The following is a 144179-nucleotide window of genomic DNA, read 5'->3' on the forward strand; positions in this document are numbered from 1 at the left end:
TCTGTTCAAACGGTGAATATCTGACCATTTCATCTTACGTAACCCCCCTAACCTCGTAACCCCGCCTCGTCTGAAGAAGTAGGCCAGAGCCGGCGTCTGAATTAGACATGAAGGAGGGACCCAGCAGCTCCTTTCGCAAAGTTTGCTGCACTCTGAGCTCTTTGCACTTCTTCTTTCCAGAGCAGACGTTCAGGGATTTTAAAATCTTTTGGATTGACTTTTCATACCTGCAGATGCATCTCCAAAAAAAGATGATGAGTTTCTCTCCACGTTTAGGGTGACCAGGCGTCTACCGCTAAGCCACAGACAACAGGATGCAGATTTTGGTGGAGAAACATGAAATTTCTCCGAGCAAAAAGAGCTGGCAACATGTTAACAAAGTGAAGTCGCCACAAAAACTGCTCCCCCTGGTGGCTGGCTGCAGTATAGGTCAAAAACTCAGCTCCCCAGTCATTCCAGATGAGCTGTGGTCAAACTTTAAGAAATTAAAACACCTCATGTCTGATTTTTGTGGTGATTTCAAGATATTATTTGGCTGCAAAAGTTTTGTTTTCATTAATTATGCGAGGTTAAAAATGAGGTTTTACGTCATGTTTGACGATGATGGACAGCTGCTGTTGTAAAATATGTCGGGAGGTAGAGCCGAGAAGTGATTAGACTCTCAAAAGAAAAAAAAAAAATATTAATTTGATTAACTTGATCCAGTATTTCTCCAAAAAACACTCCAAGAAACAGCTTGTGCATAAAACTAAAATGTTGTTGTGCCTTTTTGTTTTATTTTGCACGAATTAAATAACCTTTAAGAGTTGTGAACATACACTGAACGTAAAAAAATGTCTGATACTCTAAATGTATACAATCACAATATTTCTTCTTTTTTTTTTTTTTAACATCTCTTTATTGTTTTTTTTTCCTTTGTTGCATACAAATAAAAAAGAAATTAAAAGATATAAATATATGCATCTGCTCAAATATTAGAAAAATAAAAATAAAAAATTAAATAAATAAATTAAATAAATAATAAAAAAATAAAAAATAAATTTAGATAAATAAAAATAATAAATAAAAAAATAAATATAATGCAATAAAAAATAAAACAAGAATAAGAAAAAAATACAATTTAAATAATAATATGACAAGGAGGATGCGACTTGTTTTTTTAATTTGGTTAGACCTAATCTTTGTTGTAATATTCTATAAATGGTTTCCATATTGAGTGAAACATGCAAATCTTTCTTACAATTAAATTTTTAATATTTTTTTAAGTATCATTTACCTGTGACAAAGCATTTTCTTGTCTTTTGAATTGAAAAAAATACTTTAAAGGAAGAAATTGTTGCAGGGTTAGCCTTAGCTTGTTAGCACCTGGTCCCTTTCCACGTCTGACGAACTGTTTCAGGCCCGTGACTCACTGCACAAAAAGGAGACTCACCCCAGAGCCTTTACCTCTGTTTGTCTCTTGCATTTTCCTCCCTGGATGCTCTGCAGCGCGTGGTTATCGTAGTGTGAGAGGATGCATGCTTTGCTTACCTTCTCTCTGTAACCTTAATGCAGCGAGCGGTGGTGCAGTGGTGCAAACTTTGAGCTTTAGATGTTTGAACGCAGAGGCACAGACCAGATTATTCCTCCAGTATCACCTCCTCTTTTCTTCCTCACGCTGAAAATCTGATAATATTCTGATGCTTTAGTTTTAGCGGGAGAGAGAAGTTGCTCTGAGGACTCTTCCTCCCTCTGTCTCCGAGCGCCACGCTCTGCTTAGCGGGAATCTCAAATTGAACCTAATCGCTTCTCCAGTCACCGTGTTTAAACGCTCTTTTCGCCAGGTTAATGGGATTTCCGCTGAAAGGTCTGCACTCCACGTCTAAAGTGTTTCAGACAATCGCAATGAGCTCCGAGTCAAGTGTGATTAACCCGCTGACCCGCCTGTAGCCATCGCGCCTCGGCCGCCTCTCAGCTCGCTGCTCGCCGTGTGCGAGTCAGCTCAGATTTACTTCTCAGGATGTAAACAAGGAGGAAGAAAGGAAACGGTGAGCAGAGTTAAAAACTAAGCTGAGAAAGTTCCACTTTTGCTGGATCTGAAAGTTTAAAGAAAGAAGAATAAAGTTTATTTTTAAAGCCCTCTAAAACAAAAGTTTTAGGCTCTCTACTTTGTCCAAATTTCATCTCCACTAAAGTCTTTCTCATCTTCCTCTTCCTCCGCTGGGATTTGAAACAGACTGGCAGAGAGGAGCAGTTTGTAAAGGCCTAAAGTCCTCCAAAACTACACCACCAGTCTCAAACAAAACTAGTTTTTGTGCTAAAGTCCTGCAGGTGGTGCAGATTTCCTGAGCGCTGCCCAACTTTTGCCAAACATGTGCTTCCTCCTGGTTATTCGGAGACTTCAGTCTGAGTTAACTTCTCCTACCTTGTGAAAAAACGCTCTGGACTCCTGCAGCTCTTCTTCTTCTTCTTGAACACAAACGTCTGCATCTTCTTTCCAAACTCGAACTACTCGACCCTGATAATGGGGCGAATTGTTCCGCATCGATCCACGCGGCGCCGTCCGCCGTAATCATCCGTTTGTGTGGGTCAGTGTCTGTGATGATTTCTGGCTCCTCCTGCCCTCTGACCTTCCTGCGCCGCAGACGTGCGAGTGTAGTGGTGTATTATTGTCGAGCATTAGCCGATGAACCGTCGTTTTCATGTCACAGAGGCAGATGAGCGGCGTGATCACCTCTGGCTGCTTTAACCACCTTCATTTATCCGCTGAAAGCTTCCTGAAATCAGCCGTACATGAGGAAGTCAGAGTGAAAAGTTCGACTCGCTCCCATCACTGCAGAGGCAGGAGGTCAAAGGTCACGCTCCAGCCAGACTTGGCTTGTGGAGCTGCTTTATTTAAGTTCTTCTTGAAGACTTTTCAACAACACGCTTCTTTGTACAGCCTCCAACAGGAAGTCAGATATCAGGTGATATCTCTGAAGCCCCGAGCTGTGAAACGGTGAGTCAGCCAAGGCGCTCAGACACACCTACTTCCTGTGGAAAAGTGCCATCGTTTGTTTTAATTTGCCACTTTTGATGTTGCTTCACTTGTCAGCTGATATCTGCTTTGGGAGGAAATCTTCACATGTTCACTTCAAACGCTCCGGGCGAAGGATTTCTCCTCCCCGTTCGTCAAAAGTAGCTTTCTGGAGGAAATGAGGCTTGATTCTGTGACAGCTACAGTACACGTGTGAGAAGTGGGTCACGTAGTATTTAGGATACTTACTTACCGCGCTTAAAGAGGTTACTCATGCCCACCTAGTGAGCGAGGAGAGGCTTTTTAATAGCATCTCTGATTCTCCATCAGCTCCTGGAGCTGACGGGCTTTAAGCCAACTACACGCCGCTGGAGGAGGATTTCTCCTCGGGGTGTCAGTCATCCTCAGATCTTTACCTGAGGAGAAACCAAAGATCAATCACTGAATTAAAATCATGTGATCGTAAACGTCCTGGGAAACTCCTCAGGAAGTTTCCACGCCGTCCACAGCTGAGCAGCAGCTCCGCCGCCGCCGTATTAAGTTCCTAATGTTTGACTCCGAGCAGGTGACAGTGTTTGACATGAGATGCCAAGTGTGTGTGTGTGTGTTAAGAGTGTGTTTTGTTCTCCTCAGGGTGTGAAGGTATTAAAGCGTCTGGCAGGAGCAGTTTGGAGCCGTCGACTGATGAGCAGGGACAGATGCACAGGTACACACACACACGGACACACACTTGAGCAGATGTAGTGATTTTATTTCACATATTTGGAGCAAAAAGTTCAGCGTTTTGTGCCGGCTCTAAATCAAGAGTTTGTTTTGGTTTGTTTTGGTGTTTTATTTTGAAATTCTGGAGCTTTTTGTTGAGTTTGGTGTAATTTAAGCTCATTTTCTGCTCCTTTACTCCAGATGGGAGCGATTTGCTTGTGCACTAATGGACTAATGGAAATCTTATCAAGTGTTTTTGTCTTATTTTCAGTAAAAAAATGACTTTTTAGAATGAAAATAAGACAAATTCACTCGACCAGTCCAGAAAAATGTCTCGTTTTAAGTTGTTAAAAGACTAGTCCAGTGAATTTGTCTTATTTTCATTCTGAAAAGTCATTTTGTTACTAATAATAAGACAAAAACACTTGATAAGATTTCCATTTTTGCACGAGCAAATTGCTCCCGTCAGAGTAAAGAGCAGAAAATGAGATAAAATGACACAAAACTCAACCAAAAGGGTCAGATTTTCAAAATAAAACACCTAAACAAACCAAAAGATTTCAGTCTAAACAGTCATTTTCTACTAAAAACAAGACAAAAACACTTGATAAGATTTCCATTTTTTCCAGTGTATACATTTCATGTCCATGGGATAAACCATAAATGACCAGTTTTACATTGGTTCATTTGGCTGAAATTTCACTTTAATTTAATACAGAAAGTTACAGGTTCATCATTTGTTGAGCTAAAAATGTAAATCATGTATTGGAATTTGAAGTTTTTGTGCTGATTTCTCAAATGACCTGTTGTCCTCAAAATACCTGTTTGTGAATATTATTTTCAGTGTTATTTATTTAAAATAATCATTAGAATACGAGAAAGGTGTTTTTCGACTATTTTAATAATTTATATAGATAAAATAATTCATTTTGTGTGTCTGAGAAATCAGCGCCAACTAGGGTTGGGTACTGAATTAGGTTCTTTCATAGGTACCGACCAAATTCTGTCAAAAGTACCAGGTACCGATTCATGTAAAATCAAAAGTTACCATGTTTAGGTACCTGAACGCATCATTGTGACTGTGAGGGATTGGAAGAGTAGATGATTTTCCAAGCTGGACATGAACACAGCATTGCAAGGTTATATATTGAAGAATAAATATGTTCAATTGAATTTTTTTATATTTCATTATTAAACAAATTAATATTTTTTTACCACATAAACAGAAAAAAGTACTGAAAATTGATACCATTGAGTACCAGTACCGATTGCCAGGTACAAATGTGAAAGGTACCCATTCCTAGCGTCAGCCCTGTTACCCGTTGAAAAAAACCCTTTAAATCAGCAATGGTTTGCTCCAAAGTCACATGACCCCAATCAGCTGAGGGCCCATCCTTTTTGGTGTGAACCTTGGAGAAAGTGTGTCATGTTTCAGCTCCTCCTCATCAATATTTCATCAGAGTGATTGTCTATACATGGGGCGCATTAACTGTTCATCAACTGTAGATGTTATAAAGAGCAAAGAATAAGACCGAAGAATCAAACTACCAACCCTAATCCCTGAGTGTTCGGCTTTAAAGACTCCCTACGTCTCCTCTCCTGGAGTGAAAATGAGTCAAAGTGTCGTCACGTTCAATGACTGTCCTTAAAATTCCTGTGAGGAAACTCTGAGTACACACACACACACACACACACACGCAATCCTCTGCACACACAGTTTTTCCCAACAGGTGCAGAAGGAGATCAAGTTGCGACACTTTTCTCCCCCCTCCTCTTCTCCTTTTCTCCTCTCCCTTTCTCAAATTAATGCCAGCCACAGAGAGCGGCTTTAGAGACGTTTTCAGACGTGCATGCATGTGTGTGTGTGCGTGTGTGTGTGTGTGTGTGAGTGTGTGTGCGTGCAGGGAAAGGGGGGGTCGCTAATAACCAGGCAAGGTACACTAATCTCCGATGGCAACATTTGGTTTACCTTAAGCTGGAGGGACAGCTGTATTAAAAGCAGGAATTATCCTAATCAGTTCAAACTCCATCCTCCTCCTCCTCCTCCTCCTCCTGCTTCACCTCTTTGCATATAAAACTTCCACATTAGGCTTAAGAGTACACCGGCTTAGCTGCTGTTCGCCCTACATCTGTCTTCCCCTGTGACGACCAATCAGAACGCTGGATGGAGGGATGAAACAGGAAGACAGGAAGTGCAGGGAAACAAAGACAAAAAACATGAAGGATGAAGCAGCTTCTGCCTCCGAGTGTTTCCAGGCTTAAAATGAACAGAAATATGGTGTTTACCAAAGATCCTCTTTAGTTTTCAGATACTCCTGTAATGTTAGGGATCAAAATGTCCTTTCTCTTCTTCTTCTTCAAGTATCCACAGGTTTTGAGGCCCTCTTTAATATATTTCTGTTGCTTTCCTCTTCCTTCAGGCTTCTGTCTCCTCATTGTGCTGCCCTCTTCCTCTGAATACACTGTAAATGGACCGTACAGCTCTAAGAGAGGAGCTTTGTTATTGTTTTGATAACCGCTGCCTGAACCCTCACATCAAACAGGTGACACCACAGATTGTTTGTAAACATCTCTGATGAACTTTGACCTCTTGCTCCTTTGCCTCACTTTACACTGAGGGGTTATTTGGGGGTCAGTAGAACACCCATTATCCAATCAAAACACCTGAAATTTAGTGTATTTATAAAGAGCAAAGCACTGAACAAACTCTGTTATTTTCAGGGTTAGAAAAAGAGGAAAAAGACGACTTTACTTTTAATCCAAATCTTTAAAAACTTGCTCTAAATTGATGTTGCACTCCTTTAGGGCTACAGCTATCAAATATTTTAGTATTCGAGTGATCGGATAAAATACATTTTTGTTTAGTTAGGGCAGTTATTTTTCTCTTTAAGAAATAGATTTTTCTGATACAGCATGTCAATAAGAGCACTTGCTTTGGTAGCTCCTAAATTTGTCTTAACAAACACACTTTGACACATTTTTTGTGCCTCGTACATCTCATCAAATGTTGCAAACCCAAATGGCACCCGTCTCTTAACTCCAGAAAAGAAGCTAGCTTTGTTGCTAGTTGCTATTTTGTATAAGAGTTAGCTTGAGGGGTCTGAAAACTCTCTTAATATGGCCTCAGCTCTATTTGAAATACCACTCTGTGATCTTTTTTAAAATTAAACGATTCCTCGAGGCGGACAAAATTACTCGAGTAATTTTTGTAATCGAGTACCTGGAATCATTCGAGGAATCGTTTCAGCTCTACACTCCTTTCAATTCAATTTAAATCAAGATTTCATGAAACCAAAGTCTCATTTTTATCCTAAAAGGCCAAAGTCAGGTGTTCAAATATTTATTTTTTAACCTGCTCTGGACCAGGTTTGGCGTTCAGCATCAGTTACCGTGGCAACAAGTCTGGATAAAAAGAGATCCACATTCGTAGTGCAGAAAACCTGAAACTTTTCCAGGAAGTTATCTCTCTAAGAGCTAATCCAGCTTCGTAGGACAGACCCCAGGTGTGTTTCCTGAAGTTTGCACGTCGTCTTAAAGCGTGATCCGTGTGTGTGTGTGTGTGTGTGTGTGTGTGTGTGTGTGTGTGTGAGGTGTGGGCGCTCAGACCTGCTCCTGCTCTGCAAACAGCCTCCATCCCTCTTTTTTTCCCTCTTTTTTTCCGAGGCCCTCGGCACCATAAATCCGACTGATTACTCCGCACCCCTTTTGCTTGACTGAACCTTCACAATCAGCCGTGGCCGCCAACAATGAGGCCCTGATGAATCAAACATCCATGGCATTAGTTTCACCTTGCTGCCCCTTTCCCATGCGCCGCCGCCTCTTTGTCAGGCCCCGGTTTGATGAGAAGGACTACTGACACTGGCTGCACCTATTGATAGACAATTCTGTAAAGACGGACCCCAACAACCCCACCAGACCCCGGGCGCTCCTCCCTCCTCCTCCCCCCGCTGCACCCAGAAATAGGCAACAAAATGTGATTGGCGCTCTGGGCTCAAACCCCCGCTGTCTGGTTTGTGGGAGGCTTTGTGCTCGGGTTTTGGCTCCTGGGGCGTCCGGTATCTGCCAGAGACTGTACTATTATGAGGTAACTTCAACTCAGCGGGACCAAAACCCAGACTCTGAGACCCTGAAGCATCAAAACCAGGTCTGAGAAAAACCTGGATGGAAGGGGGCGGGGTTTTAAAGGGGAACGTGCAGGTCATGTGACAGGAAATGGGACGAAGAAGTCATCCCTGAAGTTTCCTCTCCTCCCGTCGTCTCCCTGCAGGAGATCAAACCTGAAACGTGTGTGGAAGTGTTGCTAACAGCTAGCATGTGTGTGTGTGTGTGTGTGTGTGTGTGTGTGTGTGTGTGTGTGTGTGTGTGTGTGTGTGTGTGTGTGTGTGTGTGTTTGTGTGTGTGTGTGTGCAGCAGCAAGAGCTCGTCCAACGTGCGACCCACAATGTTTTATTCATTGAGATATATTTGATTATATTTGAATTTAATTGACATTTGGAGATAAACGAAGAGTTTCCTTCCAAAATGAGACATCCACTATTTCACAGATTTAACACCTCGTCTCAGGAAGTGATGACTGGCGTGGAAAGAAATCACATTCAGCTTTTTCGTTGAAGTTAGAGACGGCGTCGTGAATATTTTCTGACAACAGAAACGAGACGACAGGAGGAGGTGTTTGGGTTTTTACTCTGCACCGTGTTTACGTTTTTAAGTTTTTCTCTTTGAATAAAGTTTGTTTGAGCAACTTAAAGGAGCAGTTTGGAGATTTTCAGAGCTCCTGTTAAATCTACAATAACCAAAAGCAATCCTGGGTTTTCTGAAATATTTTTTTAGTGAACAAAAGAGCTGGTATGATTTGGCCGAATTAATTCAAGGCGATGCAGTCAAAACAAAGTCCGAGTGATGATCCGTGGTGCAAACTCACGCTAAAAGTCTGTACGTTTGGCTAACGAATGCTAATGCCACACACTGAATTAGCATACGAGCTAAACTCGTGTACGACTACCGCTCACAAACTGGGCGCAGACAAAGATTTAGGCCTGTCACGATAACAAATTTTGCTAGACGATAATTTTCCAAAATATTATTGCTGATAAACGATATTATTGTCAATATTATTTTGGGTTTTTTTCCATTTTTTCATTGATGTAATTATGACAAATGGGATAATAAAGTGAGTACACCATATCAAAAGCAATAAACTTTAATTTCTTAAGAGTATTTAACTGTAATTAAAAGGTCAGGATCTTTTAAATAAAATAAATTAAACAAAAATATAATCAATTTAACAAACAAGAAAGAGAAAAAAATACAATGAAAATGAAAATAATTAATACAAATCAAAAACAATAAAACATAGGACCTGTCTCTAAAGAAAAAACGAAACTAAAAAAAAAAAAACGACAATAAAACCTCTATTTTATACAGTTCCTGAACTGTTTGTAACACATACTTTTTCCCAGTCAATCCGTACTTTTATTTCTATTTACTTTGCAGACCAAAAGCCTCAGTAAGAGCGGATTGTCAAAGAACAAGGCTCCGCTGCACCTCCCCTTCTTCTTCTTCGTCGCCACTGTTTTCAAACAAAAAGCTGGTTGGTGTTCATGAGCTCACACTTTGTTCATTCTGATAAAAAACTAAATATTCCCACACTGGGACTTTCCTCCTTACCCCTCAGGACGCTCGCTTCAGCTCTCTCCGTGTGTACGCGCGAGCAGCCCCGTCTTCACCCCAAAGATTGCATTTTTGACAGATGCTCACTCCGCTATAAATCCGCTAAAACCGCTAGAAAAGATAGACGTAGTGAGCCATCTTCTCATTCAGCCTCTTTGGTGGAAAGAGAGGAGGAAAACAAACATGAACGTCATATTTATAGATATTCTCTTACTTATTTTAACATGTAAACATTTTAACAGTTACATCTTTTACGACTTGATTGTGCACGGAATCGTCCAATCACAGAGCTCTAAATTCTGCAAACAGGAAGTGAATCTTTACGTTGAAGCTCGTTAAAGTGAATTTCTGCATCTGAGGGTTTTCCAGCCGAGCTGTTTGTCCGTTAAACCGTCTCCTCTCCTTTTTGTTTTCCTGCTGATTGTTGAAGCCGGAGCTGTTGTTGTTGTTGTCGCTGCTGCACACAAACAGACATTTGGAAAATTTCCACTGAATAAAAAATCCCTCTTTGTTCGGGATGACGGCTTCCCTTCAGTCTCAACATGTGTCCGGTGTCCCAGCGAGGTTTAAATCTGCCCACCTGTCCACACGCTAATCCTCCCAGCCTTATTACAAAACTGTGCAATTAATTAAGGGCTCAATCGGCCGGATTAGTAACCCACATTCAGTTTGATACTCATATCAGTAACTCTGGGTTTTTTAAAAAACACTTTAGTCCAGGATTCATGAAACCAACCTGCAGGAAACTCCTCAGACGCTCTGTAACGTCGCGTAACGTCGCTTTAAATCTGAATCTCTGACAGAAAACAAACAAACACACACACACAGCAGCCGTGTCGTCTCCTTTACAGTGGGATTACAGAGATTAGGATAATCTGTGCTGTATGTTTACAGCAGAATGAAACAGGCTCCATATAATGACCATCAAATCTGGATTAGGTCATTCACAGCAGAGGAGGGAATTCAGGCTGCGTCACACACACACACACACACACACAATCCTCATCCTGGCTTGTGTGGGCCTGGACACACACACCTTTTCCCACACATCCATACATGTGTGTGTGTGTGTTTACATGTGTGTGTGCAGTGCAGAAATGACACGGTGCAACAGATGATGGGCATTATCCCATCAACCTGCTGTTTCTGCACACACTCTGTCCTCTCTGTTCGTCTGAAAGGACAGCAGGAGGAGGAGGAGGGTCCACACACACACACACACACACACACACACACACGCTGTCATGCACACACACACACCCTGCACCTGTCACAAACAGGCTGTCAGAGGGAGAGAAAGAAAGTTCAGGAGAGGAGAGGAGAGAGGAGCGGGTCGGACTCCGAATGATCTCTGGAGACTGGATCTACAACCCCGATCAAATCTGAGCTCGCTGCATCCAGATAATCTGTCAGATTAAATGTTTCGGTGCAGAAATCTTTAAAAATGGTGCAGGACACATGCAACTCTGAAAAAAATGGAAATCTTTTCAGTAAAAAATGTCTTTTTAGACTTAAAATGAGCCAAATTCACCTGACTAGTCTCCTCGCAAAACTTTTCTCTTCTTCTCTTCAGAGCTCATTTTGTCTTTAAACAACTTGAAACCAGACATTTTTCTGGACTACTCAGGTGAATTTGGCTTATTTTAACTCTAAAAAGACATTTTCTACTAAAAATAAAACAAAAACACTTGATAAAGCTACCAGTTTCACCCTAATCTTGGATTTTTTTCAGCTGCTTTCAGGGTTTTTTTTAGGAAAGTCACTGAAAGGATTGAGAGAATTGCAACGGCTCTTTGCTCTAAAACTTTTGACTGGAGGAATTTCAGAGGCGTAAAAAAATCAAATCAGATTCAAAAACTAAACATTGTTTGATCTATTTAGCTTATTTACTGACTTGTTGTTTTTCCCTGATCACAAATCTGAAAGTTTGACTAGAAAAAGTTGAGATTTTTAGAAGAAGAGGCAGAAAAATAAAAACAGGACGGATTCAGATAAAAGTGAAAATGAATTGGATGATTTTGCAGCTTTTAAGCATCAAAAACTTAAAGTTAAATAGTTTAATATGAAACAAAATGTACGGGGAAAAATAACTGCTGCACATAAATGTGGTTTAAACCGTGCAAACTCCAGATTCAGGTGTTTTTATCCACTTTTTGATCCTAAATCCTCTAAAAACATCTCGATTATTAAACCTTTCTGATGTAAAGGCTCCTGTTTCTTTCCACTTCCTGAAAGTTGATCCAACTCTTGAAGGTTTCCCTCGCAGCGAGGACTCCTCTCCCCGTTCTTTACGTTCAGATTTTACTTTATTTTAGATTCTCACTTTTTGAAGTTGATTTTGGTTTTCTGTGGAAGGACAGGGTCTTATCTTTTTCATGCATCAGTTGAAAGTTTTTGTTTTGCTGCAGAAAAACATCAGACTAAATGTGTGAGCCGTGCATCTCACTCGCTGCAAAAAATTGAAATCTTATCAAGTGTTTTTGTCTTATTTTGAGTAGAAAATATCTTTTTAGACTCAAAATGAGCCACATTCACCTGAACAGTCCAGAAAAATGTCCTGATGCTAATCACAAGGCTGAAAACAGGAGGAGTACTTAAATTTTTGATACAATCTCTAATTCCTAGCTCTTTAAAATCTCATTTTCTGCAGAGATTCTTACTTTTTAAAGCTGATTTTGATTTTCCGTGGAAGGACAGGGTCATATCTTTTTCATGCATCAGTTGAAAGTTTTTGTTTTGTGAGCCCTGCATCTCACACACTGCAAAAAACTGAAATCTTATCAAGTGTTTTTGTCTCAGTTTGACTAGAAAATGTTTTTTTAGACTCAATATAAGCCACATTCACCTGACTAGTCCAGAAAAATGTCTTGAATGTCTGAATCTGAAATTTGCTGGAAGCTTTTCTCTTGCTCCATTTGCAGATTTTTTAAACTTGTTTCAAGCAATTTAGACCTCATTTTGTCTTTAGATAACTTAAAACAAGACATTTTACTGGACTAGTCAGGTGAATGTGGCTCAGATTTAGTCTAAAACAACATTTTCTCCTGAAAATTAGATGAAAACACTTGATAAGATTTCTGTTTCTTGCAGCGTGTGAGATGCACGGCTCACAGATCCAGTCTGACATTTTTCTGCAACAAAACAAAAACTTTAAATTGATGCCGTTTACACAACATTTCAGCAATGCAAAAAATCTGTTTGCACGGAAACGCTGCAGTGAGCATGCCAGGCCTGTAGGTGGTGCTATAACTGTGTAAAGATTCAGAAAAATCCCACGCTAGAGGCTGTTTTTTTTTTTTTTAAATTGGCGTTTTAGGTCGGCTAAACCTTTCGCTCCTGCTCTCTGATGATTTGTCAGTTTCTGCAGGATTCATGAGATTAAAACTTGGTATTTAGTGTCAGGCGTCAGGTGAGGACAGACGGTGATGATTCAAAGCCGCTGCATCCTCAGACGTGAGCCCAGGTGTAAACCTCCGTGTAATGCACCTCGCCAGAAGGTTAACTTCTCTGCCTGTAAATTACCTCCACCCCCCGAGCCTCCAACACCTCCAGCGCCTCGGACAATAGGCTCAGCAGTGGCCTGGTGATTGCTTCTTTTCAAATGGAAATGCCGGTCGCCTCTCTTCTGCCAGGTTCCCCTAAGCAGTGTACAAATTACAGTTTACAAGGCATGGAGGAATAAAAAACACGGAGCAGACCGACGCGCCGAGACGACGGGCGGGAGGGAGGGGAGGAAGCAGAATATCTTTCCTCTCTGTGTTTTTTTTTTAATTCAGCAAAGTGACATGTAAATTAGCCTTTAAGTGCTCCACTCGGGGGCTGTGATCGTGCCCTAATTGTCACAGTCAATTGTGGCCAACAGTCTCTTCAAACCGGGCAGCTTTTGACAACAAGCACGCCGGGATCAAAAGACGAATCATCGACTCCCCTCACACACACACACACTTTCAGCATCGCTGTGTTTTTGGGCTGCTGCAAAGAAAAATGGATGAAACTGAGAGGTGAGGGATGGCAATTTGCTTCCTGCTCCAAAATCCTCTGAGTGGAGATAACAAACGCCGAGGATGAGATGACAACGCGTGGAGGGATGAGCGGGCAGCCGTCAGAGCGTGCAGCAACTTTTCTCCAAGTCCTACAGGGCCATCAACTCCAGGATGAAGCAGATACGAGCTGAGGAATAACGCAGATATCCGAGGAGGCCGAAGGCTTGGAAGTTTGCAAAGTTTGGAAAGAAGTGGTTTCGTGTTTGGAGGCAGAGCGTGCAGCGTCGTAGGCGAAGTCCTGGAAGTTTGTTCAGCGAGATCTTTGGTGCAAAGCATGCGCCAGTTTCTGATTTGACGATTCAGACGATTGTTTCTGCAAACCAAAGCTAACAAACACGGGGTCAAAGGTCACATGTGTGTTTTTCTGTCGTTTCCTTCCCAGATCAGCTGATCCACGCTTCGCACAGCGAGACCTGATGGCGTGAAAGCTGCTCCACATCCCTGCACCGGTGAGTCAGATCTTTAAAGTCTCCCTCAGCGTCCTGAGAGGATGTAAACTCATATACAGTGGCAGATATTAAGAGCACGCCGATATGCAAATGTCTGTCGAGATTAGAGCTACAACAATTATTCAAATGTTTGATTAATTATTCATCGGAGACGGCGTCAATTATTCATCCCAGCGAGCGATAAGTCGTCCCTTTCATTCCTTTTTTTCTTATCGGAGTAAAAAGTTTTCTTGTGGGATCAATCAGAATCCCAATCAGAGCGTTTTATTTCACGATACGACGTCTGTTATCCACCTGCAACCTGCAGAAAAACAACGTGACGCCTCGTTGATGTTGCTGTCTTTTTACTTTCTGCTTTTTCCGTCAAGTCTTTGAGCGTGGAGTCGATTCATGCAGCTGTTTTAGGGAGAAATCTCCAGATGAAACAAATAATAACTCGGACAGCAAACGACAAACTCATCTAATTGTGTTCCCGGCGGCTGTAAGGTCACATTCGTCGCCTCTGACACTGAAATCAGAAAAGTTTGTCCCTTATTTTCCAACTTGTTGTGTTTGAAAAGCCGTGGCGTCTCTGACCTCTTTCTGCAGGAGCAGACGCAGAAAAAAAGAGCAGCCAACACATGATATGTTTGTTTTTCCCCCTCTCCAATAAGTGGTCATTTGTAGGAGCCTCTGCGCGGTTTGCAGCTAACAAGAACAACATAAAAAAATCAATAGTTTTTGGTGTGAGCATTTGTTTCTGCAGCAATCGGCCGAGCAGCCGTCTTCTTCTGTCTCAGTCGGACGTGGAGGCTCGCGGAGAGATCAGAAAAAGCATCTCTCCCCCCACCTCCTCTCTCTGTCTCCGTCTGCGCTCACGGCGAATGTAAACTGAATTCGTTTTTGCATGTTTGCGGAGTTCTCGCAGATCACACGGCCCAGCCTTCGCCTCTCACTCTTTAATTGTCCGTCAATCCGTGGAGCCGGTGCGGAGCCGGAGCGGAGCGCGGGCTCTCGCCGTGGCTATCACAGAGCCAAACCCCGTGGAGAGATGTTGGGTTTGATGTCGTGGATGCTGGAAGAGCCACAAACAAGCGCCGAGAGGAGCCGGAGAGGAGATGTGATCTAGGATGCTACGGCTCTTCTGTCACGCCACCAAACAAGCGTTATTTTAATTAAAGAGAGGCGAGAGCCGCAGTAAAAGCACAAAGTGAGGCTTTAACACTCCAGAGGCCGAGCGCGCTCACTTGACAGCTGTTTTGAATTGTAGAAGTGAATTTTCAAAATGTCCCTCCTCTTTTTTCCAGACCCACTTTCTGGTCAAACCAGCTTTGTTTGATTTTCAACATCACATGAAGCGGCTCTAATTGTATTTACACCAACTTCTGCAGCTGGAGGCCGACTGTACAAACTTTCACAGCGTTTGTTTGTCTCCCTGCGTTCTCAAGTCACAAATACACCAGAGAAATGTCGTTTTCAGCACCTGCAGACGTCTTCAGGCTCCTGATAGATGGATTTCCACTCCGAGGGCAAATCTGAATCATCAGGGTGACGCACTTCACCCCAAATCTGAAAAACTCCCCTCTGACTTCACGTCTGAGAGATGTCATATGTCAAACTCACACATGATGCAACCGCTGAGCAAAGCGGCGCCGCCCACCGTCGGGCTGCTGCGTGTTCCTGTCAGGGCGGTTTGCATGGTTTCCTCAAACTGTTTTCTTAACACAGAAACACAGAGGCTGAAAACCAGGGTTACATTCACACTGAGGGAGGCTGGGTTTGTACGGAAGCCCAGAGAGGCCAATCAGAGAAAAAAAGAAAAGTGGTGAAGCTGATTTTATTTCTCATAAACACTGAGAGAAAAAAAGATGATTTCTGTTTTAATTCAAGGATTTCTCAAACTTTATTGGCTTTAATTTTTAAAATTTTTTTAATTATTTCTTTTTATATATATTTATTTACAAAAACGGAAATAAAAGTCTCATTTAGAGCCAGTAATTAATCTTCAAAATTTGCACTAATTAAACAAAAAATGACAAAAAACTGAAATTAAAATTATTTTGTAACACAAGACAATTATAAAATAAAAGAAACTCAGATGAAATAATACTTAAGATCAAACCAAAAACATTTTTTAAAATTCTGCAAAACTAAAAAAAAAAAAAAAAAAAAAAAAAAGATTCAGACATGGAAAAAATTCTGCTGCAATAAAAAAAACCCTCAAACATTTTTTCTTCATTTATTTATTTATTTGAAATTATTTACACAAAAGATTAGTCATTTATTTTATGATTTGTCCCTCAGGGCTTCCGTACTTCTCTTGATTTTTTTTTAAAAAACAAAAAACATATTATTTATTTATTTATTTATTATTTTAAACAAAATCAGAAAAAAAGCTTTTATTGAAAAATATTTAGTGACACAAGAAAATAAGGAAATAAAAGAAACTCAGAAGAAATAATAATTAAGATTAAACCAAAAATATTTTTTAAATTCTGCAAACCTGAAAAAAAAAAACTGAGACATGGGAAAAATTCTGCTGCATTAAAAAAAACCTCAAACATTTTTTTCATTTATTTATTTATTTATTTGAAATTTTTTACACAAAAGATTAGTCATATATTTAATGATTTGTCCCTCAGGGCTTCCGTACTTCTCTTGATTTTTTTAAAAACAAAAAACTTATTATTTAGTTATTTATTATTTATTATTTTAAACAAAATAAGACAAAAAACTTGAATTAAAAATATTTTGTAACGCAAGAAAATTATGAAATAAAAGAAACTCGGAGGAAATGATTATTAAGATCAAACCAAAAATATTTTTTAAATTCTGCAGAACAAAAAAAAAAAAATTCTGCTGCTTAGAAAAAAATCCTCAAACATTTTTTTCTTCATTTATTTATTTATTTGAAATTATTTATACAAAAGATTAGTTATATATTCAATGATTTGTCTTTCAGGGCTTCCGTACATCTCGTGCACATTACACATTTTTTAAATTGGTTTCCTCCTGGTCGTGTTTCCTGCAGCTGTAGCTTCCTCTCTCCTCCTCTGAGTCCATCTTCGTCGCGCTGGACGACCCTAACTCAGCTGACTTCCTCCCTGAGACGGATCTGAGGAGGAAAAGCTGAATCATTGTTGTTCTTGGAAAAGTCTCAGAAGCGTTTGTGCCAGCGATTAAAGCGCTAACTGTTGGCGCGGCTCGGAGCCAGAGACGTCAACGTGTGAGCGTCTGAAAAACTGGGGAGATACATCAGTGTGTGTGTGTGAGCTGTGACCTTTGACCTCTGTGGTGCTTAAGCTTTGTTTATAAAAACAGCAGGTTTCCTCCTGGAAATAAACTCACCTGTGTTTGAGGAATCAAATCAAACGACTCGGACTCTGCTCAGTCCTGACTCATCCAGGACTCATCCTGCTCCTGGTTTGTCAGACTGCAGCAGGTTTTTCAGAGCTGCCGGGTGTTTCTGTTTTTTTTTCGGGAGCAGGACTGGGCATAGATTCATCACTGGATGCTCGTCGGCGTCATGTGACTCTCTGGGATCTAAATTAGGCCAATAATCAGGGACGCCTGGCGGCTGAGCTGCTCGATGCACAAACGTATACATGCGAGTGTTTGAGAGACACACAGCTCCCTCCTCTGAGTGTGTGTGTGTGTGTGTGTGTGTGTGTGTGAGGATGGTTTTTAATCTGATCTGATGACGACGTCCTTTTTATAAAACATCAAATATGTTTCACGATGACTGACCTGATTAGGACGAGGATTTTAATTCAGTCTGTGTGTGAAGATTTGTGATTCAGAGTCAGTTTCATCTTTTTAAAGAATGAAAATAAAATAAAAGAGGAGGAGAAATGTGAGGAGGAAATATTCATGCTGCCGTGACCTTTGACCTCCTCATGTTGCTTTCCTGTGAGAGTGAAAAATAAAACCTTCAAATGAATGTGTAAAGAAATATTTAAGAAAAGAGAAAAAGTGTGTTTGGAAGGATGTGGATTTATTGTTAAAATTTGGAGGAATCAGAACGACACGGTGACCTCTGACCTCCTCGCGTTCAGAACAGAAACACGATCATCCCAAAGCCTCTGCTGTAAACAGATTTTATTTTCGCAGCTCTACGGGGGGCGAAGACGTCGATTGTTGCTGCACAAACTGTGAATCTTTGTGACAGCGGAGAGTTTTCCCCGCCGCGCTGCAACCTGAGCGCTCCAAACGCACAAACACAAGTCGTAATTAGCCCGACGGATCCTCTCCAACATTCCTCCAACACCGCTGCACCGCTGTGTTTGTGTTGATGCTGTCAGAGCTAAAAAGAGGGCCTCTTTCTCTCCTCACACACACACACTCACACACACACACACACACTGAGGCAGGGAGAAAATTAGGATTATAATCTTGGTAATCAGCAGTCATGCCTGAGGCGGACAGCTGCAGAAGCTCCAATTTAGGTGTTGGACATTAAAAAGCATTAAACCCAAGTGAGTTTCCACTTATTGATTTTTCTGGGGCAACATTTCAACTTCAGGAAAATAAACCACGGCGCGTAATCTGCTGCAGAGAGGCTGGGTTTTTTATTTTTCAGCAGCAGAAAAAGACAAACAGAGAGAGGAGAGGTGCACTCAGAAATCAGCAGTTTATTCAGAGTCAATTAAAAAATCTCTCACCTCATAAAAACACATTTCTGAAAAACACCACAATCAATCACGTCCTATTCAGACTGATTCAACCACCGACTGCATTTTTCATCCACGATTATCCAAATATTTTAAATCTCTGCCGCTCCACTTTTCATGAGGAGACACTAAATATTTTGAATCATGCAGAAATCCTCCTCCTCCTCCTCCTCTTCCTCCTTGTTTAAATCAATATATTCATTAAGCAGCAGGTCCCCCTATAGGTCACACACCGACTGTAATCCCTTTTCACGGTGAGCATCGCCGCCCCAGCCGGCATGTGTGCGTAAAAACACAGGCGCGAGGTGCCACTCCAGGCGCGCACGGATGAATGGGGACTCAGAGCTGGAGCTATACGGTTCAAGTGTGTGTGAGAGTGTGAGAGAGTGTGTGTGTGTGTGTGAGAGAGAGAGAGAGGAAGACAGGGAGGGGGAGATAGAGAGAAGGAGACTGCTTCGTTTACATGCAAGCACCGTGGCACTAAATTACGCATGACAATAATTCACCCAGGACTGGATCCACTTTTCGACCCGAGGAGGGAAAAAACGGGAGGTGAAGCAGCTTCAGCCGCGGCCCCCTCTCCTCCTCCTCCTCCTCCTGAGGCCGGAGGAGAGGAGGAGCACTGAGCGAGAAATCTGTGAGTCCTGGAGGATTATTTTTAAAAACAAAAACTTTGAATTTCACTTTTATTTGTTTTTACACAACTATGAGGAACGAGTGTGTGTGCATCAAGGAGCAGAAAGGATGGAGATGGTTTGATTTTTTGTTTTTTTTAAGGATGGGGGGGTTGTAAAAAAGAAAAAGGAGGGAGGGGGGGCAGCATAAACCAGTTCAGCCTCTTGATTGATGATTTAATTAGCCATACAGTGGCGAGCTGCAGGAGGACAGGACACAAAATAATACTTTATTTACATAACCAATCAGGACGCTGCAAAGGTGGAGCTTCCTCTCTCTCTCTCTCCCCTTCTCTCCCTCCTCCTCCTCCTCCTCCTCCTCCTCCTCCTCCTCCTCCTCCCTCAGACATGGCTGAGATGGTTGACTTCTTTAATGAACGCGAGCTTCATCCCGTTAAGTTGTGTCCAGCTCCTCAAAACCACTCCAATAATCCCACAACATCCCTCTCTGTGTCCTCCTCCTCTTTCTCTTTTTATTCCACCTTTTAAAATAATCTGAATATTCCTGCTGACACCTCCACGCTCCAGATTATTCAGGACTACACAATCTTTCTGCACACTTTGGGGTTAATTTCCATCCTGAGGAGGACAGAGGAAAATACGCAGGAGCTGAAACGCTTATTTTTAATCTCCCACACCGAGCAGCTGTGTTAAATCCTTCCTGTTATGTCACCACAGGTGAGGGTGTACCTGATGCTGCTGCAGGTGCACGGCAGGTAACAAAAGTACAATTACGCGCAGGAGAAAACGCGCGTTTTTACGCATTTACGCATTTAATTCTTCACCAAACACACCACACAACTCATCTCCAACATTAAAACTCATTAGAAATAATTTAAATTAAATTAAAAAACGCAGAATTTAACCTTAAACGTGTGTTAATTTACGCGCATTTTTTTTTTACAGAAGCAGATTTTTCAGATTCTTGATTTAAAATCATGAAACATCCATTAAGATATTTTTTACAGCGTAGATAAAAGCCCAACATCCCCAAACCTTTTGCAGTCGCAGCCAATTACAATAATGAAGAATATGTGGAATTGCCTCCCCAGCCCAGCTCCTGCATCCCGCCGTATCAAGCTGCCATTTCTGCAAATTAACCGGAGTGGAAATAGAAATAAAGAAAAAAATCCTTACATGATTGCGGCTGGTGTGGACGCGCTCCAAGTTTCTCCCCCCTTTACGCACACACACACACACACACGCACACATTCACACGGAGAAAAGAGGAGGAAGAAAAAAAAAAAAGCCACACTGTCGCCTGTTCTTTGCTCCGCGTCGAAGCCCGACATAGTTGGTTTCACTCAAAAAGAGAAGAGATGGAGAAAGAGAGAGGAGAGTGAGGGAAAGAAAAGAGGAGGAAGAGGAGGAAGAGGAGGGGGGAGAGGGAGAAAAAAAAACTTCACGTTCAACCCAGAAGATGCTCACGTTTGGCTCTCCTCAATTATCCCCTCCCGTGAAGATAGGTGGCGTGCGTTTCAGGGGGCTTCTCCTCTGTGTTACACGGCAAAGAAAAGGAGGTGGAAAGAAAAAAAATGTCATTAGAAGAGGCGTAACACGTCAGTCCCTACCCAGGTTTGTTTCCTGGAGTGGGTGTAAGACATCAGTTGTAAACCTGCCCTAGCAGGAATAGCGGTCCCTCCCTCCTCCCAACTATTTCTAAGGCTTTTATTTCTAAGGCTTTATTATCACCGGTGGAACAGGATCCGCTCACCGACGCGCTCCGGTATCATCCGCGACTCCTCTCTCCACAAGAGCCCTCTTTGAGACCAAAACCAGGTACGTTCCTCCTCACTTTTCACATTTACACCTTTTATTCCCGGAATGCTCGGGTGAGAAACTTCCCGCGCCCGCCCTCAGAGTTGGAGCTCAACTTCGCCTTACCTGCACAGGTGGAAAAAGGAAATAGGTGCGTTTGTTTTTTTTTTTCCTCTTCCTCCTCTTCTTCTTTTTTTTTTTTTTTGTTCCACCGAGGAGCGCTGCAGGATCCTGACAGCCGGGGAAAGTGCGCTTTTCACGGGGCGTTTGGCGCTGAACACCACCGCTGTCCTTTGGAGGAAAAACACGCCATGCATCCCGATTTTCTCCCTGACGCTTCTTTTTTAATTTCCAGCCTGTTTGTGTGGTTAAAACAAACAAACCTGTCACTAACCGCTCTCCTTCTCGCGGGTTTGTGCGCTGATAAATTAACAGGCGATTTGAATCTTATCGCTTTTGTTTATGCGCAATTTGTGCCCTAAAGATTTTCCTTCTTTCCGGAGCCATTTGGCACATTTTAACAATTATTCCCCATCTGTTATTTATTAACTCTTGACAGCAGGCTTTGGGTTTAGTTTATTAAACCTTGAAGTGCAATTTTCTCAGGCGATTCCAAGTGTTTATTGGACTTCTATGACTTTTAATCAGACCACACAGAGAGGGCTCAGTGCTGGCTCTGCCTCGCTCTCGCTTTCGCCGTCTCCACCGAGAAAACTCTGGATTTGACCCTGCAATTTGAGAGAAATTTGATTTATTAAGCCGTTTCAGGTTGGGTGCCAAAGCGCAGAGCACGGTGCCACTTTGACTCGAAATAAGTCACAGATTTATTTCTCCTCATGAGGAGAAAAATTCAACCCGGAGTGTGAAAGTTTCCTGAATGAAAAACAGTCACTTTATTGTTTCCTCTCTGATCCTGATCAGCCAAATGAAAAGTGCTTTTCCTCAGAGCAGAAATGAGAGTTGCCCTCTCCGTCGTGCTGCTCTGCTGTTAATGCCACAGAGCTGAAGCCGATCAGCTGCGAATCAAAATGAAATGGACGCGGTCGCAATCTGTCCCTCCATCCAAGTTGCAGTTTCTTGTCGCGCGTCCGGCGCAAGTGGATCTCCTCGCTAATACCCACATTGTCTGTCCCCCTCTGTGTGTGTGTGTGTGTGTGTGTGTGTGTGTGTGTGTGTGTGGCTGTCTCTGGATGTGTGTGTGTGTTTCCCGTCAGATATCAGGCTGAAATCAAGGAATCGAGTCCATGCGAGCTGCCATCTGATCCCACACACACTTATCAATGAAGCAAGAGATCATGGCGGATGGCCCGAGGTGTAAGAGGCGAAAACAAGCCAACCCGAGACGGAAAAACGGTAAGAACCCGACCTGCTGCTCGGTAAAGGAGGGGATCTGTGCTTGCAACCCGGGGTTGAGGCTTCCTCTCCGGGTTGGGGGTGTGTGAGGCTCCGCGGCTGGTGCGCTTTTCTGTCTTTACGCAGAGACAACGGGACCGTTCCCCGGCTGCAAACTCTGCGCGACAGCGGCAGAGAAATCTCTGCACCTTTGGTAAAAATAGTATTAGCTTGTATTTTTTTGCAGTGAGAGGCTGTTTTTTTGTGGAAAGAGGCCGAGGAGAAGTTGGGAAGTTGTGGATGTGAAAAGTTGCAGCGTAGCGGACGAACCCCGCCATGAGGGGACCGTGCAGCGGCCACTCTGAGCGGCTCAGGCTGGCTGAGAAAAGTCCAACAATGAGTCTTGAGTTGTGGTTGTGTTAAAGCCAGCGGCTGGCAGGGATGTCTGAGCCTCTGCTCAGGCCTTTACCTCTCAGATCCATCACGCTGGAGTCTAGTTTGTTTTTTATTTGTATTTATTTCTGTAAAAGTGTGTGAGTTTATTCCAGTGGAGGGAGCATAAAGAAAAAGGATGACATGTCGGATAAATGGTGCACATTAATTGGCTCAGCTCAGGGAGCGCTGGAGGTGCAGATTTGTTGCTTTTCTTCCTCCATTTGACTGCACACTTTCCCACAAGAGGCAAATCTGCACTGACATTTCCTGGCCCCGTTATTCCTGATTATTCCATATAGGCTCCAAACACACTCTGCTTTCCTTTCTCTCTCTATGTGTGTGTGTGTGTGTGTGTGTGTGAAATATAGAGATGAGGCTTTTATTTGCTCTGCTCCACAACAGTTTTTAAATCTCTGCCCCCACAGGTTATTTATCTAGATCAGATTTCATTTATTGATCCTCTCTCAATCGATCGCAGACGAGCATTTTGCTCACATTAAACAGCACGGGGAGATTTCTGCTGTATTTATATAATTATTAATGTACATGTGCAGGATTTAAAAGAAAAGCAGACACACATTTGGAGATCTGACAGCCTGTTTAGCTGTGGCCACCTGTTTTGCAAAGGGAGGGGGGGGTGTCAGAGGGAGAAACGCAGTCCAAATGCAGCGTTTGATAAAATAATATTAGCAAAGCAAATATAATTTTCACACCCTGAAACCTGAGGAGACACGGCGAGCTTTGGCACGGTGCAGAGAATATTTTTATCCTGGAAAAACGGCGCAGGAGAGTGTGCATTAAAAAATAGATTAAAACACAAAATCTTTTATTTTTCTTCCTCAGAACGACGAGCTCTGTCTGATGATCCCCTCCTCCTCCTCCTTTCCTCCTCTCCTCCCTCCTCCTCCTCACCCTCTATCCTCCCCCCTGGGAATGCAGAGGCTTATTGAGGCTTGGCCACTCTCCTCCTCTCTCCTCTCTCCTCTCCCTGTCTCCCCGCCTGTCTCTCCGTCCCTCTTCCTGCCTGGCTCTGATGGCAGGGCAGGGCGAAGCGGCCGGGGACACACTCAATCCTCCGGCGAGGGGAAAACGCCTCGCAGAAAACACACACACGCCATTTTCTCTCTAGATTTATCTTAAATTGTTGTCACATTTATCTGCTTTTTTTGCTGCTGATTTAAATTTAATTCCTCCTGAATTTTCTGTATTTGTGCTTTTATTTAATCCCCCTTCACATGTGGGTTATTTTTCCAAATAAAGGAGGGAGGGGGGCATGGCAGCGCTCTGTCCAATTAGTATTAATGAGGCATTTGCTCACTAAGTTGTCCACCCAATGACATTCTCATCCAGATGACTGTTGGCCTTCAGGGTTGGAGGTGCTACAGTAGCTTTACTCACTCTCTGGCCGGCCTGTCATGTGGTATTTAACCACACTTCATGACTTACATCCTGCTCCTCGCTGAGCCGCCGTGTCCGTCTTCCTCCTCCCAGCTCACATCCAATATTTAAAAAAGCAGCCAAAGCGTGAGAGCGTTTTTTTTTCATTGTTACACAGCGATAAAACCTCCCCTTCCTCCTCTCCTGGTGTGAAACTTGATCCCGGCAGCGTGAAGCGTTTCAGAGTTTGGCCCTCGCCAGGTGTTGCTTGTCACATCCAGCTGTGCGGCGCTCACACACCTGTCCGGCAGCGCTCTCTTCAAACACACGCCTTTTTTAGTAAATAATCTCATCACAGCCGATGCTTTTGCATCAGGAAACACAGATGCTGCTGTGTGATTTCTCGCAGAGCGTTTGCTGCGATTGATCCAGTTTTTTGATGACATTTCCACGTCGAGAAACGCTCGATTACATAATCTGGAGAAGACGAAGGAGAGGAAGGAGACGGCCTCCCTCTGCCTGCGTCTGTGTGTCTGCTGGAGTTTGATATAATAGTCTGAATGTGCTTATTATCACAGATTTAAGGTGCAGGAAAAATAGGGGGAAGCTGTGTGAGCGCAGGGGGAGGAAGGGGGGAGTTAGCCTTGCTTTCAGGCGCAGACAATGCCACATTTCTGCCAGTCTAAACAATTTGTCCATCTCTATTCTTCCTCTAAAGTTGCAGGAGAGAATAAGAAAGGAAGGGGGGGAAAGGTGCTGCTTTCTTCTCCTCCTTTTCCTCCAAGAGTCTCGAGGTAGGGAGGTTTTTTTTTTCAGCCATGGCACCCACTTTAAAAAAAAAACAAAAAAAGGAGAAAAGAGGGAGAAAGATGGAGGAGGAGGGCAGGTTTCGCAGGGCGCTCGCGGACAATTGATTGTCAGCGGTAATGTGTTTCATTTACATGTTTATACCGTCAATAGTGGCGGGGGGTTGTCCAGTTTAGCGTGCCATTCACTCGCTGCCATTCCCAGACACCTCACACTGCTCAGGGCTTTTATTTTGTAGGAATGAGCAGGATATACGGGATTATTCAGCCCAAAGAGAGGGAATAATGACGGTGTACAGAGCTTTATTTTACACACACTCTCCCTGCGAAACAGCTAGCAGGTTCCCCTCAACGCTCGGCTAATAAGGAGCCATATTCCTCCTGTCACAACCACACATTGCACTTTGGCGTGCTGCGTGAGGCCTTATTATTCTCCGGTAGCCTTTTTTGCATCATTTTTTTCCCTCCCTCGCTCGCTGCAGAGCTAAATATATCCATCTGCTCAAAGTGTGTGAGTCAAGTGTGTACAGCACAGCGCAGTAAAAATGAATGGACTTCCCCCTGACGAGATCATGGTGATTCGGTGTTTAGGAGCAGAAGGATGTGTGTCACAGCCGCACTTTATTTTATTCTGTGAGTCTGTGTCGTCGTCGTCGTTGAGCTGATATGTCAAATCCTCCAAAACGAGCTGAATTAAATCAGGAATGTAGCTCAGCAACAGCAGCTCACAAACATGCAGTTTTTTTTTTTTCCTGCTGCCGCTTTGATAAGGCAGATAAAAGCAAATAGCATGGCTTGTGGCTGCACACACACACACTTTAAAAAAAAAAAAAAAAGAGGAGCTAATGATCCTATCAACCATCCTGGACTCTGGACGGAAACTTTCCCTGGTTTCTCCCTGAAATAAAAAAATTTGACACATTTCCTTTTTTTATTTTCCCCTCCGCCGACCGCCCTGCTTGTGTGAAGATATTTTTTGCGCCTGGCGGCCAGAGAACACACACTCGCAGAGGCACCGCGAGCCCGGACCCCCTGACACCGCGGGTCTTTGGAATGCCTTAGGTACGATTTCACTTTCGCTCACATCAATGCTGACCTGAATGCCTTTCATATCTGATCCGCCGTGTCTCTCCTGGTAAACATCCCCCCGGGGGGAGAACAAAGAAAAGGAGCTCCTCTTCTTCTTCTTCTCCTTCTCCCTCTTAATCACAATTCAGCCCCCTTTCGCCCGCCAGCAGCAGCAGGGCTACACATTTGCATTCAGCATCAGAAAAAAGGGCCTGAGATGAAAAGGGGGGCGAGAGGAGAGGAGAGGAGAGGAGAGGAGAAAAAAAGGAGAAGAAGAAGAAGAGGAGGAGGAAGGGAGAGGGGAAGGGTGGGTGGTGGAGAGAAATAACTAGGGTGTTTGTGGTTGTTTGTTGGTCGTCCCCTGGTTACAAGCCTTTTATAGCCTCCACTACTCGAGCAGGGACCCCCCCTCGGCCCCCTCCCTGACAGACAGATAGTGTTACGAGATGGCATGCCCACACTATTCGTGGCGAGTCGCACTTAAAGCAGGAGGAGAAGAAGAAAAATCCTTGACTGGAGGAGATAAGAGTCGGGAGCAGGTGTCTCCTCCTCCTCCCTGAGTCCACCTGTGCTTAACTTTAACACGACGAGGCTGCACACTCAGGTCCTAAAATCACTCATTTTAAATTCCTCTAAAAAAAACAGGAATGCAAAATAATTCAAATGTGTTGTTTTCATAAATCCACATGCAAATCAAGCGGAGTGCATTTTTATTTCTGCACAAATTCCTCCTTGTTTTCCTGCAGCATCCTCCACCACGAAAATCCGTGCAACTAAAGTTTAATTCCAGCAAATCTGAAGTTTTAGTTTTTAAGAATTGATCATCGAGGACGGCGATTTCCTGCAGCCCACACTTCACCGTTTTCATGGTGACGTCATGATTAACATGCGTTAGATAATGTGGAGTTTTATCGTAAGCCACATGAGGGAGAAATGACGTAACAGCCCTTTATTTTAACGTGCAAACCGGGCTTTATCTGTTGCTTTGCTCGAATGATTAGCAGGATATCTGTATCACCTGATTCCCATGCTGGATGTATGCAAATCTGCAGCAGAGATGGAGGCATGAAAGGAGGAGTAAGGGGGGACGCCGGCCCTTTAAATGGCATCATGTGATATGGATTGCACTTCTCTTTCTTTCTTTCTTTCTTTCTTTCTTCTCCTTCTCTTTCAAAACTTTTTTTCCTTTTTGGTTAAGAAGAAGGATTATCGGTACACCTTCCCTCCCTCCTCCTCGTCCCCCCTCCCTGGCCAAGCTGCCCAGGATTTAGGCAGATTTACTTCAGCAAACACCTTTGGACACTGGGGGGGAAAGTAGGAGTCTGTTTGCAAAAGGGGCCTTTTGTTCCGGGAGGTTCTGGATAAAGCCTTACCAGGCAGCCGTGATATTAACCCGTGCTTTGGAGAATTATTGGAGAAAGCTTTTTTTTTTTGAGTTTTTTAAAGTGGGGGGGTTAACTCTGTGCACGGCGCCTCCAGCATCCCCCTCCAGAAATATTTCAAACTGCTTTCTCTGCAGCTACGTTTGGAGTTTTGTTGTGATTTTTGTGGTTTTGGAAAAGCTGCACAAGTTAGTGTATTTCAGTGGACACACACACACACACACTAAAACACACACATGCATAGAGTAACTGCCAAGAACGATGAAAGCGAGAGCGGTGGCTGCCTGACTAACACCGAGGCATGAATCAGCCAATAGCGAGCCAACTCTGCGCCCTGTGACTTCCCTTTATGTTTTAAACGACAATAATGATGTATCGCACAAAACAATGTGGTGACACGGGCAGCGACGTGGCATTCCCTGCGCGCTTTCGGCCTGAATCAGACGCCTTTTTGTGCAAAAAAATGGAGGCAGATTGGAGAGCACGGCACGGCACGGCTGCTGAACTGCTCCTGAACTTGAGCTGCAGAGAAATCCGGTTTCCTCCATGCAGAATCTGCAGCAGGAGGGTTTGTGTTTGTGTGCACCGTGCAGGGACACCAGGCCCGGAGATGGAGAGTGATGGAGCAAAGGTGACAGACCTAAAGGTGTTTTCGTGGCGGCGGCGTTCTGCCTGTCAAACCCTGACCCACCTCCTTCCTCCTTCTCCTCCTCTCTCAGGGTTTGACAGGTCGTATCATCCCCCCCTTCGCTGCGACACGCTACTCTAAGTAAAGTTGCACTGCAGTCAGATGTCTTTTCCCTGCTTCCCTGACTTTATTTCATGCCTTCTTGCTTGTTTTCTCCTCTCCTCCTCTCACTCATCCTCTGTTTTTCCCCTTTCTTGTGATTTTGACACACAAAAAAAAAAAAAAAGCAAACAGCGAAATTGAAAACTTCACTGGTCCGGTAAATAATTGCATGCATTTGCTGTTTTTCATTTACGTGTGTACACTCTTTACCCTAAGCCGGCATGTTTTATGCATTGCGTGGGACGGGGGAAGCATTCTGAAATATCATGCCTCATTTGAGTCTTTCTCAAGTGAAAATGCAAAGTCTTTATTTGGCCCATCCGTTCCGTCTCGTCCTGCTGTTTGCACTTATTCAGTTGTTGCGCCTGCGTCTCGCCGTGTGATTTTTCGACATTTTCCACGCGTCGACTTTCTCTCCCATTTGCGAGGGAGTCTGGGCGCGACAGACGACAGGTTGCCGAGCAGGTGTAAACTAACTATTCGGATTTCATAATCGGATGGCGGGGGGCGAGAAACAAGTTTGAAAACACCTTTTTTTTTCCCAACAATGGTATATGTGTGCATGTGCGTCCTCCGTTTGGACGCACGTGAGGAGTCGGCGCTTCCAAACGAGATGTAATCCAACACTACCTTCCAGGTTTACAGTTTTTGGAAAGGTATCATCAGGCTTTTTGGAAGAGTCGATGTATTTTTCTGCGTGGAGTCCATCAGGGAGCAACCTGTCAGCTCAGATCTGAGAGTTGCTTTAATAGACTCACAAAGAAGCAGATATGAAAGATAAAACACATCACAGCAGCTTTACGAGTGTGTGTGTGTGTGTGTGTGTGTGTGTGTGTGTGTGTGACTTCTCACTCCTGTCACAGCCGCAGCTTCCTGCAGAATGAGAAAGAGAAAGAAAGCAATCACCTCCGTCGCCCATTAAAACGATTTTTTCATATTTTTCTGCAGCAGCTGCTTCGGAGACGACACCTTTGTGCAAACAAGTGTTGAAAGCAGCCTCCAGTTTTCTGCTGCTCTGATGTCGGCGCCGCTGATCTGCAAGCGCCGCGGCCACATGTGCACACACACAGTTAAAGGAAACACACACACACACACACAGAGACGCAGGCACACACTCTTTGATGTGTGTTTGATTGTCGGGTGGAAGAGCTCTTCTGGCAAGGTCACGGCCGCGTGGAACAATCAATAACAGATCAGCAGATTAAGGCGCGGTGACATCTGGAAATCTGGGCCTTTTTTCAGACGGCTCCACGCGGCGGCTCTTACCTTTCATTCAGGATAATACAACATGCTTTTTGATCAGCGCTCGCTTTCTGACTCCTCTTCATTATTCACAAGGTGGCCCGCTTCCTCGCCACCTAAGTGCACCCTCTCCTTGCCTCCTCTTTCCTTTTTTTTGATTCTAAATTAACGAGGACTTGTCTGCTTCCGTTTGTGCTCCGGTTTCCCCTGCTCTGGAAGTAAATTCAGATGTGTTATCTCGCTTTAATTGCAGCCGATTGCCAAGCCAGATTAGGACAAAATTAGGTCATTTTGCGGTTGCACAAATTCCACTCACTTCCACGCTTTCATCTTCGTCGTTGATCAAGCACCTTCTTAAGCGGAGGCTGCAGCGGAAAAAGAGGAAATGGTCAGAAATTGCTGCGGCTTCGTTGTTATTCAAACATACATTTAACCTTTGGCAAGAGTGAGTCAAGGAGAGGAGCGACACGCAGAGGGGAGGGGCTTCAGCATCCTCCCCCGTTTAAATGTCATCTGCGGTGCAGTCGGTGGACATGTGTAGCCGAGTCGTCCCCGCTCACAACTCAGAGAGGTGGATTCACGTGTTAATGAGTTGTGACGGGAGAGGGAGCCCCCGCTCCTGAACGCCTCGTGTCCCGCCGCTGTCAAACGCGGATGTCAAACAAACACCTCCTCAGGTAGCGGGGGGATAATCACACCGACAGGCCTGTCCTCAGCCTTTCTGACGTGCAGGACAAACATGATCTGAGGCAGGAGGCGACAGGAGGAGAGTTTGGGCAAGGTGGTCCTGCAAAGTTACCCCATGCATGTGTGCAGGGAAAGCACGGCTTTGAGTTAGCATGAGTTAGCAGGAATGCTAGCAGGCCCCGGCTCTCAGGTCTGTGCAGAAGTTTGTGCTGCGTCTGGTTTGGGTGACAAAGTGAGACTCCAGGATTTGGTTTCTGGGGTTTGGACTCCCTCCCTCTCTCCCTCCCTCCCTCTCAGCGATCAGATACTGTGTGATTATTATCGTTACGTCGTGTTTTGAAGCTGCGGTCCGTGTGGTTGTGGTCGGAGTTTTTGGACGGGTGTTTTTACTTCCTGTTCGCTCCAACCTGAGACGGATCCAGCGCCTCAGGATAATCAAGGTCTGCCTCCAAACTTTGTCTTTCATGTCCCCCCTCCTCTCGCCTCCTCTCTCCTCCCCTCCATCCAGTCAGTCAGTCATCTAAGCAGTCAGCCGCTCTAATTACTTCTCCCCCACCCAGGGGAAGCTACTTCCTTATCGCTGGGCCGTCTTGCTCCGGCATTCCTGAGATAAATTCTCCTCCACTTTGTTATTCTTACTACTTAGGGGTACTGGAATTAGCATGTCCATCAAAGCGGACCTTGTACTCTTGTGCTCCTTTTCCCACCCTCCTCCTCCTCCTCCTCCTCCTCCTCCTCACGACCTTATCAGTGGTCGTACATTACAGGCGTGCCCACAGGCCGCAGAGGTGAGTAACAGACTAAAGGTATCAGAGCGTAGGGATGATGAAGCGATGCTAATGTGCAGCTCGTGGCCTCTCCGTCCAGGTAGCACACGTTCATCCATCGAGCCGCTCAGCTGCTCGCTTCCTTCCTTCCTTCCTCCTGCTCCTCGCCGTATGTTTCCCAACACGGTTTTATACCTCAACAAGCAAAGCAGACGCCGCCTTCTAAACTGGCAATCACAGTATCCCTAATGTTATTACTTTTCATAATTAGTTACAGCAACACTCATTCCACGACTGGCGGAAAGGAGTATTCCTTAGTAATTAAGGTAATGAAATATTCATTTATGCTACCTTTTCAGCAGTCGCACAAATGAGCCAGCCGTGCTTAATGTCCGCCCTGCCTCAGATTTTATTATGATGGCAGACTGGCACATCTGCAATTAGCGCCTGCGTTGACAGTTAGCGTTTTTAGCGCGGGGCGGTAAGCAGAGGGAGGTGAGGTGAAGCGGCGGCGGGGTGTGTGCACCCTGCTGTGACTACACACCCCTCTAAACCCCACCTCCTTCCCCTCTTCCTTTCTTTCTGTGCCACCTTTATCCCTCCTCCTCCTTCTTCTCCTCCTCCTGCTCCCCTCGCCGCCGTCTCCTCCCCGACGGAGAGGTTACCTTTTCCCAACGGTGCAAAATCGACTTGACATAACTGTTCATCAGTTTCAGCCCCCTCCTTCCCTCCCTTCTCCTCACCCCGAGGTAGTTTGCATCAAATCAGGCCCAGTCAAGCTTCAAGTGGAAATTGGCAGGCCAGAACCTGACAGAGGAGGAGAGACAGAGAGGAGGAGAGGAGGAGGGAGGGGGAGCGAAGCTGAACTACATCCAAGATGGCTGCTGTGAGGTCAAGCTTCGGGGTTAAACGTTTAAAAACCTGCCATGGTTTTTTCCTGCAGATTCACTTCCTGTCGTCTCTCAGTTTCTTCGTTAAATCATCATCGTCGGTTCGTTTCCCCCCGAGGAAGGTGTGAAGAAACTCCACGCAGCTCCTCAGAGTTCACCGCTTTTCTCTGAGACGAGAAACTTTTACAGGAACGTCACGTGACGGGTGATAGATTTTAAAATACTCTTCTTCTTCTTCTTCTTCTTCTTCTTCTTCTTCTTCACTTTTCTGGCAAAACGACAAAAACAAACTCAGAGTTTTCCTCCAAACGCTGATGTGAAAATGGCTGACACTCGCAGAGCGCCACACATGTTCACCAGGCACATCTGCACACACACACACACACCAACCAGATCTGCATATTTGGCCACACATGCTCACGTTATACACACATTGGCACACTCCGAGCCCTATATATATCACACACACTCTTCACACGCGCTCACATGCATGCTAATTGGCGCGGCGTCAGGTCGCGGCAGACGCAGATGTGTCGTTTCGTCTCCGTTCTGACTCTTTCGGAGTCTTTCTTCCCGCTCGCCCTCGGAGGGACGCGGGGAAGGACTTTGTGATGAAACTTTTAGTGAATCTCGCTGCTCCAGTTCTGTCGCCGCCACGTCACGCAGCTCCAAACGACGGTGCTCCTCACTGGAGGAAGAGGTGCACCGTCTGTGTTTTATCACTTTGCAGCAGTTTGCGCCAACGTCTGACACGCTTTCTCCTCCTTTCACCTCTTCCTGCTCCTTCTGTCTTAATCTGCACATCCCTCCTGTGTTCTCCCTCCCCCTCCCGCCCGTCCTGAACGGCGCTGATGGCCGTTTCGACAGGGGCAGCATTGAGGTAAAGCGGTGTGACGGCAGAGTTTTGTTAAGCCGAGAACAAAGGCTCAGAGATGCCGGGCCGGGGCCATTGTCCCGCCGCCGCCGCCTGCGTCGGCCTTGCCACAGTTTTGCAGGATTTAATGCTCTGTTTACCTCCAGCCAATCACAGCTGATTTCCAGAGAGGAGCTTCTTCCTGTGCGACGCTCCTCAGGATGATTCAGATGATCCTAAAACCTGCACTTCCCTTTAGATACCGCTCTAACCTGATTTAAAAGTAACTTTAAAGATGACCACGCCACCTCACACCTCGCCCCCCCTCGGGAAAGTCTGTCACCATGACTGAGGGAGAGATATGAGTGTGTGTGTGTGTGTTTGGGTGTGTGTGTCTGGGCCGTTGGAGTTCCCCTGCATGGTCTTTGGGCAAACTGAAAGCAGCGCTCAGTGGGATTAGGGAGTGAGTGCTGCTGGGGGTTGGCTGAGGCTGGAGGACACAGCACAGGAGGATTCTGGGAGTTTTTCTGCCCTATAGCTAGAAGCCATGGCGGAGAGTCTAACCTCTAAACTTTGAGCGCTACTTTCACCTTTGCTAGCGTGAAAACAAACCGTTAAGCGCTAAAAGTGTGGCGTCAACGACGACACCTTTCTGCGTTTTACTGACATCGACATAAAAGCAAACTTTCAGGGAACAAGGGGCAATAAACGCAGACGAAAGCGCCGTCATCGAACCCAATGATAATTTCACGAGGGCATAAAGATTATGAGTCCATTCCAGTCGCACCCATCTGTGCTTTCATTCGCCACGATAGTTAAAGAGGAGGAAGAGGAAGAGGAAGAGGAGGGGTGACTTTCATTTGCTCAAAGAGTTTGTTAAGGTCGAAGGAGGAAGACGGCAGACAAGTCTTGATTGACACAGCGATCCTCCACGAGCGTCGGCGATTAACGGGTTAACTGAATGAAACAATTTGTCAACACACAAACTCGTCTTTCTGCAAAAACCTCTTCTTCTTCTTCTTCTCCTTTTTTTTCCTGCGAAACAATTACAAAATTACAGTAGATAAAAACTGAACGGCGGCAGTATTTATGCAATCAACATAACGAAGAAACAAAACAATTTAATGTGGAAAAATCATCATTCATCTGCATTATAATTGCTTCTCTTTCACATCTACGGGGATGGTTAATTAAAATTGTGATTAAATGCGCCTGCTCTGCCTAAGATGTCTTCCCCCTAAACAGGTGCTACAGAATTTAAAAGTAAAGAGAAAAAGCTAATTAGCATTGGAAATTGAGAAATTGCCTGCAAGAATCAGTGTTAATTTCACTCACTGATGAGGTAATTTATAAAGGGGAGCGCCGAGGAGGCTGTGCAACACCAGAGATTGCTCCCCCGTCCTCCCCCCTTCCTCACATCCCAGCATTCCCGGCGTGCAGGTGAAGCTGTTTGGAAAATATTGAAGCTGTTTGGTATTCGTTAGAAGTCGTCTGAGCCGCCACAACACACACACGCAGACGGAGAAACTCAAGCGGCGTCTTCTTTGCTTTTTCCCCTCGTTGGCCGCCGTCCTGCGTCCCGCTCAGAGTTTCCAGAAACATCTCAGATGCTCCTGATCTCCAGCTCGCTCCTCGCCCCTCCGCCTCCTCGTAATTACCTGTCATTGTCCATCATTACAGCCGACTGTGGAGAAATGTCAGGCCTGGACCGAGCCAGATCTGGTCCAAGTTGTTTGTGGTTTTTGGAAGATGTGAAAGTTGACATGCCGCTTTTGCATCAAACTTTTTAAGGTTTGGTTGCAGATTTTTGGTGCCCGATTTGTCGCCAGCATGTTGGAAAAGCTGGAGCAGACACGTCCCCAGCAGCTCACAGAAATTGGCGTCGGACAGGTGGAGAAAGGGCTGAGCTCGCAGGCCGGAGGTCATTAGGCTTCCACGGCGGTGGAGCCGAAGCATCAAACCAGCGCGAGGTGAAAAAAAAAAGGAAAAGCCAATTTGCTGAGACATACTCTGTCGACCTTTCATCATAACTGGGCCCTTTTTCTTTTAGATTAAGTCCAGTGAGCAGGACTCAGCCGCCTGTCAGCCCCTTAAGCCCGGCGCCCCCCACCTCCCTCTTCACTTTTTAACAATCGTCTTCCTCACTCAGCCTCAAAGCTCCCCCAACTTTCTCCGGCTGCTATGTGACAAATCATGTACTTTACACCCCGCCTGCCCCTCCTGACATCCAAGCTGCTCTGTTGCAAGACTGCATTCCTCCCAGCTCCCTCATCACTGACGCCGAGGTGTTTGGAGGATTATTTATGAAAGCAGGGAGAAGTTAAGAGCTTTTAAAGCACGGTGTGTTTAAAACTCCACTCCTGCAACCACCTGCAGAACGGAGACGCGTTTCTCTGCAGCGTCTACACAGCTTTTGGTCTTTAACTCAATAATTTTCCATGATATGCATCATAATGCAGAAACCTTTCACCCTTTTTGACCTTCTCTTCACATTTTCATGACTTAAGACTTCAGTTTTTTTTGCTTCTTTGAGTCAAAAACATAAAATTACTGCAAAAGAAACTTAAAGATGCAGCTAAAATTTGCTGGATGTTGCACAGCTTTGGTCATTTACTTAGATTTTTACCCATTTTGACCTTTTCTGTTGGTTTTTGTGACTTGAGACTTCATTTTTCTGCTTCTCCAAATCAAAAAAAAAATGAAATTGTTGCAGAAAAACTCAAAGATGCAGCTTTAATTTGCAGGATAAAACACAGCTTTTGGAGATATTCTCAGTATTATTTGATAAAATGCATTAAAATGCAACAGATTTTCATCCTTTTTTGACCTTTTCTTTCAGTTTTCATAAAGTAGGAATTCATTTTTCTGTGGCTCTGAGTCAAAAACTAGAAATTATTGCAAAAAACATCGAAGATGCAGCTGAAATAGGAAGGATATTGTGCAGCTTTTGGTCATTTTCTTGAAATTATCTTGTGATTTGCATCATAATGCAAAAGGTTTTCATCCTTTTTGACCTTTTCTCTAAATTTTCATGTCTTAAGACTTCATTTTTTGAGTCAAAAACATAAAATTACTGCAAAAGAAACTTAAAGATGCAGCTAAAATTTGCTGGATGTTGCACAGCTTTTGCTCATTTACTTAATTTGTGTTTTATGATGTGCATCATAATACAGAAGTTTTGCATCCTTTTTGACCTTTTCTTTAGGTTTAAATGAAGAAGGAATTCATTTTTCCGCTTACCTGACCCAAAAACCTTAAATTTTTTGCAAAAATAATTAAAAATGCAGCCTAAATCTGCGAACATGGTGCAGATTTTGGTCATTTTCTTGATATTATTTCATTATATGCATCAAAATGCAAAAGGTTTATATCCTTTTTGACCTTTTTTTTCTGTTTTCGTGACTTAAGACTTAATTTTTCTGCATTTTTGGGTCAAAAAACTCAAAGATGCAGCTTAATTTTGCAGGATGTTGCACAGCTTTCTGTCACTGTCTCAAAATTATTTTAAGTTATGAGTCAAAATGCAAAAGATTTTAATTCTTTTTTGAATTTCTTTGTGTTTCAGTTTGTTTTGCACACTTTGGATGAGATATTATTATGTTTCAGCTCCTTCAAACCCACAAAACTTTATTTCCAGAGCTGCTCAGAGATATTACATGTGTCAGGAGGGGTTGTGGAAACGTTGGGTTTGATGGACTCGAACATGCTTTCACAGTGAGGTTGAGTTTTTCCTCCTACCCAGCTCCTCTCAGCCCGATTAGCCTCAAACAAACGAGTCTCCAAAGCGTCTGTGATGGATTTGAAGGAGGAAAAACTTGAGCAACAAACAGGAACAAGAGGAGAAAGGAAAGGGTCCAAACTCTTCCAACCACAGCCCAGCTCCTTCATGATTATTTTATTTCATCATTTCTCCCCCTCCTCCTCCTCCGAGTCACTCCGCTGAACAGGTCAGGCAGTAAGTGACAAGGTATTTCGTCGTTTTGTGAACCTTTGCCAGACTGATTGTTCGGTGCAAGTGTAGTGTAACTGAGCCGCTTGTAGCTCGCCGGAGTGTGGAAAATAAGATCGAGGACTGATTTTCTCCCCCCGTCTCCCTCTTTTACACAATGTGAGATAGTAAAACAGATATCCAGAGCTCCTGTGCGCCGGCGCTGCTGTCGCTCTTCATACATCTCCGTTCCACCTGACAGCCCGCTGCATCGCTCCAACATTTACACTCGCACCACTTTGACCCGTGACCACGTGTGTGCTGTTACCGGGCGGGCTCTCGCCGCTCTGACTGCTCGGTTCGCACCAGGTTAAGAGTCAGACGCTTTCCTGCACCAGTGACGCCTTGGTTTACGTTCGTAAAAAGCTGGTTTCTGGAAGTTTTTCCTGCACTCGATATTTGTTAAAAAAACTGGATGTTTGCTTGTGAAAACAAAAGTTTTGCTGCACAAACTTTGAGCACCAAAGATTTGGACGTTTAGCTCAATCAGCTCGTCCTTTAAATCCTGCAAACACATCCTGATCTTCGTGTTTCCTCAAATATTTGAAAAAAGTTTCTGTTTCTTGGAAATGATTCCAAAACTTTTGATTTTGAGGAGAAATTTCGTCTCCTTCTTGCATAATTTGCACCCAAACATGCTGTGTCTTCATGCACACATGCTGTAGATTTTGCAGACGTGGATGTTGCGTCTCTGGTGAGATGCTGCACAGGCTCAGTTTGCAGATGAAGATGCACGCCTGTGATTCCAGAGGATTCAGGTTTTGTGGTTTTTCCTGCTGGATGCTCGTCTCTGGGATGTGATGTGATGTTTGTGTTGATGTCGCGGCGTCAGAACGACGCTTTATCGAGGCTAAAAAGGATTTCCACAACTTAAAAAAAACAAGGCACAGAGAGAGACGGAGAGACGGAGGAAAGACCTCCCTGAAACCCTGAGGGGGAGTGGTACGACGACACCAGGGGGAGAAAACAATCGCTGATATTAGGAGGAGGAACACACACACACACACACACACAGAGGAGGAAAAAAAGCTGGAGTTTGTTTATGTGCACATAATGCGAGTGTGCGCCCGCTGAAGCGCCACAAATGGGAGAAGTATGCGTGGGTTTCTCAGGTAACAGGATTACGTGGGCACATAATTGATCCATTTGGGGGAAAAATGACAGGGCTCTAAAGAGGCCCCGGCTTTGGAAATGGAGTTTATGAAACAGGCATTCGTAAATTCAAAGGAATCAATATGTCAATTTTATTACATCTCGGGGCCAGATGGGCATTAAAGGCACAGCCTCCTCCCTTCCTCCTCTCAACCCCGCTCCTCTGCTCCTGTCATCTGCTCCTCAGGCTCCCTCTGTCACTGTCTCCTCTCCTCTCCTCACTATTCTTCCTTCTCCTCCTCCTTGTGTCTTTTTAAAGATGACTTTATGGCTGCTGTACGTTACATCAGCCTGCAGAGGAAAGACTCAGAAACACAGCGTTTTTATTTCCTGAATCTTCTGTTTTTATTCCTCTGAGCGGTTTGATTCTTTACTGACATGTTTGCATTGAGTGGATTGGAAATCTGCAGGATGTTGCACAGCTTTTGATCATTTTCTCTACATTGTTTCATGATGTGCATCCTTTTTGACCTTCTCCTCCTATTTTCATGACTTAAGACTTGGTTTTTCTGTGTCTCTGAGTCAAAAACATTCAATGATTGCAAAAAACATCCAAGATGCAGTTGAAATTTGCAGGATCTTGCACAGCTTTTGGTCTTTTACTCAATAATTTTCCATGATATGCATCATAATGCAGAAACTTTTCATCCTTTTTGACCTTCTCTTCACAATTTCATGACTTAAGACTTCATTTTTTTGCTTCTCTGAGTCCAAAACGTGAAATTATTCCAAAAAACCTCAAGGATGCATCTTCAATTTGCAGGATATTACACAGCTTTTGGACATCTTCTCAGTATTATTTCATGATATGCATCAAAATGCAGATGATTTTTATCCTTGTTGACCATTTCTTTTTGTTTTCAAGAAGTAGGGTTTCATTTTTCTGCTTCTATGGGTCAAAAACGTAAAATTATTGCATAAAAAAAGCCCCGAAGTAGCAGTTCAAATTTGCAGGACATTGCAGAGCTTTTGGTTAATTTCTTGATATTATTTCATGATATGCATCATAATGCAGAAACTTTTTATCCCTTTTGACCTTTTCTTTACATTTTAGTGACTTAAGCTTTCATTTGTTTTGCTTCTCAGTCAAAATCATGAAATGATTGCAAAAAACATCCGAGATGCAGTTGAAATTTGTAGGATATTACACAGCTCTTGCTCATTTACTTGATTTCATTTTTATGATATGCATCATAATTCAGAAGTTTTGCATCCTTTTTGACCTTTTCTTAAGGTTTTAAATTGGGAAGGAATTCATTTTTCCACTTACCTGAGTCAAACACATTAAATTTCAGCAAAAAATAAAATAAAAATGCAGCCTAAATCTGAGAACATTGTGCAGCTTTTGGTTAATTCCTTGATATTAATGCAAGATATGCATCATTTTGCTGAAGATTTTGATCCTTTTTGACCTTTTCTTTCTATTTTTGTGACTTTAGACTTCAATTTTCTGCCTCTTTGAGTCAAAAGTGTGATTTTTTGGCAAAAAAACTTAAAGATGCAGCTTAAATTTGCAGGATATTGCACAGCTTTGGTCATTTTCTCCATAACAATTAATGATATGCATCATTATTGAAAAGATTATTACCCCTTTTTGACCTTTTCCTTGGATTTCCATGAAGTAGGACTTCATTTTTCTGTGTCTATAAGTCAAATACGTAAAAATATTGCATACAAAAACCTCAAAGATGCACCCTAAAATTGCAGGATGTTGCTCAGCTTTAGGTCGATTTCTAAATATTATTTCATGATATGCATCATAATGCAGAAGATTTTCATCCTTTTTGACCTTTTCTTTCAGTTTTCATGAAGTAGGAATTCATTTTTCTGTGTCTTTGAGATAAAAACATGAAATTATTGCAAAAAAACCCTCATAGATGCAGCTTAAATTTGATTGTTTTGATGCAAAGTTTTGCAGAATTTCCGAAAGTTTCGCTTTCATTTCTCTTTCATTTCTCTCTGAGGTTAAAGTCCTCAGTGGCCATTTTGTTGGCCACATTTTGCATCCCTACATGCTCTCAGTGATTTTTGTCTGTGTGTGTGTGTGTGTTCATGTGTGTGTGTGTGTGTGTGTGTGTGTGTGTGTGTGAGGAGGGGGGCCTCGGTGGTATCAAATATCCCCGTCCAAGCAAACGCATCAGCTGAAATATGTTTGTCAATGCAGCTGTTGACTCAACACTATTATTCTTCAGAAGACGCCGGCGAGCACAATAAACGCTGTGGAATCTCAGCCAATCAGGGAGGGAGAGGGGGGGGAGCGTGTGGGTGGGGGGGCAGATTAAGCACCCTGCATTTCCCTTCACTAAAATATTCACATTTCATTTAAATACAACAGCATCCCAGGCAAGATTTAATTAGCATCCAGCGCTATAATGCAAATGAATAATGCAGCACAGACTGATGCAAACGGATAGAAACATAAGACCGCAGCACGCCGTACGTACAGGGCGAGAGGCGAGGAGAGGAACAGGTTAAAAACATCCACCCTGAGATGCTCAGACTTTCTGAAAGAGACGGGGGGAGGAGGAGGAGGAGGAGGAGGAGAAGCACAATTACGAGGCCCATGCAGCGTCGCCGGCGTTTGCCAGGATTTTCCGTCTCCCATTCCAGTAGTTCATTTTTGGAGTAAGTAAATAATAAGAAGTTGGTGATGCTTGCATTTTTAATTCCACCCCCTCCCCTCGCCGCACTTTTTTTCCTTGTTCAGTTCACTGACTGACATCTGCTATCAATGCTAAGCAGGTGTTCCCGTGCAAACAGACGTGCCCCTGTTTGTGTTTCGCCGTCCCCGCCACCGTGCACCCAAATGAGCAACGTGATTAAGAATCCTGTAAATTTTTGAAAGGAAACGGATGGCTGCCCGGCTAGAACGTAATTACACCGCCGCCGACATCCTCCTGCAGCAGCCAGAGCCAAAGCAACAGCAGAGAATTAATAATATATAATGGCATCTTTCCTTGTAATTCATAAATGAAATAAAATGAAGGAGGAGTAACCGCTGATAAGTTTCTTTCTCCCCCTTTCTCCTCCTTCCCCTCTCGGGGGGAGCGGGGGCAATTTCCAGAAATTGAGTCGAGACGATCATCTTCCACGATGCGTTAACTCGACTCAGGGTGTGTTAGGGGGAGCTGCTCTCCGTCTCCTTCTTCTTCTCCTCCTCTTTCTTCTTCTTCTTCTTCTTTTTAGCTCATTTATTTACTAAATGAGGCCTCGGCGTTCCTCCCCTCGCTCCTCCGCTCCTCCACTCTCTGTTTTTGTCATTATCCGCTTTCTCTTGTGCTGTATGATCACACAAGGCTTCGCAATGGACAATTAGCTGCGACGCTAACTTCCAGCTGCCGCCAAGTTCAAAAGCAGTCGCCACATTAAGTTCGCCATCCACCTCGGCTCATATTTAAGGATGTGAACCTGGAGAAGGTGCATGATGGTACATTTAATCCAGAGGCGATCTGTCAGACGTGCAGGATGGGAACAGGAGGGATCTGAAATATGAAATGAGGCTGAAATGTGCCAAAGTAGAAAAGGAGGCGAGGAGGAGGAGGGGTGCAGATGGTAACCTCAAGAAGGATGCTCCTCTCCTCCGTCCTCCTCTGATGGAGCACGGGGAGGTTGTACGACACGTTCTGGGACTTGTGGAGTTCCTCAAACCTTGTAAACTCACTTTTCACCTCATTTATATCCATTTCTCCACCAAGGCACCTCCGCCGCCGCTCCCTCCCACGGCAGCTATTGATAGACGTTGTTTGGACAGTGAAAGGTGCGCCTCCCTGTAAACGCCGGCTCACAGAAAGGAGGAGGCGCTGCTCCTCTCCTGTCCTCTCTAATCAGAGCCAGAGATGGTCGCATCCTCCCTTTCGGATACGCGATAATTACCCTTCTCTGTGAACGCCGGGGCTTCACTCTGAGCGAGGAGGGACAGACTCTGACAATTATATTAGGGATGTGTGTGTTTGTGTCTCTGTGTAAATCCCCGTACGCTGCCTTGTAGCCATCTTTCCCCTCGCCACAGCTGAAAGAGTCAGTCCGCAGCTCATGATATGAAATAATAAGGTGTAGTTATGTGTGCGGCTGCCGACTGCAGCGGGACAAACATTGTTTTTGTCTGTTTGCGATCTCTATAAAGGGCTGCTGTGGCAGAGATCAGTGGGCTGGCTGTGTGTGTTTCTCCGTGGGAAGAACAAGGCTCTGACACAGCCGGGGTGAGAGGGTTCAGCTCGATTTGGGAGAGCAATGCTAAAGATGTGAACAATTCTACATAAATCTATCACAGAAAGTGACGATGTGTGACCTTTAGACGTAGCAGCGTCTGCGCTCTTATTGAGATGTGATGGAGTCTGTGAGAGCTGCTGTTCTGTCACATCATTGTGTCACTTAAAGGACGCCTGGTGCACTTTCAGAGGGTGATACGTCCACGTATCCTCCTGACTACCAGAAGCCGGAGGACATTTCCTAACCTGGATATCTGAATAAACTCCTCCATTAGTGCAAGTGCATTTAATGGGAAGAGTACAGCGATATTGCAACATTATTGTCACACACATACAAGGTTATCTTGTGGTGCACGACTGCACTGCAAAAACTGAAATCTTATCAAGTGTTTTTCTCTGATTTTCAGTAGAAAATTCATTTTTTGACTCAACATGAGCCAAATTCACAAGACCAGTCCAGAAAAAATGTCTTGTTTAAAGTTATTTAAGGACAAAAATGAGCTCTGAGAAAAGTGACTTGTATTAAGACATTGTTCTAGTCTCAAGGAAGCGATTCAAACCTCATTTTTGTCCTCTGATAACTTGAAACAAGACATTTTTATGGATTGATAAGTTGAAAGTGGCTCATATCGAGTATAATAAGACAATTTTTACTTGAAAAAAAAAGCAAAACAAAAAGGAAAATGGACAGTTAAACTCATTCTTATATCCACTTTACGCTATTTTCTTTGGCACTGAATGATTGCCATCAAGGTTCAGTTTCAATGTTCGGCGTTCCTCTGTTGTAGACACATGATATCTGAAAAATAAAACTGTATTTAGTATTCTAATGACCTCACAAAGATTGGAGAATCTTAAAAACTTTGTGATTGGACTCTATTTTTTTCCTGGTAGTCCTGGAGGAGGTTATCGGAGCTGGAGTCGACTTCCTGTGACAGACGGGGGAGGAGGAAGCAGGGCGAGCTAATGCTAACTGGTTAGCAGAAGTTTAAACATCATCAAAGTCTGATTTTACCAGGGATGGGAGAAGTACCCCCATTCTGTACTCAAGTAAAAGTGCAAAAGTCAAGTGAAAAAAAATACTTTGGTAAAAGTAAAAGTAGTTATACAAATAATCACTAAAGTAAAAAGTAAAAAGTACTTTTAACAGAGCCAACTTTGACCTCACATCATAATTTGAAGGCTTTTAAATTTTATATGCCCACCAAATCTTAAAATTAAGAATTGTTTTATTCTGCAGAGTCATCCTGATGAAGACATTTTTCACTTCAAGCAGACAACTTTTTTTTACTGTCATACAGCCTGTTACAAATGTTCAAACTGAAAAATAAAACCAAAACCACAGTAAATAATAAAGTGACAGGTGACTGTTCTTTCTGTAAACACTAGATGCAATCAGTGCTTTGTCTTCTGTAAAGAATATATGGCTTCATGGCTGTAAAAGTTGATGATAGCATCATCCACACCTCTCTGTGACATCCTCTTGGTATCCCACACTTTAAGCTGCTTGGCAGAAGGAGCAGTAGGGCCTTCCCCTGGCTCGGATGATTTCCGTTTGAGATAGGTGAGCTTCATGATGGAGACAGGATCATTCGCATGGAGTCGTTCTTGAAGCCAACACAACTGAACATTTCCTTCAAATACGGCCATGGGTGGGCAACAGTTGCTTCTTCGGGGTTGACCGCTTCATCCGCTGCACTCTCCTGTTCATTAGTGTTATTATTACTCATGCTGTGCTTCCTGTAGTTCTAAACTCCCAATAAGTTTCTTGAAAATGAAGAGCTGTGTCCTCTGTGTGTCCAGGCTTATGGCCAATGAAATTGCATCACATTGGCAGAGAGCCAATCACAAGTTGGGATGTTGCAGACCACGAGTAAAACTTCATGTGATTGGCGAAGCTGTCTTTTCCCACAGATTTTTTTTAAATAACCGTGTTCATTTTTTTTTTTTTTTTTAATTTAATTTAATTTTTTTTTTTTTTTTTTTTAATTTTTTTTATTTATTTATTTTTATTATTTAAAAAAAATAATAAAAAAAAAATAATAATAATAACCGTGTTCATGCATTAAAATAGTCAAAAGGCTTTCTAAAATAACGTACCAGCCTGTTTTGAAATTGTAAAGGGTAAAAAGTACAGATAATTGAAGAAAAATCTAACAAGTAAAAGTAAAAAGTCGTCAGAAATATAAATACTCAGTTAAATACAGATACCCAAAAAAAGTACTTTGTTACAGTAACAAAGTATTTGTAAAAATCAGCCTATCCTACAAGTTAGCATCAGCTAGCCTAGCATATTCCATTGCAACATGCTGATATTTCCATGCACTGCAGGTTAGCATCATGCTGCATGAAGGGTTAATGTGAAAGAGCAGCCTGCTGCATGTGTGACGGCAGTGTTAGCGTCTCTGATACACATGCACACAGAGTTCTGTTGTAACCTTTCAAAGCCGCTGTGATAGGACTGACAGTGTGTGCAGGACAGAAAAACTCTGTCTGCTATCTCCCTCTGTGTGTGTGTGTGTGTGTGTGTGTGTGAGTGTGTGTGAGTGTGTGTGGACCATGTTTTCCTCCTCCAGCTGCTGGGAGATGATTCGGGTCACCGCGGGCTGCCCAGGCAGGGGGGGGCAGGGGGGCAAACTGACGAATCAAGGGGGCAATTGTGTCTGGTGCCAGTCAGTCGTAATTAAGAGCAGGATCAGGGGGTGGACGCACACCGAAGCGTGCACACGGAGAGACCTCAGGACATGAAATCACATGCACGTAGACATACACAGGGACGCTCACGCACATGCTTAATCCAGGCGGCTATACAGAGCAGCTCACCTGAAAATAATCGCTGCGAGGGGCAGCAGGGGATGCAAATGAGGCCGGAGGTTAGCGTGGGAAAAGTGGAGCAGCGTAGCCTGGGACTAGGTGATCCTCCGGGCAGGGGGCCGGCCTCAGGAGGGGCCTTTGTTTCCAGCCTCCGTTTTAAAAATGCCCACCTCCTCCTCCTCCTCCTTCTTCTTCTCTTCCTCATCCCCCCTCCAACACTCCTCTATCACCTCCCAGACAGAGAAAAGCAGTGATGTATGGTTTGTTTAACAAAGACAGAGGTGTGTGTGAGAGAGTGTGTGTGTCATTCAGGTTATTTTCATGAGAAGTGACAGGTTTGTTTTATCAGACAGACGAGGAATTATGGAGACAGATGCTCTCACTGTTGCTCTTTCTTCTTCTTCTTCTTTGTTTTTAAAACTGCTCAGTTTGCAACACGAGTTTAATCTTTAAAACATCTCCAAACTCCTCATTTTTTAATCCTGTTTCTCCTCTCTGCTCTCTTTCCGGTGCCGACCCTCCTCCACCTGATCCTCCTCCCTCCGAAGCAGGTAAGCGCTTGTTTCCTAACGTTTCGCTCCACGCTACACGCTGTAAACCACCTCCTTACACGCAGCAGTCATCGCACAAACACATCATTTCACGCACATTCAGACCTGAGCTAAAACGAAGAGGGGGATATTACTCGGTGAACAACACTCCCTCATAAATATTCAGAGGTGTGCAGCTGTAAAAACCTGTGTACGAGGAGGAGAAACCTCCAAACAAGATGCTTGGCGCTGGCGTGAATGTTAGAGCAACCTGTTTGCCGCAGCGGCCTCCAGACGCCGCCCGCTGTAATACCTCACTCTCTTAATTATTATTTATTGGCACTACCTCTGGCTCCTCTCCTCTCCTCTCGCCTCCTCTGTCCCCTTTATCGCCTTTCTAAATAATTTCTACAAATGAGGAGGGTTTCTCTGCTGCACGCGTGTGCGTAGCTTTCACTCATCAAAGTTTAATCCGAGCCCACGTTTTAGTTTTTTCGAATAAAGCACACTTAAAAAATTTAGATGCAAATTATTTTGCATTATTCATGTTTCTCCCAGTCCTTGTAGATTTAAACATTTCCGAGGCCACCTTGATTCGAGTAATTACCTATGCCTCGGCAGGCTCCGTCATGAATAAGGTATTTCCTACAAGCAGAGTATGCGCCTGATGAGCTTTTAAAGTGGCTCTACACCCAACTTGTGTATCGCTTCTCCTGCATGAGTGACTGCAACATGCATCGCAATCGCTCTCAGGTGGAGCGGGCAGCCGAGAGTGACAGCACTCTCACTTTCTGTCGCCTCCTTTGTCTCCTCCTCCCTCGTTGTCTCCATCTCTGCAAGACAAGTCCAGCCTCTGACGCATGTTTCAGGAGAAAGTGTTGCAGGTGATTCCTCCTAGTTCGTCTCGTTGCATGCAAACCCTGAAACTTTTGCACCACATTTTCCCCTCTCCTCCTCCTCTCCTCCCTTTCTCCTCCTCTCAGCTCTTTGTATCTTTATCCATTTCAGTCTGAAGGATCCCAAAGTGTTCAGATCTGAGCAGCCTAATACCCACCTTTAAGCCGCGCGGCTTTCCAACCTCTTTTCGACATAACAAGAGGAACTTGGCTTTTCCTCCACTTTACCTGAGTGCCGCTGAAGATCCTCCTAAATCACACCTGGCTTTGTTGGGCAAACACTCCTCCTCCCTCCTCCTCCTCGGTAACACCTTGTAAGCGCTGCTTGAAGTCTGAGGAGCTTCATTCTGAAATTAGATCACTTTTATTACAGCAAATCGGCGTTATCTGCAATCTTCAGACATTTACATAAGAGCTAATGTCACTTTCCAGTTTTTTTCCCAGGTGATAATTACTTCCTGAAATTTATTCATAGTGTTTTTGCAGCGAGTCACCTTGACAAAAAGCAGGTTTTAACCCACACTCGACAGGAGTGTGTTGTTACACCTTTAACTTTCAGATCTGCCCTCGTATCGATTCCTGCTTCAAAGCTCCTCCAACGACACATTCGACCCTCTTTAAACACAAATGAACATGTTTCAGTCGGAGGAAAGTGCTTTTTCCTGCAGGAAGGAGGAAGAAAAGGAGGTGAGATGAGGAGGAAATGCAGCAGGGGGAGGGAAAACAAAGTAGTGACTGGGCGACTCCATCATCTTTACTACCCAGCAGAAGAATTAATATTTAAACATTCTAATAATGTAGCTCGCCTTGCATGCACTTTTAAGCAAAGCAACAATATTTTTCACCTGGGGTAACACAATGATTTTTCTTCCCCGCTGTGCACAATTTCCCTTTCTGATGATCTCCCCCTTCCTCTGCTCGCCGCCCTCCCAAACCCCCGTTTTGTGATTTTCACCCCACTGAAGAAAAAAATATTCATGGAGATAAATATTGAAATGAATTTCTCCCCGTATATGAGCGGAGACGGTCGAGGTTGTGGCTCGAGGAATGCACAATGTGCTCCCCAGAGGAGCGAGCAGTGATTCATAAAATCGAACCTGTTTGAAGGAGAGGAGAGAGACGGTTTGTTCAGACTTTACGATCAGGATGCTCTTTGTTTCTGCGCTGAAAGCTTTTATTTTGGATCCGAGCTGCGTGGTGTGGTGTGGGATATCCACTCTAAACAAAAAGGGGTCAAAGTGGGGTCAAAGGGTGAAAGGTCAGGGTTTGGAGGAGCTGTTAAATCTGACACCAGCAGAGAAGAAGCTCCACGTCGTTTCTTTTGATTTTGATTTTCTTGATGGGATCAGATTTGTACATTTCTGAGGCGCATGCTGATCGTCGTGATGTAACAGTAAAAGCTTCACACACGCAGCCTGCTGTTAGCATCAAAGGTGCAGGTAACCGTCGCCTCCCAGGGGACAGATCCAAACAAATACTCTGAGCGCAGGAAAATCATCCAATTCCACCTTTTCTCCAAAGCGCTGCGGCTGGATTCGCTCCTGAATGCACCGCACACGCCTTAAGGTTCAGTAATTGATCATGAAAATGAATCGCCGCGCGTCGAGGCTGAATTGAATGACATAAATAAGAGTTATGCATCGAGCCGCGCTCCCTGGACGTGTTTATGTGACGGCTGGTGATCAGGATGTTCGTCTTTTCTCCTCCTTCCTCCTCCTCGTCGTGCACACACAGCCAGCTTTCTTAAAAGATCATGTCGTAAGCTGATTTCGACATCTTATGCAAGGTGCCTCGCCGAGGGGAAAGAATAGTTTGTCTGGCGCCTCGGGCTGCAGATTAAGGTGTAGCAGCACCTTTATGTTGGTAAAGACCTGCTCCCTTTGATACATGCTGTAACCCAGTGAAATCCAGCTAACGCGCTAACGCGCTCGCCGCTAAACGCTGCACACCCTTTCCCACAGGTTTGGGAGTTTTGGTGGCGAGTGATGGAGCAGAATCAGATGTTTTAATGAATTGGAAGTGACCGTGTGGTTTTTAACGGAGGGTGAAGCAGCAGGAAGATCAGCTCAGGAGTTTGACTTCCTGTGATGTCACCGAGGTTTCACCCAGAAACAACGTGCAAACCGTGCAAACTCAAAACCAGCTCCTCTGAACTCCTCCGCTCCACAATGGTGGCATTGAGGTGTGTGATTATGTGTGTGTGTGGTTTCCATGAAAGCCCCTGGGACCTCCCCTCCCTCCTCACCCTCCTCACCCAGCCTCCCTCTTCTTCCCTCCCAGGAATAAAGCCAGACACTGCGTCCAGGAATCACCTTTTTAAACCTTAATTGATTCCCTCAAAAAGAGGCCCTCGCTGCCACCCCGCATTAAAGCCCCAGAGACGGGCCTCATGTCAGATTGGCCTGCCGCTCTGCATTTGTCCCACCGCCACCGGCCCGGGACATTAGAGCAGGAGCGTCAAGAATTCAGTCTAGACGGGAGAGCATGGGAGGGATTTAGCACGGTGAAGGTTGGAGCAGATGACTTTCAACCAATTAGATTAAATCCCCGGCTAATTTAAGGTACCTCTCCGCGCCCAGCGTGTCGAGTACTTTGTTATTTTGGTGCACACGCTCAGTAGAAGGTTGGGTGAAACTTTGTGGAGACCTTAAAGTCTCGCCTGTGCCGTGAAGTGCACAATGTGCTCTTGAGGAATGCAGCGAGACGGCGTGGAGCTATTTCGGTCGCAGTTGCAGCAACGTGTTGGGACGCCCATCTGGTCTGAATCAATCAGACTCGTCCCCCCAGGTCTCCCAGCTGCACAAATACGTCCCGGCTTCACCAAGACAGGGGTCAGTCCTGCGTTGGTGACCCTGCACCTGAAGAGACGACGTGAGGCGTCTTTAAAGCGGGAATAATCCGGTTTCTTCACACACCAGAGCGTGACAGCGATCGGGGAATGAAATGAGAGCATCCCGTCTCACCCAGTTTACCAACACGCTAAAAATAAAGCGTTTGATGTTGAAACTGGATCAATGCTACAGCTGGCCTCAGCCGGCCTCCAGGAGCTCGGCGCTTCTCGTTTACCGGGCTTCAGGTCGCGCTCTCCTGACTGACAGCGTCTGTGTTTGAGCGTGCAGGTGTGCTAACGTTTAGCGTCACTTTCTCTGAAGTTTTCGTCTCTCAATCAGCGTGACGCTCCTCTGACCTGCTCGCTGACCGTCACGCCGTCTCTCGAGAGCGGTGACTTGTTTGCTTTTTTTTTTTCTGGAGGTTTTCTGGAGCAGAGGCTCAGGGCAGGTTGTTTTCTCTCCTCTCTGACTGAAGAAGGAGGAGGAGGAGGAGGAGGAGGGAGCACTCTGCATGACAATACCTACATCTGTCTGCCGTTTTGTTCTTTGTCATATCAGGGGCTGTCTTTGTGGCAGGGCGCTGTCGTGGTAACAGGAGGTTAGAGGTACGGGGTGGCGGTGGCGAGGAGGAGGAGGAGGAGGAGGAGGAGGAGGAGAGGAGACTTGTGACTCAAACGCCCCTGTGACACAGCTTTTGTTGTGCTTCAATATTTGATCCTCTTAGCAGTTTGCCATGCCTCCGCCCCTTTACTACCTCCACACACACACACACACTCCTTCATTTGTGGGTCCACCTCTGTAATCTCCTCGCCACTTTCTCCCTGTCACCTGTTTAACTGCGAGCGAAGGATTTGGGGAGTTTGTTTTAAGTTTTAGATTCACGTAGCGGATCCAAAGCCATCGCCCTCTCTGGTGTCACTTTGCACGGCGGCGTAGCGAGCAGGAAAGTTTATAACCTGAGCTCCTTTTTCCTGCTTTCCCTCCTCTCTTCTCACACGGCGAGGAGAGCTAAAGTCGAGGCGGCGGGCCTCTGGAGAGACCATTACAGGCCCTTTATTGTTTCAAAGCTGAGGTCATCCTTCTGCGCGGCGTAGTCGAAACAAAGGCCAGGGGTTTATTGCGGGCTCAACTGTGTGAAAGGAAACGCACTCCAACATTGTTTGATTCTGGGAGATAGCGCACAGACATCCCTGCTGTTTCCTCTCGGACGGTCTGTCAGCGTACCGTCAGCGCCGGCGCTCAGGTTTTGTTGCTTTTGTACATATTTGCAGGAATTTTCTGCATGCCCGCGAGTGCCCCAGCCGAGGTGTCGAGCGTGACAGTTTGCTCGTGTTGCGATGTCATCCCCGCTTTCCCTGACATGTTGACGGGCGTCAGAGGCGGGGAGGCAGAGAGAGGAAAGAAAGGGTGTGTGAAGGGCAGCTGGAGTCAGGATGCTACAGGAGGAGGTGTCATGCTCCGTGTTGGAGCTTTACTCTCACACTGGATCCTGGATTCACGCGTCTTTGTTGTAAAAGTTGAGACACATGAGTGACATCTTTAAACTGCCATAAAACCGCCCTGGTGTTTGCTTTTACGGCTCAGATATTAAACATCATCACTACAGTATGATCATAAAAAGAGCTCATCAGGGCACAAAGTCGTCCCCTTTTGTTTTTGATGCGGTGACCTTGATAATTGTGATGGTAATTACAATAAGTGGCCATTATATTTCAAGGTGCAGCGACCTTCATTATCCAAATCAATTTGAGTCACTATCAATTTGATAATACCCTAAATGCGTGGCTGCATGGAAGATGCACACTCGGCACGGCTGTCGTCTGCCGTATAATGGAATGCTGTTATTGAGATTGAGCCGCCCCTCTCTGTTCAGCCGCGCTGGCAATCAATATTAACAGCTTGTAAAAAAAAAAAAAAAGTACGGCGGAGGATTAGCCGCTGCGACGAATGGAGGGAGATACTTAAACAAAGTGCAGCCGATCAGAGCGCCAGATAGAAACTCAACAGCTGCAGGCTGCAGCGTCTGACTCTCCTGGAAGACGCCGGAGAGATCTGTGAGCTTGGTGAGGAGAGAAATGATCAGATTGACCAGATATCTCAGTTTATCACCACCACAGACTGTTTTATTTACCATTGTACGGGTTTGAAGATATACTTTACAATCCCTGAAAAAAACACAAGAAATCACCACAGCAATCGGACGTGAGGTGTATTGATTTTGTAAAATTTGACCACAGCCCATCTGGAATGACTGGCGAGCTGGATTTTTTGACCTATACTGCAGCCAGCCACCAGGGGGAGCAGTTTTTTTGGCAGCTTCACTTCGAGCCAAGCCAGATGACATCCTTTTCTTTTCACAGTCTCTGATCATGACCTATGTGGTCAAAAAATACTGTAACCACCTCAATAATCAAAGTTTTGGCTACTAAATTTGAAAAATTAGACCTCCTACTGATCAAAGAAAGGCATTAGACTCTTTAAAATAGTTTACATTGAGAAATAAGCTGTAAAAAGTCACAGATTTGGATCCTTTTGGAGCTTAAAGCTTTGTTTTCTATGTTTTGGGTCAACGCGTACGCCGATGACACCCTCCTGTAACGATATCCGCCTAAAACTGGGTTCCTCTGTAAAAACAACCACAATACCGGGCTAAAAGGCTAAAAACAGTTGAACCAAGTCCTTTAATCTGCAGTTAGCAACCTGCTTTCAACGAGGCTAAGCTAATCTTGTTTGTTTTTAGTCTTCATCCTCAGTTTTCTTAACTTTTTCGCAGTCACAAAGGCCCTCTTTAACTAAGAAAATGGATTTAGACTCTTATTTAACCCACCTCAATAATCAAAGTTTTGGCTACAAAATCCTAAAAACTGGACCTCCTACTGATCAAAGAAAGGTGTTAGACTCTTAAAAATGCTTTTCATGTAGAAACAAACTTTAAAAACCACAGATTTTGACCCTTTTGGAGCTTAAAGCTTTGTTTTCTATGTTTTGGGTCAACGTGTACGCCGATGACACCCTCCTGTAACGATATCCGCCTAGAATGGGTTCCTCTGTAAAACCTACCACAATACTGGGCTATAAGGTTAAAAACAGTTGAACCTACTCCTTAATTCTGCAGTTAGCATCCTGCTTTCCATGAGGCTAAGCTAATCTTGGTTGCTTTTAGTCATCTTCAGTTTTCTTGCTTTAGACTCTTATTTAACCCACCTCGATAATCAAAGTTTTGGCTACAAAATCTTAAAAACTGGACCTCCTACTGATCAAAGAAAGGTGTTAGACTCTTAAAAATGCTTTTAATCTAGAAACAAACTTTTAAAACCACAGTTTTGGACCCTTTTGGAGCTTAAAGCTATGATTTCTTTGTTTTGGGTCAACACGTACGCCGATGACACCCTCCTGTAACGATATCCACCTAAAACTTGGTTCCTCTGTAAAAACAAACCATTATAAAGAATAATACTGGGCTAAAAGGCTAAAAACAGTTGAACCAAGTCCTTTAGCCTGCAGTGAGCATCCTGCTTTCCATGAGGCTAAGCTAATCTTGTTTGTTTTCAATTGTCGTCTTCAGTTTTCTTGCTTTAGACTCTTATTTAACCCACCTCGATAATCAAAGTTTTGGCTACTAAATCTCAAAAACTGGGCCTCCTACTGATCAAAGAAAGGTGTTAGACTCTTAAAAATGCTTTTCATGTAGAAATAAGCTTAATAAACCACAGTTTTAGAGCTTAGAGCTAAGATTTTATGTCTTGGGTCAACGTGTACGTCGATGACACCCTCCTGTAACGATATCAAAACAAACCACATTAAACAATAATTCTGGGCTAAAAGGCTAAAAACAATTGAAGCAAGTCCTTTAGCCTGCAGTTAGCATCCTGCTTTCCATGAGGCTAAGCTAATCTTGTTTGTTTTCAATTGTCATCTTCAGTTTTCTTGCTTTAGACTCTTATTTAACCCACCTCGATAATCAAAGTTTTGGGTACTAAATCTCAAAAACTGGGCCTCCTACTGAATAAATAAAGGCATTAGATGCTTAAATGCTCTACATTGTGAAATTAACTTAAAAAAATGACAGTTTTGGATCTTTTTGGTGCTTAAAGCTAAGATTTCTATGTTTTGGGTCGACGTGTACGTCGATGACATCCTCCTGTTACAATATCAAAACAAACCAGAATAATTAATGATTCTGGGCTAAATTGCTAAAAACAGTTGAACCAAGTCCTTTAGCCTGCAGTTAGCATCCTGCTTTCCATGAGGCTAAGCTAATCTTGGTTGTTTTGAATCGTCATCTCCTAAACTCGTCGTCAGGGCTTCACTTTCAGACCTCCTGACCCGCCTGGCAGGCGATCCCGGCGACCCTCCTTCCTCCTCTTGTCTCCGTCGATCAGAGCCGCGGCGCTGCCTGACAGATTATAACGTTTTACAAGCCTCTTTATGCCACAGGAAACCCCCACCCCACCCCACCCCCCGCTGCGCAGGGCCGTTAAATTCTGCACCTGTATTGTGTTGCAGAAAAAAGTGCAAGCCCGGCACTTCTCCTGGCCTTGTCCAGCAGCAATATTCAGAGCTTATTAATAAAAAACAGACAATTGTTTGGCAGTTCTTTTGATGTATGTGCCTATTCGCCGGGTAAACCCCCCTCTGCTCTGACAATGCAGGAGAGAGATTGTTTTCCTGAAACAGACCCCCCCTACACACACACACACACACATAAACACACACACCACCCTCCAGCTGAAGCTGCTCAGCCGGCCAGAGGCGTGATTTGCGAGGTACCTGACATAATTTACCGTCCAGGCGAGTCATATTTCAAAAAATGAGGACAAACAGTATTGAATGAAGTGCCAATATAATTAATGGGGATCATGATCACGCGGAAATTGTTTGCCCCCTTTACCCCGTTCATACATTAAACAGATGTAAAGTGGAGCTGCAGAATTCATCGCAGGAGATCTTCCTCCTGCTTTGAAAGAAGTCGCAGAAATCTGACTTTTAGGATGTGTTTGTATAGTTTGAAGTGTTGCATGACTTTATTTGGAAAAGTGGTGTACTAATCCTTTAAATTCTGCAGAAGCATGGACGTTTGATGGCGTTAAGGTTGCTTTCTGAGGCCGCACCAGGTGAAACATGTTGTTTCCCCGTGAATCTGTCGTTCTCACTTCCACTGCAGCGTGGAGTCGTCAAAAAAACAGAAAAAAACAGCAATTATTTCAGTGACCTCATTGTCATCCGCTGGAAAATGTGTAATTAGCGCGTGTTTACAAGTCTGGCACACCTGCAGCTCATCTTTCGCTGTAATGTTTGCCTTCAAGACGCCGGGCGGCTGCCAGCCACTGTCACTGGCTGTCACCGAGACGAGAAAGAAGGGAGAGAAAAGAGGGAGAGGGGTGAAGGAGAAAAAAGAGCGCCTCTGTGTGTGCCATTCTTCCAGAAAATCTCTGACTGGCTTAATGCCGTCGTCGCTGTGCATGTGAAGAAATGGGCATTTACATGGGTATACAATAGAGACTACATTACTTACACAGTAGCCTCATTATATCCCCGACGCCTACCTTCTGCCCCGCACTGGTTTACTCACTCCTAGCTCTTATTGTTGGGGTATAATGGCGCTTGGGCATTTCTGAAATTCCCTCATTATTCAGCTTATTAAGGCTGCACCAACTCGATAATCGCGCCGCATTTCGTGTCAAAGGGGGCGACTGTGCTGATTTGCCACATTTGAAGGCTAGACAAGGCTGCGAGCTCAATCCTCCACGCATGCAGGCGGGATGAAATTGCTCTGTAAATACAGCCGACGTGTAATGCCTTCTCTCTTTCTGTTTCTTTTCTTTTTTCTTTTTTTATAATGTGTCGCTCCTTCCTCCCTGGAGTCGAACCCAAGGCAAAGTGCACCTGACAGATAACCCTGCACGATTTGGATGTCATTACGGCGGCGCAATCCGTCAGAGCGGGAGCACAACAGGCAGCTGTTAGGGAATGCAACAAAGAGGAAGTGTCCAGAAAGCTGCAGGTTTACTCCATGCATGTTTTACTTCCTGGTGTTTTTCAGCTACGAGCCTATGCAGCCTCCCTGTCGGAGCTGTTTTGACATCTCGGTGGAGGAAGTGCAGATTTTGAAGACGCAGAAACCACCCGAACATTAAAAGGAAGCTTTTGTGGCCTCTGAAACAGAAAATGGGTCACAAAGAAACAATTGCCAGTCGTCGCACAAAGCCTGTTTTTCTGCTCTCTTCTTCTCCGTCTTCACATGCATTGAGTTTAATTATTGTGCGAGGCGCTTAAGCTCTCTTTGGGGCTGAAGCATCCTGTCTCTTTTTGAAGAATATTCAGTTCAGGATGCCAAGAAAGGCGTCCGCCTTGGGCTGGCCGCGGCTGCATTTTGCTGTGTGACATGTTGTCATATACAGGGGGGAGAAAAATCAATTGGCAATTAAATGATACACCTTGTGAGGCTGACAGGAGGCATTTGGTTGCACAGGAAGGAGTGGGTAGTGAGGGGCTTTGTAATGAAGGCCTAATGACTATTCATAAGCGATTTTCAGTCCGCTGATCCACTCGACTGGGAAGCTCTGCCCTGGAGAGTCGGCGCTGTCACTTTCCCTCACCTCAAAAAGGCGCCGCGATCGACGGTGTAGGATGTGAGCGAGAAATTACCCAGAATCCTGCCCCGGGCCTGTCTCAGGTCACATGCAGGAGGAAGGGGGGAGCACACATCTGGCACACTATAGGTGCCACCGGAGGACAAAAAACTCTGGATCAGGAAGCAGAGAATGCACAGGATTGACAGCAGCGGATACCTTTTCACACGACAGCGAGTTCAGCGGCTTTGTTCTCCGTCTCAGCGCCGTATCCTGTTGGTGTCATGGCGCTGACGGAGCTCCGAGGTGGCCATCTGCGGGATTTATGACCTCGCCGTGAACTCTGGTCAATAGGTGATAAATTTGAGAGGCCCTCTTTGCTGCAGAGCGAGGTTTCACTCCTTTCGCTGAGGAGATGCTGCTTCACTTGAAGTAAAGGGACTCACTCGTGACCTTTGACCTCCAGAGTCCGATGATGAGGTCAGGAGTGCCTCGCAGCCTCCCCGCCCCCTCACTGGAAATATCATTTGGCAATTAGGCGTCAGGAAACCCACTGACCCTTTTCTCTGATTACTGACGCTCTCTAAACGCTCTGCGGCTGTCATACGAAGAGAGCGCTTAGAGAGCGGCGGCGGCATCGTGTATACATCCACTGCTCAAACATGGCGTTATCTGCCTCTTATCGCCCCGCGCCGCTCACCTTATCTAAGGTAAATACAATAATGTGCTCATTAGGCTCTGCTTCATGGCTACTTGGCAGGCGTGTTTGCTCAGTAATAAGAGCTTGTCAGAAGCAGGCCAGGTCAGGGGAGTGTGTGTGTGTGTGTGAGAGAGTGTGTGTGTGAGGATAAAACCCAGAAATTATGCTTCCAGTGCAGCTCTGCGGCGCAGTAATTGAATAAGTCCCGAGTACCTGAGCAAGTCGTGGCTCCCTCGTCTCCACGCCAAGAGTCTATCGCTCCTTTTTCTTTCTTTATACCCTCGGCTGCACATGGCGCACGGCCAGAACGACTATTACATAATTAATCTGCATTGATCATCTGGTTAGCACATGAATCAAACGGCGGGGTAATTGAGTCGTGACGTTTCTGAGGTCCGAGCTGGCTCCGCGTGGTTAAATGTGGAGCAGGAGTTCAGCGGACAATCGCTGCGGCGTCATGAACTGGAGGTGAGAAGTCAGTCGCAGGTCTCAACGAGGTTGGACGCTGACTTTTTAAATTAAGGGAAGCTTGAAGAATCAGAGATTAAATCCCTCCCAGGAGCGCCGTAAAAACGCCTCCATTTTCTCAAGACTTGGTGCCAAAGCCACGCCAGGTTTCCTCCCTTTATTTGGATTGTGTGCAGCTTTCACCACGCACCGGTTAAAAACAGAAACATACATTCTCTCATTACTCATTACTCGTTTATCAGCGCTTTTATTAGAACAAATTACAGCCGGGTCAGAAGTTTGCTCATTGTGTCACCGTGTGGAAACAGGGACCTGTGCGGCGTGTTACTGAGTGAATCACAGCTCAAATAGTGCTTGGCAAAGCAACTCCTGCGCGGTGAATGGACCTCATCAGCAGAATCGCCAGAGCTGCGTTCACTGCTGCAAAATTTAGCAGGAAATTTACAAATAGGTGCAGAGGAGTGGAGGAAAAGGTGGTTCAGGGAGATCGAAGGGGAGTGAAACTGAGACGTGTAAATCAATGCCTGGTCTATCTCATCCAGATAGGGCCTGTGAGTGTGTGTGCAGGGGTGTGTAGTGGTGTGTGTGTGTGTAACAGAGAGGCAGAGCAAACAGTGTCCATCTAATCAAGAGAGTCCTGCTTGTTTTGGGGCTTAATTTCAGCCGTATTGATCCGTCTTCCTTCTTTTTTCACGCTCTGTTTGAGAAGTAACGACGCTTTTACCTCGAGTCGCCACATTTTCACACTCGGGTTTGATCAAATCTGAACAGATTCCTTTAGAGAGGCTTTTTTTCCTCACAAAAACAAACAAAAAATAGCTTCTAGCTCCTTTTTTTGAAGCCTAAAACACCTCAAATATCCCTCCTACCAAACCCCTTTTAAAAAACAGGCGATTTTACCTCACATGGCTCAGGAGTTGCTGATCTTTTCCTGACGTGTTTTGTGAATTTTTGGCTTCAATGCAAGATTTCTGTTTTTAAAAATAGTGAATTAAGATCTAGAAACATAAGGAAACTGATGCAAAGAAGCAGGAATAGTGCAGCAGCTCCTGTTTCCTGCGAGGTAGAATCAACGTTTTTGTGAATGGGGTTTGGTGGCTTTGAGGAGGGCAGTGTTTCAGGTTTTAACTTTCTCTTTTCTGACTAGCACAGGCTTAAAAACACCAGATTAGCCCTTTAACTCTACACTTGGTCACATTATAGTTTTTTTTTACTCATCCTGAGAAACAATGGCACTCATTTTTGGAAATTAGCGCCACTCCAACCCTCGGGATGTGAGATCTTGAAGCCAAACGTTCACCAAAACCCTGATAAATGACACCTCATTAAAGCAAACTCTTGAAACAATTAGATTCCTCCAGCGAAGAGGGAGATTTTCTCACGTTTTAAGGCGAAACGAGGCTCAGAAACTGACGAAAGCACCTGATAAAGAGGCAGCTTACCTCTCCGTTCTCACCGCGTGGCGTGCAGAGCGGCGGGGTCAGAGCGGCGGCGGCAGCTGTACTAGCTAAGTACTTTTAATTGAAGTAGCAGCGCCATCATTAACATTGCTATCATTATTACAAAGCGAGCAGTTCGGATGATACTTCTGTCCCCAGCCGCCGCCGCCGCCGCCGCTCCTGCCTCCCATCCCCACCCCCAGACACCCGCACATCATTATGCAGTGGCATCTATCAGATAGGGCTTAATTAGGGCCTGTACAGCACATTAAGCAAGGGGAGTAGCCAAGCTCAAATATTTATAAGGTTGAGTATATTTATGATCTGTGTCATAATCCCTTATTGGAAGATTTCAGTGCAGGCTTAACAAAGCAGACCTCGCTGCTCCTCTCTGTTTCTGACAACCTCCTCCTCTTCCTCCTTTTCCTCCTGAAGGAGTATCTGGGAAAGTTTGCTCCGACAGAAATCCATACGCAGCGTGAATGTCACCCAGTCCTCGTCTGATACATGCAACAAATGTTCCCGTCAACAAGATTAGGACGTTCTCTATCCCGTCTGTCTAATCTGCTCCCACTGGAGCTTTTGGTTTCTCTGGCGTCTGAACTTTTACCTGTTGAACCTTGATTGTTATTTTGTCTGAGGCGTGTTATCTGAAGCACACTGCGTGCTCAGCAGCATGTGCTCAACATGTCTTTTATTTTCTTAATTTCTCATCTGCCCGCCGTCACGCGGTGGACTTCCTGCTATTTTTGGCCCACTTAGCGAGCGCAGGTTGGAGTGAATGGCACTTCAGCTCCCTCCTCCTCCTCCTCCTGCGATAACTCCTCTTGTCTCTTTTTGTCCAGGCGAAGGTATCGTCGTGCTAAGAGCCCTTCCCTTTCTGCCTCACTCAGGCGTCTTGTTTTCTCTCTTTGTGTGTGTGTGTGTGTGTGTGTTTTGCCTTGGGAGAAGCCACAAGGGTCATGTTTATTTAAAAACACAAAAACACACGTCTGTCCTTGTCCTCAGCCCCTCCATCCCTCACTTTCTCCTCTGTGTGAAGGAGGAGGAGGCAGGTAAGAGCGGAGGCGAACCTCTGAGAGCAGCTTGACTCTGACACTCTGAGATAAGGATGTTGCGTGCGCCGTCCTGCAGGTTTCTGCGTCTTTCTGCAGCTGATTTGACTTTTTTGTGTTTGTGCATGCACCGAACAGTCAGAGGAGGATGTTTTTTAGGGTTTGCATGTTTAGTTTCTGCAGGAAAAAGTGAGAGTTTCTTGCGATATTGAACTTTCCGATCCATAAGCACAGATTGTAGACACGTGGGAGTCGATTCACGCGTCCCAGGTCATGCAAAGACACAACCCTCGTCTCCTGGAAAACCAAACTCCTCATGTGTGTGTGTGTTTTCTCGTATAGGATGAAAGATGGAGTCAATAAGCAGCAGAAACATCCGGTAGTCTGATTTGTAAACTTGTCGCTGGAAAAAAAACAGCAGGAAAGTCTCACACAGAGGTCTCCGGCGTAACCTCCACCTACAGCTTTACAACAAGCCCCCCCGATGCTGCTGCGAGGTCGAGGTCAGCCGCGTTGACCCCTATACCAGCCAGTCGTGATGAGGTCTCGGCGTGGGCGGGCCTGGGCTGCAGCTCCGGCAGCGTTTGAGGGATTCTCTGGTGGAGCTTATCCAGGGGAGGAAATGGACGGAAAATACTCCCTGCTCGCTAAAACCCGTCCTCTAAGTCAGTTAATACAGATTGTGAGGCGGGGATGAACCCCGGGTTTTCTGCTGACCTCGCGTGTAAGTGGAGAGGAGGGGAGCCCAGCACGCCGCGCGCAATCACTCAGGTAGCGGAGGGTGTTCACCTCTGGTAATTGAGATGGAGTCGTTTTAAAACGAGGAGTGCATTAAGGGTTTATGTGTCCGAGCGAGCGTTGACTCACATTTTCAGCTGATGCTCATGACGTCATGTGCTCCAGTGGCTGATGGGACGAGGAGAAGAGGAGAAGGAGGCGAGGATGAGCAGAGAAAGAAACTTGACGTGAAAAGTTGAAAACAAAAAGTTGGGATCAAAAGCTAAAAAGTTGTGTTTGAGTTTGGAGAAGCAGAGGTTCGCTCCGCTTTAAGGTCAGCCCGTGTTATCTATTTTTACCACCGCAGGCCGCCGCTTCCTGCAGGGAAAGTTTGTTAAAGCAGTGATCAAACAAAAAACTGCAGATATTTGACTAAACCCACCCAAACTCTGGATCTCCTCACCCACCTTTCATTAGCAGAGTTCACTCAGATCCACCCACTCCGTCAGGATGCCAAGAGAGCTCAGAGGGATGTGGATGCTCACCAGAACGCCGCCGTTGCCGCCGCCGTAGCTTCTACCTTTCTGAGGAGCTGTGAGGAGTAGAGGTGGCGTGCAGCGCGCCCTCTCTGACCTCCTGATCCCACACCTGTGGGAGGAGCCCGGCTGCTCCTCAGGGCTCCAGAGCAACCCCCTCGTAGGATGGAGGGAAGGGAAGGCGAGCCCTCGGCCAGGTGGTTGGTGGTTGGTGGTTGGTGGTTGGTGGTTGGTGGTGGGGTCTGGCTTGTATTGATTTTCGTTACTTTCTGACAAACATCCTCCTCTTTGTTTGGCCACCGAGGGCAGGAGAGGAGCGAGCAGCGTGGGGTGTTTGCAGTTTGAGAGAAGAGACGAGAAACCCACGGCGTCTGCCTGGCCCGGGAAACCTTTGCCTCTTTCTCCTGCTCTCGCTTCCCCGCGTTCCCGGCGGAGCGCTAACACATTATTATGCATTTTGCTTTATTTTACTGCATCGATTTAAAGTAATTTGAAGGTTCTGCAGGGACCAGTACCTGGGTTTCTCTCGGATGGCTCCGTGTGTTAAAACAGCAGGGCCTCTGCCTGACACAGGGTCTATTTATCCCAGAGGGGGATTTAAGAAGGTGGGACACAATAAATACATGTTGTATCTGTGAAACACAGAGCCTCTTCAGAGCTCTTTCTCTCACTTTTAAATCATCAACATCCCCGTGTTCCCCGTGCATCCTGCAGCCTCCTCCCAGACATCACGCGTCCTCCTTTCAGCCTCGCTAAGGTGTCCCTTCGCTCACGGTTCCAGCCCTTCAACCTGTCAGACACACTTTTGTGACGCCAAATCCCTCTATTCATTTTTCCCCTCTTCGGCACAAATATACTCTCTTTTTTTTCCTCTCCTCTTTTATCAAGGGCGAACCTGAACTCCATGGAAAAACGCACACACACATCCAGGCCGGCGAGATCTCCAGGGCCTGTCATTTTACATTTACATTTTAGCCATTTAGCTGACACTTTCATCCGGAGTGACGCGCAGAGAGCGCAGCGGCAGACTGCACCTCAACGTGGCGATGTAGGTGAAAAGATGTGAGCGGCGTGCGTTTGTGAAGGCTGTGACCTTCTGATCCCTGAAATCTTTCCTCACGTTTAAGCGTCATGCATCATCCAGGACGAGGCGCCGTTTGTTTTTGCAGCCGCCATATGCTCCCCCTATCTTAACACCTATTTTAATCTTTGATGAAGCCATTTTGGAAAAAGAGCGCGGCTCTTTTACTCGCAGGGAAAAAAAGATGGAGGTATTCTGAGACTCTCCACCTGGCCGTCTGAATTATTCAGGCGAGCAGGAAGTGAAGCCCACCCTGCTCTGCAGGTTTAACGGCTAAAATTGCTTCATCATGGCCAAGTGAAGGTATGCATGCATTATTCAGCTCCTCCTGGAAGGATCAACTTTTCTCCTTCCTCCTCACACCTGTACACACTCCTGCGCCTCCACACCAATCCATAGCGCTTCCTCTAATTGTTTCTCTCTTCTATCGACCGCCGTATTCATCCCCGTAATGAGAGATAAGTCGCTCCACACCGTCGAGCACCTTCCTCATTTGTCTTGCAGGCTAACACACATGCACTCATATATATCTGTGTACAAACACACACACACACACACACACCCTCCCCCTGCTCTGACACATGCAAACACACTCCCTGCGTTGGGCCTGGGGCCTCCTGTACGGCGCTCTTATCTCCAACGCGCAGACGTAGCATTATGCCATCGACGAGCGGGTGTCTCCCAGTCACGCTCGTCTCCTCGCAGGTCGGACTCTCGCTAATTTAGCATCGCTAATCTAATAGGACGCTGCTTTTTTGAAAACATCACCAGATTCGTTCAATGTCAGAGGTCCTTTTCCACCCTGGCAGTGGCGTCTCTCTTTGCTTTTAATTTGCTATTCATGTATGTTATGAATCTCGCCGCGCCGTGCTTAATGTCGTTAAGTATGGCCAATGCAGAGTGGGCAGCGCTCCCAGAGCGAGCGGTTCAGCAACTCCAGAGACGCTCACGTAAAGATGGAGGTTTGCTCCTCATGTCTCTGGTCTAATCCTCCGTGTGTTTGTGTTTTCGTACGATGAAAAGCAGCTCGAGCTGCTGCTTCTTCATCCTCAAACCGCAGCTGAGGCAGTAACCTTTCGTGTTTTGCAGAGAAAGCTGACACAGAGTTCAACAGGACCTGGCAGGATTCCCGGTGAGCAGACACAGATCAGCTTCTCGCTGGTGAAATGTGAAATGTCTCCTCTTGCTCAAGAAGGAGACAATGGGTAGAAATTTCAAAACAGAGCGAAAGTTCACGGCTAAACGTCTGAAACTTTCCTGGTGGCTCGAGCGTTTACAGCTGATTCCCGTCATCGGAGGAGGACGGCGAAGACTCCCACAGAAGTTTGTGAGTGTTAAGCAGCGGGATAAAGTCCAAATGATTGTCTAAGCGAGAACGCAGTGTCACAGCGTAACTCGAGGAATCCCAGAAGGAAACAGCTGCATGAGCAGGCCGTGTTTTCCAGCGTGTTTTCCCAGAGTTTGATCTGTGTGCTCAGAAATAAAGATTCCCACCTCCTCTGGAAGCGCGCGGCCTCGCAGGTGCACGCTCCACACGCTGTTTCTGCTCAGCTGTTGTTTTCGCCGCGTCCAAACGGGCTCAGGAGAGATTTGGGCGGTTGAGGAGAGAATGTAATTTCTTGCCATCCTGACAGCGCCGCAGAATAAAGCGCCGCTCTCTTCCCGGGTGATTGGAGGGAATTGCTTCTCGGGGTGACAAATGATTAGCTGTTATCTCGGACAGGATTTGATTCCCACAAGCAGGCGCAGAGTCGGTCCAGGCGGTGGCGGCGGCGGCGGCTGCGCTGAGTCAGGTAACTCCACAGGAGGAGACAAGGGCAGGAAATTAAGTCGCCAGCCGCGGTTTCCCACCTCCTTCCTCCTCCTCCGTGGTGTCCCTGTGAGGCGCCCACCAGGACAAAGCCTAATCCGCTCTGTCAGGGGCAGATTACGACTTTGTTTAATTGGAGATGGGCTCTGCTGACAATCGGGGCCTGTTGTTGCGCAGCGGTGCAGGTGTTTTGTTGATGTGTCACACGTTTCCTTTAAAAGCCCTTTAACGACCAGCTGAAGCACCTCGCACTCGCTAAAAGGATCAGGTGAATTCGCCGTCAAAAGGTTCAATTTCCCTTTACAAGGAGAGGAGCACAGCGAGGCGAGGAATGAGAGGGGACGTCTGGTTTCCAGCGAGCCCTAATGAAGAGGGTTGAGTCCTGTGTATCACACGAGGATTTTGACACATTAATCCCTGGGTAGACTTCAAGCCTTTGTCCGTCTAATGGCTCTTTGGCACCTTGGATTCCTGTTGGAAGCCAATTTGTAGCTCTGACATTGAGGCGGAGGAGAAGCTCAGCAGCCGCCACGTTTGGAGAGACGAGTCAAGGTGTTAAAGCCTGATTGGTTCCTGGTTGTCACCCTGTGAACACGCTCCTGAAATGGGAAAATGTGTAGACACGGGTCCTCTTTGCGCTCGTAGAAATGTGAGCTGAAACATCCCTCCTCTGTCGCAAGAGTAAATAAGTCCTCCCCACGCCAGAGGAAGCCCCTGGGATCAATTAGCTGCCCATTACCATAGATACAGACGACTTACGCAACTCGCAGCGCTCAGGAAGGAGGGAGGACCAGGAGTGGTTTAGGACTCGTCAAACTTCACCTCTCATCGCAGGGGGGCTCTGGGTCATGCAAACAACATGAAAACGTCTCTGTCAGCCGCTCTGTTTTCATTACCTGAAACAACAAACAGCAGAAAAAGAAAAAAAAAAGAGGAGACGAAGGAGGAAGGAAGGAGCGAGTGCTCCCTCGGGGGCTGCAGCCACTTCCTGTGCAGATGAGACGATAGGTGAAAGAGGAGACTCCTCTCTCCCTTCGAGAGCCGGGGTGAAAGGTTCAATTCCCTTTGCTCCAGCTCCCAGTGGGATCCTGTTCTCTAAAAGCGTCCAGCGAGCTCGGATGCTAACGACACTGGAGGGAATTGTCCCGAATAACAACCACCCACCCGAGGTGGAGCTGGGTTGGTCTCCTCGCCATTGTTTGGCCTGAGGTTGATGGTATTTTAACCAAGGTGGTGATAGCCTGGCGCCCGCCTCCTCCGTGGGAGCTCGACTTTTTCAACTTCTTTATGATTTATGACCCCGCCATCAGACGCATCCCCTGGGTCCCCCCCTCCGGCGCTGGCACCGCCACTCCTGACTGAAATGGATTAGGTGCAGTTATCCTCAAGCGGATCCGGGGATACCTCCGTCCTCGGTTTGATTGTGAAGGTGGAGGAGGCCGAGCGCCCGCTCTGATCTCTGAGTGTCTCTGTTTGCCGCCGTAATTACCTGTTTTGAATGAGTTAATAGCCATAGGAAACCCGCTTAACGGGGATAAAAGGGACGGTATCTGGCGTTCAAAGCGGTGAGAGGGTTTTCGCCGCGCTGGGATGTGTGTTTCTGTGTGTGGGAGGGGGATACTTTCCTTTATGCACTCTCGAAAGGGAAGAAAAAAGTTCCCTTATCAGGTATGTACTTAAAAGGATCCCACCGCTGGAAGCGCAGTGTCTTGAGGGAAAGCGCAGAGAAAAGATGAAAGGCTTTTGTTAAAAGTGACGCTTGGCCCAGGTTTCCTGTGCCTTGCCTCGACTCCCCTGTCCCTCCCCGCCTGAGTGCTCGGCTCTCTTCCTCCCACTTCTGCCTCCTCCGCCTCGCAGAGCTGTCTTTGAGGGGGGGAAAAGTAAACCCTTCTTGCCGCCTGCCGGTGTTAGATTAAATACCGAGATGGCGACAGGAAAAAGGCAGGGAGGAAAAACAAAAAAAGAGTGCCTGCTTGCCTCGCTGCCTCGCTGCTTGCCTCGGCCGGGCTGAGCGATGTTGGAGGAGAGTTATCAGGTTGGCGACGGAAACTGCCAGTTAGTCAGCAAGACTCCCAATCTGGTGTAGTCCAAACACGCCGCCCCGGGTTTTCGATGACACGGTAATCTGTCCCAGGGAGTTCAGGGTTGATCTGAAGACGACGGCTCATCTCTCCTCTGCCTTATCATACCGACAGAGCAAACTGGAGGTGCCTGAGGCCGCCGACACAATAACAGGAGAGTAAAAGCGTCTTCTTCAGGGAGCTGCTATTCCTCACGGCTGAAGCATGTCCTGCTTTGTGGGCTTTAATTCACTGGAGTTAACAGCCTCATCGGACATCTTGCAGAACACATTTCCTTTCATTTACACTCTGCAAATCACTTGACCCTTACACGGGAAAATAGCAGCGATATGACTTCCGGGAGCTGTGAAAAACCGCAGACCTGTGAAGCCGTTCAGGGGTTTGTTGAGCCGCTGAGACCAGGTTTCTGAGGGATCTCGAGGAAGTATCAGGAAACAATGAGTGTAAGACTTTATGTCTTGGCTGAGCTCCTCTACCCTTCCCTCCTCCTCCTCCTCTGCTGCTGCCCTGCCTGACTAATCAGGACTGCTTAGAAAAATGGTAATAGCCTGCGTGCAGTGACAGTGCCCTGGCAGGTTTGTAAGCGCTCCACCAGGGAGGGGAAAAAGCAGCCGGCGCTATGCATCCTGGAAATGAGCCTCAATAAGCACAATAATGTGTTTAACTTGTAAACTAGTGTGGGTGACAGATTACGGGCGGTCCAGCAGTGTGGCGAGGAGCCGGCGTCTCAGCCGTTCACCTTTTGCCTCTACATCTGTCCTGCTAATGGGCTCCACTTCCACGTCTCTGCCAGCGCGTTAGAAACCTAAAATCCTCAGGCGCAGCTCTCATTCCTCCCCTCATTCTATTTCCCAATTAGACGAGAGGGCATGATTAGTTTATTAGCAGTAGCAAAAGCTCCGGCGAATGTGTTTGCGGATTCTTAGCTGTTAATGAGCAAATTCAAACCCTATTGAACGGACGCGGGTGGGAGGGGGAGGTTACGCGCGTGTGCTCGGCTAATAATAGCGTCCTAAGACAAAAGATGGAGGAAATAGCATTATAGGAGGGGGGGGGAGAACAATGGAGGCCTACCGGCGCTCTTAATGGCATGCTCTTTCATTTTTTAAATTGTTTCCCTTTTGGAATTATGTATGCTCGCCATCCTCTCCTTCAGGGTTTGGCAAAGCGTATACACACACTCTTCTTCCTCAGCCAGCGCCGCGCCGCCCCGCGCCGCGCTGCATGCGTGCGTGCGTGCATGCTAACACCCGGGAATACAGGCAGGTCTTGAAGCACAGGAGACAGGAGTTCCACCTGTGGGAAATGAACTCCAGCGCAACCCGCTCTTTGTTTTCCCTCCGCCTTGGCAGGCTTAACCACCTCCTTTACAAGCCAGGTAAATTGTTCATTAGGGCCGAGGTAGAAGGAGGGTGGGAGGTGCTGGGAGCAGGAGAAGCTGCTTTTTTTTTTTTTTCCTGAGAAGTGCGAAGAACAAACAAGTCAGAGCATTTGTTCAACGGTGTAATCTACACATCAATTATCCTGCCGAGCTAATTAGCACCTCGGCATACCCCAGGTACCTGAGCACTCACACATGCTCGACTCTTTCAAGCCACTGATCAAAAAAAGGAGAGGATTGACAGAAACACGGGGAGGCAGAGCCCAAGGGTAGGAGGGGGGAAGCCTTAGATCAAAATTTCCTTTTTACTTACAGTATATGGAGACTACAGAGTGTGTGAGCACGCTTGTGTGTGTGTACGGTGTGTGTGTTGCAGGCGTTCTCGTCATGCCAATGGAGATGCTCAATTATGTAAGACACACACACACACACACACACACGTATGATTGAGTAGGAGCCATTGAAGATGATTGTAAGGTATGCTAATCTGATCTGGAAGTCACCTTTCGTGGACTCTCAAGAAGGTTTCACATCCAGGAGTTCACTTCCTGCTTTTCTTTGCAGCAAGTCGCAAAAGTGATGCTTTAAAAACGCAAAACATGCATCTTTAATGTCTCTGTTAGCAGCTCGTTGAAGTTGTTTTTGCTCAATCTGTGTGATTTGTTTTGATTTGCGCTCCAGAAAAAAGCGACTGCAGTGACAGAATCAGAGCTTTAAGCACCAAATGCATCAAATCAAAGAAGAAATGAGAGTAAACACCTTCACAAAAGGACGCCGTTGATGTCTTGAACCTTTCAGTTAAGGTCTTGGCTTCCTTATTAAGGTGCAAGAAAGAGCCCTAGGTATCCACATCCCCCCCCTACCTCCTCCTCCTCCTCCTCCTCCTCGTCTCCTCTCCCACCCTCAACTCCCACCATGTAATTAAAAGTGTAGTTTTCGCCCTCCTGCGGCTACATGAGAAAGACAGGTACAACATGAAAAAACAGCAGCGAGCAGGAGCAGGAGGAGAGAAAAAGAGGAAACAAAACGCCTCGGTCTGCTCCTGTTTACTCCCACCCACGTCATGTATAAGTCATGGGCTCTGGGGCCTCCGACTGCAGCGCTGCCTGTTTGTGCCGTTTACCCAGATCGAGGGAAAGGTTAACTTGTGTCATCTCGCCGCTGTCTTACACCTGGCGTACCTTGCCGCTAGCGCTGTTGAACACTTACACACACACAAACAGAGATAGGAAGGTGTGTGAAATCTCACATGCAGCCTGAGATCAGAAAGCGGCGAGGAACCAATCAAACGCAGGCGTCTCAAATCGATCCAGATAGCGTTTATATATGTAAACATCCTGACAATAAACTCCTTCCTGTAGCCTGCGGCGGTGTCGGACTGGACTCGTACTATAGCGTGAGCTTTTACGATCTATAATCTCACATTAACACACTCAAAAGTTAGTTTACGAGCAGCGTGAGCATGAAACTCAGAGTACGGCAGCCCAGTGGGGTCATATGACTTCCAGGTTGCACCAGATTTGACTTGATAATCGTGTCAAACGCTTCCAGGAGATGGTTTTAGACGCTCAGGTCGTTGCTGTGACACCAAGCTATGCCCCCCCCTCGTCTGTCCAGACTCCTCCCCCTCCTCCCCCTTCCTCCCCCCTCCTCCCCCCTCCCTCTGGCTGGCTGGTAGCTAATTGGGAACTTGGTAACAGTGTCAGAGAGAGTCGCCTTTCTCCAGAGGGCTTTCCCTTCTCTGCGAGGGCCCAGGCCACCTCTCCAGTGTGTGTGTGTGTGTGTGTGTGTGTGTGTGTGTGTGTGTGTGTGTGTGTGTGTAATTTACTGATTGGAGAGCCCAGTTTGCCGGTTGCCTGCTGGGGATGAGGCACACACACACACACACACTCGCACACACCATTTCCTGGTGCTTGTTTGATACCTGGTGGGGATGCTATTCAGGTGACAAAGATCCTCTGTGTGTGTGTGTGTGTGTGTGTGTGTGAGGTTGTGCATGTGTGTGTGAGTGTGTGTGTGTGTGTGTGTTGGGGTAACAGATGTGATTTTACACTCTCATTACCATGTGAATGAGGCCCTGGGCCCCCAGATTGGCTCGGACCAGAGAGGAAGAAGAGGTCCCCCCCTCCTCCCTCATCCTCACCCTCCTGTGGCCCCTCACCTGGGCCCCCTCCCCCCTCCCTCATCCTCACCCCCTGGTTCATCCTGTCTGATCTCTTCAGTCCATCTGAGGTCCCTGCTTGACTCCCCCCTGCTCATTACCCCCTCACACACACTCACACACACACACACACACAGATCGACCTTTAAACAGCTGGTGACTGGCAGAGTTTTACGTCGGTGAGAGGTCTCACTCCCTCTTGTTTTTCTTGTCACTTTCACTCTGACAGAAAAAGAGCTGGAGCCTGATACCTTAAATTTCTCTCCGTCCTGCGCGCTGCGTTCAAGCGGCGCCCGTCTCCGCTCTCAGGTGCTGTTTTGCCGAGATAAACGCGACCATGGCCTCTCCTGCTTTGGACAAGAATGCAAAACAACCTTGGCCAGATCAAACCGGTTGTTTTCGCTGCGATCCACCCGCCTCCTCTTCAGTTTTGGTGTCTGAGTAAAAAGGTGAAAGAGTCTCCGATAACTCTTTTACCTTGAGTTTAAACAGTTGTGACTTCTTCCTCACCTCAAACACCGAATGAAGACACTTCTTATTCACGTCCTCAGCTCCCACAGCGAATCCCCCCACTCTGCATGAAAGATGATCTCCGAGCGCTGATTAATTCTTCTTTTTTTATCCCAAAAAGATGCAAAGCATTTGAGCGAGGAAGCCTCCATTTGTTCCCTTTTCTTCTCCCTCCTCTCGGTGAAGGAAATCAGCATCAAAAGCTTCTGTTAGCCGGTAATTACAGCTCAGGTTCTGCTTAACTGTTATTAACAAAAAAGTACAGTAATCTGGCCTGGCAGTGCAATATGTTACCGTAGCTTTCTAATTAATCTTACAGGGAGCGTAATAAATTTACAATATCAGATTGGCGCAATACTGTATATAGATTTATTAAAGCTTTTAATCAGTTCTGGCAAAATTAATTTTGCAATGATTGCTTACATTTGAATTTGCATATACTTAGTGCAAGTAATTTATTTTTATAGATTCTTTTTATTAAAACGAGGCACGTGGGGGCCGTCAGGGATGAGGAATTGCTGGATTTTGCTTCTCTTGTGCTGCGAGGGAAGAGTTTTCTTCCTAGGTGTGGGGGAATGTGGAGCAGCATCTCTCTGAGATCTCTGTCAGTGAACCACGCGAGATAAAAAACCAAAACGTTTGACTTTTAGTGTCAACTTTTGCTCTTCCTGGAGTCACTCTGAATTTTTTAGACCTGGTTTGGATCCAGAAAAGGAGGCATTTGAGTTTTAAAATGAAGAAAAGTTGAGCTGTGAAGTTAACCAGATTCCACTTTTAGTTTGTATGATTTTTGAATGGACGTTGATGAAAGAAAACGCCTACAATGAGGATTCAAGCTGCACTTTACAGACCCAGGCTTCAAAAAGTTTGATATTTACCAACTTTTTAGCTCACCAGAATTTAACCACTCATTGTTTTGATCATATTTATGCATGCATGATAATTATTTCTTGCATTGTTTGGCTGATTCGCAGCTACTTTCGTGAAACGTTAAAAATCTTAATGGAGTTTGGTGTGTGCTGCAATTTGTCTCCGGGTAGATCTTCTCTTCCTCCTCCTTGTCTTTCTCTCTTGTAAATACTCACAATGACACAATCCTACAGAGAAAACACACACTGAGGAACACAGGAACACAGATGTACACTCCCACACACTCACACTTACACACACACACACATTAACACACACACACACACACACTCAGGAGCGGTGTAGCACTTCCAGGGCAGATAAGAGTGATTCATAAACAGATGAACCCAAAGCAGATGTGTTATCACGACGGTGCACAAAGTAGTGCGAGGCCACACTGGCTCTCGTGGGTCCTTCACACACACTTACATAAACTCACACACACACACACACACACACAGATAGATCTCAGTATTAAACACTCTGATGACAAAAGGCTGTGACATAAATTTAGAGACACCTCCTCCTCAAAATCTAACCTGATACCAGCCCATGTCAGCAGATTCCACCACCTGTGTGTGTGTGTGTGTGAGTGTGTGTGTGTTTGTTTGTGTGTGTTTTCCCCTGTGTGAAAGCGTGTGTTCCTATTTATAAAAATGTTCCGCATGCCGCTTCGTCATGTGTGTTTGCGCGTCTATTTTTATGAATGCATGTTGCTGCTTTGCACACATGTAGGTGTGTGTGTGTGTTGGTGTGTGTGTGTGTGTGTGTGTTTATGTGTGTGTAGGCTGGGGCGTGGACTCATGGCATTGAGCCACGGTGTCCCTTTGAGACTGGGCAGGAGGAGGAGGAGGAGGAGGAGGAGGAGAGACTCATGGCCGTAGAGAAAGAGGAACGATTTAGATAACAGTCTCAGCTTTTGGCACACACACACTCACACACTCACACACACTTACACACACTCACTGCTATCGGAAACACATTATTATTGGAGAGAGCTGACCACAGGAGAACCCTGGCAAGAGCCCTGAGATAGGCTCTTATATTTTTCTCCTTCCCAGGGGAAGAATTCATGAATTAAATCTTTCTATTAAAGGTAACTCGTCGCTCCTCCCTCAAGAGAGGAAACAGGAAGTGTTTCAGAAACAGGAACAGAATTTCTTTAAATTTCTGGACTTATGTTTGATCAATTTTTAATAGTCAATCAGTTATTTAGTCTCAAAGCGGTCGCAAAATACAGAATATTGATATTTCTTATATTTTAGTTGCAGTTAAATGTGAAAAAGTTGGATTTATTTTTACAATTCTGCTTGAAAAATATTTTAAATATTTTTTTTTATTTCATTTAATTATTTTTATTTTTTTTATAATTTTTTTTTAAATTTTCTGTCCATTAATTTTAGATAAAAATGACGCAATTGTGCAAAATATTAAATTTTCCAGCCTTTAAAAATAAAACTTTTTTAAAACAGAAGTCATAATAATTTTTTTATGATTTATTTCTAAATTGTTTTAATTCTTTTATTAAATCAGAATAAATGTGTGTTTGTCAGCTGCTCATGTAAACAAACGTCCAGCTTTTATTTTGGCGGGGCAGAATCCACACATCTGCGTCATTAGCTGCGTTTTCTCCCCGATATTAACGTGCAGGTGCTCTTGTCACACTCCTCTGCTGCTGCTGCTTTCCTCGACATCCACACACACACACATAAACACACACACACACACACACACACAAAGCCCTGCAAATTTCAAATAGTTGAAACTCCTCGCTGCATTCATTCAGCTGCGAGCTTAAAAAGAGCTTTTATAGTGGAGGGGAAATTAGCGATGGTCTCTCTTATGTGTGTGAGAAGCGTCGACTCCAAAACTGGAAGCGGTTCACCCAGTTTTTCTTTTTTTTCTTCCACCCTTCAGTGTGTGTGTGTGTGTGTGTGTGTGTGTGTGTGTGTGTGTTTGGTTAGTTACAGTAATTACGGCCCAATAACTGACAGCCAAAACCAGGCAGGAGAAAGTAGAAGGGGGCTGTTTTTTCCTCAGCCGCGCGCTGCCTTGCTGCCGAACATCTGCTGAGAGATTTGCATATTAATTAACCCATATTAACTCTAATTATTCTGGGAAATTATCAAATAAATTAAATTTTCTAATTTTAACCGTTTTTTCCCCCCTTTTCCCGCTGCTTGACGTGTGTCAGGGTAACATCAGGAGGCGAAGGAAGCTCACCTGGGCTGGAATAAAAAATATGAACACTCTCTAACCTCCCTCCTCCTCCTCCTCCTCCTCCTCTGTTCTTCCTCTCTGAATCCTCCCTCCCACTCCCCTGGCCTGGGAGTCCTGAGGGCAGCCAGGGGAAGCTTTTGTGTGTCTTTTTTATTCTTCTTCTTTGGCTTGTGTGACGAGGAGGAGGAGGGAGGAGGAGAAGGAGGGAGAAGGGGGGAGGTTTACTTCGAACATTTGTTGGAGGCAGGAACATGTGTGAACTGGGGGAGGAAGAGGAGGGAAGGAGGGGGCACAGATGGTGGATCCATGCAGGACCCGGTGAAGGTGGGACCTCTGAGCTGTTGAGCAAACCTCGCAGCTTTCTCCCCCTCTGTCTCCCCCCTCTGCCTCCCTCCCCAGCCTGTTGCTCCGGCCTCCTCGGCAAATAAATGGGAGTTTAATTGAATTAGAGTCCGAGCTGCTGCGAGGGTCTCCTCCTGGACAAAACCAGCGGCGATTTCAGAGACGAGCGCTGATTGGCTGCTGCAAACATCCAGAAACTTTAGACTCACCTTAAAGGTTTGCATGAATTTTTTGTGATGCTTTTTGTTTGATTTTGTTGCAAAAAGCAAATTAACTACCTTTAAAAACACCTGCATGAGCAAGTTTTAGCATTTTAGCTTGAAATGCTGCAAACTCACACTCAATCGTGCAGATTTTTTCACGCTTCGAGCTTCAAATGTTTCAGATTTAGTCAATTTTTTATTTAATATTTGATGCATTTTCTTTTTAACCCCTCTAAAGTTTCTTAAAGTCATCCTCAACATCTCCTATCAGTCACACAAACACTCCTCCCCCTCCACTCACACACTCTCCCAGGTTGCGTTTACACTTCACTGAGTTTCCACCATTCATGCTCTCCCCCTCCCTCCCCTCTCTGGCCCTCACCCCTCCGTCTCTCCCTCCTTTCAGAGCTTTTGTTTGCCCTCTGCCTCCGTCCTTTCACCGACTTGGCCCCGCTTTGGCCCTTGTGCTCGATCTCACCATTATCCCCAGACAAGATAGCACAAAATATCCAAACATGTCGGCGCTTCTTTTGTCCGCCGTGACTTCGCTCGGCTCCTGAATGGAGACGCCGTGTCTGCCGATGAATTTTTTAACAACTTAAAGAAATAAAAAAGTTCACAATCCAGAGTGCTGCGGCTCAGGATGCTCGACTGAAACACGCTTTAGCGTACTTCTTTGAAGCTTTTCACTTCCTGGAGGCAGTTTTTAAAACTGTTGCATGCTTTATTTCTGCAGCAAAATCAATGAAGAGGAAATTAAAATTCAGGAAAGTGGGTACAAACAGCCAAATATGAAACAAAAAGTTTCTTTTAAATCATCTAAAAGATTTTTTTTTGTCAAAATAGAAAAGAATGCATCCAAGGGTGGTTTTACTTTCTGGAAAACAGCAGAAAAATCTAGTTTTATTCATGAAAAGGAGTTAAAAAGTGCAGGAAAAGCTTTGAAAAGTGTAGAATAATAAGTTGTTGGTGTGTGAAGGAGCGCGGAGCGTCCTCCTGTAGGTGTGAGCTCTCCATCAGACCGCAGAGACTCACCCGAGGAAGAGCTTAAACTGCAGCAGACAGGAACAATGGCAGACAAAAGGTCAGGATGAGAATCCGCTACCGCTGGCCGTAGCCACAAGGCAGCGACCTCGCTTCCACCTTAATGCCCTCCCACACACACACACACTGACTAACACAGCACTCCTGCTCCCCCTTCTCCCTCGCAGCCATCCAGGTGATCCGCTTGGCTCACATTCATGAGACAGGCAGCGAGCGTGAGCAGTTATCGTCCAATAGGGAGAATGTCCTGGCTCATTATCGGCGTAGGAGGCCGAGCGTGTCACCTGGAGCTAAGCCTCGACACTCCACTAAAAAAGAGTCAGCCGGGGTTAGAGTGAGACCGCGAATGTGGGTGTTAGTCATTCCCCCCGCAGCCATCACCTCCACCGCTGGCCTGCCGAGCACACACACACCGCTCCTTCTCCTCCTCTCTGCCTCTGTGTGGCTCCGAGACCCGAGCAGGAAGGGCTTTTAGTGCAGCCTCCTCCGGGGCACTGGACGACTACTCAGGGAGCGTTAAATAAATGTGATTATACTTGTTAGCATTGTGAAATGGTTTTTCCTCGGCAGTGCAGGTGTAGCGCGGAGGAGCTGCGATTCACAGCTGCAGAGGAGAAGTTGGAGAGGTGAAAGTTTCTCCTCTCGTCTGTTTCAGACTTCTGGCTCTGATCGATGGAGTTAGACTCCAGAAAGTCCCGTTAGCTGCTGATTAGTCAACATTTAGCTCACTTTTAGGGATGTTTCAGGTAGAAGAAGTTGTTGATGCTTTTCTAAAGGTTGAAGGAGCATCACTCAGCCATGCATCGACGAGGATTTCCCTCATATAAGACATGCTCCAAATTTATTGTTGCAGAATGTTTTGCAAAGCAGACGCTTCATACTTTCTTAATCCTGCAGAAAACTTGCTTTGCATGAACATTTTTTTGCTAATTAACTTCTTCATCGTTTGATAAATCCAGCCAACAATCTGCAGCAGCCGTGCATCCTCCACTCCACAGCCACATTCTTCCCATTTCTGCAGCTCTGAGCACAAAAGGAAGAGACTCTACGTGGGTTTGAAACACCTTAAAGTAAATGAAAGGCTTTCTGCCAACACGACCTCGAGCGGCGTTCACTTTGTGGCGCTGGTTTTTTAACTTGAAAGGCGTTCTGTGCATAAATACCATACATACAAAGTTTTTGGACAAACACTTGCGCGGAGTTCAGAACCATCAAAGCGACACGTCGGCCTGCTCATTTCTGCGAGTGACTTTGCAGCGTCTTTGAATGCAGCATGTGGTCAGACAACTGTTGTGGAGCGGCGAGCACGGAGCGTTTTGCAGGAGTCGATTATGACTGCGACTTTAAAGGCGTTTTTGATGGCTGCAGCCATTTGTTCACTGTCAAACCTGACGCCTTGTAAATATAATCATCTTAGATTTGGAGTTTGTTTCCCGGCACTAAACGAATCCAGGGTTTGTGCAGAATACGACTGTCACAGCTGAAGTATTGTTTCTTCTCCTCTTTATTTATCTTCATCAGAGAAATGATTGGATTTTAATAAGACCTGCTCTCTCAGCCTGTCAGCGCTGATGCTTCCAGCCATCCTAATCAATATACAATATTCCCCTCAGCCCTGTACTCCTGGCTGAGTGACAGAATAATGCCAGGCCTGTGAAAGGGTTATGTCAGATAGTTTAAAACCTGGTATTAAACAAGAATTGGGCTGGTACATGTTGTCATTTTAATTATCTGAACAAGTCGAGTCACACTGGCTCCTTTTATTTACCTTAAATGGTGGAAGGAGAAAAGCAGAGGCAGCAAACAGGTAAAGCGGGACGTGGAGAAACACGGGGCGTAATTGCTTTTGTGGTGGATGACACTTAAGGTAAGAAAAGGAGCGTGGAGGAGCGAGGTTTGAGGAGTAAACATTATCTTTTCTTTGTCTTTCTCTCTGCTCAGACGCACAAAAGGCTGATTAAGAGAGAGGTTGGAAGGAGGGGGGCGAAATAACTGCCTGCAAAATATTAGTAGGTTAGAATTACTTTGTTGCGTGACACAATACCAATAGATGCTTCATGCTCGCAGAGGGAGAGGCACTTGTCAGCGGTGGCACCTAAACAATGGCGGCTTTCTTGACGCTAATGCTAAGCGTTTGTTCTTGACGAGCACCCCACTGTCATTTTGCCTTCTTGGAGGTATACGTTGAATGCGGAGGAGACAGCTGATTGCGTCTACTGTAGCTTTCAGAGACAACTTCAACGCCCCCGCGCTCGAATTTGTTCAGAAACTTGGGAACAAGACGTCAGGAAACGGTGACAAAAATAAAAAAAATCGCAGCTCCGCTTCTCTTCCTGGAGGATTTTCTCTCAATCACGGCGTGAAAGTTTGCCGCATTCCCGACGTGGGAGTCAGAACGGTGTGCGTTGCCGTGCATTGGATGTGTTGCCAAACAAAAAGAAGCTCCCCGGCTCCTTTTATTGGGGAAGAATGGGCCCTTTAAAACCTGTCCAGCCTGAGATAATTTCATTCAGCCGGCCCCTGCTCCGCCGTCATTGAATCTGCATCCAGAGATCAGGTTCACAGCGACGGGTTGATAGCTTCCCAAGCCTCTTGGCCTTTTGTTCTTGGCTGCCTCCCCCTCCTCTGGAAGTTGGGGGACACGGAGCTGATGGGACACGGCTGAGAAAAGTTCAGAACCTCGGGGGCGACGGGGCACGGAGAGGTGAATACCAAAACCATTGTTTTGTTCTGGAGGAGGGAGGCCGGCGTTTGACGAAGCAGTAAATAAACGTAGGGAGGAAGGTAGAAACCACAAGGGACTTTTATTTTGAAGGGTCAGCCTTTTTATAAACAGACTGACTCCAAACATCTGAAGAATGTTGATTCAAACTCTTATTTTGAAGGTCTCTTCTGCAAAACTGACACTTTGACACTGTTAGCATCAGATGCTAAAGCTCTCACTGCAAAAACTGAAACCTTATCAAGTGTTTTTGTCTTGTTTTTGGTGAAATTTGTGTTGTTTTACTTGATTTAAGCAATATTCACCTGACTAGTCCAGAAAAGAAAAGAAAACTTTCAAAGAAAATTTGCTTAAAACTGGAAAAATGTCTCTACACAAGTAACTTTTTTTAACTTGTGTAAAGTTTAGACCTCATTTTGTCTTAAAACAACTTGAAATAAGACATTTTTCTGGACTAGTCAGGTGAATTTAGCTTATTTTGAGTCTAAAAAGACATTTTTTACTAAAAATAAGACAAAAGCACTTAAGAACATTTCCATTTTGCAAACTTTTCTTCTTGAATCGCTTCTCTTGCACACTGGAAAAAAACAGAAATCTCTTATTTTGAAGGAGGGAAGCTCTCGAAAAAATGTAAGAATATCAATGTTTAGCTCATGCACTGCAAAAACTGAAACCTTATCAAGTGTTTTATGTCTTTTTTTCAGTAAAAATTGTGTTGTTTTACTTGATTTGAGCCACATTCACCTGACAAGTCCAGAAAAGAAAAGAAAACTTTCAAAGAAAATTTGCTTAAAAATGGAAAAATGTTTTAATACAAGAAACTTTTCTCTTGGTTCATTGGCAGGTTTTAAGTAACTCAGACCTCATTTTGTCTTCAAACAACTTGAAATAAGTCATTTTTCTGGACTAATCAGGTGAATTTAGCTTATTTGAAGTCTAAAAGGACATTTTTTACTAAAAATAAGACAAAAACACTTAATAACGTTTCAATTTTGCAAACTTTTCTTCTTGAATTTGCTTCTCTCGCACACTGGAAAAAAACAAAGTAGGGAAGCTCTTACCTGGATAACGACGACGAAATGTAAGATTATAAATGTTTAGCTCATGCACTGCAAAAACTGAAATCATATCAAGTGTTTTTTGTCTTATTTTCAGTAGAAAATGTCTTTTGAGGCTTAAATTCACCTGACTTATCCAGAAAAATGTCTCATTTCAAGTTGTATGAAGACAAAATGAGGTCTGAATTGCTTGAAACAAGTTTTAATAAATATGCAAATTGAAGAAAAGAAAAGTTTCTTGAATTAAGTCATTATTTTAGAGTCAAGCAAATTGTTTCATTGGCAGATTTTTTTTAACTGTTTCAAGCAATTCAGAGCTCATTTTGTCTTTAAACAACTTAAAATAAGGCGTTTTTCTGGACTGATCAGGTGAATTTGGCTTATTTAAAGTCTGAAAAGACATTTTCTACTGAAAATAAGACAAAAAACACTTTATAAGATTTCAGTTTTTGCAGTGCATGAGCTAAACATTGATATTCTCACATTTCGTCGCTGTTATCCAGGTAAGAGCTTCCCTCCTTCAAAATAAGAGAGATGTAAATTCAAGTAGAAAAGTTTGTAAAACAGAAATGTTATTAAGTGTTTTTGTCTTATTTTCAGTAAAAATGTCTTTTTAGGCTTAAATTCACATGAGTAGTCCAGAAAAATGTCTGATTTCAAGTTGTTTGAAGACAAAATGAGCTCTGAATTGCTTGAAACAAGTTGAAAAAATCTGCGAATGAGAGGAGAGAAAGGTTTCTTGCATTAAGACTTTATTCTAGTTTTAAGCTAATTTTCTTTTAAATTTTTCTTGCTGATTTGTTTTACTTCTTTCGAGCGATTTAAACCTCATGTTTGTCTTTAAACAACTTGAATTAAGACATTTTTCTGGACTAGTCAGGTGAATTTGACATTTGAAGTCTAAGAAGACATTTTCTACTCAAAACAAAAGAAAAACACTTGATCAGATTTCCGTTTTTTCCCAGTGCATGAGCTTAACATCAATATTCTTACATTATCATCCAGGTAGGAGCTCTCCCCCTTCAAAATAAGAGCCTAATTTCACGCAGAGGCTGAAAATGAATGGTACCAAGGTGTACGCAGACCACCCAAGCGTCCCTAACGTCTCTCTCAGGCCCTCGTTGCCTTTTTTGTCATCTCCAAGGAGCATTACTGAGTCTGAACTTGCCTAAACCCTTGTGATCACACCTCTTGAAAAGGTTTTGTTTCCTCCGTCGATTGGTATTCGAGGCAGGTCACCGCACTCCCACCCTCCTCCTCCTCCTCCTCCTCCTCCTCGTCCCTCCTCCTCCCACGGTTGAAAGCCCTGTTTTCATTTTAATTTGCACCTGTTGTGCAGTTGTTCGCTGCAGGCAAGTGCAGACCAGTCAATGGTTGGGCGCCGTGTTAGGAGGAGGTGTGGGGAGGCTTATCTTTTGATATGTATAACGTCCTCGCACATGTCATGCATGGACTTGGCGTGTTGATTCTCTGTAATGAAGCCTGTTGATGCTCACAGGGGGGGGTCACGTTGTGCAGCGTTTCTGCTCCAAACTCTCCAAACGCCGTTTCTTTATGACTCAGAAACATAAACTCAACCACGCTCCAAAGCCTCCACCTCGTCCCCACGGCGGCCCTCCCGTGATTGGCTGCCAACGAGGTGTGTCCTCATGTGATGCCACCAAAACACGGCGCCATCACTTAGTGATCTGTGGTGACTAATCTGCACGCGAGCCGCCTTCGATTGAGCTCACAGCCGTGTTTGCAGGACGGTTATTTTAAGACGTGTGTCGTTGTGGAGACGGGCGGGCCCTGCTGGAGCATGTGTGTGTGTGTGTGTGTGTGTGTGTGTGTGTGTGTGTGAAGTCCTTAGGCTCTGTCATGTCTCTATATGTTTGGAAACATTTACATATACCTTCATGCTTGAGTGGAAATGTAAATGGGACGCCATCCGAGGGCTGCTGAATAATCTAAATGACTATAGGTTAAGCCTTTTGTATGCGCCGCAGCACGTTTGTCATATTGTCTGAGCTATGCGCAGCATCTCAGACGTGACGGCTATGCTCCGAGCAGAGCCGTCCTGAAAGGTGCAGCTCGTTGGCATCCCGAGCATGTGTGCAGGACTGAAAATTAGTGGCTATTTTGGCTCGCATCTCCTCGACAGCTGTCTGCCCACCGCTGCGGTGCAGTCACAGATTCCAGCGGCGGATGCTGTAATTGGGGTGTAACCCACAAAAAAAAAAAGAGACGCCCACGCCTTGGAGCGGGCGGTGATGTGGGGTGACCTTTTTAATCTGGGAACAAACCTCTGTTTCCAAAAAATCCCTTTTTCAGATTCATCTCTCATTTCTGCTCCTCACGGCGCTGACACGCTGAACCGAGCACGCCCACATCCCTTCAGGAAACATCACCAGATCAAAAAAGCGTTTGTTTTGTACCTGAAACAGCTCATGCACAGGCTCCGCCCCTTCCTGACCTCTCTGTGTGTCTTTGTGTCGCAGCTCTGAACTACGAGAATGTGGTGGAGACGGGCTCAGAGACGGAGGAGGAGGACAAGCTGCCGGTGTCCGAGGAAGACCCCCTGATCAACGGCACGGGAAGCCCCGCCAGCCTCACCAACCCGGAGGCCTCGCCACGCGGGGACGGCCACGGCCTCCTCACTAAGGAGGAGGAGGACGACGAGATGCGGGACAGCGGCGTGGAGCACATCTGGCCTGACAACGACATGCTGAGTGCCTCGGTCGACGGTACTGGTGAGTGTCTTTGAATCTGATTGGTTGAGGGTCACCTGAGGGGGCGGGGCTACGTTAGAAAACAGTGAAAGTGTCTTTTTTGAGAAATCAGAGTCTGCAGCTCTGCGGCTTTAATCCACCAGATGTTGGGGTTCAGGTGAGCTGTCAATCACCACGAAACAACCCCTAAGCTCGCTCTTGGTTACTTTATAGCAAATGTGTGCACATCCTGCCACTCGCGGCGCCGTCTTACGCCGTAAACCCCACCCATCTGGTGCCCGAGCAGACTTAAACAAACGCCGCCGAGCGTTTTGCAAACACTGCTTGAGCCAGGTCTGACGCTGGAGCCCCGGAGCTGCTCCCTCGGCAGACAGACGCGATAAACAGTTTCTTTGTGAGCGACAGAGACCATTTGGTTCACGCTTAGAGAAAAGACCCGCTCTGAGCCAAACAACGAGAAATATTTACAGTAATGTATAACCTCGCAAAACAAGCCGGGGAGCTGCAGGAAATGAAAAGCGGAGGGAGGGAGGGAGGGAGCGTGATGAGCAGAAAGCTCCAGCAGCGCCTGATGCCGTGTTTCACCTCCTCCCTAACAAGCTGCTTAATCCCGAGCAGGTGACGCCTCCCAAACTGGAGTGAGCGACCGGCTTTTTGTGGGTTGCGGGGGCCCACAGTCACGGATGCTTGAAAGATAAATACTTTTAATTAGGGGGCAGGGGTATAATCATTAAAGGAAGCCAGACTGCTGCAAAAAAGTCATTAACAATCTTAAATGAAATTTTTATTTTTATGATAGCCATTTACATGTATAATAAGAGTCAATGATTCTTGGAAGCATGTGACAGGAACAGAGTATGGCGAGAAGTCATGTAAGACAGCCAATTTAAATGAGCCGGGCTTTGCTATTCATTTCTGCTAATGAACTAGCTGTGCACGGCGCCGAAAAACGGGGAACATTCAGCAGTCTTAAATTTTAATACGGGGGAAAATTGCACATTTATTAGGGCTGAAAAAAAACTTCAAGATTTGCCTAAATAACAGCTCCTCTCGCCTCCTGGAGGGGGAGGGGAAGACAGAGGCTTCGGTAAATAAATCAAGATAAAGGATAAACAAGCTGTCGTTGCATACGGTAATTGTTTATTTGATAAAGACCTGCGGTGCCATAATGTCTGTAATTCAACTATGTTGCAATCCCCAGATAATACGCTTCTGGTGTGATAAAGCGGCTGACATATTTCGGAGAGCAAGTCAAGTTCATTAGAGCGTTTGGGAGTCTCTTTCCCAATCTTGCGGGTGCTGTGTTTCCCAGCCTGCTTTTTTTTTTTCTTGCTCTCGGTGCCTAAGTGTCTGCAGTGATACCTCAGCACATAACTGAGGCCTGAGATAAGTTCGCACCCCCTCCCCTCCTCCCTGCTCGGACTGATTTGGTCGTCACTCCCCTATCAGGAGCTTTTACACTCATTTTCAAAGTTAAAGCTCGTAAAAGCGCTGAAATGTGTCCCTAAAAATCAAAACTCTGCGTGTTTTGATGCCTCACACTCGTCTCTGGAAGTTTATCAGCGTCTTCAGATTTCAGGGCACAATCAGAGTCTTGTGTCTGGCGTTGTCCTTGACATTCCTCCATCCCACATCGAAGCTGGACGCGATGTGCTGGAAAGCATGACATCATTATCACTGACAGACATTTTCAAATAAATCACCTGCTTTCTCCCTTCGCCCTTTTCAAACCGGGGACGTCAGAGAGAGAAGGAGAAGAAAAAAACCCGTCTTTATTTCCATGTTTGCTGGATCCAGCCTCCACACATGATTTCACTCATCCAATCCTCTGTTTTCGGACAGTTCTGCAGGATTTGGCCGCCGCTCCTCAAACAGTGGGTCTTGTTTTCTTCGCACATTTATCAAGTTTTGGAGTTGCTCGTTTAAACACCTACTGCATCCATCCAGGAGTTTCCCATGTTTTTCACTAAGTGCAGATGTTTCCAGCTCTGCCAAGAATCCAGTCCAGAGGAAAGCAGAGTATTCTTTGGCTGCAGGAGGCTCAAATTTGAGGGAACATTGACACTAAATATCAGCTATTTACCACAACACGATAAAATATCAGAGATTGCATCAGGAGCTGGTTGAGTCCAGCGTTTCAGGAGAAAACGGAGCGAACGTAGAAAAGAGCAGGACTTTGAAGGGACTGCGGTCACCGGCCGTAAAAATAGGAATGTTTTCAAAATAAACAGCATCAGAGCCGCTGTGAAAATACGAGGAATCCTGCTCCAGACTGAGCCCAAAGTCGGCGCAGAAAAACCTCAAACCTCGCTTTTTTATTTCCGAGGAGGTGTGTAGGTTAGCGCTTCAGGTCCTCTCTGATTTACTGCAGACAAAACACTCGTTTGCAGCTTTTTAGAGGACGGGAAAAGGTGCATGCATGAAACAAAGAGGAGCAAGTTTTCTTCCTTTTTGCAGGAATTCTTGCAGGAGAAGCTAATTCCCCAGATTTTTCCTGCATCTTGTGACTCTTGCATCTCTTTTTGAGGATTTGCACGACAAAAAACATGCACAGAAATCGAACTCTCTGCAGCAGCACGAGGGTTTCCTGTGTGTAAGTGTGCCACAGGGCCTCTGCACAGAGGTGTTTGTGGTATTAGCCTACCTCCTACTGGAAGCCAGCCTCCCTCCCTCCCTTCCTTCCCTTCCTTCCCTTGCTCCCTTGCTCCCTTCAGACCACAGATAACAAAAGTCCTCCAAGGTAAATAGGGGAGAGTGGAGGGCCAGTAAATCCCTCCGGTCATCCCCCTTTGCGTCAGAGCAGAAGTATGCAGCCAAATTTGATTACCCAAAGCAAACACGGTGCCTACGAGGACACGGAAATGTGCTCCTGATATCTGATACTTGTGGGTATATTTTAATCTGCAGCCAAACTTTTTTTAATCTGTTTTGTTTCGTCGTAATTTATGTCGTTGAAAACCGGTTTCTCATGCGGCGACCGCGGCTCTGACGCTCTCTGGCAGACGTGCAATCAAATGTACAGTTTGGGGAAGCGAGAGGAAAGTTAAACCAGGACAGAGGAGCCTGTCATTATTCTGCGAAGCATCGACAGCCGTATTTATCATTTCACCACAGAAGAAGAATCTTTAATTTCAAGAAAAACCCTGAATTACGAGCCTGGAAAGCATTCCTCGACTATTAGAGCCATTGTGTTGGACTAAAAATACGACCTGTTTGTCTTCTGGCTTTTGTGCAGCCCAATGTAAGCAGGATAGCTTTATGATCAACACGACACCCACCACCTTTCCTGTGGCGTGGCGGCCAGGTCTCTGATGCATCCTGGAGGAATCAGAAATCTGCACGGTGACGTCGGAGGAGGAACAGATGCGTGAAATGCAAACAATGCAGGAATAAAAAAATGTGTGTTCTCGGAAACACCTTGATTTAATTCTCAGCGCCGCTGCAGGAAGGAGGGACCGGGGACTCCTTAAGCAGATTGTCCGGTCGGTGTCCTCCTGTCGACCGTGGAGGGATTAATTTGTCAGGAGAGGGTTTGTTTATGAGCCTGTCAGTCCTGCAGCTTGTTTACAGCCTCCTCACCTGTGCCAGGACTGGATCTGCCCATCAGCTATTATCCTGATGGGCAGGAACCAGAAACCCAGGAGGGCTGCTTGTTCAAACATTTCTCAGACGCAGTAAGTTTTAAAGTAGCAGAGAAACACGCTCCACACATAGCTAGCAGCAAAAAAAAAGTGTGCACACAATCCCGAGGATGAAAAGCATCCAGCAAATGACATATGATAAAAACAGGCGTGATCCTGCATGCAGAGGATTGCAGCGGCGTCTCAGCCAGGGAGTAATAAGCTCAGGCGGCGTGTTGGCTGGAGCTCTGTGATTGCTCAGGTGGATGTGCTCCGTGTTGTATTTAATCACTCTGTTTGGCGATTGAAGCCTCCTCCGCCTCCCCCGCCGCTTGTTGTCATGTTAAAGGTAAATAAGTCACTGTCTGGCCCGGATGATAGCATTCATTAGGCGCGGCGAACAAAGCGGCGGCGCGCTGCGATGCACAGCGGTGCCTTTATTGCTTCCTCCATACCTGCTTCTTAAAGGCCTCATTGTCGGGTTTGTTGCTTGGATTGTACTCACCCCTCCTCTTCCTCTTCCTCCCCCTTCCCTCTGCTTCTCTCCTCTCCCCCGTGCAGATGAAATAAAGGATGATTTCGACACCCTGGGGCCGGATGCGTCTTTGCAGGCGGTTGGAAACGGTACAGGTGAGACGTCTTTATTACGCTGCTTCTTGTGTTTTACATCCTTGAATCATCTTAAAATCAAATTTCTGCGTCTGAGTCTGTGTTTGCGTCCATGATTTCACCCCGGCCACCCTGACAACGGGCCCTGCCCACCCCACAAACCGCCCGCCACACGGCCCTGCCCGCACCCCTCCCTTCAGATTTCATTACTCTCCGTTTGTCGCCGCGTTTTCTTCCTCTTCTTCTCCTCTCCCTCTTTCTCTTGTGTTGCACTTCCAGCGAATGTTTTCCATTTTGAAAAACTGCTCAAAGGACTTTTGGAAACAATACCGAAGCTTCCCTTCCCTCGCCACCAGATCACATGTGATTTCGTTTAGAGACATGAGCAGTTTGATCACGTCTGCCCGGTGCCAAAGCACACTTTGATCCAGGTGATTTCCTCCAAAGTCTCCGTCGTTTTTCTCTTAAAGAAACATTTAGATTTCCACGCAGGACGACTCCAACATAAAACATGAAAAACGCCACTTTTCACTTTTTTTTTTTCCTCCTCGTGTGACTCATCCTGAACAACTCTTCTTCTTCTCCTCTTCTTCCAAAAACGTCTGGCTCAGCCGTGAGGATTAACTCTTAATTGTCATTTCTCAAACTCTTGATTGCACCAAGCTGCGTCTGCGTCAATCACCACATGACGCCTTAAAAACACTGCTAACAATTAGCTTAGCATGCCTTCAAACGCCACAAACAGTCGTCTAATGAGAGCGCCGCGTATCAAAAGACGCCCATTGGCACTCCTGACATTTGGGTGCCATTTTTGACAACCGAGTATCTACTACCTTGACCTTTCGCAAATTGGAGCAAGGAGTCATCACGGGCAAACAAATCGCTCTTTAAACCTCACCTTGCTCGCCGTCCAACGCCGTCTAAGCGGCTAATTAACAGAGGAGGGAGTCTGATGAGACGTCACTCGCCTCTTTTTGTTTTTTGCAGGATTCTGCAGGTTGTAAACAGTGTGTGTGTGTGTGTTTCAGTGAGTGTGTGTGTTGTGAAAGTGGGCCATCCCCCTGACTAATGAAGCCTGCTGATTTCTTTTAGCTCCGGTTTGTTTTTGGAGGCAGCTATCTCCACGCTGCAGCTTAAAGAGTTTCCCCTGAAGAGAGGCGACGGGGAAATGATTGGAGGAGCGCATTGTGTGGCCTCAGCACTTTGGCTGGCTTAAGATACATTCTGCTCCTTTTTTTTTTTCCTCTTTTTTTGCGCCCGTTTGTGGTTTGGCCTGGGTAATCTGTTCAACACAGAATCAACAAAAGCGGCGGTCTCTTGATTGACCTTATATGTGAAAGCCGATACAGAGAAACGTGGCTCTGCTGCTGATTAACCCCGGCTCGTCTGTGTATGCTCCTTTTTTATTTCACAGCCCAAACCTAAAATCTGATTTCATGTCATGACTAAATTGGGTCAGTGAAGTTTCTCTGCAGCTCACGGTGCCGCGTTTATCTCCGACTTTTGGCCGGATTAAGTTACAATTCTTATTTTGGGCGGCATGGCGTGACAAGCGAAGCCGGTAATTTAGATGTATCCCCCCCAAAGCAGCGCTGTAATGTTTTAGGGTGGCTGTCCTCATCGCATTTCCACCAATATCCTCCTGTAAGACATTTCTCAGGGGAGAAAATGAATCCAATTTATTCCTCCTCCTCTATTGGTCTCCTCCTTCACCGTCTCCTTCTTCTTCTTCTTTTCCAGTCAAGAGCGTCGATTGCACTTCAGAGTTCGAGGACTTCTTCTCCAAGCGGAAGCTGGACGACGCCGACAGTCACGTGGTGAGCATCGCCGAGTACCTGCAGCGGGGAGACACTGCTATCATTTACCCAGAAGCCCCGGAGGAGCTGTGCCGCCTGGGGACGCCGGAGGCCACCGGGCCGGAGGAGAACGGTGAGAAAAACAAAACTTTCATTTGTGGACTGGCCTGCTCAGCTCCTCGCTGACACGGCCGGGCAGCTGTTGGTCCCACAGATTCACCGGATGCCTCGGTGTTTACCTACAGTCTTAAGCAACAGCTGGGCAGGGGCCTGAAATCAGATAGTGCACCTCCGAAGCCCCAGGGGGGGAGGACGGGGAGGCTCCTGATTGGAGGCCTGTGTGTGAGAGCGAGTGTGTTTTTCTACATGAGCTAGCTTTTGTTGCAGCCCAGTGTGTGTGTGTGTGTGTGTGTGTGTGAAGCAGAACATGTGTGTGTCAGAGGAGTCGGGAGGAGGTCGTGGCGCGGCGGATGCCAGCCTGACACTGCTGCTCTCATGTGGAGCAGATTGCAGAGATAACTCCCATACCACTCCTGGGCAGCCCGCCCGTTAGCTGCCATTGATTCGCTGACCTTTTGGCCCGCTTTCCCTTCCCCTTCCCCTCTTCCTCCTCCCCCCTCCTCCTCCCGCTGTCTCCCGTGCAGACCTGCCACCTGGAACGCCAGATGCCTTCGCCCAACTGTTGACCTGCCCCTACTGCGACCGGGGCTACAAGCGTTTGACATCGCTGAAGGAGCACATCAAGTACCGCCATGAGAAGAACGAGGAGAACTTCGCCTGCCCCCTGTGCAACTACACGTTTGCTTACCGCACTCAGCTTGAGCGGCATATGGCCACACACAAGCCTGCGAGGGATCAGGTTAGGGGATCTTTCATTTCTCTCCTCCTCCTCCTCCTCCTGTCTCTCTCTGTCCCCTATTTCACTCCTAATGTCCCTCCGAGAGGGGAGATCATTTTTTCTGATTGGCAATCATTATTAATTTTTCATGGCATTTTGAAGATGCAGATCCTTTAATGGTAATAACTTTAATTGAGGGACTAAATGGTTTTTTGATGGCCCTCCCTGATATGATTTTCCAGTCGCGTGTTCACGATCGAATGATTGTGTGAATTTCCAATTTGGAAATTTTTATCAGCTCCTTAACTTCACTTCACTTCCTGGCCTTTAATGTTCTTCGGGTGCAGCCTGCAGTCGCAGCACTCCATCAAACCCCCCCAACGCCGCTCCGCCCGGCCTTCCCCCTCTTCTAATTTCATGCACTGCATAAACATCTGTGTATACTTGAGTTTTCTCAAGCGATTTATCCGCCTATACGTCTGAAATATAATGTGAATCCGCTGGCAGTTAGCATGAATCACCTTAAAGTCCTGTGAGGTGAAAACACATCCAGCAGTCACGGGCGTTTAACTCGCTTGTCAGCTTTAAGTTGAAGATGTGCGGAGAGATAGATAGTGGCAAAAAAAGACTGCACGCTTTCAGAGTTTTGGCACATCGGGGGATAATTATAACTTCTCAGTGAAGTAAAATTAGAGCAGTAAATATTAACGCAGACTGTTTCTGCTCTTGGAGGGAGGGTTATTAGTGAAGACTGTTTTTATCAAACGGTTCGAGGACTTTAATTCATCTCTGCTTTTCTGACAAACTTTAACTGCTCTTTAACTGCTCTTTAACTGCTGATGTTTTCATTTCAGCAACTTTATTCAAAAAGGATCTAAAAGCAAAATAAGTTTGACTCTAGGAAAATCGTTTCATAGCTCATTTTACTGCCAGATAAAAATTAATATCACCTATTTTTATGCACAACCAAGAGGGGCAAAATATATTTTTTTATTATCTGATTTTTTTTAATGTCAAATAATTATGTCCCATTATTTTTATTGTTTAAGTTTACAATAAATCATTTTTTATTTTATTTTATTTCATTTTTTCTCTTTTAATTTGCTTTAAAATATATTTTTTATTTTTTTATTTTATTTTTTATCATTACCAAATTTATAACAATGTTGAGACAACAACATGTTATACTTGTCTAATTATTTTTTCCTTATTTAAAAAAAATGAATTTAACTTTGTGTAGCTGTAAAACATGTTTTAATTCTGCGTTGCATAAAAATCAATAGAAAAAAAAAATGACAATAATTCAACATAATCCTCAATTTATTCATCACAAAAAATAAAAATATTTTTTTCCTCAAAAAAAAAAAAATTAAATAAATTCAAAAAAAAATTTAGCTCATTTGGAATTTTTTTTATTTTTTTATTTAGAGAAAATGGATCAAAATTAATCTATTTTCTTTTTGTATTATTATTATTATTTTTTTTTTATTATTTTACAGCACATACATGTATCATTTACTTTTGTGTATATACTTTGTAAACATCTTGTCATTATCATCAGAACATAGAAAAAGCAAAAAACAAATAATAATAAAAAAAAATAAAAATAAAAAAATAGACAAGTAAAATTATAAATTATTACAACGACAACAATTATAAAAATGATACAAAGGCCAGTTGTCTCATATGCGATTTTCTTAATTTTCAATCAATAAAATAACATTATGAGCTCAGATTGTTTTTGATTAAGAAAAATGATCCATTTCCTGCCTTAAAAAAGAGGATAAATAACGGTTTTCCAGTCACATCCCCACCATAAAGCCCTCATTATGTAGTACAGTATGAAAGCGTCCAATCACAGCCGCTCTGGGGGCCCCCCTGCTGCTCTCCGGTGCTGGCTCCCAGGTCGTGGCTGCGCTGTCGGGCCCTCTGAAGCGAACACGACAGGCTCAGACTGGGGCTGATTTGATCAGATGTCAGCAGCCAGCACTTTCACCTGATCTACCAGCTGGGTGTAAACGTGAGCAGATGGGCCGGCCGTCCCAATCCTCGTATTACAATGCTGCCGCTGCTCCCCTCCAGAGCCGCTGTCAATGGCCACAGACTCCCATTCAGGCTGCACGGCTGCCTCCACAAAGCCCGTTATCTAGATTTGTAAATTAGCTGGATTGCTTAAGTGGTAATCCTCCAGATGAGATGGAGTTGATGTCTTATTCAGTTACCTTTTTCTATAGCTGGAGCTCTTTTCTTTGTCTCTGAGATATCCTCCATCTCTCCTTCTTCTTCTTCTTCTTTTCTTTTCAGCTGCAACAGTCACAGCTCAGCTTATTCTCCACGTTTCACCCCTTAAACCTCTCCATCCAGACTTCCACTCATGCTGCATCCATCATGCATGCTTCTTTCTGCTTCTAACCCCTTTTCCTCCTCTTGTTGTCTCATATTTTACGATTGAAGCTGTGTGATGTTGTGCACGCTGCTGAAAATGATGCAAAATAAAATAAAACCGTTTTTTGTTGTTTTGCTAAAGCTTGGAAACAGAAGGTCAAAAAGTCAGCCAGCTGAGTTTCTGCATGTTTCAGGAAATCTCCCACTTCCTGGTTGTGTGTTTAGCAATTAGCCGCTAACTCCGGAGCAATCAGATTAACATAAAGAATAATGTCCTGGATAGGTAAACACGTGCTCTGCTCTATGTTTACAAGCCGTAATACTCCTCCTCCTCTTAAGCAATTAGCTGAAATATGACTAATTAGAGGTTATACATATGCAAACATCCAGTCAGGTCCCCGCCCACAACCAGCAGCAGCAGCGGCGGCGGCGGCGGCAGAGCTCACATTGAAGGAGAGCATTCACAATTAAGAGCCAGAGCGACTGCCTGATTAGCAGCAGTGGCGAGACAAAGTTTAGCGGGCAGGGGTCCTCGGGGGGAAGTTAGAGGATGGAGGTGGAGGTAGGAGGGGGCAGGGGGAGGCACCGAAGCAGCTGTTGCTGTTTGTTTATGCAACTCAGCAACATACGAGCGGTGGGGTCCCTCTCCGGCGCTTGGCTGGGCCCCCTGAATCTCCCCGCTTGATCTTTGAAGGTTGGGGCTGTTTGAACAATTCCTCCCAGTCCTCCCAGTGTCCTGCGCGCCACCATCTGTCTCCCCAGGAATGTGGGTAGAGTCAGCACACACCCCAGCATTTGTCAAGGCTGCAGCAGGAGGAGGGGGAGCGTCTCCCCCGGCGAGGAGCAGAAATCTCTCTTTTTATTTACTCGCCGTTTAACGTCCTCCACTCCCACTCTGAGTTAACGGTGTCATGAGTGACGCTCAGGTTCGCACACCCTGAGTCCTGCTTGTTGTCGCTGCGAGGGTTATATTTAGCGTTTTATTCTTATCGAGCTCCTTTGAATTGCAAATTCGATGCATTGCATGTGATGTTTACCTTTGAACAGGGAATCAAGGCCGGGACGACTCGCTCTGTTCTGTATCCGAAGATTATTAAAGAGACATTTGAGGCTCTAAAAAAAAGACCCAATTACTCGCAGACATTTGAAAGTGTTCCTGAAAGACGTGTGAATGCAGGTGTGTGGAGCTGCTCCTGATACCTCTCAGACTGATTAGGCCCAAATTAATGAAAAGTAGATCAAATCGCCGCTTCTAATGAAGGGGAAACGCTCGAAAAAAAAAAAGCTTCTTTTCATTTATTCTATTTTCTGGGCTGCCAAATCTAAAGGCATGCCTCCTTTGGCTGAGGAGCCAGGAAATTAAAAGGTATGTGATTCTCTGTGTTATCGCCGCTGCTGCCCGGAGTCGTTCGGCGGAGGTGGGAGTAGAAAGCCAAGATGCTCCGTTTGGCGACTGGAGCCGTTTTTGTTGCTTGTTGTCATGCCGACTGATTGTGATTATTTACTGAACTCTTACCCCCGCCATGTTTGTACAGTTTTTTTTTCAACCTCCTCCTCTTCCTCTCCTTTTCTCTCTCGCAGCACCAACTGCTCAACCAAGCAGCCGGCAACCGCAAGTTCAAATGCAACGAGTGTGGCAAGGCCTTCAAATACAAGCACCATCTGAAGGAACACCTCCGGATTCATAGCGGTGAGTCGCGGGAGGAACGCCGCCCCGCTCCGCTCTGTGAATATTCATAGCTGAGCTTCAGGAACGCTGCGAATGTGCAGAAATTCCTGGTGGTTTGTTCTGGACCCTCCCTGCTGCTGACGGACGCTGTGTTTAAAACCGGTCCAGCTGCCAACCACAATATTTGCTCAGAAATGTGCATGTGTGAAACAGATGAGTTGATTTCTTTTATTAGCTGATTTGTCAGGAATTAATCAGGAGGAGCGCTTTAAATAAAACAAATCTCAGCCTCACAGGAACAAAATGTTGAATTTTTATATTTTTTAAGTTTGAATAATTTAGACGACATCTTTCCTCCCCTCCAGGTGAGAAACCCTACGAGTGTCCCAACTGCAAGAAGCGCTTCTCCCACTCGGGCTCCTACAGCTCCCACATCAGCAGCAAAAAGTGCATCGGCCTGATCGCCGTCAACGGGCGCATGCGCGGCAACATGAAGACCGGCTCCTCGCCCACCTCCGCCTCCTCCTCGCCCACCAACACCGCCATCACTCAGCTGCGGCAGAAGCTGGAGAACGGCAAACCGCTCGGCCTCCCCGACCACAACAACCACCTGAACATCAAGACGGAGCCGCTGGACTTCAACGACTACAAGCTGATGATGGCGTCCCACGGATTCGGCGCTCCCGGGCCGTTCATGAACGGAGGGATGGGAGGGAACAGCCCGCTGGGGATGCACCACAACTCCACCGGGCAGAGCCCGCTGCAGCACCTGGGGATGGCCGGGCTGGAGTCGCAGCTCCTGTGCTACCCCGGGCCGCTGGGGAACAACCTGAGCGAGGTGCAGAAGGTCCTCCAGATCGTGGACAACACGGTGTGCCGGCAGAAAATGGACTGCAAGCCCGAGGAGCTCTCCAAGCTCAAAGCCTACATGAAGGAGCTGGGGTCTCAGGTGGAGGAGCAGAAACAGGGGCTGGCACAAGCCGGACAGGTCGGTCTTCCTCTCGTCAATCACAACGGCGCCACCAAAAGCATCATCGACTACACGTTAGAGAAAGTGAACGAAGCCAAAGCCTGCCTCCAGAGCTTGACGACGGACTCAAAGAGACAGATTAGCAATATCAAACGAGAGAAACCCAACCACATGCTCGAAGGAGGTGTGGAGGAGAAGGTGCAGGAAAATAACATGTTTACACCTTACGCTTGCCAATACTGCAAAGAATCCTTCCCGGGGCCCATACCTTTGCATCAGCACGAGCGCTACCTGTGCAAAATGAACGAGGAGATCAAAGCCGTGCTGCAGCCCAGTGAGAATCTGATGCCCAACAAGCCGGGGATGTTCATGGACAAGAACTCCCACTTAGCCTCCTCCATGCTGTCAGAGAAGGGACTCACCGGGCCCATCAACCCCTACAGGGACCACATGTCCGTTCTGAAGGCCTACTTCGCCATGAACATGGAGCCCAACTCCGAGGAGCTGCTCAAGATTTCCATAGCGGTGGGACTTCCTCAGGAATTCGTCAAAGAGTGGTTCGAGCAGCGGAAGATGTACCAGTACAGCTCCAACCGGACCCCTCCGCTCGAGCACAGGAACAACATGGACATGGTCGTCGGAACAAACAACCACCACACTCCACCAAAAGACTCTATGGCAGCTAGGTCGCCCGTGTCTCTACTCAAAGCTTCGGACCGCATCACCTCCCCCTCCATCGCAGAGCTCCACAACAACGTCAACAACTGTGACAACTCGCTCAGACACCTGAAAAACCACCAGTTCGGCCACAACGCCAAACCCCAGGGCGAAAAGATGGACCACTCCCGCAGCAACACGCCCTCCCCGCTCAACCTGTCGTCCACCTCCTCCAAAAACTCCCACAGCAGCTCTTACACCCCCAACAGCCTGACTTCTGAGGACCTGCAGGCCGAGCCGCTCGACCTCTCCCTGCCCCGACTCATGAAGGAGCCCAAGCACGCACTGACTGTGAAAAGCCGGCCCAAGGTCAGCAGCATCACCATCGAACACAACAACGTCCCCTCCCCGAGAGAGCACTTCGAAGAGCCTCTGAACCTGGCCTATCTCAAGAAGGAATTCTCAGGCGCTACAAACAACGGGAACCTTGAAAAAAGCACTAGCCCCATCTTCGGCATTAACCCGTTTGCCGGCAAACCCCTGTACACCTCACTTCCACCTCAGAGCGCTTTCCCGCCGGCCACGTTCATGCCCCCGATGCAGGCCAGCATACCGGGCCTCAGGCCCTACCCGGGCATGGACCAAATGGGCTTCCTACCACACATGGCCTACACTTACGCAGCAGGCGCGGCTACCTTTGCCGAGATGCAGCAGAGGAGAAAGTACCAGCGGAAACCAGGTTTCCAGGTAAATAAGCCACCTGTGCTTCTGTGACAAAGCCCCCGGGCTCCGTACGGCTCCCGAAAATGATCTGAACTCATTCTGGTGCTAATTAAAAACCCGCTTCAGGAGAGTCAGGAGAGTCAGGAGACGCTCACCTGAGGTCGGCTCAGAGACAGGACCAGACTTTTCTGTTTCTGTTTCTGTTCCTGGTGTCGCAAACATCAAATTAAGCTCCTTCTCCTCCTGAATATCAGATATTTGTGCAGCATTTTTAAGATGCAGTATTGAGCCCTTCAAGCAATCCTTTTGACATCTATTGATTTAGCTTCAGATGTTCTAAAAACGATCAACCCGTTAATCAGAAACGCATCTTTAATCAGCTGATCATGTTAGGCTAAGTGTGGTTTCTCATTCATGATTGTCTCATTACGCTTTGAGGACTTTGAGTGTTTGAATCGTAGACTTCCTGCGGGTGAAAGGTGAGCAGCACTGAGATATCGGCGACAGCTCCGCCTCCTAAATTGGAGCCGTGTGGAAACGCCCGCCTGAGCTCAGATATTTTGTAATTAAATATGGGTGAAAGGCCTTTGTAAAAATGACAAAGGTGAGCCCCGGAGCTGTGCACTTCTCTGAAATTTCCCATCGCAACTTTGCTGCATTTTAAAGAGAGCGCCACAGCACGAAATGAGCTGCTACATGTGGATTAATAATGCACCGTCTCCATGTTCATTACCAGCGAATGCTGAAGGCTGTTTAACATAGAGGGAACCATTTTGATGAAAAAAAGTATTAATAATGTTTCCTATTCTAAGTTATTAAATTAGATTTTAAAAATACAGCTACAGGCGTTTAGCTCAAATTGATTGCAGAGTGATAGTGGTCCCTTCTTAAAACACAGCGCCGAGCTGTCCTCACATTATCACCCTCATATTCATTAAAGGGAGCTTTGGTGGCTCAATATTGGCCATTAAGGTGCTCCTTCTGATTTTAATCATTATATGAGTTTGCAATTCAAGAACGCCGCTCCGCTGTTGTAATATTGTCCTCCATCAATTCATGCGTAAGACTAATCTTCATCATAAAGAGACTTTTAAAGGCCGAGCAGAATGAGACCACACTGAATACGCCATTATGGGGAGCGTGTCAGACACAGACGGAGATATTACTCCACCAACCAGCCAATCAGAGAGCGTCGTCATTAAAGATGCATGAGAACACGGAGCGGGCTTTGATTGTTCGGGAGGGTCGGCTCGGTTTACACACGTGTGTTCAGAGTCAGATTCGTTTGATCATTCTGAGGTCACTTTTTGACCCTTTGACCCTGTTAGCGTCAGATGCTAATGCTCCCACTGCAAAAACAGAAATCTTATTCAATGTTTTTGTCTGATTTTTAGCAGAAAATGTCTTTTTAGGCTTTAATCTGAGCCACATCCACCTGACCAGTTTTATTTCAAGTTAAAAGACAAAAATGAGGTCTGACTCGCTTTTGCCTTTAACCTTTTAAGACCTTTTTATTTGCTATTTGGTATAAGTAAGACCTTATACAGGAAGTAAAATTAATTTAGAGACAAGCTCTCCATTAGTTGTTTTTATGTGTTTATCAAGTGTTTTTGTTTTATTTTACATAAAAATTGTCTTATTATACTTAAAATAAGCACTCTGAGGGTCATTTTTGACCCTTTGACCCTGTTAGCATCAGATGCTAATGCTCCCACTGCAAAAACTGAAATCTTATCAAATGTTTTTGTCTTATTTTTAGTAGTGAATGTCTTTTTTAGACTTAACCTGAGCCACATTCACCTGACCAGTCCAGAAAAAACATCTTATTTCAAGTTTTTAACCTTTCAAGACCCGAGCTTTTGTTTGCTATGTGGTATAAGTAAGACCTTATAAGTATAATAACTAAACACTACTAAATTATAGTATTATAATATATATATATATTATTATTATATATGATATTATACGTATCAGGTCTTACTTATCTTGAATGACAAGGCGAATTAAAAATTGCACACCAGGCAAAAGCTTGGGTCTAAGACAAGGGTGTTCAACCTGCGGCTCTGGACCCTCGTGCGGCTTTTTGACTTCATGCAGTGGCTCCTTATAGCTTTAAAAAAACATTATTAAAAAATATTTTTTTATTTTTCTTACAGAGGATAATAATGATTTAAGACACTGACTATTTATAAAAACCATGTGTTAACATTTTTTATAAGAATATAGATGCATCACATCTGTCAATACAAGGTTTTTTGAGGTGATATTTTGAACATTTTTTAATTTAATTTTTTTTTAAATTTTTGCAAATTTAGAATAAAATATAGTTTTATTTGATTTTGCAAATTTTTAGAATTTTACATTTTTTTAATTTTATTTTTTTTAAATTACAGTTTTGACGTTACAATTTTTTTTTTTTTTTGGCTAATATTTTACAGTTCGCCATTTTTTTTTTTATTTTAACATTTTTGCACGTTTTGCAAATTTGTCACATTAAGATTTTTTTTCTTTGAAGAAGCGACTCATTTCAATTCCATAATTTTGCATATGTTCAAAATTATTATTTTATTTAAATTGTTAAAAATATTTGCAAATTATTATATAATTAATAGTTATTCGCTAGATTTTTACTTTGTGTAGATTTTTTTTTTTTTGTCTTTATTGTGAAAATAAAGTAGATTTTACTTTCTTTCTTTTTTTTTTTTTAATTCAGAGCTCATTTTTGTCTTTAAATAACTTGAAACCAGACATTTTTCTGGACTGCTTAGGTGAATTTGGCTCATCTTAAGTCTAAAAACCACTGAAAGATTTCGTTTTTTGCAGTGGAGGTCAAAGGTTAAAGAAATGAAGGATCATGGGTCTAAGAAGCAGAAATGTCATGGCAACATATTTGAGTTGTTTTTCCTCCTCCTAACCAGAAACTGTCCGCTCTTCTCAGCGCTGGTCTCATTGCTCTCCCGTCTCTCCTCCTCTGTGTGTTTGTGTCTCTCAAAGGGGGACCTCCTCGACGGTACTCCAGATTACATGTCAGGGCTGGACGACATGACAGACCCCGACTCCTGTCTGTCGCGGAAGAAGATTAAGAAGACCGAAAGTGGTATGTACGCGTGTGACTTGTGCGACAAAACATTCCAGAAGAGCAGTTCCCTTCTAAGACACAAATATGAACACACAGGTATATACTGTTCTAGACCCTTACTTTAACCCCCATGCTTTTTTATGTTTTAAATGTTTGTGTTTCCAAACCAGTTTGACTATTTTTATACTTTATGTTCCCCCTTTTCTCTTCCTTTCCTCCTCTGTTTAAGTTGTTTGTAACCCCACACCTAACGTGCTTCTTCATTGACAGGCTGGCCCAGGGATGAGTAGACTCTGTGTATTGTGTGTTCTACTTTAAAGCACTCATTTCTAAAGATGTAGCGCTCTTTTGGGAAAGAATAGCTGGTAATTAAAGCAGGTAGCCAAAGCAAAAAGGATCTTTTCAAGTGATTGTGCTCTTTATTTTCCAATCATACCCTGCTGTTTGAACCATTTCGCTATCTTTAAAAACACACATCAATTCACCTCGATGTAGAAAGCCCCTAATGCCTTTATCGGCCCCATTATTGGCGATAGATCCCATCAGCCGAGCAGTGCTCAGAAGCTTCACAGCGCTGATAACAAGTCTTTCATTATAGTTATTATACAGAGATCCTCTTTCACTAGGTTGCATCATTTATTTTATCCGCTATCTGTATCCGAGCGCTCGCCGCTCCACGCAGCCGCCGTGTTATCTGCTCGGACATAAAAGACAGGGAGCGCTGAACTCTTCAAAATAAAAAGGAGGGTGTGTTATCTCCAGAATGTGGCGCTTTAATGTCGTTGTTTTGGAGTAAAATTGTCAAACTCAGAGGAGCGTTTGAACCGTCCAGATGTTGGACAGAAGTGCTGGATGTGAGGACGCGTGATTTGTGGGGGGAAGGCGGCCACGTTCGCACACATGTTGAGCAGCAGAGAAATTAAGATTTGTTTTTTTTTTATCAGGTAGTTTAAGTTTCGAGAAGAGAGCAGGAGAAAATGTTTGTGGGGAAAATGTACGAGCAGCCACATTACAAGCCGGAGGACGTTTATTTACCCCGACAGTTTATGGCCCCGTGTCATAAAACCAGCTCACCCTGCCCTTGTGGCCGGCTCGGGTTTCTCATTTCTGCCCTGGCATCCCAGGCGTCCCGCAGCCCGGGCCCAGGCGTCACCATGAACTTGAATCATGTTCGGAGATAAGCGGCGTCTCCCCCCGCCTCCCTCCTCCGCCCGTTCTGGATTTGTTTACTCCTTTGTCGCGCCTCCTCTGTTTGTTTTCTTTGTTTATTTCCGTTGCATTCATGAGCTTTAAATAAGTAGTTGTGGTCGAGTTTCTTCATGCTTTAAACCACAGGAGGGAATTTCCATAATGTCGGGCCATGAATGCGAGCTCACTTTCTCATCGTGCTGGCAATTTGAATAAACAAATAACCCAAAGTCGTATGTCAAAGTTGGATTTAATGCTCCGTGATGTCATTTTTACTCCATGCCATCAAACCCATCAGAGTTTTTCCTCAACGTTTTCACTCTTTTTTCTTCTGACTTGTGTGATTTGCTGGATTTGTTGCCGGAGCATTCCTCTCACGTCTCCCTCTCTGTGTTTCTTGTGTTTCCTGCAGGCAAGAGGCCGCACCAGTGCCAGATCTGCAAGAAAGCCTTCAAACACAAGCACCATCTCATCGAGCACTCCCGGCTGCACTCCGGAGAGAAACCGTACCAGTGCGACAAGTGCGGGAAGCGCTTCTCCCACTCGGGCTCCTACTCACAGCACATGAACCACCGCTACTCCTACTGCAAGCGGGAGGCCGAGGAGCGGGAGGCGGCGGAGAGGGAGGCCCGCGAGAAGGGCCACCTGGAGCCCACGGAGCTGCTCATGTCGCGGGCGTACTTGCAGGGCATGACACCTCAGGGTTACCCGGAGCTGGCCGAGCGCGAGGCCATCCTGAGGCACGACGCCGTGAACGGAGGGATCAGAGAGGGACGGAAGGAAGTGGACGGAGGGTACGCGAAGATCGGACGCAGGGACGACGAGTTCGAGTTGGAGGAGGAGGAGGAGAGCAAGAGCATGGACACGGACCCGGACACGTTGAGGGACGAGGAGGAGAACGGAGAGCACTCGATGGACGAAAGTTCGCTGGACGGCAAAACGGAAACCAAATCGGATCACGAGGACACGATGGAGGACGGCATGTAATCGGAGTTTTTAGAGGCTTCCCGTCTGAAAAAGAGTTTTCAGTTCTCTCTTTTTTTGGTTCAGTATTCTTACCCGCTCGGTTTAAAACAGACGTGTTTTAAGCTGTACGTGCACGTGCCTGAAGCTTCCGGGAAGCTTTCCTTGAAAAGGGGGAAATAAATATGTCTGCCGAACAAGACATGGACTCAAAATCAATCTGGAGGAGGCATGGGTTTGTGAAATAAGCTGCATTATGCAAACCGAACAATGAATAAATGAATACATTTCAAAAAATGTACAGTACTAAGGCCTAAAAATATGTGTGGTGCTAACCTCCTCGAATAAACCCCCTGTGTTCCATAGTATTTATAGCACAACTAGTGACTTGTACAAATTGCACTCCGCTTCTATAATCAAGAACAAAAATAATAAAAAGTATTGCCTATGTATATATTTATACAGTGTTGGAAAAGAGCAGTAGTGTCTGCACTACAGTCCTTCGGTATTACCTTTTGTTATCACCTACCTACCTACCTACCTACAGTGTCGTCTTTAGTTTTCGCCACAGACATCTCCAGCCACACTATTTTAGGCCTCTTGAATCAACTCCAAATGAAGGAATTTAAACTAAAAGACTGTATGAGGAGCTTTTACAGGAGGACGTTTCACAGAGACCTTGGTTTTAAGGGAAAATACAGTTTATGGACGGAGAGTAAGGGGTAAAAAATGAAGGATGAAGCCTTTGTAAGGTGTTTTTGATAAGAAAAAAGAAGCCTTATATGCAAACCTTTTAACCTGTGTGTTTTCTGCAAGTGCCACCCTCGTATCGTGTAAAAGGAAGGTTACTTTTTTCACCAGCTTCAGTATTATGAAAAGGTTCACCGTTGTTCTTTGAAGCATCGTGTCAGTATTATAGGCAGCAGTTCCTTAGTTTACATTATGTTGTGCAATGTTCTTGTTCTTTTGTCAGTATTACACCAAACCAACCTTTTATTTCTCTTTTTTTTTTTTGGAAACAACAAATTGCATTCATTTTATTTGTAGGTTTGAAAAAAAAAAACGTTATTTATGTGGCCCATTTTATATTTCCTAATTTTATTTATTTCATACTGTTGTGTACAGTACTATAGTTCTTCAATATATAGATATATTTTAGTAAAAAGGAACATGGTGTCGATCATAGGGGCAAATTTTACGTAAAGAGAGCATTTATTGTGTTTTGAAACATTGTGAAATGCGAAGTTTAATCTTATTTTATTTTATTTCCTTTTTATTTTCCAGTTACTGGAAAATTCCAAATTTGGGAACTTTTATACAATTGTGAAAACACTGTATTTTCGACTGAAAAATTCCACTTTCTTCATCTTTGTTTCTTTTTTTAAGCTAAAAAATGAAGAGGGACTGTTGAATACTATGTATGATATCTTGACTGAAGAAGAATCTTTCCTGAAATGTCTTTGTAAAAGTATTATTGAATTCTTAATTTGTAATTTCTCTTGAAAATGAACCCTGCTCGAATAAAAGTAGCCAAATTACAGAGTACCCAGCCGTCAGCGCTTCATGTTTATTCACAGAGGACAAGCTGCGAGGTTTCTGTTGGCAGCGCCGCCGCCGTACGCTCGCTTTAAATTCTTTCCAAAGAGAAAAAAGTGGAAATATTTCTCCTCTCGTACCCACAACTCTGTTTCTCATTATTATGTAAATCACATACAGTCTCTGCTCACATTTCCAAACACATCACACAGGGTTGACCTCGACGGAGACTGTGAAGGAGTGAAGCCAAACGTGTCTTTACACCTGAGTCCCACCTCACAGGAAACACACATTCACATTACTCCCGGTGTCAGCCAATCCCGTCACAGGACAGGAGCGAGACGCAGCGTGCTCAGCAGTCAGAGCAACATCGATCCAAAGTTTCACACAGCTCAGGATCTGACAGGTGGACTCCAGCAGCGGCCTCCTCTCCTGCTGAAGCAGCCGCTCGACTCCATTCCCCCGCTCACACCGCCGCTTTATGCAGATTCAAAGCAACATCAAACGGCGGAGATGAAAGCAGCAAAGGTTGAGCGATGCCAAACATCAGAACGCGCTTTGCATATCCCGATCTCTGCTATCGATCGGCCGTGCCATCCGATCATTGGCGGAGCATCCTGCAGATAAAAGCAGCGGTCTTAAATGATTAGCTGATGAATTTGATAATGTGCTGCAAAAAAAAAATAAAGAAATGAGCGTGCGTTGAGGCAGGAATCCTCTGGAGGAGGAGAAGACTGGAATTTCCACCTTCCTCGACTTTTGCATTTTACATCTGTTAGACTTGCAAAGGAGCTTCACTTGTGGGGGAGGTCAAAGGTCGGGATGGGTGTGATGAAATATTCCTGCAAGCACAGAGAGAATCACTGAATGAGGGAGCAGAGGAAATGTGACATTAATTAGATCATACCCACAGATAGAGTCAGATTTAGTCTGAAATTTCTTTTTATGGGCAAATATTTATTGATTATCTTACAGCGTATGTCCTTACGTCATCAAACTGAGCAGCAAAAATGCGAATAATGCGTCGTAATGTGACGTAATCATGATTTACAGCTCCAAAACTTTTTATTTTTATCATATCTGGCTGATTTCAAACCGTTTCCATCTGCCTCTGTTGGGAACGCCCTCTTCCGGGTACTGCCTTTTTAAGGCCACGCCCACTGTCGCTCTGTAACACCTGCAGCGTCAATCAGCGCTGGCACGCAGCGGTCTCGTGCCGCTCCGTGAAAAATAACAAAAACAAGACATTTAATCTTATTTTTGGACTATAATTTTGGACTAAATGTGACTGTGGACGTTTTTAAAGAGAAGACGAAAAGGATACAGCCACAAAAAGACGTTTTTATGGTGAGTGCGACGATCAATTTTGCTGCGTCACGTCACGTGACGCACTTGTTTATCACACGGACCTCGGAAGTTAGCTTTAAAGTCAACATGTGACGTTGTTTACGTTTTTATCGTTGATATTCAAGTTTTAAAGCATGAATAAGTGTGAAAACTGGAGTTTTTAGAGGTTTTTGTTGATAATTGGATATTTTTTGGCGTGTCGCTTTTGTGACGTCACGTATTAGCTTCTCAGTGGGGCGTTTTGAGCGATTCCAGCGACATTAAATGACCTACTTTACTATTTATTTTTAGATAGTGTCTTTATATGATCATGCTGCATTGCCATGACAAATATTTACATTAATTAGTAACTTGTTTTTTTTTTGTTTGTTAGTTTTTTTTTTATAAACATATATTTATTGAAGTTTTTGCAGTAGAGTGCACAAATACAAAAAGAACATCAACATATAATGTAAACTAAAATAATGAAAGTAAGAAAAAGAATGAAAAAAAAAAAGTATTGTAAAATTAGATAAATAGCGTTATGTTCTTTAAGTGTACACAGAGGTCAGGAGTTATAAAAAGGAACTAAGTCATTCAAGTTAACGCTGAGTCCCCATTCAGGATATGTATACACTGTAAAAAACTGAACTCTTATCAAGTGTTTTTGTCTTTTTTTAAGTAAAAATTGTCTTATTATACTTGATATGAGCCACTTTCAACTTATCAACCCAGAAAAATGTCTTGTTTCAAGTTATATAAAGACAAAAATGGAACAAGAAAAAATTGCTTGAAAATTTCCTTGACACTAGAATAATGTCTCAATACTAGCAACTTTTCTCTTGTTCCATTGGCAGATTTTTTTTACTGGTTACAAGCAACTCAGACCTCATTTTTGTCTTTAAATAACTTGAAACAAGACATTTGTTAGGACTTTAAGTCAGCTACTCTAGTGCCAGACATGAGGATAAATCTTTAAGCCAATGACTAACAGTGGGACATGATAAGTTCTTCCAATACATGGCAATAAGGCGTTTTGAGTGGACAAGACAGAGGTTTCTCAATTTGATCTCATTAAGGGGAAAATTATTAGGGTAGAGACCTAAAATACAGAATTTGGGAGAAAAAGGAAGTGGTTTGGAAGTTATATGGGAGATTAAATGTACTATTTCTTTCCAAAATTGTTGTATTTTCTCGCATTCCCAGAAGCAGTTGTATTGTATCAACTTAAGTGTAGAGTTAATTGAAAGGCCAGCAGCATGTTTTATTTTGTTTATTAGAAACACACATTAACAGCACACATACACATCCATGTAAATACATTTTTTGCCAAATGAACTCTCCTTTACCTCTCCATAAGCTGCAGCTGCCGTCTTTTTGAATCCAGCTCATCACTCCTGAATATCGGCTGATACTGATGTTAATCCAATCAGCCGATCGATACTGTCTCAGACTATTAGCCCGGGCTCAAAGGAGGAGCACTTTTAATTGCAATCAGGCGGCATCACGCTGCCCTGGATTGATTTTTTTGTGTACTTAATAATAATTATATTTCCAACATGAATATGTTTGAGTGAAGGATGGCTGCATGGATGCATGATGTTTTTCTTCCTAATAATTAAAGTCAGCTCTGACTGTTTAGTCTGTATATTGTCATCCTTTGAGGTTAACTCATGTTTCATCTCTGTGGTGATTTGCAGCAACGTTGAGCTCATTTTTACATCATCTGAGCGCTGATTCTGATCCTCTCTGATGTGAACCGGTGTCCAGGGTTTAAAAACAACATCCCAAGCCTGTAGAGGTGTAATTCATACCAGTGTCATGCAGCCATATGCCCGGGCCAGATTGGTGGTGTATTTTGGACAGCTGAGCTCTAATGATTCACTGCTGGGCCTCGTGTGGACCAAAGCTAAGTGTACATTTTGCCTCAGGCGACTGCGCTGCTTCCACAGATCCACGTGGACGTGCACCGCCGTCTTTTCTTCCCCTGCTTCACCTGCTTTTTTCATCTTTCCAGCATGTGGTGAAAGCTCCCTGGTTTGTCAAATTAACTTTATTTATACACAAAACCAGAGAGTATAAATGTGCTGTAATGAACAGGACGGTTACACGATGGAAAAACAGAGCGAGGCAGAGCGCTGAAAGTGAAGACGTAAGGGGAAAAAAAGATCACGCTTTAATGCACAAAATACGAGCGATAGAGCATGACAGGGAGGCCCGTGAACGAAATGAGCTCTGAGGTTTGGTTCTGCTTTTTTTCCAGGTCGGGGCGGCGCTGGAGAACGCATCAGGCTCTGAAAGACAAACAAGAGGAGGCTGGATCCAGATCAGCGCTGGATGCTGCAGGTAGAGGATGCAGACACACAAACTAAACCAAAGCACATGAGGAAAAACTTCACTTTTGATTTTTAACTTTGAAGAATTGCAGAAAAGTCTTTTGCAAATTAAATCACAGCGTTTTTTGTTGTTTTTTTTTAACTTTATTTTTATTATTTTATATCAGTTAAACAACAGACAACTTAAGACAGGCAGGGGTCATCATGAGTAAGTAGTTTGTTTTCTTTCCATGACATCATACTAGGGGTGTAAATCACCAGTTTCATGACGATACGATATCGATTCTTTGGGCAACGATATGATATTTGCCGATATCACAAAGTCTCTCACGATACGATACGATTCAGGGGCCTTCGATCAATTTATGACAATATTATGTCCTCACTGAACACAATCAGCAACATTTCACCTGAGGCAAGAAAGAAATACAAAACAAGGTATTTTTTAATTGTTTTTTTACATAACACAGAACAAAAAAAATCCCCAACTTTGAGTTAACAGCCAGACAGTGTTGCAGATATAAATATATAGATATATATATATGAAAATAAAATATAAATTAAATAAAAAAAACCTTCAAATTAAAATAAATAAATAAATGAAAAATAATAATAATAAAATAAAATAAAAATTATAATAATAATAATAAAATAAATACAATAAATCAGGTAGATAGATCAACAAAAATTACATATGTGATTTAAAAAAAAAAAGACATAAACAGATGTACTATACAAAACAATTTTGATAGTTTTATTACTGAAATGTGGAGCGATGTGCTGACCTTTGGGTATGACAGTTTGTAGAGGATTATAGCCATCTGTATGATCTAATTATGTTTTAAAATTATTAAAAATTACTGATTACACAAACTTTATTATTGACCTCCAACATTTGGCCATTTTCTATCAAACAAAAAATGTGAAGCTTTGATTTTAATTAAACCCAAACATTTCTATTGTTAAAAATTAGAGCTATCAACTTAACGAACTTAACATTGATAGTTTTTTTTTACTGTGATGCCTGATAACCACAGTTTGTCTGTCAGTGTGATCAGACTTTGTTTCACTGTGTGATAGTTCATGTGGAGGAGGAATGACACTAAGCTCTCGCCGTTTTACTTTTTAACTTTATGAAATTTCATGAATCAGTTGCTACAAAATCAATCAGGTCGACCGTATCTTACCCGGATACAGGAGAGCTGTTTTACGATTGGCCAATATGTCTGGCTCCCTTTTAGCTCTGTGATGCTAACAGCGTCTTGCTACGCGTTCGCCTACAGCGGTGTGACTCGGTGGGCGCTAAACAGTCTCCCATAGATCTTTGAAATCAGTTTCTTGTTGGTATTCCCTTTCATTGCTTCAACAAAGATTTTAACTCGACCCATTTCTACCTCTTCAATGACTCTATTTTTTTATTAAAAGTAGTTTCTTAATTGAAGATATCTGAAGAAGTCCTGCTTCTCCAAATTGAATCTTTCGCTATCCAGTTTTTAAATCTGCAGTCGAGTCCGGCTGGGGTGAAATCAGCGTCGTAAGCCACCCAACGAAATCGCAGCGTAGTTTTAAAAGCAGGCTAGCAGTTTCCCTTTGTTTACAGTCTTTGTGCTAAGCTAGGCTAACTGAAAACTCAATCCAGTGAGTTTAATAGGAAAAATCCTCATCCTCAATTTTTTATTTTAAGAGTTTTTCTGAAGAATTAGTTTATTTTCAAGTTATTTATTGCCCTCACGCTCCTCGTTTTTTTACCCTGAAAAAAAAAACGCCTCTTCTTCCCTGAGTGTCGACTTCTGATGACAAACATTTCCTTTAATTATGATCCTTAAAGACTCCATTTTTCTGGAGGTTTAGATAAGTTTTTGTCTGTTTTCTGACGGTTTTGATCCCAGTCAGGAGGATGATAATGATCCCTATCTGCTGCAGACGTTGCTGTTATTTAAAGTGTTTTATTGTGCGCTGATTCTGTGGAAGGAGCGTTTGTTGGAGATGAAAGTAGAGGAGACTCTCGCACTCTTGACCTCATTAAATTATTTACATTTCCCCATATGCCGCCCGGACCGTTCGCAGGGCGCGTGAAGGACGGTCCGGGCAGAGGCAGGAGAGACGGAGAGCGCTCCTCGGACCTGGCATTCAGCGAGAGAAAGTTCAATGACACGCAGGGAGGAAAAAGCACAAGTGACCAGCAGGGATTAGCCAATCAGAGCGTCAGAAGAGCAGCCAGCTGTTCATTCTGGACGCAGCGAAAAAGCAGCCTGGAGCAGGTGGTGCAGCCCGGTGCCAGCGGTGCTACAGAGGAGGAGAAGAAGGAGAAGAAGGAGAAGATGGTGATAAAAGAAAGTCATGAGCCTAATGCGTGGATGTTCCTGCAGAGCGGCTGGACTCCTGCTCTGCCTCGCAGTCTTCTGCATAAATAAGAGGAACATGAGAAAAATCTCTGTTTTCTCTTGGAAGAGGAACCTCGGGCTTTGTGAGCGTGCCATTTTTCCAGACTGATCCAAAACGCTTCACAAAGCAGAAACAGAAACAGCAATTAATGGGAGGTGGAGGAGGCAGGAGGGAGAAAAAATCAGGTTTAATAAAAGATTTGGGTCAGAAAATATCAGAGTGTAAGACAAATTTAAAGACAGCTACTCCACTACTACATTTCCCAGAATGCAACAAGCATTCCACACTCTCCAGTGGATTTGAATCAACTTTAAGCATCTTTTCAGTCTAAGTTTGACGTGAACATGGTGCAGGATTCACAGATCTGCAGGTGCTGCTTCTTAAAGTCCTGATTGGTCTTTCCGTCGTGGCCGATTCCAGTGTCTCTGGCCCGTTTCCTGCAGAGTGCCATGTGAACTGGATGTGACAGAGAGGGTCTGAGGGGACACTGAATAACAGCAGCTGCAGAGCGTCACAAAGACAACAATGCTCCCGCCGTCAGAGGGGGGCTCGGTGCACCGCCGTGATGTTGGACAGCTCTGCAAAGACCCCTGCGTGGAGGTTTATTAATTTGCATTTATGGTTTTATGCTCTGGCTGCCACCGAAACACCAGGTTTGGCACAGAGGAGTCATGGTATGGAGGAGGTGCATCAGGCGCCTGTGGAGATCTGGAGAGGAGCTGAGGCTCGGACGCTGCACGGAGCGTAAAATAAATGTTTGATTGCACATTCTCCCTTTTCAAATAAAGTTTTTACAAACGATTCATGTCCCCTCTAAGATAATGCACACAACAACTTCCTGGTTCTTGAATCAAGCAGTAAACTCAACTTTTGCACATCCATAAAACCTCACTTTCGGTCTCTTCCTGCTCACCTGACTCTGTCTCTTCTGTTCTTTGTCCTTCAGCGTCTGAGGAAGAAGAGTTTGGCGATGAGTTTCTGCAGGAAGGAGCAGGAAGTGAGGCGGTGCATGACACATCTTAACAGGTAGGAGGAAAAATCTCAAGCGAATGTGGACACAATTTGACAATGACAGTTGTCTTAGCCAATCATATTTCATTAAGTTGTGGGCGGGATCATTTCCTGTCATCTTCCGGGGATTCGCAAATACTTAATGGATAAGCGCCTAACTGTAGCTGTGAGCGAGTGAGGAGAAAAGAGAAGATCTAGTTGGCAGAACGTGAAGAGAAATGGCGGAAAGTAACGGGAAAGTAACATCTAGTACTGAGTATATATCTGGCTTCTCTCATTTCATTAAGTTCAAGGAAAAAAGGAGAAAAAAGACTGAGAAAAAAAGAGAGAAAATAAATGTATGTCACTCTGGATGTACCTGTTATTTACGGAAGCGTATTGCATTCACTTGAAGAAATAAAAAAACAACTCAGGTCTTTCAGAGTAATTTATTTATCTTCCGTTTGTTTTTTTGTGGTAATTAATTTTGTTTTTCTGATTAATATTTTTTTGTTAGTTTGTTTTTGTTATAATTATTTTTGTTTTTATGAGTAATTTTTTGTGGTAATTAATTTCGTTTTTCTGATTAATATTTTTTATTAGTTTGTTTTTTTTTATAATTTTTTCTGTTTTTATGAGTAATTTTTTTGTGGTGATTAATTTTGTTTTTCTAAATAATATTTTTTATTAGTTTGTTTTTTGTTATAATTATTTCTGTTTTTATGGGTAATTTTTTGTGATAATTAATTTTATTTTTCCGATTAATATTTTTATTTATTTATTTATTTTTTAATAATTATTTCTGTTTTTCTGAGTAATTTTTTTTTCTGTTTTCAGATTACCTTTTTTCCTGTTTTTAGGAGTAATTATTTTTCCTGAAGTATCGAGCTACTTTGAACCACACATCCACGGGAGTCGTCTGCAGGTTGGAGGTTCTCGCAAGTATCGAAGTAGCTCGATACTTCAGGAAAAAGATTACTCAGAAAAACAGGAAAAAAGTAATCTGAAAACAGAATAAAAAAATACTCATAAAAACAGAAATAATTACAACACAAAAAAAACAATTAAAAAATATTGATCATAAAAACAAAATTAATTACCACAAAAAAATTAGTCATAAACACAGAAATGGTGCCACTGCATGCATGAATATCTGAATGTGCATTATTTTGTTTATATTGATGCAACGAAGAAGTTTCTGCAACTTTTGTGAAACTTCTCGCTCCTGTAACAGGTGCAGCAGTTGATCTCCTCTTTTCATGCAGCGCCGCTCTCATTAGACGTGTTTTTTGCGAGTGACTCGCGGTTTCTGGTGACGCAGACCCCTCGCAGCCCAATCCTCTGCGTCTTAAAGATCGTTTTGATCTCCTCCGCGCTTTTATTTCCTCAAATTTGACTTCCTCCCTCACAGAGCCGCTCAGCGCCCTTCAATTAAACCCAAACTCGTGGTCACGTGACACCTGTGATTTCCTGCAACACTCAAAGGAAATGATCTCTGTCAGTCCGTCTGCAGCCTCCCCCTTCCTCCCTCCTCCTCCCCCCTCTCAGGGGTAAGTGATTATGTGTTTTGCCAATGTGTTTGTGGAGATCTTTTGATATGCACAAACACAGATTCTAATGCGGCGTTTTTGGCTGACGGCTGATTAGGATGCCGGCTCATGGCTGAGTCCGCGGGGCCTCAGCTGGGTGCAGGGAACATCGCTCATTACACATTTTCAGGAGACGGGAGGGGGGGCTAATTCTCAGCGCGGCGCAGCATGCCGGTGTAGGTGTAATCATATCATTCTAAATCACCGGTCAGTTACACGCCGGCGAAGCCTCGGCTCATGCCAGAGGGCCGGCTGGAGCCTGATTAAAGCGCGGCCAAAGACAAAGTGACACGTCCTTAACCTCATCAAAGGAGACGCTCAGCAAAGCATCGCTTAGCCGTCAAGGTGCGAGGCTCACCCTCCGCGGCGCGGCGTGGATTCCTCTTCCTCTCCGTAAATGAGAGCTTTCTTCTCAGGGAGCCACATGCATGTTTTATGAAGGCATCATGGCCGATGGTGGATGGCTGCCTGGGCGTTCCCGTCGCTAATACGCCACTGTCCTCTTGATTTAATTAGACGTTGGCCCCCTCTATTTTCGACAAGGAAATATCTGCTCTAATTAAGCGTTCGAGGATGAACAGACATGCGTTTCAGGGCCGGGTTAATGTGGTCATAAAAAATCCATGATTTCTTGCCCTTTAACCTCCTTTTTCCTCCGTTTTCCTCCTTTTTTTTGGCGTTTTCTCCCTCTGCATCCTCCTGTGTGCCTGTTTTTGTCTGACTCCTTTTTTTTTTTTGCGTTATGATTATTCATGCTAGAGAGACTCGCAGCTCTTAATGGACTTAGCCTGTTTTGTAGTCTCTGACTGGGAACAGATAATTACTCCATTGAGGAGGCGAACCTTTGCAGACAAACCTCGGCGTTGGAGAGGAATGAACGTAGCTTTACATGTATGTAATTTCTTTAAAGAAGCATCGCCTCTGTAGCCTGCAGGGATTAGGCCCTAATGACAGAAGTTAATTATATTAAGAGTAATTTTCAAAAACAGTTCATGAACTGCAAATTATACTTAAAATTGCTCCTTAATGCTCTTAACTGTGATTAAACTGGTTAATATCTGCAGGAAATGAAGGTGCGGGACGGGAGTGATGGGTCAGGGGAACTTTCTGGGAGTTCAGGGGTTAATGGTGCGTGGTTGGGATCAGTAATGTGAGCTCCTCACGCTGCTTTTAAGGAAGTCACTGAGAGGATTGTGTGAATTTTTGCTCTAATTACAGATTTTAACCGGAGAATTCTTCACAGTTTGGTCGTTTTAACATCTACAGTTGATGAAGAGTTAATGCGCCCCATGTACAGACAATCACTCTGATGAAATGTTGATGAGGAGGAGCTGAAACATGACACACTTTCTTCAAGGTTCACACCAAAAAGGATGGGCCCTCAGCTGATTGGGGTCATGTGACTTTGGAGCAAACCAATGCTGATTTAAAGGGGTTTTTTTCAACGGGTAACTCAGTTGACGCCGATTTCTTCTTGTTGTTAAAATAAAAATTTGTAAAAAAGGGAAAAAAAAGAGCAAGACAAACAGAAATAGGAGGAAAAGAAAAGTAAAAAAAAAGTTTAAAAAAAAAAAAGAAAAAAAAAAGAAAAAAAAAAGAATAGAAAAAAAAATACAGAAAAAAATTAATAAAAATAAAAATAAAAATTTGAAGAGCAAACTTGACATTTGAGAAATCAGCACAAAAACTACAAATCCCAACACATGATTTACATTTTCATCTTTGTAAAATTGATAAGTTTTCCTCTTGGTATATCCTAAAGTTTCCCTGTGCATTTTGTTTCATATTAAACTTGATCCATTTTCATGTCTTTAAATAATTTAAAAATCCTATTTTTTTTTTTGTTTTTGTTGCTCAGAAGCTGCAAAATCATCCAATTCACTTTCACTTTTATCTGAATCTGTCCTCCTGTTTTTATTTTTCTGCCTCTTTTTCTAAAAATCTCTTTCAGATTTGTGATGCACACTGTAAAAAAACAGAAATCTCATCAAGTATTTTTGTTTTATTTTCAGTAGAAATTGTCTTTGGGCTTAAATTTGCCTGACTAGTCCAGAAAAAAGCTGTTTTTTTTCCAGTTTCTTTAAAAAAATCCTTCAAATTTCCAGCTAAGAAGGTGACGATTAGCAAATAATTTATCAGGAATTAAATCACAAATTATTACCTTAGTGTGATGAAATTTGCAGACCACTAAAGTAAAGTGTTACTAATATTTTTTTTAGTTTTTTTTGCTTAAAAGCTGCAAAAAACATCCAATTCACTTTCACTTTTCTCTGAATGTGTCCTTCTACTTTTATTTTTCTGCCTCTTCTTCTAAAAATCTCGACTTTTTCCAGTCAAACTTTCTGATATGTGACGTACACTGGAAAAAAATGAAATCTTATCAAGTGTTTTTGTTTCTTTTTAGTACTAAATGTCTTTTTAGGCTTGAAATGAGCCAAATTCACCTGACTAGTTCAGAAAAATGTCTTGTTTCAAGTTGTTTAAAGACAAAAAATTAGGTCTGAGTTGCTTTAACATGTTAAAAAAATCTGCCAATGAAACAAGAAAAGTTTTGTGGAAAATCTGCTTGAAACTTTTTCTCCTCTTCCACTGGCAATTCAGACCTCACTTTGTCTTAAACAACTAAAAACAAGACATTTTTCTAGACTAGTCAGGTGAATTTTGCTCATTTTAAGCCTAAAAAGACATTTAGTACTCCAAATAAGACAAAAACTCTTGATAAAGCTGCCAGTTTCATCTTTACCTGGGATTTTTTAAGGAAGTCGCTGAGAGGATTGAGTGAATTTGGAGAAATTCAGGAAGAATCACAGATTTTAACGACTGTTTGCTCTAATTGAAACTTTTAACCAGCAAAATTCTGGCTGAAAAATCAAATCAGATTCAAAAACTAAGCATTGTTTGATCGATTTAGCTTATTCACTGACTTATTGTGTTTTTCCCTGATCACAAATCTGAAAGTTTGACACAAAAAAGTCGAGATTTTTAGAAGAAGAGGCAGAAAAATAAAAACAGGACCGATTCAGATAAAAGTGAAAGTGAATTGGATGTTTCTGCAGCTTTTATGCAACAAAAACTAAAAAAATATTAGTAAGACTGCAAATTTCATCACACTAAGGTAATAATTTGTGATTTAATTCCTAATAAATTATTTGCTAATCGTCACCTTCTTACCTTAAAATTTGGAGTAAATTTGGGAAAAAAAACAGCATTTTTCTGGACTTTTTCGCAGCTTTTAAGCAACAAAAACAAAAAAATAAATAGGATGTGTAAATTCTTTAAAGACATGAAAAAAGATCAAGTTTAATGTGAAACAAAATGCACGGAGAAAAATTACTGCTGCACATTTCAGTCTGCACATAAATATGGTTTAAACCGTGCAAACTCCAGATTCAGGTGTTTTTATCCACTTTTTGATCCTAAATCCTCCAAAAACATCTCGATTATTAAACCTTTCTGATGTAAAGGCTGTTTCTTTCCACTTCCTGAAAGTTGGTCCAACTCTTGAAGGTTTCCCTCGCAGCGAGGACTCCTTTACGTTCAGATTTTACCTTCCCGTTCGTTGGCAGAGGAAGAGTTTCACGTCCCTGGAGCCAAATCTGACTTTTTATTTGAGCAAAGGACGAAGAGACGGAGAGACGGAGAGGAGGATTGTTTTGGAGCTTCAGAAGGTGATTTGGATCTGGGTGTCGGAGAGATGGGCGGTAATCAGAAGCGTGTTTTTGTATGTAATAAAAAAAAAGAAACACAGAAACACCCACACGAGTTGACACGGCTCTCCCCTTCCCCCTGCCTTCCTGTGCAAATTTGGACATGATCACAAGTGAGAAAGCCGAGGGGGGTCTGGCTTCACAGCGGAGATGGAAGACACTGAGAGTGTGTGTTTTTGTGCTTGCATAGTTTTGCATGTGAGTGTGTTACAGGGTGAAAAAGACACACACAGAACATGCAGTCCCTGCTGCATCTAACTCCAGATTTAATATGCACAGTTGCACGAATGGCTGGACTGGGAGAGCGTCCACGAGGTGAAAACCCTCCTGAAGTGGAGGAACAATGGCGCCCTGACTTCTGATTGTCGACCACGTCCTGGTGAGGCTTTGATGTCAGGGAAAAAAGCAAGGCCAGCCTAAATGTTGCTCAGATTAAGTCTGCTTCAAAGCCGCAGAACGACTGCCGTTTCCTTTTTCATCCCCTGCAACTTTTAAGTCGCCTGAGAGGAGAATCATTGCACTTCAAAAGTCCTGGCCCTCGCTGCAAAAAGCCAATCATTGAATAAAAACTCAGGGAAGAAATACACCTAATTACAGGCAGACAAACGCATAATTCCCCTTTTTTTCTCCTCCTCCTCCACCTCCCGGAGAGCTCAGAAATGCCCAGCGTCAAGCGTTTGGCGGATTACAGCAGCTCAAGCACTTTTCACTTTACGTGTCGAGGTCTCACCGGCTGAAAGAGGGGAGCAAATTACGAGGAGGAACTCAGGGAGGCGGCGAACGAGCCGGGCGTTTGTGAATTTACTGCTGGTGTGTTATTATCGTGATCAGGGCCGAGAGGCGTGACGTGGTCTGAGAGTTTGTTCCTGCAGGATTGGAAACACGAGATGAAACTGGAAGCTTTAAAGAGTGATTTTGTCTTATTTTTAGTAGAAAATGTCATTTATAGACTCAAAATAAGCCAAATTCACCTGATTAGTCCAAAAAATCTCTTGTTTCAACTTTCAGGAAGTGGAAAGAAACAGCCTTTACATCAGAAAGGTTTAATAATCAAGATGTTTTAAGAGGATTTAGGATCAAAAAGTGGATAAAAAAAACACCTGAATGTGGAGTTTGCATGGTTTAAACCACATTTATGTGCAGACCGAAATGTGCAACAGTAACTTTTCCCTGTGCATTTTGTTTCATATTAAACTTGATCCATTTTCATGTCTTTAAAGAATTTACACATCCTATTTTGTTTTAGTTTTTGTTGCTCAAAAGCTGCAAAATCATCCAATTCACTTTCACTTTCATCTAAATTTGTCCTGCTACTTTTATTTTTCTGCATCTTCTTCTAAAAATCTCGACTTTTTCAAGTCAAACTTTCAGATTTGTGACGCACACTGTAAAACAAATGAAATCTTATGAAGTGTTTTTGTTTTATTTTCAGTAGAAACAGTCTTTGGGCTTAAATTTGCCTGACTAGTCCAGAAAAAAAGCTGTTTTTTTTTCTAGATTTTTTGAAATTTCCTCCAAATTTTAATGTAAGAAAGTGACGATTAGCAAATAATTTATTAGGAATTAAATCACAAATTATTACCTTAGTGTGATGAAATTTGCAGACCTCTAAAGTAAAGTGTTACCAATATTTTTATTTTATTTATTTTTTGCTTAAAAGCTGCAAAATCATCCAATTCACTTTCACTTTTATCTACAATTTTCCTCCTACTTTTATTTTTCTGCCTCTTCTTCTTGAAATCTCAACTTTTTCAGGTCAAACTTTCCAATTTGTGATCAGGGAAAAACAAAATTAATCAGTAAATAAGCTAAATTGATCAAATAAAGTTTAGTTTTTGAATCTGATTTGATTTTTGAGTCAAAATTCCTCCAGTTAAAAGCTTTAATTAGAGTAAACAGTCATTGAAATATGTGATTCTTCCTGAATTTCTCCAATTTCACTCAATCCTTTCAGTGACTTCCTTAAAAAATTACAGGTTAGGATGAAACTGGCAGCTTTATCAAGAGTTTTTGTCTTGTTTTTAGTACTAAATGCCTTTTTAGGCTCAAAATGAGCTTAATTTACCTGAGTAATCCAGAAAAATGTCTGGTTTCAAGTTGTTTAAAGAATAAATGAGCTCTGAATCTTCAACTAAACTTTTCTTCGTCCATTGGATTTTTTTGACTTGTTTCAATAAACTCAGACCTCATTTTGTCTTAAAACAACTTGAAACAAGACATTTTTCTGGACTAGTCAGGTGAATTTGGCTCAGTTTAACTCTAAAAAAAAATCTTGTCGAGTGTTTTTGTTTTATTTTCAGTAGAAAATGTCTTTGGGGTTAAATTCACCTGACTAGTCCAGAAAAATGCGTTTTTTTTCCAGTTTCTTTGAAAATTCCTACCTTAGTGTGATGAAATTTGCAGACCTCTAAAGTAAAGGGTTACTTTTATTTTTTTTTAGGTTTTTGTTGCTTAAAAGCTGCAAAAAATCTAATTCACTTTCACTTTTATCTAAGTTTGTCCTCCTATTTTTAATTTTCTGCCTCTTCTTCTAAAAATCTCGACTTTTTCAGTCAAACTTTCACACGTGATGCACACTGTAAAAAACGGAAATCTTATCAAGTGTTTTTGTTTTGCTTTTTGTAAAAAATGACTTATTAGGCTTAAAATGAGCCAAATTCACCACAAAATTCACAAAAATGAGGTCTGAATTGCCTGCAACAAGTTAAAAAAATCTGCAAATGAAACAAGAAAAGTTTTGTTTAAAATCTGCCTCAAACTCTTCGTCCATTGGCAGATTTTTTTGACTTGTTTCAATAAACTCAGACCTCATTTTGTCTTTAAATAACTTGAAACAAGACATTTTTCTGGACTAGTCAGGTGAATTTGGCTCAGTTTAAGTCTAAAAAGTCATTTTTTACTGAAATAAAACAAAAACACTTCATAAGATTTTAGTTTTTTCACAGTGTGCGTCACAAATCTGAATGTTTGACTTGAAAAAGTTGAGATTTTGAGAAGAAGAGGCAGAGAAATAAGTATTAATTGGGAACTAAGTGGGTCATTTGTCTGATATTTCTTTTATTTAATACAAAAATTACAATTTTTATTTTAATACTTCAGCGTCAACCGTGTTACCTGTTGATAAAAACCCCTATAAATCAGGAATGGTTTGCTCCAGAGTCACATGACCCCAATCAGCTGAGGTGTGAACCTTGAAGAAAGTGAGTCAAGTTTCAGCTCCTCCTCATCAACATTTCATCGTAGTCAGGTGAATTTGGCTCATTTTAAGCCTACAAAGACATTTTTTACTGAGAATCAGACAAAAACTCTTGATAGATTTCAGTTTTTGCAGTGTAATAAAGTGATTTGTGGTGAATGAGAGCTTGTTTTGCTGCCTTAAAACCTTCCTTATCTGTTTCATCTCGTTTTCTTGGCCTCACCTCTCGTCTCCGTGGACCAATTACTGAAGCATTGTTCTTCCTAAATGATTAACCACCTCGCCTTGGCAGCGTTTGTTCTCCTAAAGCGTGTCTGAAGAGCTCAGGCGCTGATAATTGAAGCTTCCCGTGTCATTTCTTGAATACCTGCAGAAATCTGGCGGCGGCGTGGCGGTGGCGGTGCCAGCGCAGCTTCAGCACCTGAGTGTTTGTTTGTTGCTGAATGTTTCGCCGCTCGTCTCGTCTCATCACGTTTTCTTGTTCTCGTCAGGGTCGACATGTACTTGGCGTCCTCCTGCTGCTCTCCATTCATCCCGTGGAGGAGTTAGTGCCACTCTGTAAGTGTGTGTTCATGTGTGTGTGTGTGTGTGTGTGTGTGTGTGTGTGTGTGTGAGCCCACCTTGGCAGTGGCACCAGCTATCAGCGGGGCCCAGCCGGCGTGCTAGCAGTGAGACCGGAGTGTCTGCAACAAAGCCGCTCTGACTCTAACTGTTCACATTTGTCCCCCAGGCGAGGCGAGGTGGAACCTTCCAGAAAAAACAGGCTCCAAACGGATCCTCGGAGGGTGGCGGCGACGGGTGAGTACGCCGCCATGTGTGGTGAGGAAGTCTGCACGCCTCTCGGACCCTGCACACGACACGCAGCCAGGACGTCTGGCCAACGTGTCGCACGAGACAATCAGACGCCACCGTTAAAAAATGCTCAGTCCTGCTGCAACCTTCAAACACGCAGAGTTTAAAAATGGCGCCCAAATCGAACACGCTGCAGAGCCGCAAACCACGCCCCTGACGCTGATCCCTCCTGATTCTCGCCGCCGAACACACGCCTGATCTCCAGCAGGAAGTTTGTGACACAACTTCCCTCCTCATAAACACCCTCGCCGCCCTCATTTGCGTGATCTCGCCGGGCATCAATCTGCTGTCGCTGGCGATGTCGGTGGAGGAGCCGCCGCCGCCTGTGATGGAGGATGAAGGCTTTAAATAGCCGCGTGGCTCGGGTCGCGGCGTGTCAGGGCCCATCGGCTCAGGACGCGATGATGATGATGATGATGATGAGGAGGAGGAGGAGGAAGTGGTCAGAGTGGGTGAAGTGGGTCAGGTCCAGAGTGAGGACGCGTGATGTGACCCGTTAGCTGTGAAGGGAGGGCGCCGGTGGCGAGGGAAGTTTTCAGCTGACTGGACTCAGAGTCTTTACGGGGTCAGCAAAACCTGAGACCAGCTCACCTGCTTCCTTCCCTCCTTTCCTTTTCTTTCCTTTCCTCTTTTCCTTTCCTTTTACTTTCTTTCCTTTCCTTTTCTTTCCTTTCCTCTTTTCCTTTCCTTTTACTTTCATTTCTTTTCCTTTCCTTTCCTTTCTCTTCTTAATTCCTTTCCTTTCCTTTCCTTTCCTTTCTCTTCTTAATTCCTTTCCTTTCCTCTTTTCCTTTCCTTTCCTTTCCTTTCCTTTCCTTTCCTTTCCTTCCTTTCTTTTCCTTTCCTTTCCTTTCTCTTCTTAATTCCTTTCCTTTCCTTTCCTTTCCTCTCCTTTCCTTTCTTTCCTTTCCTTTCCTCTTTTCCTTTCCTTTTCCTTTCCTTTCCTTTCCTTTCCTTTCCTTTCCTTTCCTTTCCTTTCCTTTCCTTTCCTTTCCTTTCCTTTCTCTTCTTAATTCCGTTCCTTTCCTTTCCTTTCCTTCTTTTATTCCTTTCCTTTCCTTCCTTTCTTTTCCTTTCCTTTCCTTTCTCTTCTTAATTCCTTTCCTTTCCTTTCCTTTCCTTTCCTTTCCTTTCCTTTCCTTTCCTTCTTTTATTCCTTTCCTTTCCTTTCTTTTCCTTTCTTTTCCTTTCCTTTCCTTTCCTTTCCTTCTTTTATTCCTTTCCTTTCCTTTCTATTCCTTCCCTTTCCTTTCCTTTCCTTTCCCTCTTTAATTCCTCCCGTCCTCCTCTCTAGTTTCCTAATCACTCCTTAATTGCTCCCTTCCCTCCTCCTTTCCTTGCATCCTTCTTCCTTCCTCAGATTTAATAGTTAGTTAGTCCTGACTCTGGATCTGGATCTGGATCTGGATCTGGCCTCCCTGCGTGTCTGACTCCCCTCAGAAGTTTGGGAGCAGAGAGTCTCTGACCGTGATGTGAGCTGGTGTCTCCACGTCTCGGCGTTAGCGGGGCGTTTGTGGCCGAGGGGCAGCGGCGGATCAGAGGTGATCAGCGTGATGCGGGCTGAGAGGAGCGTCAGACCCGGTTAGGGAGCCTTCAGAAATCCACCACCTCAGGGGGGGACAGTGAAACCACTTCCTGTCCTCCTTAAAAACCAGCACGGTCTGAAAGTGAAGTCGTCACAAACATACGGAGAAGAAAGACGCGACTTCGTCTCTGAAGACTTAGCGATTCCAGTCAGACTCCAGCGATGATGAGATTGCTCCTGCTCCTCCTGCTCCTCCTGCTCCTCCTCCGTGCTGCGTCTCCCGGTGCCTTTAATATGCAAATTGTAGGTATGCAAAGCTCTGATGCTTTTATTTAAAAGACATGTCCTCGGGCGGGAGCAGGCAGCTCTGTTTTAGCATGAAATAAATAGTTGTTAAAGGGATCACACAAGTTCGCATCTTCCAAGATGAAAAGCTAATTGACATGAATAATTTATTTGTATTGCAGGATCTTAAAGATATCAAATAGCGCTGGATAAATAAAAGTTGAGTTCAAACATGATGCAGAGCGGCGGAGGACGGGATTCGGCTTTCATTCCCCTCGTCATCCTTTAAACTCATAATGGCGTTTGTCCTAAGGTCACTGCAGCGCAATTATCAAATATTACCACAAGACTCTGAGGTATTAGGGCTAATCAGCGGGATATGAGTCATTAGATCAGGAGGAAGAGGAGGGGCGCGGTTTGGAGACGTGGGATCATCAGGTGAGGGGATCAGACAGAAGACAGGAAGTAGTTTTTTAGTTTTTGGATGTTAAAGCCTCGAAGCGTCTCTGCCCTCGTCTCTGCCCTCGTCTCTGCCCTCGTCTCTGCCCTCGTCTCTGCCCTCGTCACGTCTCCATCCCCCGGATTAAAACGACACACACCAACTTCCTCCAACTCCCAAAGAGTGAAGCCCTGCTCTGTGGCGGTGAGGTTAGCCTCCCGTCCAATCAGCTCGTCCCTCCCTAATGGACTGGCGCTCTCCTCCACGGCGGCTGAAAGCGGCGCTCAAAGTGTTTCCAAATCACAGTTTGACCCCTGCACAGAGGCGTCCACGCTCTGAGCTCACTCCACATCTCTGCTGGCGTGGTTCGAATTCAGCTCGTACTGGAAGGCCCTCTGATTACAGACTACCCACAATGCCCTCTATTGTTGTTTTGAACTTTTGACTGCGTGGGCCGGGCCTGGACAGCGGCGAGCAGCGCTGAGGAGTCGGCAGCGGGCGGAATACTTGACATTTCTCCGTGATGACAGCCTTGTTACTACTCTTGTTTGGTGCTGTGTGCATCCTCTCTGCGCCGGCTCCCGTGGCAACGCCATCTGATTGGGATGACAAACGCTTTCCGGCGCTGCGAAGGTTGTTTTCGAGGCCTGTTTGACACACGCAGGGCGGGAGGTGCTCCTCGGGGACGCCGAGCGTGGTCGGGATGAAGTTTAGAGACGTGTTGAAGAAGCAGCAGGAGCTTAGAGTGCTTAATAAATACCTCCACTAAGACTGTCAGGGCTGGGGTCAAAGGTCACGGGGTTATTAGGGGTCAAATTTATCCACTTACACTGCCAAAAACTCAAATCTTCTTAAGTGTTTTTGTCTTATTTTTTTGGTTTCAAGTTATTAAAAGATGAAAATGAGCATCAAACTGCTTGTAACAAGTAAAAAAAGACATTTTATACTCAAAACAAGAGAAAAACACTTGATAAGATTTTAGTTTTTTGCCCTGTAAGGCTTCCGTAAACAGGAAGTTCATGAAATAAGCAATAAAACAAAAACCTAACTTTACATTTACACATTTATCCACTCAGAAATGAATTTTATGACCTTAATAAAATGATAAATGTGATGTTTTTCTTCATGTTACTGTAGCGTGTTAATCAGTCTGTGCTCTACAGGTGTGAAGGTGAAAGAAGCTTCTGGACCGACTCTATCTGCGACGTTCAGGTACTAACGGCTGCTTCAACTTCCTGTTTCATGCTGCACCGGAAAAAACTGAAATCTTATCAAGTGTTTTTGTCTTATTTTCAGTCAAAAAACAAGTAAAAACAAGTTAAAAAAAAAACATTTTTTACTAAAAACAAGAGAAAAACACTTGATAAGTTTTCAGTTTTTTGTCCTGTGAGGCTTCCGTATACAGGAAGTGAGGGCAGATATTTCCAATAACACACCAGACTTTTTTATTTTAACTCCGACTTTAATTTGTATTCACGAATAAAGCAATAAAATAAAAACCTAACTCTACATTTACTCATTTATCTATTTATAAATTAATTTTATGACCTTAATAAAATGATAAATGTGACGTTTTTACTGTGCTCTGCAGGGGAAAGGAGCTTCTGGACCGACTCTACCTGCGTCGTTCAGGTACGTGACGGCTGCTTTAACTTCCTGTTTCATGCTGCATTGCAAAAACTGAAATCTTATCAAGTGTTTTGTCTTATTTTCAGTTAAAAAAATGTCTTTTTAGAGTTAAAATCAGCCAAATTCACCTGACTAGTCCTGAAAAACCTCTTCTTTCAAGTTGAAAACAAGAGAAAAGTTTCTCATATTAAGACATTTTTCTAGTTTCTGGTAAATTTTTCTTTTGAATGTTTGTTTTTTTCACTAGTTACAAGCAATTCAGACCTCATTTTTGTCTCTAAATAAGTTGAAACAAGACATTTTTTTTGGCCTGGTCAGATGAATGTGGCTCAATCAAGTGTAAAAAGACAGTTTTACTTAAAATAAGACAAAATCACTTATGAGAAATATTAAAAAAGTTGCCGAATGAAAAGTTTTGGGATAAAAAAAAGAGGTTTGTGTTTGATTTTAAGGATGAACAGGAAAGATAAAGTTCTTATTTTGTGTTTTTATTATTCAGAGGGAGGAGGAAGCTTCAGACGTCCAGAGAGCTGTCACCTTCGTCTGCTAAAGGTAGGATGAAGCTGAAAGTTTCAGATTTGTGATGTGTGTGTTTCCTGCTGCGATGGAGTTGGTTTTTGATGACCGTGGCTTGATATCAGAGCTCGTTTCAGCGCCACGGTTAGCACTGTTTGTTGTGTGTGACGTTACAGCACGCTGCTGCTCTGGTGAATTAACTTACCTCATACCTTTGTGGGGATTTGACCAGATGTTTAAGTCTTTTCTGCTGCTTTATCAGAGATTTGAGGCAGTAAGTTGCAGAGGGATGTCCTGTGGTATTTTTATTTGTTGCTTTAAATCTTTACAATCCCCCCAAAAAATACACAAGAACGTCAGCTGTCAATCATCGTTAAACGTTACGTAAAACCTCGTTTTTAACCTCCTATAACTAATGAAAAAAAACTTTTCAGAAAAAAGAGGACTTTAACACAAGACAGCCAAATGATATCTTCAAATCACCACAACAATCAGACGTGAGAAACATTTCTACCAGGTGGATTAATTTTTTAAAGTTTGACCACAGCTCATCTGGAATGACTGGGGAGATGGATTTTTTAACCTATACTGCAGCCAGCCACCAGGGGGAGCAGTATTTGTAGAGACCTCACTTCGAGCCGAGCAAGATAACTGATATCCAATATTAAAATTGCTGTTATGGCCAACAACTGATCTTTTTATATTATTAAAAAAAAAACAATCTTGGAGATCAATCTGGAGAGGATTAAAGGATGGAGCACCGAGACGAACGCGATTAAAAAATTATGTTTTCTCAGTTTTTTTGGAACAAAAACAGAAAGAGACGTAAAAGAAGAGAATCCACTCTTCTTCGGTAGTTTTGGTGTTTACACCGTTAGAGAAAACAAGATTATTTGGGTCTTGAAAGATCGTTCAAGATGCTCTGAAAATGGCGGCAGCTAATGAGTAAATATCAGCCGACACTGACACCGATTAGGGCTGAGTGATATGGCGTTTTATCCAAATCTCGATATTTATTGATATTAATTATGTTTCCATTTTGATATATGAACACATTTGCACCTAGATTTGTTAGAAAAAAAAAATCAGAGTAGGAAAAAGTCTTTTTTATTCAAGGTGGAAACCACAAACGTGCAGGGATTCATTTTTATAACTTATATGTAGATCGTAAATTTCAAGGAAGAGGAGAAATAGGAGCGAGCTTTCAGACCATGTGAAGAATACGCAAAATGAGCTTTATCAATAAAAATGATAGTCTCTGCCGCTATGATTAAAATATCGACATATCCAGCCCTAATATCACTATATAGGTTGCAGTTTGTGTGGTTTCCTGCGAGGACGCTCTCATTCTTTACATTCCCGTCTCTGAGTTCGTACGCCTTCGCTTCAAACCGCCCTCTCCTCTGTTAAATCACTCCGAGCCCTGAAATCTCCTCCCGTTTGAAGCCCCGCGGCGCACAAATGAAACCCGGCGCTGTAATATGAATCAGGATATGTAACCTCACAGCTCCTCTGGACCGAATAGCAAGTGTTAAATGAGAGCGGAGTGGAGCCTTTGAGTGAAGAGAAACGCGCTTATTGGGGAGGTGCGGCGCTGACAATGAACCCCCTCGCTCTGAGCCCGGCCTGCGAGAGCCCGACTTGTTCATCCCTTGTTATGCGGCTAATGTGTATGATTTAAGGGGGAATTATGCACATCTCAATGTGCCTATAAATGACATTATTCATGCACAGGTGCTGCACTAAGCAGCTCCTGAATGATAATTAAGATAATCTTTCTTTCTTTCCTCCTCCTCCACGCTCTCCCCTCCCTTTTCTCACGGATCCACTTTGTTCAGGCGATATCTCCTGTGTCAATACCTCGCTCGACTGCAGCCCCTCTCCCCTCAGCCATTGTCTGATCCTTATTCAGCACTAAAACCCGCACTAACAAGTGAGACCACGTCTATGTTTCTCCCCCGAGCCCGACGGTATTTCTCAGAAATAACGTGCCAAGTTGAATTAAAGTGAGAGAATGAAAAAAAAAAACTTTTGCGAGGCAGAAACTTGGCGGCGGCATTCCCGAGGGAATTCACCGCGCAATGAATTTCTCAAACGAGAATATGAAGACATTGATGTCGAGCACTTTGCATATGATAAGCTCTTTTTCCATAAAGAGGAATGATTAGTTTTGGAACGGTTAGGAGATGTTGCAGGGGGAGAAATGTCCCCGGCTCTGAGATATTAAGAACATTTAGAATACATTAAAAAAAGCAGGGAGGTTTTTGTCATATTTAGGTGGTAAGTTATGCCAAGAGATGCTTTCAGCTCAGGTTTTTGTTAAAAATGAAGCAAAGATAAACTTTCTGTCTCTGCACAAACATGAAGCACATTTTTCCTGCTCTGTTTGGACGGCGGAGAGACGCCGCTGCCAAATCCTGCAGCAGAGATGCATCACAGAGAGGCATGGCTGTTACCGGGGACCCAGAGGTCTGCGGGGCTGCAGCCCTCTCCTCGGCGGTAAACACAGAGTGATGATTATCGAGGCTCGCAGAGAGGAAATCCAGCTGTATTGTTTTAGCACGGCCACTTGTTTACAGAAAGCTCTCCGCCGCTCGCAGCCCGCGCTTCCCTCACTGTTGTTTTGTGTGCAAATCACTCGTTTTGTTTGTGTTTTTTCCATTTTCTTGTTGTGTTACGCTCCGGCTCCGGCCTCGGCCCGTGAAGCCATCCAGCGTCTGTGCCGGCCTGCAGCTGGCTTTCATTAGCCGGCTTTTTGCCACACCCTTTGATTTCAAATAAACACACGGGGTATGTATACCAAAGCGGGGATGGATAGGAGCTGCGAATAATTCAGAGCATTTGTTTGAAACCGCTTCTCTGCCAAGGGGCGGAGCTTACGGAGACAGTGACAGCCCTTTTTGGCCTTCTAGGGCCACCATCGTCTTTGTTTTCTGCAGAAACAACCTGTGCACTGCCGCGTTTCTGCAGCAATTAGCGTCTTTTCTGCAAACCTGAGCCCATCAGTCACAAACTGGAGAATTAACTTCCTCCAAAGCCCAGTTTCCCCCGTGCAAACCGCTCTGAATCATATATATCTGAAGCGTGCCTCCTGGCTACAGCGTGTCCTGAAATGTCTTTAATAAGGATGAGGATGTGAAGGGGGCGGCTGTAGCTCCAGTTTTTAAATTAGAAATAACCCGGCAGAGCGCTCGACTTACAGAAAAGGTTAGCTTTAAACACAACACATTAATCTCTGCTTCTCGTTTGCACATTTATAGATCTGCGAGTGTGTGTGTGTGTGTGTGTGAGAAACAGCCATTAACCGAAATATGAAAAAGCAATTACAGAAATGAGTGTGTGCAGGGAGAAGTGTCCACTGGTGTCCTGACTGAAATATGAAACAGCACATTTTACGTCAGTGTTTCTGCGAACGCCGGTTCCTCCGTGCCGTCGCTTTAATCTGAGTATGATAAAGCAAAGATGGGAATCAATAATTGTTTGGGAGATGATCCACTCGGCTGCGGGAATGTATGCTCAGGCCTCCGTACGCTGAATCGTCACAGGTGTCAGGCTGCACAGATATCGAACCAAAAGCTGCAGGAGTGGGGTCGTCTGCAGCTGGAAGTTTCTCAGATGCATGCATGGGTTTGCTGAGCGAAATGCACAGAGTGACTTTTGTTTCCTGCAGGATGTAGCTCATGTCATGACTTAAAGGTCCCATATTCTGCAAAAATCACTTTATTAAGTCTTTTAGTGAAATGTGTGGGTCTTTGTCTTTCCTCCCAGCCCACAAAATGTGATATTTAATGACTAAACGTGTACTAAGTAGAGCTTGTTAATGTAAAATCCTGACCTAAAACGAGCTGTTTTTTTGAATTTCCGGGGTTTGCTGATGTCAGCGAGTCCCTTTTTTTGACCAATCAGGAGCAAGTCTGATCTGATTGGTCCACCGGAGCAAGACAAGACTAAAGCCTGGCTCACACTACAGGATTTCACCAAGATGATTTGACCAGAGAGAGTGATGCTCCATATGTGCTCAGTGGTTTGATCTAAGGTTTTTAGTGCGCAGTCAGCACTTTGAGCCTGCGTTTGTTGTCTGTTGTCCGGTCTCTGGTGCTCTTTCTGATTGGCTGTTGTCATCCTCAGTGAGAATGAATGTTGTAATCATCCAGATAAATATCAAACATATTTGAAAATTATCGGGACAGCGACCGTGGGGCTAAAGATTCATCTGTCAACCGCCAAACGTCAGGGAAATGTTCCAGCTACACTCAGTAAAACTGAGCATGTGTGTGCTAGTCACTTCACGGTTGGACAGTCCAACAGAGGGCTAGCCAATAGACTGGTCCTGAATCCAGGCGCATTACCAACCATCCTCCAACAAACCTGGGACCCTGGAAATGTGAGTATTTTAAATGCTGTGTGCTGTGGAGCAGATGGAAGAGCTTTTCCTCAGTGTCCCCCCTGTCTCTGTGTTAGCTTCAGGATGCTAACTTTAGCTGCTGTTAGCCTGTAATGTTACGGTAAGCGAGCTTCTCTGTTTTCTAAACATTGTGCACTCGGAGCTCGTGGCGCCGCTCTCAGTGACGTGGAAGAGCGGGGCGGTATCAGCGGTGGCTCATTTACATATGAAGGCCACGCCCACTAAACCAGAGCATTCTGAACAGAGGGGCTATGAGAGCCTGGAAACAATGCTGCTGTGCTTGATTTACTGGCTTTTTGGACCAAAACATGTTACTACCATTTCATGAAGACATCAATGATCCAGATTAAACTGCAGAGAAGGAGCAGGAACTTTAAACTCCTGGATTACATCAGACTCACTCTGACAAACGTGGATTATGGAGACAAATGGAAGAAATTAGCAGCATTAGAGCAGATTATCTGCAGTAGTTTGTCACCAAAGTGCCTAAAAAACTTGAGGTCTTGTTTTTACCTGCAGAGCTCGCCGCTTTGAGGCGCCGATCCCCACAGATGTGCGTACACATGCCAGTGTGTGTCATATCATTTTCAATATCCTCATCTCTAAGATCAGACACAGCAGAATCAAGCAAACATTGGAGGCAGCGCCGAGTGCAGGGGGGTGAAACATCTTTGTTCCCGCTCCTCTTTAGAGAGCTTTAGCCGGCCCGTCTCCGCTGAAGCGTACAGGATGTGCCTGATGTTTCCTTGGCAGAGGAAAAGGTAAAAATAGAGAAGATTCATCTGGTTTGAGTTGTGCGGCACCACATTACTTTAGGGGTGATTTTTTTCTTCCTGCTCTCCTGTTTTTTCCCCGTTCCCTTTGGTGTGATTGAAGCTCAAACGGACCAGGAAATGCAAATAATCCCGGTTCTGAGGAGGCGCGGTGACGTGATTGTTGGGACGGTACGAGGCTCACCACATTAAAGGCCGAGGCTGAGCGCGAGATGAGAGGAGACTGGGTTAAGTTAAGTGAGAGGAGAGGACTTCAAAGTGCCTCAGCCGTACTGAGAGTGACGAGATGTGTCTTTTATTAATCAGAGTTCCTCCATTGTTGCAAGCAGAGCGCCGCAGCTGCAGACGAGCTACACCTTGTTTCTTGCAGGACGCACTTCCTGTCCACAAATTCACGACTTAAAAACAGATCCTCGGATAGCAACACGTCGCGTTTCACTTTATTTCTCAAACACAACTTTCCTCTTCTTCCTCCACAAACTCCTCAATTATCATAATAACTTGCGGTCTTCATTCAGGAGCGCATCAGACGCCGTTTCAGAGCTGATTTGCATACCACGACCAACGCCAACGCTGCCCATCATCCCTACTTCTCATTAAACATCCGGTATCTTCCGCCTTCCTCCTCTGTTTTTCTGAAAAAGGAGAAAAAAGGGGAAAAATCTTGATTCAGCTGCTTTCATTCTTCTCAGCGGACTTGTAATTGGTGTTGACGTGATTGGCTTTTTGCTGCTTTCTCCCCCCGTTATAAATCCTTGTCAATCTAAAGTCGGTCTCGCGCGTTATCAAGCGAACAGAAACAAATAACGCCACAGTAAACATCCCGTAATTGACTGTTTGGGAGCGCGATCGGCAGCCGGGGTTTGATTCCAGGATGTAATCTGCTTTCCAAACGCGGGGCCACACAACGGGAAACGGACGGGGGAGTTAATGCAGCGCTAACCTCTGAGCCATTTATGCTCGTCCAACGCACTTGTAATGATTAAGTTTGAAAGAGGCGTGTTTTATCATCGGCCAACACCAGAGTTTGACAATCTTAAGACCTTCACTAGAAATAATTAGGATCTATTTGAATGCTGAGTGTGGAGCACAGCGCGGAGACAAGAGCTAAGCTTGTTAACGAATGTGCTGGCAATTAAATGCCTCATCCCCCCTCCCTCCATCGCCGCCGCCGCCGCTGTTTGTGTGTTTTATCACCTGAAAATTGATTATAATTCCTCTGCATTTGCTTGACCATAAAAGTTTGGAAATCTCTGCCAGCGTAATTGAAAATGCTGCATTGTTTCCCCCACAAAACGAGCCAAAGTATTTTTAGTTCCCCCGCACATCCCACATGAAACCTGAGCCGGCGACGTGGTTGAAATGAGTCGGCGGCTGCTTATTTGAATGTTTTCCCCCCGCCGTCCTCCTCCTCTTTCGCTCCTGCACATAGTTTAACGTTAAAATCAGGTCAACCTTTAAGATTTATGAGCAGAGAGGAGGAAAAAGGAATTAATGGTATGCTATTTTTATTCAGTCAGCCGTCTGTTAATTTGGTATGACCTTAGTCAAAGGCGGTGAAATAACAAACTCTACTTACTTCATCTTAAGACCAAACCCCTGGTCTCCCATGTTGCTTTGCAGCCCGACTGTTTCTTCAACTCTTATCTGCAAAACTCAACGCGCAGGATTTCCAGGACATGAGAAAGCAGCGCGCTTTCATCTCGTTTCACAGCGTATTGTTTCAATTAAGCACTTTTAAAAAGTCGTTTCTCAAAAGCTCGCTTCAAACGCGCTCGGAAAATCGATCCTGACAGCCAAAGATGACGGCGAAGACGAGAGATGGCGCCCTCAAAGGTCGCAGCGTCCGCTCTGAAGCGAGGTGCGTCACCTCCTTTATTCCCCACCTTCCTCTCCTCCTTGATGAGTTCCCAGTGTGACTCTCCTCGTGACAGCGTCCAAACTCTGGCCTGAGCGCTCACAGCCCCCCATTGAAGCGTCCCTGCAGGGGTTTTCTTCTCACAGAGGCCAGAGAGGAGGGGGTGAAGGTGAAAGTTGGCCACACATCTCCAACAGCACCGGCCTTTGTTGCCAGGTTGCTCACGCTCTACACCGAGCCGGAGCCAGGTTGGCCTCTGACCCGACCTCTCCTCTGAGGGAGCCGGTGGGCCCAGGGCGAGGAGCGGGAGCTGAAAGGAGCCGAGGACTGGGTGGAAGAAAGGATGCTGGTGGAGGAAGGGGAGCTGGCGTGAAACAAAGTGTTCAGAAATAGGTCAACCAGTATCTCATTTTTCTTGCTAAGCTTGTAATCACCCTTGACAGGCACTCTGTGGAACGGCTATTCAGGAGGATTCAGGGCTGATCGTTGAATTAGCGACCCTAACCATCCGTCTCGTGATGTGAGGGGACGTTTGGAAGATGGAGACTCACCTTTTCAACTTCTGCAAACTCACTGCTCATTTCATCTCCTAATTTTTCCAGAAGATGCCCTTAAAGATCACTCACTGACGTTGTTTTCTGATCGTTAAAAACGTGCTAACACATATGCATGGAATAGTTTCTGTAAATATTATAAATTTAGTTTCTTCCACCGCTGTAAACATCCACATCTTTAAGATCTTGAGGACAGAAACTTTGCAAACGAATCCTCTTGTGTCCGTCCGATTAGTCTAAAAATTAGGAGTTTCATCACCGTCACCGGTATCATACGTTGCCTAATAATATTTAATTATATTAATATATGATTATATATTATATTAAAGTCCAAGTAGTGGTTAATCTGTGTCTGTTTGTTGTCTGAAAAAACACGACAGAGGCAGAAAAAACAATCTTTAGTGCCTCATTTGAAAACCTTAAAGCTTCAGAAAACAAACAGAAGTAAGGGTGGCGACATGGCCCAAAATTTACCTCAGGGTATTTTTCTGCATATTGTGATCACGGCAGTCTTTTCCCAACCTGATTCTGACTCGGTTCTGGGTCAGAAAAAGGCCTTTGCCCACAATGTGCAGCAAACTGGGTCTAAGGAATGAAGAATACTTACAGACAAAAACAATAACTTTTGCATTTTATTTAGAAGAGTTAGAAATTAACTAATAACATTTTGGAAGCCAATAGATTTGTTAAAATTAGCATAACTAGTTTTTCGTTCCATGAGTTTTTCTAAGGCCTCATCTAAACAACAACATTTTATCTGAAAACGCAGTGAAAAAAAATCTGCGTATCCACAGAGACGTTGTAGTGAGCATGCCAGGCCTGTAGGTGGTGCTGTAACTGTCTTGTCCAGAAGCAGCTTTTGGTAGATCTCCTCTGAAGTAGACTTGAGCGGATCATCTGGTGTGTTGGTGAATGCTACGTTCAAAAGTGGAGCGACAGATTCAGCAGATTGAGCAGCACAAGCTCAACACGGTAGTTCGCGATAATTGTAACAACGGTAAAGTGCGAAGCGAAGTGTGACGTCATCTGTTTACACGGTAACGGTGTTGGCAGTGTTTCAGAAAAATCCAACTCTGGAGGATGTCCATTAAAAGTTTGCGTTTTAGCTCGGCTGAAACGCGACAAAACTTTTGCGTTTCACCCCTGAGTGTATGTTCTGTGTGTTTTCTGAAGCCTGTAAGGTTGTTGATTGAAGCGCCAAAGACACGGATCACCGGTGACACCGCTGCGCATGTGTATTTACAAAAATACTAAATAAATACTTGGGCGACTTTCAAAGTTCTACTTCTCCTGGAAAAAGGGTGTAAATTATTTACACATATGGCATTTTTTGACAAAATTATTGACAAAAACAGACAAAAAAGACCAGGTGTTTTGATAAAGATAGCTATTATTGTTATGCTAAAAGGTTAAACTTCGCTGCTGTAACACAGACAGCTGTGGCATGAGACATAACATTTAGTTGTCATGCTTTTTCCACCGCTGTCGTTTTTTCGGACAACAAACACAGACAAACACAGATCGGTGACAGCCAAAAAAACAAAAACTTTTGAGGCAAGTGCTCGGTCTACAGCTTTCTCAATCCAAGGTAGGATTCATGAATCATTTAACGCTGTTTTAAGGTATTTATTATCATTACTCACAGGGAGTAAAAACGGACAGTGCTCAGGTTTCATCCTCAGAACAAAAGTCTATCAAAGGCGTTTTTCAGCTACATGTTTATTGGACGAAAAAAAGTGAAAACAAACTTTTAGCAAACTACGGTTTTAATGCTACGAGGCTTTGAAGCTCGTTAGCCCGTAAAAAAACATAATTTAGCCGCACTATTCTTGAAGCCGCAAGGTTCAAAGCACTTGAAATGTTTATTTTCATGTCACTACTTTTGTTAAAAATGGTTTTATCACATTTGAGGTTTTGAGGTTTGACCATAGACTCTTACCTATAGTGATATACAGGAGAAATAAAAACAAAAAACACTCTAACATAAATTTTTGAACTTATCACCCTACTAAAAAATGGTGGAACCAGCCTTTAGTTCTCCTGAACCATCTTTCCTCTAAAATACCAAAAATATTGTGATGAATTCCTCCCAAACTCCACGAGCAGCCTGGAAATAATTGCGCCGGCTGATGAGTCTCCATCAGGGAGGCGATCCCCCATCTCGTCACAGATTTAAATGCGATCTTGTTAAGCCGCCGAGGGACTGAATCTCGCCCATGGGTGGCCAAAAGGATACTCTGTCGCTAATGAGGTGTGCACGGGCCCTGTGGGTAATGGCGGTGTCACGCCAGAGCCTTTTTGACACCTCGGGGCAGCCGTACAGTACAGCAGGACCCGGGCTTGTGCTGCAGAGTGGCGTCGGCTGAGCGCTGAAACAATGAAACACGCCGAGCATAAAACCCTGTTTTCACTGCTCGTTGTGATCCCTTCCACTCTAAATAGCCATTTTTAATATGCACTTTAGCCGTTCTGTCTGTGTTAATAAGAAGTCTCTTTGAGAATGTGCCCATTGTTGAGTGAGTCTGTTAATTACGACGGCTCAAAGTGCTGCTGTATTCTTCTGACTCTTCCTCATAAGACGCGTGATTATTCATCACCACGATAAGAATTAATATGCAGCCAGGCGCGCTCCCCGAGAAATATTGTTATTTTTTTTCCTCCCTTCCTCCAAATTTGAATGCTCCAAATTACACATTCAATCCATCTTTGTTTGTGTGTTTAACCCTGTTAAACATGGCGGCACTTTGTGACTTTTAAAGACCCGCGGCTTATTGGGCTCGGAGCTTGCATTGCTAAGTGACAATTTGGATTGTGTTTGCTATCAAATAAACACTTAATGTATCTGGGGATGCAAACAAATGTTCGCTCCGTGGCGCGCAGCTGCTGCAAAGACAGTCGCTGTGTTTTTAGATGATGAGAACACACGGCGGCGGCGGTGGTGGTAGCGGCGGTGGTGGAGGTCATTTTCTGATGGTTTTGATAGAAGGTCGCAGAGAAAGAGCAGCACAATAAGGAAGCGCTCTAAACCCTGAGAACGATAATGGCGAGGAGCTCAGAAACCCCCGCTGCTAGTGTCCAGAGCATTTAATCAAACTGGCATTAGTTCAGCACTGGAGCTCAAACTTTGCTTACCTCCCAATCCGGGTCGGGAACTTCATATTGTTGACACAAGCTTCGGATTCAAGCGGAGACTCAGCAACTAAAGGGATCAGATGAGCTTAAAGGGCTTTTTATAACCTGGCTATTCACCCTGGTGCTCTTAGCGGCGAGGACTCGCTGACTTCGACACCTGTCTGAGGGTCCAGAGGCCTCTGAGGGGACAGGGGACACGTTTTAGAGGATGAATTTGATGCTTTTGGACTCCATGTTGCCTTACTTCCAAACAGAAATATACTTGTCCTCTGAAAAGCTGCAGTTTTGTCACATTTGCACGTTCAGCTCCTGCATTTTGCATCCTCTCTGAGCTCAAACTGCATGCAACAGATCGAGCGCTGCAGGAAACCCTTGGCTGTGCTTATCATAGAGTGGAGAAAAAAAGTTTAAAATTAAAACAAAATTTCTCCCAGACATTGGTATTAACTCAAATAATCCACACATGAAAAGAAATCACAACGTTGAGGTCCATAAATAATGATTATGGTGAATTAAGTACGATAACACAGGAAAAAAGTGTTGAACACACCATGGACAGGAAATGCTCCATACCACCTGAAATCTGTCAGTTATTATAACTTGAACTTCCAATTAGTGCAAACCAACATCAGCTGGGCTAGAGCAAATTGATGGTCCTATAAAAAACACAGACTAATACAAAGACTTATATCAAAGCAGCTGAATATTCCAGTCAGCACCGTTGGGGCCATTATTCACAAGTGGAAGAAGCACCACCTTACCATCAACAGGCCACGCACAGGAGCTCCTTGAAGATTTCTGACCAGGGAGTCAGAAAGATAGTCAGAAGAGGACTCAACCAGCCAAGGACCACCCTGAAAGTGCTCCAGAAAGACTCGGAGGCAGCAGGTATAATTGTTACAGAGAAAACAATAGGCAATAGCCCGCAAGACTCCATTCCTCAAGAAAAGGCATGTTGAAGCTGGTTTACAGTTTGCTAAACAGCATCTTGACATCCTGTAGAATACTGGGAGGATGTTGTCTGGTCAGATGAGACCAAAACTGAACTTTTGTGCAGAGGAATGGGACAAAATCACACCTGAGCAGTGTGGGCCATTAGGTAAAACATACAAGAAGCTTCTGGAAGTATTAGATGAGTCTCAGTTATTGTTGTTCAATACTTTTTTTCCTGTGTTATCGTACTTAATTCACCATAATCATTATTTATGGACCTGAACGTTGTGATTTCTTTTCATGTGTGGATTATTTGAGTTAACACCAATGTCTGGGAGAAATTTTGTTTGAATTGCAGAAACTAAGCACTAAGACAAAGCCTCCATCAGATCAGAGCGTTCATATAACGCCCCTGCAGCCAGTTCAGAGGCTGCACACAGCCGTGTGTTTATGCATGTTTGTCAGCAGTTGTGTGTCTGTATGAGTGGTTACATATCCGCCGTAATACAACTGAGAATCATGATGCAAGCTTTTCGCCCAGAGTGTTTTTGAGCTCATTTTCAAATGGTAATTTGCCTTATCCGAAGCAAACTCACTGAGTGTAAGTAAGTGATTATTTGCATGGCTGACAATCATTCGGCGCGCCTGCGGTCTTTTTCCAAAGTGCTCCAGTTTGTCCAGTCTGTGAAAAAAAGAGAAACGTACTCAGGGAGGGCCGGTTCCCTTTGAAACATCCTTTCATTTACCTTATCATTAGACACAAATGTGGCGTAGTTAACAATGAGGGGGAAAAAAGGAAACCACAGCGAGCCAGAACTTCTTCATACGCCTGATGAAGGCTTTGGAGCCAGAAACTCCTCTTTGAGACGGCTGAATAAAGACACAGCTAATCGTTTGCAACAGCTACTTTTCTTCTCTCGCCGTTCTGTTTCTGTAACTTTCTCAGGGTTTTGGTTTGAGCACCTCAGGCGACTGCAGCGCCGAGCTTCCTGCTCCTGTTTAATTGGTTATTATCCCATTAGAGGCGCGGTGTTGGTGGGTAAAGTGCAGTAGGGACAGGACGCAGCGACAGCAGAACAATGCGTGATTTAGTGTCTGCACTCCCCCCTCAATCACACTCAAATGTCAGCCGCAGACTCATCAATGCCCCTAACCCCGAGCACGCCCCTGAGACACACACGGGGCCGCGCACACGTCCCACAAGCTCGGCGGTTTAAGATTCCTGATTTCCTGAGAAACAACGCTTCGGCGAAGGTAGCACGTCGTCGCTGAGGCCGCGTCGTTTCTCCTGTGGAGCAATTTCCAGCCCTGAATGTGAAGCTGAAAAACCACAGAGACAATTTAGGAAGGAGGCCACCAGCCTGCATTCAATACATGTCAATAACAATCTGGTATAGGGTTCCCCGGCGCGGGGAAAACTGCGCCAGGGAAACAAAAGTCAGAGGAGTCCTTCATTTGCCATGCTCATCCATCAATCAGTATTTAGGACATTGGCAAGTGGTAATTTAATAACCAGTGACCTGGGCTGGCAGGAAGCCGGCCTGACAGACAATACAAACTCATTTATCATCGGGAGGGAGGGAGGGAGGGGGTGACGGTGCTGCTGCTGCTGCTGCAGATCCTCTCCCTCCCTGATCCTCTGATTGTTGCTGCAGGAGTCACCGTCGGCCAAACAGGCGTGAAGCTCAGCGCGCAGATAATGAATTTAAGAAGAGACGGGGATGCTGCGAGGAAAGCTGCGAGGACTGAAAGTCGAAGCTACCTGAGCGACGCCTCCTCTGAGAGTTTCCTGCTCCATCGTTAAATCTTTACAGAAACTTTTAAGAGAGCAAACGCCTCCCCTCCCACGCTGCACGCTAACACGCTCTGATCTCCAGAGAGCACGCCGCACGAGGTCATGCTCTGGACGCTCTCCTCGCCCTCGTTTGGCGCAGCGCTCGGTGTTTGCCCACATACAGTAACTTCATACACCTCTGCCAAATCGCAATCAGCGGGCAGGCGTCCACACGAGCTGCCATTAGGGCACGGTGTGGCGATGACTCACCCTGCAGTAAACGCTGTAATGTGGATTTTAATGCGCTCTAATGATCGTTTTGTTTGTCTTGGGCGCTTTCTTCGCATCACTCGGCGTCACCTGTAAAAGTGAGCACGCTAATGAGGAGGTGGATGGTGTTGATGATGCGTCTAAGTGACAAGCGGCGGCGTAATCACGCTCTGACTAACCTGGTGACCTCATTCAGACTCAGAGCATGATCCTATGGAGAGTAATTAGACGGAGACAGCGTCCAGCTCGTACGGCAGCAGGAGTTTAATTGTTGGATTCTTCTTCCTCTGATGTTAAACTGAGCGCGGTTTAGAGTTGGATGGATGTTCATGGTCCCAGGAGGATAGATCTTCTTGTTATCTTGGATTGTGAGAGACTTATGTGTACTACTGTTGGGTTAAAGTTTGGTCAAAGTGTTCATGGTACCCAGAGGATGAACCCTGACACATTCAGGACGGCTTAACCCTCCATGCTACTTTGTTGCCTCTGGGCAAAATACCCATTTTTGGCCGTTTACACTCACACAGCACATCCCAGTTATGAGATACTTCTAAAAAAGAGAAAAGACCTAAAGGAACCAATAACAGTGTTTGAATATGTCATGTGACCCTCTGGAGGTCATACAAAAACCCTTTTTGCAGACTTTCTTGCAAGGAGCAGCTTGGCAAATTCTCTCCCCAAAACTGTCCGATAACTTTTTAGCCCGACTTTCTCAGTCTAGAAAAAATGTGTTCAGATAAACAGACAAGTTAAGCTTAATTTCTAGTCATTTAATTTACTTTATTAGCTAATTATTTTAAGGAAATATGTAAAAATGCAAATGTTGCCCTGAGGCAGCACTGAACAATTTTTTTAAATTTATTTTTTATTTAATTTTTTTTATTTCTGTTTTTATTTTTATTACTTATTTGTTATTTTTGTTTGACTATCATTATTATTATTTTTTATTACTTAATCAATTTTTATTTGATTATCATTTTACTTTTTTGTTTTTTTTTAGGTTTTTTTTTAATTATTTTTATTTTATAATTATTATTATTATAATTAAAATTATTTTTTATTATTATTTTATTATCATTATTTTATTATTATTTTATTATCTTTTTTATAATATGTTTTGATGATTTATTTATTTATTTTTTGTATTATTATTATCATTTTCTTATTTTATTTTTTAAATTATTTATCTCTTTTTGGACCTCTTTTCCAGTTCAATAAATTTGATATTATTTTCAGTAATGAACTATAAAAAGTCTGTTTCCTGAAAGCCACAGAAGTGAAGTCTCCCTTAAATAGTTTATGTAAAGTTAGATAAAAAATGTTTAGACTCCATTTATTTCAATGGGTTGTCCTTCAATGGTACAGTGTTATCTTCAGGCAATGTTCATAGATAAAATCTTACCAAAAAAAGAGTTATTTTTTAAATATTTTTTACACTTTTTATGGCATGTATTGTTTTTCAAAAAAAAAATGTGTTGAAATATAAATAAATCATTTTGTTTTTTCATCGCTGACCATATAGTACAGTGTGGCCTTGAGGCAAAACCTTCAAAAAATATCAAGAAAAATATTTTAAAAATTGAAGATTTCTTTAGATTATGTTTATTTGATCTATTTTAAGATAGATCCAGAGGATGAATCCAGCTGACTTTTCATGATCCCATCCTTCCGGAGACTTGTGGTTTTTCTTGTGTTTTTTTTCTGGAAATGTCTTGATAACTTTCAGTCGATCAGAGGATAACCCCTGATCTACATTTTTGACCTGGCAGTTTCACTCTCACTCTCCTTCACGGAGCGCCGCGGCCTCTCAGACGCTCTGGCTTTAAAAAAATTAAAGTGTATTTTTGAGCCACTTAAAGAGCGTCATCTTCACTACGTCCAATTAGGCCTTTATCCTTTAATACTGAGCAAAGTGAGTCAGCGCGGCAGTGTCTCTCAGCCCTCCAGTCCAGATCAATGGGGCTCTGATTAGTGCAGGCCAAAGGGACACTCGTGATTATTACCAATAAAGGGAATTAGATCAATGGAGGAGACTTCAAAACCTGCAGCTTGATCAAATTTAGGATCAAGTCATCAGTGGAATTACTGTTGATTTAAAAATAAGATAATTGCCCCCTCCTCCATCACTTCCTCTCCTCTGTGTTATTCCTCCGCGCTCGCCGGCAGTCCAACGCTTTTATTGCTAAGTCAAACCTCCTCCTTCCATTTTTAAATTGCCTATTGAGTGGATATCTCTGTGGACTTGCCAGCCTACCATTAGTATCACCTTGATGCATCTTCTTTTCCTGGATCAGGAAATGTTTGAGGTATTTACTCTGCGCCGGAAACATCCCCCATGTAATTTAATTGTCAAATGATACAAATCATGGCCGTGTTTACGTGCAGACACGGTTTCATTACCGCAACGCACATAAAATCCATTCATAGCCTGAGATTACATGTCATAAATGCAGTTTAACATGTATAAACAGAGGCAGGGTTTATGAATTCAGGGGCAGAGAGGAATGAATTAGAAAGGTGTAAAAAGAAAAAGCTCCTGTGACGCCTCAGATTTCATATCTGCGACTCCAGCTCGAGAGAAAAACACTTCACTTCTGTCTCCTTTCTAAAAGGTGTTGTCATTTCTACATTTAATCCTCAAAAGCAGCAGATCCACCTTTCAACACTTGTCACTCGCCTCGCGCAGCAACAATTCTGCTGTTTGTGATTCTGTACCGCCGCTTTTTTCTCACCACGGCGCCGCGCAGGTGATAATTTTCTCTCAGAGACGTGCGTTTGATGTCGGCGTTGAATGAAACATCACCTCTGATTCCTGCGTCTGGGTTTGGAGCTGTCATCTGCAACAAACGGAGAACAATCCTCATCTTTTTACAGACGGCGTCACACAAACAACGGCACAGAAATCATTTGGTTTCATTAGATATTAAACTGTAAAGTGTGTCGACAAGTAGGAGATCTGAGGAAAGCTTCCTGAGCAGGACAGGAAGTTAAATTAGTCACATGAAGTTAGATGATTGCAACGAAAACACCTTATTGAATGAATTTTATTTTAGTTTATTATCATTTTCATTTTTTATTTATTTTACTTTTTTATGTCTTATAATCATTTTTATTTTTCTTATTTTATTTTTATCAAATTATCATTATTATTTCTTAATTTTTAGTATTTTTTATCTTATTTTTTATAATCATTATTTTTATTTGTATAACTAATTTAATTTAATTTAATTATCATTATTGTTTTTTATTTCCATTATTATTTTTTAAATTATTTATTTTTTTGTTTTTATTTTCTTATATTTATTTTTCAAATTTTTTTTTTTTTTTTTCATGGACTTCTTTTACATCTAAATAAACTTGATGTTAGTTTAAGTAAAGAAATAAAAAAGTCTGTTTCCTGAAAGCCACATAATTAAAGTCGTTCTTTAAATAGTTCATATAAAGTTAGATGAAATATGTTGATACTCCATTTATTTCAATGGGGCAATCCTCAATGGTACAGAGGATTATTCAATTATAATTAATTAATTATATTTATTTATTATTTATTTTTATTTATTTATTATATTCATATTAATTAAATTAAGTTATAATTAATTAATCAATTTTTTAATTTTAATTAATTTTAATTAATAAGTTGCAGGCAACATCCAGACATTAAATGTTATAGAAAAATTTTTATTTTTTTTATTTATTTTTTTTTAAAAGTTTTTACACTTTTTATGGCATTTTTTCATCACTGACCATGTGGTATAATGTAGCCTTTTGGGAAAACCTTACTGGATGAATTTCAGTCGCTTTTTGGTAGGACTGAGTCCAGCTGTGATGAATAACTTGGATTTTGTCCGAGGACGGCGTGGAACGTTCAGTTTAGCCTCTCAGATCCAACAAAGCTGCTGTCACACATCTGTTAGCGCGCACAGAAACTGACATAATGAGCATTAATCTGTCATTTCAGCCCGTGAAAGGGTGAATGTGGCGTGTAGCTGTCATGGTTTCTGACAGGAGCGTGCTTTGACAGGTGTAGTTGCAGAAAGAGTTCGTCTTTTTGCAGGTAGAGCGGCTTAAAGCGTCTGAAGCACTCCTCAGTCTTTTTTTCTGCAGCTCAGGCAGCTGCGTCTTCCCAGGCAGAATAAATCTCCACCTGTGCTCCTACCTGCTCCTCCTCGCTGCCTGTCAGCATCACCCTCCTCCGCTCGGGGACTAGCTTCACCTCGCTAACAGCTGAGGCCCCCTCCTGGTGTTGATACGTGTAAGTCACCTGGAAACCTCGTGTAGCCGAGGTATCAGCGGGGCGCAGGTTGCACTCGCAGCCCCCGGGGAGCCGGAGTGATGCGAGGAGGAGGAGGAGGAGGAGTGGGAGCATCCTCGCGGCTCAGATGGGATTACAGGTTGCTAACACTTGATGACACAAGCTGTTTCCTGCACCTTCGGGTTGGCGCTGTTCACGTGCGCTGCTCCCACACGCTAAAGCTGTGTGTGCATGCACGCCGCCTCGACTCATACAAAAGATTGCATTTGTGTTGGGTGGAAGAAAACAAGCAGACAAGCATGAGCGAACACACACTCACACACACACACACACACAGAGGCAGCTCTGTCCTCTGCTCAGAACTGGAGTTGTGTTTACACGCATGAATGTAACACGGCGAGCATGCATCCATGCACAAACACAGCCCGGCTACCCCCACATACAGGCACACACACCCTCTCTACACACACACACACACACACTTCCTAACAGCTCATCTCTCTAATGGAGCCGTTGTGTGATGTTCGACTCACTTCCTGCTCCGTGTCACTCTTCGCGGCGGTATCAGTGCTTTTAATTGAACCTTTTTATGATCACTGGCTTTCAGATGATGTATGTGAGCGTGGGAAAGTTTGATATCCAGGGAGAGACTTTTTCACACTCTGAATCAAAGCTGATTGGATTGAAATTTTATATAAAACGCGTCATTAATGCTCCAAATGTACGATTCTTCATCTGAAGATGGGTCTGGCGTCGGAGGTTGGAGGATTATCAAAGTGAAAGTGAGCAGAAATTTAATTTAAGGAGGTTTTTACTCATTGCTGCTAAAGCAGAAAGTCTTCGATTAGCAAGCTAGCATGGGTGCAGCGAGTGGAGTAAATCTGCAAGACAGAAACAAACGATACCAGAGCTATGTCTGCGAAATGCAACGAGTACTCTAAGTAAAATGTTACCCATCCTGTGGGGCAGGAAATCGCTCAAGATCATGACAAAAACTTCACCTTTAAAAACAGAAGTTTACAAAGTGCATTGACAACAAAGCACATGGAAACAAAAGCAGGACACAAGGCATCAAGACGCTAGCAAGAGCAAATGTCATAGGAACCCCCAAAAAACAGGACAGCAAATGTGAAAATAAGAAATTATAATAAAGAATATTAAAGCAAAGATAAATTAGAATAACACACATGAATAAAAGAGGATGGACTTAAAGTTGTGGGAGATAAAAGAGAAGAAAAAGGCTAAAAAGTCAGTTCAGTCAAAATAAGATAAAGATTAAAATGAAAAATGAAAGGAGGTATCACATAAAAGCGAGCCTGTAAACGTGAGTTTTTAAAAAACAGAAGCGACAGACAGTTGAGGATCTGTGAACAGAAGCTCAAAAATGTAGCTTGAAGCAAATCCCATGAGAGCTTTAAAAGTAATCAATACAATCTTTAAATTAATCCTCAAACTGACAGGAAACTGGAGTGGCGTGACGCCGTTTAAGACACAAGATTAGCCGACAAATTTTGGGGTTAAGACGCCAGACAAGCTAGCTAAATATAGCTTGAGCAAAACTTGTGCAAAAAATGGAGCAAATATTAGAAACATTTCAGGTGTTAATAATCAAGTTTGTACCCAGTTCCACCTTTTCCGACTCTGCTGAGGAATTAGCATCGATGCAACGTCGTCTGATCTGCAGGGGCGGCGTCATGGGTGGGCACGACAGCCCCAGGCCCACCTCAAACTTTTCTTTAAAAATATTTTTTTTTCTTTCTTCCTTTCTTTTTATATTGTTTTTCAAGAGGAATATTATAACATTTTGTCACTTTACGCTTAGTTTGTTACCGTTAGATGCCTTGTCTTTAAAAAAAAACAAGCTGAGTTTGGCGATTTTTAGAAAGTTAGTAAAAAATTATGACTTATGAGAAGGATTTTGAGAAAGATTGTAGATTTTTATCTTTTATTTTCTACGCCAAGGCCCCTTTTTACATTGGGGATACTCGGGGAAGGGCCTCAAAGTCTGGGTCAGTTTTTAGATGGCTACATAACAGGCGCAGATTATGACGTCGTCATGCTAAAGGTGCATTTAGGTACAATCGGAAACTTGAGAATCAGATGATTGTGGCAGTTTAGGGTTATAAAAACTAAAATTTAAAAGATTATAAGAGTAATAAGATCATATTTTTTCCTTTGTTGCATTTTTCCGAGGCCTCCATGGTGCCCCCTGGTGGCCCCACTTTGAAAACCACTGCGTTAGAGCGCTACTCTTCGACTAATACTATAAACAGCCATCGCCGACGAATGCAAGCATCAAAAAGCCTAAATCTGCTTTAAAACATACTAACTTTTGTAGTTTAAGCCCGCCCAAAGTAGGAACTCTGGCTCCGCCCCCTGCTGCAGGTGTTGACAGAAACGTGCAGACAGTCAGAGGACGACTTCAGCCTGTTTGTAAAACTCTGGGAGCGCATTAATTCACAGGCAACAAAGTTTAATGACCCGGGCTCACCTCGACGTGGTCAGGCCTGCAGGCCTCACTCCCAGGCTAAATTAATTTCCTCCTCCCTCCTCCTCCTCCTCCTCTCTGTGCCCTGAGTTATTTAATATCCACTCTGGTTCAGATTCATTATTACCTGCTCCTGCTCAGACCCTGGCAGATACCTCTTTGAACCAGCACCGTATCTCGCAGGCCTAATTAGAATTGAAAGTCTGCTCGTTTGGAATTGTCAACTCTCACCTCCAGCCTGGAAAAACTTCGCCTTGAATTTCAAACACGCCCCTCCTCTCCTCTCCTCTCTATGCCCCCCTCCCTGGGTGAACGAGCGCGGAGGTTTTTCTGTGCATCATGGATTAGAGAAACCAGCTGTAAATAACACTCTTCTTCTGGATTCCTCTTTTTTCAAACGATACCGTCGAGGGTATTTTCCCAACTCAGCATGTGGCCGCTAAACATCACAATCCATCAGTGCTGGCTGTTTTTAGAGGGGGGGGGTGGAGAGCTGGCGGTGGAGGGGGCGGCGGGGGAAAAAAGACGGTTTGTTTTCACACTTAAGGAAGACATGAAATAGAGTGTCCTTAACTTAATCACCACCTTGTTTTACTACATTTGCATACATTTGCATATTAATTGGACCGGCGATTAAAATTGGTTTTGTAATTTTAATTAAGTGTCCACAAAGGTATATGATTAGCAGCGCTTAAAATACAGCCTGACATAACTAGACGCAGAAAAAGGCTCTTTGCTGCACATTTCTTCTCCCCCCAACACCTCCCTGCCTCCCCCCTTTCACAGAGGAGGGGATTACTTACAGGGAAAGCCTGTTTCATGATAGCCATTTTTTAAATCTGCACTAGATTAGGCTTCCATGGAGACCGGGTCCTGGTGGCGGGGGTGGCGCCCCCGAATCACAGAGGATATTTAAGGATTCATGTACAGTAACAGTGTTTTAGCGTTAGCAGTGGGCGCACAGACCTCTTAAGTGACTGGTGGATGAGGACGTGTTCACACCGACTGCATCTTTTTAGTGTCACTCACATGAGCCGCAGTAATCCTGCAGCATGTGCGGAGAGGTGATGATTGTTTCAGGGGCCCGCGCAGGGAAAGGGTTAAAAAAAAACGCTCCCTGAGGGGGTTTAATCGCAGGGAAGTGGAGATGATAGCTTTATTTTTCTGCAGAGCTCCTGGAGACGCCTCTGTGCTTCAGTCTGAGACCAGAAAGTTTGAGCCTGGACTGGAAACCGGAGAAGTCGTAACTGTGCGTGTCCAAAAAAAAAGTTGCATGAACTTAAATGGTTTTGAAAGCAGATTGTTTTTAATAACAAGCAAATAAAAAAGCTGCTTTGATGCATCAACATCAGGCTCGATGGTTGGACTTTTCTGCAGAGCTGCTGCAGGATTGTAACGTTCGGAGAAGTGTGCATGGTTGAAAAGCTCCTCTGATGTTTTGAAACAGATGCTTTATGTTGCAAAGGAGTGAATTTACATGCTTTACGACTTCTTTTTGAGTTTAATTTGTCTGCACTGCAAAAATCAGAAATCATATCATGTGTTTTTGTCTTGTTTTTAGTAGATAATGTCATTTTTGACTTGAAAGTAGGCCTGGGGCCAGGGACGATGACGACGATAACAAGTCACAATGATGTAGTGGCCATGCCAGGCCAGCAGTTGGCGATGTGGATACATGTTTGTATATATGCTACTCGGAAATCATTCATCATTGTTGTGGCTGTTCTTTCTTTTTCTGCCGTTTTATTGTGTGAGACGGTTGGCAATCCAACCTTGAGGCGCATTACCGCCACCAACTGGACCGGAGTGGCTTAAGTTGTGGCTGCACGATCTTCTGTGTTTATACGAGGCTCGATGGAGGAGGGTTTTGAAAACTCTGAACTCTGGAGAGAGTTTTCAAAAGTTTCAGTTTTCTGACAAAACACACTTTTCCTAGCTGTATTTCTAAATTCAAAATGTTAAGAAAGTCGCAGCTTTCAATGTGAATTAATTTCAATAAATTAAATTTAACTAAAGTTTTTATTTATTTACTTATTTATTTATTTATTTATTTATTTATTTATTTCTTTATTTAATAAATAATTATATTTATCTATTTATCTATTTATTTATATATTTAATAATTAAATTGATAAGTTATTTATTATTATTTTTTTCAATTAATTAACAATTAAATTTATTTAATTAATTTAAATTTATTAGTTTAAAAATAAATATATGTTGT

At 44.1% G+C, this 144179-nt stretch overlaps 1 protein-coding gene across 5 annotated transcripts; it reads left to right on the forward strand.

The window, feature by feature from the left end:
- Positions 1 to 20475: 20475 nt before the first annotated feature.
- zeb2b (zinc finger E-box binding homeobox 2b) lies at positions 20476 to 100497 on the forward strand. 5 transcript variants are annotated; one of them, XM_074664337.1, is made up of 10 exons: positions 20476 to 20961; positions 22155 to 22291; positions 80473 to 80729; positions 84890 to 84958; positions 86678 to 86866; positions 87378 to 87592; positions 91538 to 91646; positions 91991 to 93999; positions 96970 to 97150; positions 98655 to 100496. In XM_074664337.1, exons 2-10 carry the CDS (start codon positions 22221 to 22223, stop codon positions 99227 to 99229), a joined length of 3675 nt encoding a protein of 1224 aa, XP_074520438.1. In that variant the 5' UTR covers positions 20476 to 20961; positions 22155 to 22220; the 3' UTR covers positions 99230 to 100496. The 5 variants fall into 5 exon arrangements, with proteins under 5 accessions (XP_074520438.1, XP_074520441.1, XP_074520440.1 ...); XM_074664340.1 differs by having other exon boundaries at positions 20477 to 20961; positions 96970 to 97072; XM_074664339.1 differs by having other exon boundaries at positions 20477 to 20961; positions 22155 to 22293; positions 80478 to 80729; positions 98655 to 100495.
- The last annotated feature ends 43682 nt before the right edge of the window (positions 100498 to 144179 follow it).

The sequence above is a fragment of the Halichoeres trimaculatus genome, unplaced genomic scaffold (genome assembly GCF_033239565.1).
Source record: "Halichoeres trimaculatus isolate MK-OKI-2021-1 unplaced genomic scaffold, fHalTri1.1 fHalTri1_scaffold_24, whole genome shotgun sequence".
NCBI classification, from domain to species: domain Eukaryota; kingdom Metazoa; phylum Chordata; class Actinopteri; order Labriformes; family Labridae; genus Halichoeres; species Halichoeres trimaculatus.

What these genes read in the sequence shown, in the direction of transcription:
- zeb2b (XM_074664337.1), top strand. Translation starts at nt 22,221, where the DNA reads ATGAAGCAAGAGATCATGGCGGATGGCCCGAGGTGTAAGAGGCGAAAA. An exon ending in GCCAACCCGAGACGGAAAAA is followed by an intron (nt 22,292 to 80,472) that starts CGGTAAGAACCC and finishes GTGTCTTTGTGT; the next exon opens with CGCAGCTCTGAACTACGAGA. An exon ending in TGCCTCGGTCGACGGTACTG is followed by an intron (nt 80,730 to 84,889) that starts GTGAGTGTCTTT and finishes TCCCCCGTGCAG; the next exon opens with ATGAAATAAAGGATGATTTC.